This window comes from Melitaea cinxia, chromosome 27, assembly GCF_905220565.1.
Source record: "Melitaea cinxia chromosome 27, ilMelCinx1.1, whole genome shotgun sequence".
Taxonomy (NCBI): domain Eukaryota; kingdom Metazoa; phylum Arthropoda; class Insecta; order Lepidoptera; family Nymphalidae; genus Melitaea; species Melitaea cinxia.
In genome coordinates this window covers 2,266,004-2,410,182 of record NC_059420.1, presented here as the reverse complement: position 1 = coordinate 2,410,182, position 144,179 = coordinate 2,266,004, and the positions used below count along the sequence as shown (strand labels likewise).

Genomic DNA, 144,179 nt, shown 5'->3' with positions numbered 1-144,179 from the left:
TTTTTTTGTAACCGAGTCATCATTCTTAGAATTAACTGCTTAAATATAAAAACAATTAAAATGTTTAAGTTTCTTTTAACGATATTGTAACTAAAAAAAAAGGTGCCATGAAGTTTGTTTCGACACATACAACATCACTTAATACGAATTAGTTAATTATTCATACTAAGTATATTATAATTAATATTAATTAATTAAATAGAAGAGTGGAACCGGATGATAATACTAGTATAATTTCGTGAATTTTAAATTCAACAAATAAATATAATTGACGTAGTGTGTATTTGTACATGTGTGTATGTGTACAGACGCGTTCATAATGACGGATTATTATTATTATTGAGTAATTTATTATTTATTTATTATCTTATAGTTATTACTAAAATAAGTTAAATTTAGATTTTAGATGGTAAATATCGTTATGTATATAACTACATATATTAGATTTTTTTTAAATTTATACTAATGTCATATATCTGAAATCTTTGTTTGTTTGTTTCAAGCGCGCTAATCTCAGGAACTACTGTTTCCAATTGAAAAATTATTTTTGTTTTGGATAGCCCATTTACCAAAGAAGGCTACAGGTTACTTTCACATTATCATTACTAACAGGCTATTATCACACTAAAACTAACTACCTATGTGGGACACAACACTTAGTTGCAGGTGGAGTTTTTATATGTATAATTGCTGTCACATTTCTTGTTTATTTGTTTTTTTTTTCTGACTATTTGGTGGTTTCGGATTTTGAATTTTTTATGACTTTCGTCTTATGTTTTTAGTGGTATTTATTTTAATTTTGTTGTCTGCATTACTTTTATCTGTCGGTTCTTTTTTTATTGTGTTTATTTTTTTTAAGTAAAAAATGTCTGTGATTTGTGTGATGTCGTGAATAAACGTGTTTTTTCTTTCTTCCTAAAATTAATACATGTGTGCAGGGCGACGCTTATATTATAATATTAGATACATGTACGAAAAACATAAAAACTATATGTAGTGGCGATTTAATTTAAATACAATAACATATATTTTGTTAGATAATTTTAATTTTTTCGTCACCACTTATATCTATTAAATCTAAACATGTTGTCTTTAAAAATGCATTTAACATTATAGTTAATATGTATAATATTTTGTATAAATAAAATTATGATAAATATTTAACATTATTGCTTATTACATAACGTTATATCTTATTTGTTCCTATAAAATTATTTTAAAAATAAATGTAAATTAATATTGATATTAATAATACGTTATATAGTAAAATTTCCTTCAAGGAAAAAAAAACAGTAAAGTCTGATTCATATTTATATGCTACATAACTCAAAACAACATAGTAATTGTACTTATAATTATATCATTTTGATATTTGTTAATCAATATTAAAATTAAAATAATGAATTCAACTGAACAACTTTCATTGTGATCGATGCTTTACATTGTTGAGTCATAGGGCTGTCACTGGACGAGTTATTTATTTATTTATTTATTTATTTACGAGAAAACTTTATTTTATAAACGACTATATTTCTTTATTTTAATGGTGATTTGGTATAAAGATCGTAAGTGTTGGTTACGGTTTCGATGCCACATGTAGTGAACATTTGTAAATACAAATACCATGCAGATGTTAGCTATGTTATGGAGGTTTATTATTGTGGATTGTGTGTGTTTCTGTACACAAAAGAAATTCCTTCATGGGGGCCGTGACATGCGAGGTTTTTTTTTTGGGCTATTTGAAATAATTATTATGTGGATAATGTAAAAATTAGTAGTCTGTATGTAAAATTATGTAGTAAGACAGATATGAATGCATTATATGGTATGCAAATAAAAATATTAAACAAAAAAAAACAATTAACACGGTATAACGATACAATTTCTAATCATAAAATTAAATATATATTTTTTTTTTTAAATTAAAAATAAAACTAAGCTAAGTATTCCAGCCCTATCAAGCTAGAGAGGGCGAGCAGTACACAGACACGGCTCGACCGCCGGGCTGTATGGACGCGTGACGTCACACTTCCCGCGCTTTCACCCGAAAAAATTTTTTTTATCACGCCGCCATGTTGTCAATTTTTTATTAACACTTTTATAACAACAAATATCAACTTTCAACGTTTCATTGTGTTCAATATTTTTAAATAAATAGTCAATTTTAATATTAAAAGCGATTTTAATAGAAATAAGTTTTTAATTTTGTGTAAAAATAATTTTATTCTAGTGTTTGTGTTGACGATTGTTGATTGTTTAGTAATTGTTGAATTTTCTGTGAATATGTTGTAAGAGTGTTGTGTTCAGTTATTGGATTATCTTTATTATGGACACGCCGTCTTATAAGGTAATTTAAATATTTTATTATTAATTTTAAAATCGCATTGGCCATGATTGTTTTTTTTTTATGGATTCGTTAAAGGTTTTAATTTAAATTATAATTTGAAGATAAGTTGGTGACGTCATCTATTGTTCGTTTTGTGGGAAATGTTTTTTTTCTTTATTTTTTATTATTATAATTAGTGTTAGATAAAAAGGCACATGTTGAGGTAACTTCGACCCTGTCTCTGTGCGCCATCGGAGATAGTGTTGTACCTGTTAACCTTATGTGGTTACATCGATATTTTTTTTTTATATTATCTATTTCATATTGATATTTTTTTATTATTTATTAAAAAATCGATGAATATACAAATCTCTTATTACCATACTTAATTGTTTATGTATTTACAGATATTATTTTTTGTTAATGTTAGGCTGTTTTCAGACGTAAAGTATAAATAGTACAGTGTAAATAGTACCTAACATAGTACATTAAACTGAATCAGAGCGTCTATTTATAAATATCAACCTCACAGCTCGGAGCTGTTTTACGATCGCTTACTTCGATTTTATGTTTAATTGTTTTTGATTATATATATGTATTTGTATAAGATGTGTATTTGTCGAAAATAGACAACATTTTTTTTTTTATATATTATTTGATTCACTATTCGATATATAACTAATACAATGATAAGAAAAATGTTTTCTTCATATAAACGGAAGTGTTATTCTGTTCATATAAAGTACTGTAAACAGCATACATGATTTTAGAAGGATAATTTTAGATGAAGGATGATTTTATTACAATCGGTTCAGTAGTTTCAGTGATTAGATTTAGATGCCTGTAATACCAGAATTATCGCAAGCGCGTTACCGACCATACCCCTAATCCATCCAGGAGCTCTGGTCACCTTACCACAGGAACACAACACTGCTTGAAAGCAGTATTATTTAGCTGTGATCTTCTGCAAGGTCAAGGTACTTTCCCAGTCGGGCTGCTGCAGATTTTGAGCTGGATGTTTCCTGCTGTGCCCTACCTCAGTTAATTCAGTCATTAAGTTACTATTAATCTCAACATTTCTATATGTGTGTAAAAATAGATTGTATATAATAAAATATATACAGGACGTGGCAGATATCAGTACCATAATATTGCAAAGCTGAAGAGTTTGTTTTGTTTGTTTAAAGGCGCTTATCTCAGGAACTGCTGGTTCGAATTTAAAAATTCTTATTGTGTTGGATAGCCCGTTTAACGAGGAAGAGGTTTAAAATCAAAGTAACGCTTGTGAAGTATATTTTTGTAGTATATTAGTAGTATTATGTGTAAAGAATACCCATACAATTTGATGACGTATGCATTGTTTTTTACGAAAGATTATTATCTTAACGTTTATAGCTCCATCTATGCATCGATATAGTAAGAATATCTGTAAAACTAGGTGTTACCCGCGTCTTCAAACGTAGAAAATTTCATGTCACAGTTATTGGCACGGTTATCGAGCGCTGACCTTCAACATTTTCACTTCACTACAACTTCCCCACTTTACTTAAACATTTTAATGATAGATGTAGATATTTAAGGAATATTAAATACTTTTACAATTTATTAAGTAATATTTATGTTTGTATTATACAAATCTATTTTCTATTTGCGATCCTCACTCTACGGAGCGCTCAATGTTCGTGCGTTACCTGTATCTCAAATGTTTTGTTATCTACCGGAATAAGATTTTCAGCGTTTTTGTACTTTTATTAATTATTTAAAATAAATGGGCATTCCAACTGTAAAATATTTTTTCAATTGTAATCAGTAGTTCCTTAAATAAGCGCTTTCAACTCAACTAATCAAGTATTCGGTTTTAGAAGAATGATATATATTTTATTACGACGATTCAGCCTGTAACATCCCACGGCTGGGCATAAACCTCCATCTCCATGCAGGTGAAGAATTAGAGCTTAAACCACCACCCTGCTCCATTACGGATTGGCGGATATGTTTTTCTAGTACAAAGATAATTATTAATTATTATATGTATAGATATACAATTGTGACATTGTAGTGTCGCTAGAGTTGTATAAAGTTACGTACATAAATTTAGGTGCCGACCTTTGATTACATAGTAAATGTATATATGTATACAAGTGGCTTTATTGGTTTTTCCGCCTGTATCTTTTTTCTTACTAAATATTTCGAAATAAATAAATTTAATATGGAAAATCTCGTTGTAGTTAACTAATTTTTTATGTTTGTTTTGATTTTATTGTTTATAATCTACGGTATCTTAACATTAGTAAAAATTATTTTATTAGAGAACAATAAATAAATAATAAATAAATAAATATTTATAACATACACACACGGTCGTCTGTTCCTAAAGTAAGCAACCTAACACTTGTGTTATACCTATAAGGTAATATATAATAATAATAAATAATAATATAGTACTATAGTAATATATTATACTTATAACAGCCGACTGGTATAGCTACATTTTTTTTCGTTAAACATACATATAAGTTATACATATATAAATAAATATATATGTACATGACATAATATGCATATAAATGCAATTTGAATAAATTATACACATTTACATACCTATCATTTAAACATAAAAAGTTGTGCTAACCTTAATTGTTTTTTTTAAATAACAATAGTTTATTAAACACTATACATATTTACAATTCTTTCAAACTTAAGAACTAAATATTTACAGATAGTTTCGTACAAATCATCCTTAATTAAATCTTAACCTCTTCTGTACCCTCTTTTCCCCCCTACTAATATTATAAGTGCTAAAGTTTGTGAGGATGGATCTATGCTTGTTACTCTTTCACGCAAAACTAATGGACAGATTTTGATGAAACTTTGTACGTAGACAGCTCGAGATCTAGCACGCACAATCTTAACACATGGGCAACGACACCCGACATTCCCACGGTATCGAAATTACGCAGGTGAAACCGCGTGGCGCAGCTAGTATTGTATAACTCTGTACCGCTCTATATTAATAGCTCTCAGCGTTACTATCGTGACGTCACTGTTATACCTTCTCGCTCTGAATTTAAAAATAGTTATTTTAACATATACAAATATAATTAGTATTTATTATTATAGTTAAATTATGTATTATTTCCATGTACATATATTTATAAAAAAAGTACGTTAGCTATATCAGCTGGCCGTTACCTATAACACAAACATTAAGTTGCTTAACTTAAGAACAGACGACCGTGTGAGTATGTTATAAGATATTGTTATATGAACTAATTAAATACGTATTACCTTCTTAAGTTACTTATAATATTATATAAGTACATATATATGTATTTAAGTATTCATTTACATATTTATGATGACTATTTTTATCTATTATAAATACATTTTGTCTTTCCTTCGCCTATAATTCTTGTTTTAATTTATTTTATAAAAACGTACGTCTACCCTATTTGATTTGTCACTATATGTTTCTTTTACGTGTGCTGGGAGATATCATTCAGATGACAATGCAGGTGACATACACACACAATCGTCTGTTTCTACGGTAAGCAACTTAATGCCTGTGTAATTGGTAACAGCTGACTGTTACAGCACATAGAAATAATAGATATACAGATATTCGACTAGCCCCTTGGCGCAGTTTGTAGTGGACTCTGTTTTCTATTCCACGGGTTGCGGGTTCGATACCCGCCTGAGTCTGGGTGTAATATTTGTATTTATATATCAACATATGTATTACTTTTATGTATATTAAAAAATATATAGTTATAACAGTCAGTAAAAAAAAAAAACAATTATATGAATACAAAAAATTAGACTCAGATTCAAACGGGAAATGAACCCGAGGATCAGAAAGCAGGGTCACTACGAACTTCGCCAATATATTGGTTTGTAATTACTAAAGTTGTTTATCTTAGTAGACGACCTTGTGTGTATGTTAAAATCATTTTACCATTGATCTAATGAAGAATTTAACAGTATTAGCGTCTGTTCCACCGGTTGCCGTTAACGCTATTCAACAGATCACGATATCTTACGAATAAAAGTTTATGATATGCCTGTTCTACTCCCTGCTGTTAAAATCTACTTGTAACTTACGGGCAGGATAAATTTTATCGACAACCGGGAAAACTCTTAATGTTACTAAGCGGAAGTTTAAATTAAATGTATAAATGTACAACTTTAGGTACAGTAACTAAGTATTTATATAATAATATTTACCCAGATCACATCTTTGAAGATATCTACAAAAAATAAAAAAAAATATTTAAGATAAAATAGTCCTTATGTTGTATAACATAAAATTTATTTTAGTTTAACTTAAATCATACAAACAACGCATCGTGACTTTGTTAATTAGGTCAGATGTACGGAAAATGGAATTCGTTTTTCATTTAAATGTAAGTAAGTTTGTAAAGTAAGTTTTACAGTGTAAGCTAATGCCGGGTTCATGTATTTAATTATTGTATTTGATCTCAAACAAAAAAGAAACCAGACTTCAATTAACATCGACAATTATAATATCGATTAATCAAAAACTGCTTATCGAAATCCCGTAAAAAGTTATAACATGGCACATAAGGAATACAGTTAGAATCAGAATTGAAACCCTTCGCCTTTTTTGAAGTCGGTTAAAAACTTTAATTTTGGTCACGAGTCGAACACAAGTTAAATTTCATCAGTAAAACGTGTAGTTATCTTAATATAGGAACTGAGCTAAAATGGTTCCTGCAGAACGAAAATCACTGTCAAGTGTCCGGAAAGAAGGATATATCCTCCTGTGCCCTACCTCAATGAAATATTTTCTAGTTATTGTTATAAAATATGTTACTGGTATTGATATTAGCTAGTTAAATTTTTCTTTTATGCTATCCTTGTCCCGATAATAACGTATGCAAATAAAAAATATCCATCTTTTCGCAGTAATTTGAAAGTTATGCGCGTACCTACATTTCGAAGATTCTTTATATATATCGCACCCTTAATAAAACAAAGATGTAACTCAAAAATCGCAATTTGTGGGAATTGGCGATTGAAGTTTAGCACTTTTTCCGCATTGTGTTTGATTAAAAATTACCAATTATTTGTAATGCTTTTAATGACTTTTATTATTGATATCAGTAGTTTAAAGTACAGAGATTAATAGAATAATAGAAAAACAACTGTGTTAAAATCTATAATAGCTGTAAAATGGAGATGAAAAAAAAGTTCCGACTTAAATCTCTTTATGCCAAAAATTACTTAATATTTTAGGTAGTATTTCAAAAAAATTCTCTTAAGTATTAAAACATAACAAAAAGTTTTAAAAATAAATCACAATGTTTCGTTTTATGATTATTTAATTGTAATTATGATGTTGTATGTACTAATGCATCATTTTTTTATAAAACGAAAACTGAAATTTATCACCTTTTTTTTAAATTAAACAAATTTTTATTAATCATCCGATATTTATATCGCACCCTTAATAAAACAAAGATGTAACTCAAAAATCGCAATTTGTGGGAATTGGCGTTTGAAGTTTAGCACTTTTTCCGCATTGTGTTTGATTAAAAATTACCAATTATTTGTAATGCTTTTAATGACTTTTATTATTGATATCAGTAGTTTAAAGTACAGAGATTAATAGAATAATAGAAAAACAACTGTGTTAAAATCTATAATAGCTGTAAAATGGAGATGAAAAAAAAGTTCCGACTTAAATCTCTTTATGCCAAAAATTACTTAATATTTTAGGTAGTATTTCAAAAAAATTCTCTTTGGTATTAAAACATAACAAAAAGTTTTAAAAATAAATCACAATGTTTCGTTTTATGATTATTTAATTGTAATTATGATGCTGTATGTACTAATGCATCATTTTTTTATAAAACGAAAACTGAAATTTATCACCTTTTTTTTAAATTAAACAAATTTTTATTAATCTTTCGATATTTATATATCTCTTTATGGCTACAAATATTGTTTTTTAAACAAAACAAAAACTATACACTATTATAAGAATTAGGTACAATTAGTCTCTAGTACTGTGTGGCTACGGGTACTGTGTGGCTACGGTACCAAAGAATATAGCCACCCCCTCTCTTCCCGTGGGTGTCGTAAGAGGCGACTAAGGGATAACACAGTTCCACTACCACCTTAGAACTTAAAAAGCCGACCGGTGGCGGGATAACCACCCAACTGCTGACTTTGAAATACACAGGCCGAAGACGGGCAGCAGCGTCTTCGGTGCGACAAAGCCAGTACTGCGGTCACCAACCCGCCTGCCCAGCGTGGTGACTATGGGCAAAACACATGAGTTCACGCTATTTTTGGCGTAAACTTGTGGAGGCCTATGTCCAGCAGTAGACTGTATAGGCTGTAATGATGATGATGAGTCTCTAGTAAATATCTCCTAAAATCACAAATAATTACTAACCACAAATAATCTAATATATAAAATTCTCGTGTCGCGGTGTTTGTAGTTAAACTCCTCCGAAACGGATAGACAGATTCACACGAAATTTTGTGTGCATATCGGGTAGGTCTGAGAATCGAACAACATCTATTTTTCATACCCCTAAGTTATCATATATGGCAAAACAACGTTTGCGGGGTCAGCTAGTAAATAGTATAGAAAATCAGCAGTCTCTTCTTTCTTATATTGTCTATCATCTTGTTTTTGCTCATTGTTTGAATTATCATATGATACACATATATCACCCTGACCTTTTTTTGGTTGGTGAAACCCTAAGTTAAATACCGTCGCAATCAATATTTTCTGCACATTTGAATCGTCTCGCCATAAGACTCGACGAATTCCAGCCACTAGAGCAGGTTGGGTTTCGAAATGACTACAACACCGTAGACCACATCCATACTGTTCGACAGATTATTCAAAAGACAGAGACATATAATCAGCCGCTGTGTATGGAATTTGTGAACTGCGAGAAAGCCTTCAACTGTGTCGAGACCTGGGCTGTCCTGGACTTTCTGCAGAGATGTCATATCGACTGGCGATATATCCTGGTACTGAGATGTATGTACGACGCAACGACGATGACCGTTCATGTCCAGGACCAGAGAACAAGACCTATTTCTCTGCGGCGTGGGGTAAGACAGCAAGATGTAATATCACCGAAACTGTTTACCACTGCGCTGGAGGATATCTTTAAGACCTTGAACAAGGCATCAATGTCAACGGTGAATACATCTCACCTTCATTTCGCCGACGATATCGTCATCTTTGCGGACACGTTAGATGAGTTAGGCCAAATGCTAGCCGGTCTAAACGAGTCCTCCCGACGTGTCGTTCTCTGTATGAACTTGGACAAAACGAAAGTTATGTCTAACAACCAAGTCATACCGAGACAGGTATCGGTCGATGGTACCCTTCTCTAAGTTGTTCAGGATTATATTTACTTAGGCCATACTATCCAACTAGGCCGCAACAACTTTGAGAAGGAGGCCGATAGGAGAATTCGGTGGGGCTGGGCGGCATTTGGCAGGCTTCGTCGAGTCTTCACTTCGAAGATTCCGCAATGCTTGAAGACAAAAATCTTCGAGCAATACGTCCTGCCTGTGTTAACATTACCGAGCCGAGACATGGACACTGACGAAGGGACTGGTCCACAAACATAAAGTCCCTCAACGTGCAATGGAACTGGCCATGCTTGGGGTTTCCCTCAAAGATAGGATTAGAAACGAGACTACCGCGAGAGAACGAAAGTAACCGATGTAGCCCACAGAATTAGCAAGTTGAAGTGGCAGTGGGCTGGTCATCTGTGGCGCAGGACCGGTGGCTGTTGGAGCAGACGCGTCCTGGAGAAGAGATCGCGTCTTGGCAAACACAGTGTGTGACGTCCTCTGGCCCGTTGGACCGACGATCTACCTAAGATTGCCGGTGTAAGCTGGATGAGGATTGCGGAAAACCGGGATGTCTAGCGCGAACTTGGGGAGGCCTATGTCCAGCAGTGCATTGCAATAGGCTGAACTGACTGACAAATATTTGGTTTATTATTGCAGTCAGAGTCAGAAGAACTTTGATTTTCAAACATAAAATTTCTTCTGTTGACAGGCTTATTAAACAACGTATTAAAATCTACAGTGCATCGTCGTCACTCAGGTCGACGTCACTTAGATCTGTGTATTGTACTGGAGAAATATTGTAAATGGCCACACTATTGTAATTTCGTCGCTCTCTCAGCTGAATTTGCTCATATTTTGCTCAGTATTTTGTGGTGAATTGGTGTAAGACGTCTTTTCTTCACAATCCGTTGTAAAGTTTTGTGGGGCAGGGTTTTGGGTAGGCATTGAACTATTGGAGCTTGAAAAACTGGATGAAGATGAGCTAGAAGAGCTTGACGATGATGAGCTAGATGAATCGGAACTAGATTAAGATGATCTTGAAGACGAACTAGAGGACTGTAAATGGCTAGTATTATTTAGGTGTCATTTTTCTCGTCAACTCATAAGTGACAGTAAAATATTGCAGTTTGCTCTGCAGTTACATTTTTGGCCTCTGGAGATATATGTATTTTGTTGATTTTCCTCTTCAACCTGCATAACTTCTTTAGTCTAAAATAACAATAATTCATAACACTGTAGTATATTTTAAGGATGAATAATAATCATAATTATTTAACGTCAAAATAGCAGCATTGTTGAATGACAATGATCTATTCAGTCGTTTTGCCATAAAAGAGTAACAATCATCCATCCATACGTCATCCTCATAAACTTTCACATTAATTACAGTAATCAGATGAAAAAAAATTATAACTTATTACACTATTATTATATTACTTAAAAAGCCGACCGGTGGCGGGATAACCATCCAACTGCTGGCTTTGAAATACACAGGCCGAAGACGGGCAGCAGCGTCTTCGGAGTGACAAAGCCAGCCCTGCGGTCACCAACCCGCCTGCCCAGCGTGGTGACTATGGGCAAAACACATAAGTTCACGCTATTTTTGGCGAAAGCTTATGGAGGCCTATGTCCAGCAGTGGACTGTATAGGTTGTAATGAATGATACACTATTATGTTTATCTTATAACTTTTACGCTCGATACGCTGAAACTTAACAAAAATTGTGAGCTCTAAGACGACTCCGTTTTCAAAACCTATACAAATAAGCACAACAGTTACAAGTTATTCTTAACTTTTACACGAAAAGGGAATTAATGTTGAAAGTTTTTACTTATCTTTCGTCATTCTAAATAATAAAAAGAAGTAAACAAAAGTGACTTTTATAAATAGCCTTATTTATTACAATAAAGTGATACTTAACCAATTACTCCAACAACTAAGGCTTATATTTCAATATAAAACTGAAGTGTTAGGCGTTAACTTTGTAAAATTTGTCAATTTTTAAAACAAAACCGAAGTAAATCCAAATGTTACACATCATTATCAAATGCGTTTTCTGAGAGAATGAAGTATAACAAAAATCATCTTTTTATTTTAAATCCCTTTTAATCTAATATCGAATTATTTGATGTTACTCAAAACGGCAGCACTTTAATCTCCGTTCACTGCCGGTGCATCTCTGAATCACGCCACTTTATAAGAACTGACTTGTCAGTTCCAGTTCATAGAAAAGAGAGCAACAGTCGCGTATCTCTCTGTATCTTATAGTTAAAACGCCGGAGTCGAAGTCTACCTATTCTTTACGCGACGAAGACGGGTTTTCTTGTAAAATCTCCAAATCCACAAATTTTGAGTTACATCTTTGTTTTATTAAAGGTGCGATATATCTCTTTATGGCTACAAATATTGTTTTTTAAACAAAACAAAAACTATACACTATTATAAGAATTAGGTACAATTAGTCTCTAGTACTGTGTGGCTATGGGTACTGTGTGGCTACGGTACCAAAGAATATAGCCACCCCCTCTCTACCCGTGGGTGTCGTAAGAGGCGACTAAGGGATAACACAGTTCCACTACCACCTTGGAACTTAAAAAGCCGACCGGGGGCGGGATAACCACCCAACTGCTGGCTTTGAAATACACAGGCCGAAGACGGGCAGCAGCGTCTTCGGTGCGACAAAGCCAGTACTGCGGTCACCAACCTGCCTGCCCAGCGTGGTGACTATGGGCAAAACGTTCACGCTATTTTTGGCGTAAACTTGTGGAGGCCTATGTCCAGCAGTGGACTGTATAGGCTGTAATGATGATGATGAGTCTCTAGTAAATATATCCTAAAATCACAAATAATTACTAACCACAAATAATCTAATATATAAAATTCTCGTGTCGCGGTGTTTGTAGTTAAACTCCTCCGAAACGGCTAGACCGATTCACACGAAATTTTGTGTGCATATCGGGTAGGTCTGAGAATCGAACAACATCTATTTTTCATACCCCTAAGTTATCATATATGGCAAAACAACGTTTGCGGGGTCAGCTAGTAAATAGTATAAAAATCAGCAGTCTCTTCTTTCTTATATTGTCTATCATCTTGTTTTTGCTCATTGTTTGAATTATCATAATTATGATACACATATATCACACTGACCTTTTTTTGGTTGGTGAAACCCTAAGTTAAATACCGTCGGAATCAATATTTTCTGCACATTTGAATCGTCTCGCCATAAGACTCGACGAATTCCAACCACCAGAGCAGGTTGGGTTTCGAAATGACTACAACACCGTAGACCACATCCATACTGTTCGACAGATTATTCAAAAGACAGAGACATATAATCAGCCGCTGTGTATGGAATTTGTGGACTGCGAGAAAGCCTTCAACTGTGTCGAGACCTGGGCTGTCCTGGACTCTCTGCAGAGATGTCATATCGACTGGCGATATATCGTGGTACTGAGATGTATGTACGACGCAACGACGATGACCGTTCATGTCCAGGACCAGAGAACAAGACCTATTTCCCTGCGGCGTGTGGTAAGACAGTAAGATGTAATATCACCGAAACTGTTTACCACTGCGCTGGAGGATATCTTTAAGACCTTGAACAAGGCATCAATGTCAACGGTGAATACATCTCACCTTCATTTCGCCGACGATATCGTCATCTTTGCGGACACGTTAGATGAGTTAGGCCAAATGCTAGCTGGTCTAAACGAGTCCTCCCGACGTGTCGTTCTCTGTATGAACTTGGACAAAACGAAAGTTATGTCTAACAACCAAGTCATACCAAGACAGGTATCGGTCGATGGTACCCTTCTCTAAGTTGTTCAGGATTATATTTACTTAGGCCATACTATCCAACTAGGCCGCAACAACTTTGAGAAGGAGGCCGATAGGAGAATTCGGTGGGGCTGGGCGGCATTTGGCAGGCTTCGTCGAGTCTTCACTTCGAAGATTCCGCAATGCTTGAAGACAAAAATCTTCGAGCAATACGTCCTGCCTGTGTTAACATTACCGAGCCGAGACATGGACACTGACGAAGGGACTGGTCCACAAATATAAAGTCCCTCAACGTGCAATGGAACTGGCCATGCTTGGGGTTTCCCTCAAAGATAGGATTAGAAACGAGACTACCGCGAGAGAACGAAAGTAACCGATATAGCCCACAGAATTAGCAAGTTGAAGTGGCAGTGGGCTGGTCATCTGTGGCGCAGGACCGGTGGCTGTTGGAGCAGACGCGTCCTGGAGAAGAGATCGCGTCTTGGCAAACACAGTGTGTGACGTCCTCTGGCCCGTTGGACCGACGATCTACCTAAGATTGCCGGTGTAAGCTGGATGAGGATTGCGGAAAACCGGGATGTCTAGCGCGAACTTGGGGAGGCCTATGTCCAGCAGTGCATTGCAATAGGCTGAACTGACTGACAAATATTTGGTTTATTATTGCAGTCAGAGTCAGAAGAACTTTGATTTTCAAACATAAAATTTCTTCTGTTGACAGGCTTATTAAACAACGTATTAAAATCTATACTAATACAGTGCATCGTCGTCACTCAGGTCGACGTCACTTAGATCTGTGTATTATACTGGAGAAATATTGTAACTGGCCACACTATTGTAATTTCGTCGCTCTCTCAGCTGAATTTGATCATATTTTGCTCAGTATTTTGTGGTGAATTGGTGTAAGACGTCTTTTCTTCACAATCCGTTGTAATGTTTTGTGGGGCAGGGTTTTGGGTAGGCATTGAACTATTGGAGCTTGAAAAACTGGATAAAGATGAGCTAGAAGAGCTTGACGATGATGAGCTAGATGAATCGGAACTAGATTAAGATGATCTTGAAGACGAACTAGAGGACTGTAAATGGCTAGTATTATTTAGGTGTCATTTTTCTCGTCAACTCATAAGTGACAGTAAAATATTGAGTCGGTGTCATCATTTTGGTCAGCTCTGCAGTTACATTTTTGGCCTCTGGAGATATATGTATTTTGTTGATTTTCCTCTTCAACCTGCATAACTTCTTTAGTCTAAAATAACAATAATTGATAATACTGTTGTATATTTTAAGGGTGAATAATAATCATAATGATTTAACGTCAAAGTAGCGGGATTGTTGAATGACAATGATCTATTCAGTCGTTTTGCCATAAAAGAGTAACAATCATCCATCCATACGTCATCCTCATAAACTTTCACATTTATTACAGTAATCAGATGAAAAAAAATTATAACTTATTACACTATTATTATATTACTTAAAAAGCCGACCGGTGGCGGGATAACCATCCAACTGCTGGCTTTGAAATACACAGGCCGAAGACGGGCAGCAGCGTCTTCGGAGCGACAAAGCCAGCCCTGCGGTCACCAACCCGCCTGCCCAGCGTGGTGACTATGGGCAAAACACATAAGTTCACGCTATTTTTGGGGAAAGCTTATGGAGGCCTATGTCCAGCAGTGGACTGTATAGGTTGTAATGATACACTATTATGTTTATCTTATAACTTTTACGCTCGATACGCTGAAACTTAACAAAAATTGTGAGCTCTAAGACGACTCCGTTTTCAAAACCTATACAAATAAGCACAACAGTTACAAGTTATTCTTAACTTTTACACGAAAAGGGAATTAATGTTGAAAGTTTTTACTTATCTTTCGTCATTCTAAATAATAAAAAGAAGTAAACAAAAGTGACTTTTATAAATAGCCTTATTTATTACAATAAAGTGATACTTAACCAATTACTCCAACAACTAAGGCATATATTCCAATATAAAACTGAAGTGTTAGGCGTTAACTTTGTAAAATTTATCAATTTTTAAAACAAAACCGAAGTAAATCCAAATGTTACACATCATTATCAAATACGTTTTCTGAGAGAATGAAGTATAACAAAAATCATCTTTTTATTTTAAATCCCTTTTAATCTAATATCGAATTATTTGATGTTACTCAAAACGGCAGCACTTTAATCTCCGCTCACTGCCGGTGCATCTCTGAATCACGCCACTTTATAAGAACTGATTTGTCAGTTCTAGTTCATAGAAAAGAGAGCAACAGTCGCGTATCTCTCTGTATCTTATAGTTAAAACGCCGGAGTCGAAGTCTACCTATTCTTTACGCGACGAAGACGGGTTTTCTTGTAAAATCTCCAAATCCACAAATTTTGAGTTACATCTTTGTTTTATTAAAGGTGCGATATATATATTATATATATCGATTCGTTTAAACGCTTGAATCTTAGCAACTTAAAAAAAAAGTATTTATAGCATAATCATACCTACTTATTATTGAAGGTTAAAAGTTTTATAAACGGTATGCTAAAGGTTATGTAAGCGAAGTTAATCGTAGAATTGAATATGAACGAAAACGCGAGTGAAGTCTACCTTGTGTAACATAAATAAGTAAAAACTTGTCCTTCGAATAAACAATTTTATTGCAATATATTTTGTATATTTATTTATATTTTTATATTTATAGATTTTATATACATTTGAAGTATCATCTATACAAATAAATAAAATTGGAGTGTCTGTTTGTTATATTCAAATAATTGCTTTTTACTAAACGTATATGGATGTGTATACACGGTACATATACCAAAATAACATTTTTTACAATTTTTGTCTGTCTCGTCTGTCTGTCTGTCTGTTTGTTCCGACTAATCTCTGAAACGGCTGGACAGATTTTGATATAATAAGGAGTAAATTAGGCTACTTTTATTTTTGAAATTTATTTATTTTCTATCTCTCCGAACTGAACAATAACTTTGTTGTTAAATTCCACGTGGATGAAATCGTGGGCACAGCTAGTTAATAATATAACTATAATTGTATTTAATATGACAACAATTATATTTGTTTATCAAATATTTATTGGTATATAGTACAAAGTAAGAGTTAATAATTTAAGTAATTACAAACGAATGAAAACGTTAAAAATAAAAAGAACTATTTAATATAAGAAAAAATAATAATAATTGAAATATAATCTATCGATACTAATAATTATTCTATCGATACGCTTGCGTCCCTACGGAAGCCATTCTTTGGCATTATTGAGTTTCGTTTTTTTTTTTGTCGATTCCAGTGTGTTTACGCCTTCGATTATGAAATACATTAGAAATGTTATCGATTTAAACAATTTTTGAGTGCCTATTTGTAGTTAAAAGCCATCAAATGAAATTAATTGAATGATTGAAGTACATTATTGTTAAAATATTTTGTGAAAATCTATCTTGATATTAACATGGAACTTAATAAAAATATATGCTTATTAAATATTATATGTGAAAATATATTTATTTATTTTGTATTTGCGATTTATATGTAAGTTATTAGAACAAAATAAAAAAATGCGTTTATATCAGATAGTTGCTTCCTAAGACAAAGGCATTAAGGTACCGTAGGGACAGGCGACTGTGTGTGTTTGATAAACACATTTTATTAATTAGGTATTTATTTTAATACCAGAAAGATCAAATCAAGCAACAGTTTTATCAATAGCTTTCTTCAAATAGGTTTCAAAATTACTTCAAAATAATTTTAGAAATTATAATTTTAATGATCGATAGGAGTGATGCTATCACCGATTCGGAATGTAGACCCTGCAGAGAAGAATCGATAAGAAACTCCGCAGCTACTCTTTTGAAAATAATATATAAACTGTGTTTTAGTACAAAATTGGTAATATCTTGCATAAAATACAGCGTCACTAAGTCCACGTGTGTCATTTATGTTAGTTATTGTTACCATTTCCGTTTAACTCGCTGTTCTGTACAAAAGTACTGTTATGAAATCGTTAAGAATGTTTTAAAAATTACAACTAATTTATTTAAATTATTACAAATAAAACTTTCCTCTATTAACTAACTGCGTTTTAATTATTTTTACAAACATTACGTTATATTTGTACGGGTAAGCGTAGATAATTATGAAAATAATACTGGTGTTATTAGTTTAAAAGGCTCAAAATTGTGTTTTAATAACCTTAATGATATAATAATGTAGATAGTTGACCTGGCGAACTTCGCACTGACATATATATTTTTTTAATTTTGCAATTATCGTGGTTATTAACCAAAATAAAATATAGCCTATATTTTAAGTTGGAAAAAGTTACATATCTGTGCAAAATTTCATCAAAATCGGTCCAGTAGGTCCGAGATTAGTCCGGACAAAGATCATGACAAAAGAGATTTTGTGAAGAAGATTGTTGTGGCTTATCTACATTTTAACTATTTAGTTTCCTCTCATTAAAATATAACCTATATCACTCGGTGATAAAGATCTACTGGTGGAAGAATTTTTAAATTGGTCCAGTAGTTTTGATTTTGTACATTACAAACGTAACAAATTATGCAAATAATAAACGCTTCACACACAATATTATATAAAAAAAAAATAAAAAAAAAAACATACAAATCCTCCTTTTTATGATATTAGTGTAGATATCCCTTTCTTTGATAATATATCTTTCGAAATAAAAATAGTAACTAAAGATAGAAAATTCACCTCCCAATAGCTAATTCGGTTTTGAATCGACTACCACGGTATCGTATCGTGTATTATTTTACCACTGTAACATCATCGCTCACTGCATAGTAACAGTTATTTAAACAGCGCTCGTAATGTTGAAGTCGTAAAATTGTTATTTATTATCTAGGACAGTGGCTCTCAAAGATAAATAAATACCCCACACTCAAAAACCAGTCTCCCCCCAGATATATGAAATTATTTAACAGAATTTTTAAAACATTTATGTGACCTAACGACTTAACTCTATGAAACAGAAAAAAAATGTCACTTAATTTGAATATTTTTTTGATTGAATCGATTCAACTTGTAACAACCCACTGCTTCAGGCTTCTCTCTCCATGTAGGAGACGCTTCGGAGCTTAACCCACCACGCTGATCCACTGGTGGGTTGGCTGACTTAACAGATACAACACACAAACGACTATTGCCAACATATGTCAAAAATTAAAATCAACAAACAAACCCTTTATTGCATATAATGCGTTAACAAGCAAGTCAATTACTTAAAATTTATGAATTTTACTTTGCTTAAACCTACTTCTAAAAAAGAGGAGGTTTTCACTTGATCTATATTTTTTTTTTTATATATGTATTGTACAGATCTTTATATTTCACTTTTTATTCGAAATTTGGTGGTTATCGTGCGGTTCTATATAAATTTGACGAGATCCGACGATCAGTTTTCGAGCTATCTGTATAAACTGTATTTTAGTACAAAAAGTTGTTATACCTGTCGATGTAGATTGAAGTAGTATTTTGAAGTTATAGTTCTTTTGGCGCTTTAGGGAAAAATGATGAGCGTAGGGTTTTTACGATGCGCGCGCACATCGTCACGAAAAAACCGACACTCTGAAGTTGGCTAGTCAACGAAGATTGAGTTAGCGCGTGAATTACACTATCTCTATCATCAGCATACATTATTAACCGACTTCAAAAAGGAGGAGGTTTTTAATTCAATTGCATTTTTTATGTGTTAGTTACCACATAACTTTTTACTGGGTGGATCGATTTCGATGATTCTTTTTTTAAACGAAAGCTGGGGTTTGCGTTAAAACTTAATTGAATTTTTTTTTTGCGAAGGAACGAACAACACTATAGTGCATAATAATACACACAACACTATTTAAATTAAGAATTAAACAAACCTCTTTAAAACAAATTCTTTGTGATGACATGAACGACTCTTCAGCGCTTTTAAAACAATATTATCATGGTGAATGTACTGATAACACACCTAGAAAAAAATACCAAAATGATATGAGAAGTGTTAAGATTTGAATATAAGATAATTTGTGGCAAAATTTTAATTAACTTATTTATATATTTATTACTAGCTGTGCCTGCGACTTCGTCCGCGTTTTGGCTATTTACATGTTCAAGTTGATTTTTTAAATTTACATAACTTTTTTAATTATAAACCAATTGAAAAGAAACAAACACTAATTGTTAAGTGAAGCCAACCACAATATATAAATGAAAATACACATCTAAATCGGATAAGCCGTTTCTGAGATAAGTGTGCACAAACAAACAACAGACAGACATTCTAAAATTTATTGTTTTAGGTGCTATTTGCGTTGATAAAAAGGTCCCGATAGTATTTATTCTCATTATATATCTTCCACGTACAGACAGCCATCCGTTACATTTTTTTATATGTATTGATGACATTTTTTTTAATTGTATACTGCTTTCCAAAATTCTGCATTTTTTAATAAAAATAAATAAATGTAATGTTCAAAATTTAAGAAAAATTGACACAAGTACATATATATACATAAAATTCAATATTTAATAGTGTATGATCATTCTACTGTCATGTCCTAAAGTTGTGAGAACTGGAATCCTTCAATATAGCCTTCCAAACAAAGAAAATATTTTCCAATATAAATTTTTAATAGAACAAGATATTGGCAAGCTTCGGAATGAAATTTTGGATACATTTTTCTAACTCTCTTCTCTATATTTAGGAAACATTTTTTTTATATATATACATTAACATGGATATATATTAAATATTATCATACAAGCGCCATTGATCGTAAAACACGATAGTATATAAAAATACAATAACTGTACATGTAATTAATATAAAATGAAACTTAATTACGAGTAAATACAGAGAATCTGCGCTAGTTAGCAGTAAAACTCGAGTTTGTCGTTATTGTATTAGTTTCTGGCAGCGTTTCTCAAACTTGTAACTTTATTTTTATTATTATACATATAAAATACATTTAATTTTTATTTAAGAATCTGTATTTATATATAGTTGTTTTTAATCGATTTACCACTCTATTTTTTACGTGTGTCATCCTATAACATTTTTAACCGACTTCCAAAAAAGGAGGAGGTTCTCAATTCGACTGTATTTTTTTTTTTTTTTTTTTTTTTTTTTTTTTTTTTTTTTTATGTATGTTACATCAGAACTTTTGACCAGGTAGACCGATTTCGACAAATTTTGTTTTAATCGAAAGGTGGTGTGTGCCGATTGGTCCCATTTAAATTTATTTGAGATCTAACAACTACTTTTCGAATTATATCTAATAATGCGTTTTTACTTGACGCTTTTTTCGTCGACCTACGTTGTATTATACCACATAACTTTCTACTGGGTGTACCGATTTTGATAATTCTTTTTTTGTTGGAAAGGGGATATCCCTAGTTTGGTACCATGATAAGGAAACCAGGATCAGATGATGGGATCCCAGAGAAATCGAGAGAAACTCTTGAAAATCCGCAATAACTTTTTACTGGGTGTATCGATTTTGATAATTTTTACTTTAATCGAAAGCTGATGTTTATCATGTGGTCACATATAAATTTTATCGAGATCTGATAACTACTTTTTGATTAATCTTTGATAACGCGTATTTACTTGACATTATTTTCGTCACCTTACGTTGTATTATACCTCATAACTTTTTACTGGGTGCACCGATTTTGACGTTTTTTATATAAATTAAAAGCTACTATTCGTCACGTGGTCCCATTCAAATTTAATTGAGATTTGATTAGTAATTTGTGAGTTATATCTAATATTGCGTATTTAGTTGACGGTTTTTTCGTCACCCTACGTTGTATTATACGTTATATCTTTTTACTGGGTGCACTGATTTTGATCTTTTTTGTATAAATCAAAAGCTAATACTTGTCATGTCGTCCGTTTTAAATATGATTGAGATATAATGAGCAATTTTTGAGTAATCTTTGATGACACGTATTTACATGACGATGTTAAGACGACTGTGGTCATGTTCAATACTTTGCCACAACGCCATCTATCAAAATGTAATGAAATTACTTCGTTCACTATCGATCAAATTACAATATTCCACTAGAGTAGAGAGTAGCAGTTTATTCGTTATAAATATATTTGAGCTTTTAATTTTTGAGTTATCGCTAATACTGGGTATTTACTTGGCTATTTTACGTCGACTAACGTTATATTAACCTCATTACTATTTTACTGGGTGGACCGATATCGATGATTCTTTTTTTAATCGATAGGTGGTGCTTGTCATGTGGTCCCATTTAAATATAATTGAGATTTGACTCGAACTTTTTGAGCTATATCTGATATGGCGTATTTACTTGACTGTTTTTGGAGTTTTCTCCTTAAGAATCGATTTTCATTTAAGGCCCCGGAATGAAAAAATTGAACAGTAAAATCTACTGAACGAATGACCTTGTTAGAGATGGCGTTCAGACGTTTTCTAATAACGCAATTAGGTTCCGATAGATGGCGTTATTGCATTCATTTATTTACAATTTGATATAGTAATAATATATTTCTTAGACTAGTAAGCCTTTTTGTGCCTATTTAGACAGTTGATCTGAAGGGGTAAACTCCAGTCGTGCATCGGAGCTGTGTGAAAACATGAACATTACATATTTTTATTAATAAAAAAGACAAACCGTAATTCAATATAAATCCGCTTCAACTAAAAAACCCGCCGTAATAAGCGATGTCAGCGCTTCGCGCGAATCGACGACGGGCCTTTTATGAAATTTCTGCCTACAATCGCTAACAAAATGTTAGAAATAACAGTAGAACATTATATAATTCTACAATTTTATAATGTCGCGTTATATGGAATACGAACAAAGTATTACTATTTTTTCGTCGATCTACGTTGTATTACTCTTCGATGTAATTGAAGTCGGTTTTTTTTTCGTTTGCGAGCAAACACAATTATATTGGGTGGAGCCATTTCGATGGTTTTTTTTTTTTATCGAAAGCTGGTTCTTGTCATGTATTCGTATTTAAATTTAATCGAGATATGACGAGTTATCTATAATAACTACTATTTTACTGCATTTTTTTCGACTACCTACGTTGTATTACTTGTCGATGTAATTGAAGTCTTTTTTTTTTACTTTGCGCATGGATTACACGTTTAATATAGCCTATGTGCCTCAGTGATAAGATAGCATTGTACTGGCGGAAGAATTTTTTGAATCAGTTCAATAATTGTTTCAACATTAGTATAGACAAGAGTGCTAAACAATATCGACTTTATTACGACGATTCCTCCTGTAATATCCCACTGCTGGACATCTCTACTGGACTCTATCTCCATTTAGGAGTAGGGTCGTGAGTTCATCTACCGACTTTATTAATAATAATAATAATAATAATAATAATCTTTATTTCGGGACTAGCCCATATAGTGTTAGTAACAATGATGCTTATAGTCTAATGTTAGTACAATTACATTTAAATAATTAAATAATTACATTTTAATAAATTTTGAATTAACAATAACTATAATAATATTTCTTAATAATAACAACAATTTTAAAACAACTAAAATGTGCATTCCTTTTTTTAAATATTATATGAATGTGAATTATAATTTAATTATTAATTTATTTACCATTTCATTATCATTATTAACAATTTATAATTAAGGAGTTAAATACAATGAATTAAAACACACAAAACACAAAATAGACATGAAAAAATATATATATCAAGTTAATCAGTATCATTCAATCCTCCTTTCACTCTTCGTGGCTTTCATCCATATCGTCTGTACCTATCATGCTAATGTTATTAATTTATTTAGCGGCTCGGTCCGACGGCATAACATGCATGGTGATCCAATGTTTTATTATGGATCCGTCAAACCGGTCCGCAACTGTACGCAGGATGCTGTTTGTGCTCTCGCGTATCCGCCTCCACAGAGATGCCACACGCTTACGCATAATTGCATAAAAGCCATCTGTATGCTCCTCTGCGAACATCCCCGAGGCACTGCAGTGTCGCGGGAGCCCCAACAGCGCCCTAAACGCATTATTATACTGGACACGCAGGACGCTGTAGGCCTTCTTAGTATATTTAATCCACAGGCTGCAAGTGTAAAAAGATTGACAGTATGCTCTGAATAGAGTTATTTTAACTTCATTTGTGCACTTTGCAAACCTGCGGATAAGCATGTTACTTCTGACCGCCAGCGCCCTACGTTCCCGTTCCATGTCCATATCATCGCTCTGGTCAGCATTTACCCAATGCCCCAAGTACTTGAACTTTGTTACTATTTTAAGCGAAGTGCCACTTATTGTTACCGACGGTACTGTGGGATAACATTTATTACCTGCTTTAAATATAAGCATTTCGCTCTTTTCGGGATTATACCTAAGGCCATGAGCCACTGCATACCTCTCACAGATCCCTAATAATTTTCTAAGGGCTTTGATTGAAGGGCTCAGCAGCACCATGTCGTCAGCGTAACTTATATTGTTAACAAATGTACCATCAATAGAGCATCCGACTTTGGTGCTGCTCAGCTCCTCAATCAGACGGTTCACATACAAGCTAAAAAGCTTCGGCGAGGTCACTCCTCCCTGCCTCACCCCACATTCCAGCCTGTATGGCTCCGACAGCGAGCCCGCCCAACTAATAATGTTATTCTGGTTACCGTACCAGTACTTCAATAGACGTATAATTAAACGGAACCAAAATATAAATGGATAAAACAGTTACGAAACTATTAATCTGTTTCGTTCTAACGTTACACAAACCGACAAATTGTCAAACCATTGTTATAGATTTCGTAAAGTCGGACACCGTGAAGTGTCGATTATTTCACATTGAAACACAAGTTCAAGTTATATTTTAGTACGGCTCTTAACCGACATCGAAATAAAAGTGTTTTTTTATCCTTTATTTTGTGTTAGATGATATTTTAGAAAATTTGACACAATGCTGACTCGGTTTATCGTAGGTATACCTACAGATTAGGTTATAAAGAAAAATCGTCGATAATTGTTCAACTGTTAAAGCTATTTTAGTAAAATTTACAGGTTCAGTAGGTGTTGTAATAGTAAAAACTGAATATTAAGACAATAGATAATATTTTATTAGCGTATTTGGAGTTTATATAATTTTTTCAGTTAATTCAACTTACCTTTATGTAAGCTCAGGTGGTTCTTAATTAAAAAGTTAGAGAAAAAAGTGCGTCCGTACAAAGTACACACGTCAGAAGTGAAACTTCTTTGGCAAACTAATTTTTATTTTCGTTTATATTGATACAAATCTAAAGCTTTATATTTCCGTTCCAGCGCCATCGACAAAAACGTTGTCGTTTCATCAAACTGTTGCCGTTTCATCCGTAAAAATTTTACCCTCATGCGCCTAAAAAACTTTCGCTTCAAAAAGACATTCCTACGGATCTCTGTTATTATTATTATTATTATTTTCTTGACAGTTATGCTATCACAGAATTATCAGTCTCTTATCTCGTGATAAAAGTTGTGATAATTTATATCAAGCAAGGCGTGACGAAAATTTTTTCAAATTACTGCAATGAGTACATTACAAAGCGAGAGGAATTTAATTAAACCACACACACTACATACCATTTATAAAATATATATAGAACAAATGACAGCTGGAGATCAGCCTATTATGTTATGTTATCCTGGTACCTGACAACGATTGATTTTACTTTTTACATTCGAATAAAATAAAACTAAGAAAGTAAAGCCGCGAGCCGCAGCTAGTAGCTTTATACGAAGAACTAGTCTAACAAAAGCAGTAGTCTCACGCAGCACACACGAGATAGGCTTACAACTGACTATTTGACTGATGTTTTGTGTATATCTTATATTAGATAGGTATAATAAAGTCGTAACGCGATGTTATATCGCCTAAACCCTTCAAATATACATCCCAATAATAATATATGATTTAAAGCGATTGGGATGTTGAGGTTACTAAGTTCAAACAAAATTATCATAATTTTTACACGGTTACACTACCTACAATTTTTTAATCAACCAATTTAAATTATAATTTGAATAGTTTTTGTGAGTTTCCTTCATTTGATTTTATCTATCTTGTATTTTTTACTACTTAGGTGTAATTGTGTGCGTTTATACGTTAAAATAATATTAATACCCTTTCGTACATACCATTTCATTTTCAACCAACAAGTTATTTAAAACGCTCGAGAACTTAGTATAATTCACAGTACGGTATTATTTTTTATTATTATTATAATCTATACTAATATTATAAAGAAGATGTGAATTTTTGTTAGTTTGTAATAGATAAATTTAAAATTACTGGACTGGTTTGAGGAATCCTCCCCCCCCCCCCCAGGAGAATGCTACGCTATCACTGAATGACATAGGCCATATTTTAAATGGAGAAAACGGAACAGCTAAAATCGTGTTAATCACAAACGAAACCGGGCTGAAAGCTAGTATTTAATAATAGTAGTCATCACTACAGCCTATCATAGGCCTCCACAAGTTCGCGCCAAAAATGACGTGAACTCATGTGTGTTGCCCATAGTCACCACGCTGGGCAGGCGGGTTGATGACTGCAGGACTAGCTTTGTCGCACCGAAGACGCTGCTGTCCGTCTTCGGCCTGTTTATTTTAAAGCCAGCAGTTGGATGGTTATCCCGTCATCGGTCGGCTTTTTAAGTTCCAAAGTGGTAGTGGAACTGTGTTATCTCTTAGTCTTCTCTTACGACAGCCACGGAAAGAGAGGGGGTGACTATATTCTTTTCTGCCGTAGCCACACAGTATAATAATAATAGTAAAAATACAAAATATATCAACATGTTTTTGCTCAAAAAGGTTTTTGTAAAAAAAACAAGTGAACTTTGGGAAGCGCAGTCCCGCTATCCCTTATTACAGGTCTTATTTTAGTAGGGTTGTCTTAGGGTTGCCACTTGCAACTAAAAGAAAGTAATAAATAATTTAATAATTATTCTTTATAAAAGTTATTTGATGCGATTATTTTTTATATCAGTCTCTTATATTTTTAATAAGTCAAATTGGGATCAATAAACGATTATAGAGTATTTGTGACAACAGTTAAATTTTACTTAACTTATTTTTTAATAGCCTATCTGCCTGTAAAAGTCTTTATAAAAATTGATCAACATCATCATACATATCATCCTAAACAATTACGAGAATAAACAGCGACTGAAAAAGTGTTGATTTTTTCTAGAAAGAGCAAAAATTCAGTTTTATTTTTTATTTTTATAAATAAACATCTACACAATACACACACGGTCGTCTATTCCTAAAGTAAACAACTTAATGCTTGTGTTATAGGTAACAGCCAACTGGTATAGCTACATATTTCTTTTGTTTGATAAACATACTTATATGTAATACATATATAAATATATATATATATATATATATATATATATATATATATATATATATATACAAATATTTATATTACACTCACACTCGGGGTGGGAATCGAATCCACAAACCTTGGAGCAGAAAGCATGGTCACTGCAAACTGCGCCAACGGTCTAGTAAAAAATTTCAAAATAGTTGTTATTTTGAAATTGATGACAAATAGACACTTTTTATTTTCAATCTTTATTGATATCCGGTAAATGCAAAATCCGATTATAACAATATTTCAATAATTTCAAAAAATATCTAATTTAAAAACTGCTAACCCTTACAACTCCGTCCCTAAACACGAGACGGCAATATAAAACGTACGAGTGCGAGCGATACGGCGATATATTCTTATTCTCTTCCTATATAGATTTACAATTTGATGTAAAATAAACTTTATGGAAATATAAATAAGGGTTAGATTTACTTATAAGGTAATAAAGGCGAGTTTTAATATTTTAAATCATGATCGCGACGATGTTAGGGTTCGATGTTTAATTCGTTTGAGATTTGTGGGTTCTGTGTATTGTTTTTTTAATTTTATAAACAATAATTGGATTGATAAAAAAATAATTGTAAAAAAATAATGTACATATATTGACAATGGCGTCTGCAACTGTAAAATCTGAAGTTTCAAAATAACAATCGTAATAAGTAAGCACTGTATATAAGTATATATTGCCTATGTAAAGCCGTTGAGAGTGACCGCGATAGATTAAAAATTTATTGCATGTGCGGATGAACACAACCCACCTTTTGTAAGTCGGTTAATAATGTAAGGGTACTAGCTGACCCGGCGAACTTCGTATCGCCTAACACAAACTTTATCGTATGGTATTAAAGTTCAAATTGACTTTTAAGTATTATCACAAATCTTTTGTATGGGAGTATAGAAAAGTGTTGTTTTTAGACTTTTTCAGGAAATTTTAATTTTTTTTTTTAGAATTTTTCTCTCCGTAAGAACCATCCTCGTACTTCAAGGAATATTTTAAAAAAAGAATTAGCGAAATCGGTCCAACCGTTCTCGTGTTTTGCGCTTAGCAACACATTCAGCGACTCATTTTTATATTATAGATGCATTTTGCAATCTTGCGTGGAATTGTCAATGGCATCATCAACTCGATGGATACCTTAAGGTTTTCTAGAGTGGACGGGGGGGCTGGTGATGCAGGCGTGTATAGGCTATCCAAGACGATGTCTAGCAATATCCGGACAACCGGTGAACTTAAATCACTTGACCTTCGTAATCTCTGACATAATCCCTTCTATATAAGTCCTATATGATGTTTGATGACCTTCCACCGCTACATATGTAAATTAAATATTGACATTGAAATAAACAAACATACTTATTTAGGACTGTTTTACATATTTAACTTGCTGATCTGACGAACTTTGTGCCGCCATTTAAATGATGCAATAAATAAAATCTCGGTCTTTAATCGAATTAGAACATAGCCTATATTTTAAGTTGGACTAAGTTACGTATCTGTGCGAAATTTCATTAAAATCGGACTTGTAATTTGGAAAAAAAGCCCGAATAACCGTCGTGATAAGAGATCTATGTATACATAGAGACTTCAATTATGACAAAATTATATTCAAATACTAGCTGTGTACGCGATTTCGTTCGCGTGGAATTTAACAAAGAAGCTATTATCCAATTCGCAGAGTTATAAAATAAAATTCTGAAATAAAATTAGCATAACTTACTCCTTATTACATCAGCTATCTGCCAGTGAAAGTCCTGTCAAAATCGGCCCAGCCGTGTCAGAGATTAGCCGGAACAAACAGAGAGACAGACAGACCAAAATTGTAAAAAATGTTACTTTGTTATATGTACCGCGTATACATCCATATATAATTATTAAAAAGCGCTTATTTTAATATTACAAACAGACATTTCAATTTTATTTATTTGTATAGATTAATTTTACCTACCATATCCTCGGAATTGTCGTTTTAGTGTTTTTTAGTTTTACATAAAATTTGTTAACTTGTGTCAACTAGTTCTAACCGGTTCTGTATGTAGGGCGATTTTCGAAACGTTTAATTAATACTTAGGTATCTGCCCGGCTTTACTTTGTAACATTAACGATATTTATAGATATGGATGTTTGATTAGAATGGTCATAAAGAACCGTATGGATGAGTGTTAAGCGTACGGGGTGACTTGTAATCAATAGCGTTACATACAAGATGTTTTTGAAATAAAAATACTGTTTCAAGCTGGTTTCCTGAAATGAATCCCATTCAAAATCGGCCACAGCCCACTTAGAAACGACATGATCTGCAATATGGTCCAAATTACTTAAAAACATATTTAAATATGGATGGATAGATAATTATTGTGTTGTCATCTTTGTATACATACTAGTATTATTTATGTTTTCGCTATCTGAACTCAAAGTCTGATAATGTAACAATAAACTAATTTTTGGGGAAGACACTGTGGCCTGTAACACAGCTTTTTTAAGCTAGCACGGGTCGCGGGGCTTCTTGATAATGTAAACTACATAATTTGAGCAAATAAAAACTATTTATTATTATTATTATTATTAATTCATATTTGTACAAATATATCTATCTCTCCGTGTCTCGGAGAGCACGTTAAGCCGTCGGTCCCCGTTATTATCATGTACACCTGATAGCGATCGTTACTCATAGTATATATGTTCCCTATATCCGCCAACCCGGAGTGGAGCAGCGAGGTGTTTTAAGCTCCGATCCTTCTCATATATAGACAAAGAAGCAGTTCAGCAGTTGTATGTTACAGGCTGAATCGTATTTTGTATATAAAATACCAAATTACATAATATATGTGTGGTTGTAGACGAAATTATTATTTAGATATATCAAAGATGGATACGAGTCTTTTGTCCCGTTGCCATGACATCAAAAAAATATTGGGATGGTAAAGTAATAATTGTCATAAGTCCTGTCCAAACGAAAGCAAAAATAGCTTATTATTATTATCAGTGGAAACGTGATATTTATGTTTTTGTCACTATACTATATAAATTGTTTGTTGATAAGATTTCAAATTAACATGGTTATTTTTACTACTAATATTATTTAAAAGCGGGTTATTTGTTTTTATTTTGCGGAGCTCGATATTTCGTCATTATCTACGAATGTGTTGTTCACGAGAAAAATACATATGTGTGGTTGTAGACGTGTATATGTGTGTGTGTTGTTCACGAGACATTAACATAAAGGAAACTCAAAAAAATATTATTATGATTAATATATACCACTGCAATTCTTGTAAATACACAATCACACATACATCAATGTTTAAAAAAATAAGTATATCCTTCAGATTAATTTATAAATAAAAAACTAGATAGCCAAAGTTAGTACCGCCATTTTTTTTAATTTTGCAATAAAAATATTACGGGTATTAATCGAAATGAAATGTAGTCTATATTTTAAGTTGGACTACATATCTGTGCAAAATTTCATTAAAATCGATCCCGTAAATTCGGAGATTAGCCCGGACCAACATTGTGACACGAGTTATATATATATATATATATATATATATATATATATATATATATATATATATATATATATATATATATATATAACTATATATAAGTATTCACAGAAACATGTAGCTGAATATACAGACGCTAATAGCTGAAAACCATCAAGTCAACTTTTAAATAAAAATCCGCACCAACATCGGTTAATTAGTTTAGAAGGTAGGCACTTTACCACAGATAGGTACACAAAAAAAAATATAATAAAAAAATATTATACATAAAAAACTATTTTCATTGAATGTACTTGTGATACCTCGGAAGTATTGATTTATTGGAAAATTAGGATGGAAATGATTCTTGTGTGTGATCTATTTTAAGAATGTTTACTGTTTGCGTGAAAAGTGAGAAGAAATAAATATATATTTTTTGGCGTTTGACCTTTAAAGACTTAACGGAGTCTGTGTTGGTGGAGCTTTTGATAATAATCTTCTTAATAATATAATTGAGTACCTAATTTAAATTTATTCGACGTCGGAAAATTATTTCGTTCTGAATGCCGAAAACTAATTATACGTAAGCATTTTTAACAATTAAGACTATTATGTAGCAAAATAAAAAATGTGTCTGCAATTCGCACACGGCAGAAGCGGAACTTCTGAAATTCTGATTGTTTTCACCGACAATATAAAATACTGTGTAATGTATTCTATCTCATTATCTCTTATATATTAATTGTGTTTGTTACTTTATCGTGACGCGTTTTCGTTTCATATCACAACTAAAGGTGTTGCAATTTTTGACCGTTTTAGTGTTAATGGAATCTTTGAAATATTTGTTAACTTTATATTTAAAGATATAATAACCAAATGAGATACCGTAGCAAAATACAAATCGTAATGAACAAATCTAAAATATAAATTGTCGACACTTATCAAAAAAAAAAAAAAAAACAATTAAGTATATAAAACTAGCTGCCCGGACAGACTTCGTTCTGTCAAAAGTGAATAGATATTTATTACACAAAAAAATATGGCCTTACGAAGTTCGCCAAGTAAGCTACTTATAACATTTGCTTTATTCAAATACTAGATGTGCCCCGCGATTTAACACGCATTAATTTGTGGAAAAGTATAGTCCTACCGCGGTAAACAGGCTATCGAACACAATAATTGTGTTTGCTCGCAAAGGAAAAAAAAATCGACTTCAATTACATCGATGAGTAATACAACGTAGATCGACGAAAAAATAGTCAAGTAACTACGCGTTATCAAAGATTACTCAAAAAGTAGTTATCAGATCTCGATAAAATTTAAATGTGACCACATGATAAACATCCGCTTTCGATAAAATTAAAAATTATCAAAATCGGTACATCCAGTAAAAAGTTATTGCGGATTTTCGAGAGTTTCCCTCGATTTCTCTGGGATCCCATCATCAGATCCTTTCATCATCAGTTTCCTTATCATGGTACTAAACTAGGGATATCTCCTTTCTAACAAAAAAAGAAATATCAAAATCGGTACATCCAGTAGAAAGTTATGCGGTATAATACAACGTAGGTCGATGAAAAAAGCGTCAAGTAAAAACGCATTATTAGATATAACTCGAAAAGTAGTTATTAGATCTCAAATAAATTTAAATGGGACCAATTGACACACACCACCTTTCGATTAAAAAAAAATTGTCGAAATCGGTCCACATGGTCAAAAGTTCTGATGTAACATACAAAAAAATACTGTCGAATTGAGAACCTCCTCCTTTTTTGGAAGTCGGTTAAAAAGTATCTTTCAATTCTAACCACTAACTCCTGAAATTAGCGTGTTAAAATAAACAAACTTTAACATTTAAGTATATTTGATCCTACTTCACTTTTTTATCTACAAAGTCAATAACACTCACTTAATAATCGTAAAGTTAATATTCCCAATAACATAAGTATTGATAATTTGTTATTTACGTACAAAATGTAGCGTTACCCTAATAACGTCGTCGTCTCGCTCGCTCGCGTGCCGAGGCTATTTCAATTTTATACTTATTGATTCCGAGCTCGTCCTGTACGTAGCGACAGGAAAAAGTGTTATTATGTATTTTTTGTTAAAAAAAAAATAATTTATTACGTAAATATGGGAATTTTAACAATCAATCTCAACTCAATCTCAAGTTACTGATAAGCTTAATCTGAAGAAGACAATAATAAGACTATTATTATTGTTTTCTTATATTTAAATTGTATTGATATATTGTTTTTATTTAGGTTTATATAAATATACTTTCTGTGTATTTACATAATTATGTATGTATATGTTTATGTAGGTATATTGTATTATATAACTAGGTTTAGTATTATAAATTGATTTATTTATGTGTGATGAAACTTGCTAAATTTAATTTTTTTTTCTATAGTACTTCTATTAAAGGTTGCCTGGAAAAGATCGCTATAAGCGATAAGGCCGCCTTTGCATATATTATTTGTTTTTGTATCAAATTGTTCTAAAATGTATCTTCTTTTTTTTTCTGTGTGCAATAAAGCTTTATAAATAAAAAAATAAGCCCTTAAGGATTATTGCACGTAAAAAAAAAAACTACAACTTTCAAGTAAAAAGGTCAATTTTAAGCGACTTGTAGCGACAGAAAAATACGTGTTATTAGGCATTTTTTTATAATTTTTTTTTTTTAAATAATAACATAATTTACATAAATATACGAATTTTAGTCCTAAATGAATCGATTGTTAATATCATACAGCTGAAGAGTTTATTTACTTATACGCGCTACTTTCAGGAACAAACTAGTTCGAATTGAAAAATTCTTTTTGTGTTGCATTATCCATTTTCTGAGAAAAGCTATATAGGCTATATAACAACGTGGGTGAAACCGCTGGTTACACCAAATCACATTAAAATAACTTTATTCAAATAGGCTTCAAAAGCACTTTCGAATCGTCATTTTACAAATTAAAATTTTAAAAGTAAAGCTACCACCGAATCGGAATGTAGATTCTGCAGAGAAGAATCGGCAAGAAACTCCGCAGTTACTCTTTTGAAAAATAATATATAAACTGTTTTAGTACAAAATTAATAAGATCTTGCATAAATCACAGCGTCACTAAGTTCACAAGTTATCAGCTATGTAATTATGCGCCGAATAATACGCTTTATCTATTAATTCAGCTAGTAGAGAAAAAAAATATTATTGTATTTTTTTATCTCTAATTTAATTAATTAAAGTTTGTAATGAAACAACTTTTTCGGATTTAACCACGGTTTATTAAGTTTTTTAAATGACCTCCCGTGACTATGGTCGCTATTAAGTATCCGAAACGTCAGGCATCTAAAGAACTTAATCAACCGCGATAAAATACGAAAAACTTGTTTCAGTATATTGAGTGAAATTTGCGTAAACATTAGAAAACAATTAAAGTTTCTCTCTTTTTAAATTATTTGAAATAAACGTGACATAAATAATTATAAAATTTTGCAAACATTACAAAAACGATTCGAATGTTATTAGTTTCAACACGTACAGACACACATGTGGCCGTTTGTTTTGTAATACGTATTTTAAACAATAATTTTCTTTATGTACCTATGTACATATAAAACTAATATATTCATTACTGAAAGAAATATCAGTAACTTTTTAAATTAATCTGTTTACCAAATTAAGCTCTGATCCTTCTCCTACATGGGGAAAGAGGCCTATGCCCAGCAGTGGGGTATTACAGGCTGAAGCGAGCGATACTAGATTTCTTTCGCGGTTCTACTAAAACTAACAGTCATTATGTGTCGTAGAAGTGATATTGATAAATAAACAACAAAAAAAAGTTATTGCAATTTTTTTTTTATTTTGTTTCTAAAAAAACTGAAAGGTAAAATCAAATTATTAGCCTAAAAAAATATTCTGCTATGTCAATAGTGCCTTTAAAGAAGCATAAGTATTCAAATAAGTAAATATTTAAAAATTTACAGCAAAATAATTGGCATATTTTATATATAAAACAAAGAAGCGAACTGATATAAATATGTAAATAATAATATATAAATAATATATAAAAATTTAAAACTTTTTCTGCTATCCGTACCAAGTAAAATGGCTACATCCGGCGTCAGGATTGTTAGTGCGTTCGGTAAATTTTACTAAACTTAGTTGTTACTGTCGTAAATATTATATTATTTTACAGCCGTTTACAGTATTCTATCTCTAGTTTTGACTACTAGCGATTAATTTTCGACACAACGTGTATGGAGCCTACGTCAAAATTCTTGCAAAATTCTACCTCTAGTAAGCAGATTCAGAGATGGATAGATAATTGAAACTGGCCGGTTATATTTCGTATGTGAATTATACAAATGTTGTATAGCTGTTATTTTGTTGTTAATTTATACACCTTTTATATAATTTTAAAAAAAATCAGGTTTAAGAATTTTACATTTATAATTCACGATTCAGCCTGTATTATCCCACTGCTGAGCATTTGCCTCTTTCTCCATATAGGAGAAGGAATATTTATATTTATAAAAACACAAAAAGTATGCACTTGTCAGATACCGTTCAAATTTAAATGGGACTATACGACAAGCACCAGCTTTCGATTATTTAATAGTATTTGCTCGTAAACGAAAATAAACCGATTTCAATTATATAAATAATACAACATAAGTAGTCGAAAAAATATACAATTATATACACTTGATTAGGGATAACACAAAAAGTACTTGTCACATCTCCAACAAACATAAATAATACACACGACCAACAACAGCTTTCGATTAAAAAAAATAATCATCAATATTGGTACACCCCGAAAAAGTTATAAGGATACATCTAAAAAAACATAGTTTAATTGAGAACCTCCTCGTTTTTTTTAAGTTAATTAAATATAAAATAAGCAGTCGAATTGTGTACCTCCTTCTTTTTAAAGTCGGTTAAAAATGAATCAACTAAACGTCAAAACGAAGTACATAAAATTAGTAACATTTTTATATATTTTCATATCTAAAATTATCTAATTTCGCGAGTTATCAGATAGCAGACGGAAGATTGCATTCTTTAAATTTTCACACCGTCGCGTCGTCGCTTTCAAGCTTTACAGAATGAAAATACTGTTCAGTAATTCGTTTTATATTATTAGAAATATAAAGACAAGTAAGTTTAGAAACGGCAATCGTTTTTATTCCTTATAGAATCACTTTGTTGTCCTTCTGTCTGTCAAGACCTTTTTTCTCAAGAATGCGTGGAGGTATCAAGCTGAAATTCACATCAAATACTCAGGTCTAGTGCTCCTTAGAGCTGTGAAATCAAAAGATATAGCCGTTTATGCTGCAAATTTCCACACTAGTAAGGGAATTAAAACCTACAGGGTTACTACTCGTGAACTCAGAATCTTAAAATTTGGTACGTAACCACGTCTTATAGCAAAGACAATGGAAAAATTGCGAAAAGCAGAAACTTTTCGTTACGTCATCACTTCAGCCTATCGCAATCCACTTCTGGACAAAGGCCTCCAAAAGTTCGCGCCAAAAATGGCGTGAACTCATGTGTGTTGCCCATAGTCACCATACAGAGCAAGTGGGTTGGTGAGCGCAGGGCTGGCTTTGTCGCACCGAAGACGATGCATATTTCGTTACATTATGTATAAAAAATATGTATAATAATTTTGTTTGTACGGAACCCTCGGCGCGCGAGTCCGACTCGCACTTGAACGGTTTTTTTGTCTGTTTGACAAGCTGGGGTGGCATTATTTTAATTGATTTTTTTTTAATACTAGTCATTATATTTCTTATATAATTCATCGTTGTGCCATACATTACTATTTCACTTATTGTTAGTAAGTTTATGTTGTATTTAAGATACTGATGGGCTTTTTTAAACAAGTAGGTCGGTAAACAAGCGAACGGCTCACCTGATTGTAAGCAATTACCGTAGCTTATAGTTACGTATAACACCAAAAGCATCGCTGTGTTGCCGACCCTACCCCCAATCCCCCAGGAGCGCTGGTTACCTCACTCTCTTACTACTTCCCTAGTCAGGTTGCTGCAGATTTTGACAAGGATATTCCCTGCTATGTCCTACCTCAGTTGAAGTGGTTTTTAATCGTTAAACTGAAAAAAAGCATAAACTTTTGTGAACGTTATCCATCGGATAACTATCAGACATTTATCAGGAACTGATGTCACTTAGTAATTAATAATTATATCATAAAAGATCTTCAATCTATATTGTTAAATTTTCACCTTTTCTTATAATATATTATGATATACTCAAAAATGATTAATACAAAAACAACGTAAAACAGAAAAACGTGGTCATTCGTAAAAGATTGTAATTAGTATTATACACAGTAACACGTTTTTCGTTTGTCCAAAGGAAAAAAATTGTGTATCAGGCAGTTTGCCAAACGCAAAGCAATTTTGTATCAAACTTTTTTGTTTTAATGAAAACACTGGGCATCTTGCAAAGCGTCTGTTTGTGTATTTGTATCTTTATATGTTATAAAATAGTGCCGTCTCACTGTCTGTTCGCGATAAACACATTTACTACTAGAACCGGTTTTAATTCAGATTTCAGTGATAGATATAACGATGAAACAAATTTGGCGGTTTATTCAGTTTTTTATATGCCCGATGTTTCGGATACTTAACAGCAACCATTGTCACGGGAGGACACGGAGGAGTCCGCGGTAAAATACGAAAAAGTTGTTATAATAAGTGTAATTCGCGTAATGATTAGAAAACAAGATATAATGATTACAGATGAAGGATTAGTTGTATTTGTAGGTTTTCTTTAAAATGACAACCTTAAAAAAAAACTCGTGTGAAGTCGGGACAGATCACTAGTTTACATAAAATCTAGTTATTCGGCCAAACGTGCCAATCTCAGTTATTAAATATAGCGGTATTTTTTTTGGTTGTTTTTTGTTTTACTTAAAACAAGAGTATTAACCAAAGAGGTCAAAGTCCGAACGCACGTGTGATAACATGAGATACGCGAATTTCATTATCGGACGTGTTTATAATACTAGGAACTCTACGCGGTTCCGACTGCGTTAATTTTTTTATATTGTTTTTTATGGAGTTGAGCGGATAGAACTCTGAATTAAAACGAGAGTGGAAATCCAAAAAGACTCGCTTTGTAGTTCCTATACAAATTATATATATTGACTAGCCCGTTGGCGCAGTTTGTAGTGACCCTGCTTTCTGCTCCGAAGGTTTTGGGTTCGATTCCCACCCCGAGTCTGGGTGTAATATAAATATTTATTTATATATTTATATATGTATTATTTATAAGTATGTTTATCGAAAAAAAAATATGTAGCTATATACCAGTCGGCTGTTACCTATAACACAAGCATTAAGTTGCTTACTTTAGGAACAGACGACCGTGTGTGTATTGTGTAGATATTTATTTTATTTATTTATATACATATATGAGTCTTGTCCATGTAGGAGAAGCATTAGAACTTAATTCACCACGCTGTTTTAGTAGTAGATATAAATAGTAAATCGAAACGAGAGGGTCGCGAGTTGTAATCCAAAAGACTGTCGTGTCTGTGTTTGTCTTTATTAATGGCCGATCTAATACAAAAATATTTCTTTAATTCGTACCTGTAATTCCTGAGATCGGCCCGTACATACGAACGAACTCTTTAGCATTAGATACCCGATTAGAAATTTTTTCGTGTTCCTTAGAAGGGCCGGACCGGGCATGCCCGATTTGGGCCGGATAAGGTATGTAACGTAGAAGATTTGTCTGGACCTGATCAGGATGAGATGAGATTTCCCGATCGGGTCCAAATCAATCATCTGCGTTACACACCTTGCCTGGTCCGGGTCGAGTATGCCCGGTTCGGTCCTTTTAAAAAACACGAATGTAGACTTGAAATAATTGTTTAAAAAAAAAAAGAAAAGAATTTATACATAATGTTACTTAACACATAATTATATTTATTTCCGTTTATTTAAACTGTATTATTTATTTTTGTTTTTGCTTTTACTTTAAATATCAATATTTTTTATATTACTTATTAATTATTATTAATTATTTATTAAGTATCAATATTAATTAAATTTTATTATTTAAATACTTCCGACTACTTACGACTGCTCCACTGTGTAGAAATGAACTCGCTGCTAGACTGTTTATTTCATTTATTTCATTTGGACAAACAGTAGTTGCTACATTATAATTTTCACATAAAAACTATAGGTACTACAATTAAGATTAAATGCGCAACATTTTAAGTTGTCACAACATGCACTAAAAAATGTAACACTAGTATTATTAAAATATTATATCTTCAAATTGAAATACAGATGAGTATAATTAAAAATAGATTTAGTAAGTTAAAAAAAAAAAAAAAAACAAACATAAACAGCAAACACAAAAATCACTTATAATTAATTAATCCCTCAGCAATCCCAAGACAACTTTTTTGAAGGCAGGTAATTTATCATTAAAAACATCCACTTTCTCACATATACTATTATATATCTTCGATATACGGGATATGGCAGAGAATTTTTTTAGGTTAGTTCTGGCATACGGCTGATGCAATAAACCCGAGTTTATATGCCCGCGTCGAGGCAGATAACGTGGAACATGTAATTGAAACGAACTCAAGAGGGCAGGACAATTAAGTTTATTTCTTAGTATTTTGTAAAGAAATATTATGTCGTGCAGCTTTCTGCGTGTCGATAGGCCGTCCATTTTGAAATGATTTAGTCTATCGACATATGAATGAAGGCACTTATGTAATCCACCCGAAAAGGCAATGTGTTTTAGAAACCGTTTCTGAATACGTTCTATTCTTATTTCGTGTACATTATAATGTGGTGACCAAACTACAGAACAGTATTCCATCTGACTCCGTACATAAGTGTTATAGATAGCAATTTTTGTGGTTGGCTTGCAAAATAGTTTACTATTACGAATGATAAAGCCTAACATTTTAGAAGCTTTAGTAATTATATAATTCATGTGAGGTATAAACGACAATTTTGAATCAAAAATGACCCCTAAATCCCGGATCTCCGACCTTTGTTGCAATAAAGTTCCGTCAATATGGTATTGATTTTTTATTATATTATGGTTGCGCGTAAAAGAGATACTGTAACACTTACTAGTGTTTAATGACATTTTGTTAGCTATGCACCAATTTCCTATAGAATCGAGGTCCACTTGGAACATATCGTTATCATTAGTACATGTTATAGTCTTGCATAGTTTTAAATCATCTGCAAAGAGGTACGCACTGCTATATTTAATACAAGAAGTTAAATCATTGATAAATAAGTTAAACAGCCAGGGACCTAAATGTGAACCCTGTGGAACTCCAGATATGACTGAATATGTCTTAGATTGAAAGCCCTTAACCACAACATATTGCGTTCTACCTGATAAATAAGATTGGAACCATTTTAGTAGAGTACCGCATATACCATACAATTCTAACTTTGCCAGCAACAATTTGTGAGAAACTCTATCGAATGCTTTAGCAAAGTCCATGTAGACAGCATTTATTTGGATGCCTTTATCAACTGCGCTAACCAATTCATTATGATAGGCGACTAAATTTGTGGTAGTAGAACGTGATTGGACAAAGCCATGTTGTTCATTAACAAAAATCTGATTAGTATGACTTTTTAAGTAGGGATAAACTAAAGCTTCGAATGACTTGGCAAATACAGATAAAATTGAAATAGGTCTGTAATTAGATATACTATCTTTAAGGCCATTTTTAAAAACAGGAACTACCTTTGCTGATTTCCAAATGTTAGGGAATGTACCAGTCAACAAGGATTTCTCAATAATAAGAGACAAAGGTACGCTTAAAGACAATGCACATCTTGAAACAAAATATGGCGGAATTCCATCTAGTCCTGCCCCTTTGTGTACGTCAAGCCCCTTCAAATATTTTGCTACGCTATATTGCGTAATATGAACTTTTCCAAAGCTATTAAAATCACTAATGCCTTTGATATAGGGAATAGAATGGTCTAAAGAAGTAGCAAAAGTAGAAGCGAAAAAAGATGCAAATAGGTTACATATCTCTGTTCCATCAGACACACTTATATTGTTTAAGGTCATAGTTTGAGGTAGTTGGACTACGTTACTTCGTTTATCTTTCAGGTAAGTATAAAAATATTTAGGGTTTATATTAATGCTATCCTCAACTCTACTAACGTAATTATTATAGCAAAGTGTAGCCATCTTTTTACATCTGTTGTTTAAAATTCGTAAAGATATTTCATCTAAAGGATTTTTAAAAACCCTATATTTGTGGAGTAACTTGATCTTTTCCTTTATTATTTTAATTAATTTTTTATTGAACCAGGGTGGATGTTTGGTTATACTAGTCTTACCTTGAGGTACATATTTATCAATTATATCATTTAAAACAATATAAAATATCGATACCATATTATCTACGTTTTTACATTGTGAAAATTTAATGTTCCAATCAATTTTACTTAATTCTAATTCAATTTCAGCGTAATTAGCCTTATAAAAATTGTGCCGTAAACTATTGTTAATTCTTAATGACTTACTTTCAATGAATTCCAAAACAATGTTCAGGGGAATGTGATGTGGATCCATATTTACTAGCACATCCACAGACGGTCTGACGGTTACACCCACCATGTTGCTCAGAACCAAGTCCAAAATCCTATTATAGCTATTAGTGACGTTGTTATGCTGTTTGAGATTGCAGAGTGATACAAAATCTATCATCAATTGAGCTAATGAAGAACCATGACAGATTGCAGAATTATCATGATTCATATCAGTCAAATCAGGCCAAGAAATAAAGCCCAAATTAAAATCACCCACCAAGCACACATTTTCTACAATATCGGAAACGTGGGTAAAATTATCTATAAAATGTTCAAGGATATTTCTATTTAGAGGAGGAGGAAGATAGACAGCGCAAAAATGTATATATTTCTTTGGACTAATTTCTACCTTAACAAAAATATCTTCACAATCACTTTCTCCTTCTCTATACCGAGTTGAGTAGAATTTGTTGGATACTGCTATTAGTACACCCCCACCATCTTTATTCGCATGAAAACCAGTGCTTTCGCGGTCTCTCCTGTAGACTGTAAAGCGACTGTCGAATATTTCAGAATCGTAAATTTTGCTGTTCAGCCACGTCTCCGACAAGACAATGATATCATAATCAACACACGCAATACTAGAAATAAAGTCATGAGTCTTGGTACGTAGACCTCTAACATTTTGATAATATATATTTAAATTATTGAATTTAGAAACTATATCTGTTCTGATAACTGTATAATATATACTAAGTGCACTTAAAAACATCGATAGCGCGATTTGGGTTCAGTTCGCGTAATGTTTGTTCGCGCGATGTTTTATTTTTGATATTTTTTTTTTTTTTTTTTTTTAATTTTTATACTCGTATTATAAGAACAGATTGTAAATTTTATTAAACGTATAAGTATTTGACATAACACCAGATAGGAATTAATATTTATGAAGAAATTAATTTTTATTTAGAATATCCATTAATTACGTAAGCTATTTTTCGATCAGGTTAGACTGCATATAATAATAAATGCATAACAGAAAATAAAAGAACAAATAACTTTATACCTAAGTATTCTAAATATAATCCAATATACATAAAATAAAATTCATCCTAATGTATATAATTATTAATAACATAATTAAACATAATTTAAAAGAAAATTAATCCTATGAAATCTGCTAAATTCTGTCACTTTTTTGATTTCTTATCTGGACCAGACCTGGTCCTGATCCAGTATGCCTTACCATGCTTGATTACATTTTACATCAGGCTGTCCTTATTAAATTATATCTACAAAAATTCACTGTACGTTAAACTTTAAAAACGAAAAATACAAATATAAAAAAATTGAAATTTTGTTTTTTTGCTGACCCTCCCTAATTAAAATATCTGTATCCGTTGGTGACACGTGTACGGTTTATTAAAATGTAAATAACAAGAGTCAAGAGTGAGCTGCTCTCAAAATATACATATTAAAATAAAACAAATCAGGGGATAATTTTCATACCCATGACCTTTTTACCGAGGAAGGGCAACTGGAGAAGTACCTCGACCTTACAGAAGATCACAGCTTAATAATACTGCTTTTAAGTAGTGTTGTGTTCCTGTTGTGAGTAAGGTGACTAGAGCTCCAAGAGGAGGGGGTCGGCAACACGCTTGCGATGCTTCCGGTCGCAGGCGTTTAAGCTACGGTAATCGCGTACTATCAGGTGAGCCGTACGCTTGTTTGCCTAGTTGTATAAAAAAAGGCCCTGAACACATTAGAGCATTCTATTGTCTAATAGGTTATCTTTATATCTAAATTAATAAAGCGCTTGTTCCAGCTTGTCGGCGCACCATGCGGTCAACACGGCCAGTACACATTCTACAAGGCGATCCGGCTCACAGGACCAAAGGAAAAAATCGTTGCCATTGGAGATTTCTTCTTTGTGAGGGTATGGCAGGACTCCGAACTAGTGTCCATCGGTAAGGGTTTCATAATCTTCTTTTTTTGAATTACATCTTCTAAGTTCTGCTATCACTAAGGTTTTCTGCTGTTTCTAAATCAGTGTGTAAATCTTTTTACTTACGATTATCATTTTGTGATATTCCGGTGACATTGTAAAGTTTTGATGACCCATGGCGCAGCGGTCACAACACTGGCTGTTACACTGGCGATCGCAGGTTCGTTTCTCATTTATCATGGTCTGGGCATTTGTGCTTATGTCCTGTGTGTTTCCGGACCCCTGACACAGGAGATGATTCTACTGAAAGCCATTGAGTGTGAAACGTTTATTTTAAACTTTTACTTATTGCAAACGCAATGGTCAAGGACGTCTAAGGAGCTGCGACTTAGATGTCAGTGTCCATCGTAAGTCAAAGCAATTGTTATGATGCTGAAAGCTCAAAGACTTCTACAATAATTGTATTTGCTCGCAAACGAAAAAAACCGACTTCGATTACATCGACGAGTAATACAACGTAGGGAGACGAAAATATAGTGAAGTAAATACGCGTTATCAAAGATTACTCAAAAAGTTGTTATCAGATCTCGATGAAATTTAAATATGACCACACGATAAACATCAGCTTTCGACTAAATTAAAAATCACCAAAATCGGTATAGCCAGTAAAAAGTTATGCGGTATAATACAGCGTAGGTCGACGAAAAAATATTCAAGTAAAAACGCATTATTAGATATAACTCGAAAACTTATTGTTAGATCACAAATAAATTTAAGTGGGACCAAATGACACACACCACCTTTCGATTAAAAAAAAAATGTCGAAATCGGTGCACCCAATCAAAAGTTCTGAAGTAACATACATAAAAAAAATTCAGTCGAATTGAGAACCTCCTCCTTTTTTGGAAATCGGTTAAAAATATAGCGTCAATGTCCAAGTACTTGTCACACGGGGTCATAAAAAAAATTATGTTAAAGAGAAGATTTAGTACATAATAGGCTACGTTGTTCGAATGTTAATTTGGCGTACAAATCCCAGAATGTTTAGTAACCTTACTGCATTCTCCTCCACCAGATAATTCTAATTGTCAAACTAGTCTTGAAGGAAATATTGTTCATGTCCTATCCTCTATTCCTTGCTTACCTAGTCTTCCTCAAATATAATACTTATCCATAAACAAATATAAAACAACGAAGTACTAAATAGAAATGTGTAATGAGAATTTGTAGTAAATAGTTTATTGTTTCCAGGTGAACTGCAACTCCTGTGGACGGACCGGGTCTCCGACCAGACCCTGGTCTCCTTGAGGCTTTACTTCCTACCTGAGAACACGCCTGATGGGAGGAGTCAACATGGCGAGGTAAGACTCAGTTGCTTCTTTGGGGCAAAGACTTCGATAAGTCCGAAGTTTAATTTCTTTGACTTGGGTTTGGTCCAGTCCAGATTTCGGCAATTTTTTCGTTCGGATTGGTTTTTAAACTGGTTAAATGAATAACTGTTGAGTTTCTTATCGGTTCTTATTCGGTCCCAACAGAATCTATATTGTAAAGCTGTTCACACTTATATTATGTAAAATGACGATTGAGAAATACTTTTGGAAGCCTAACGGCCGGTTAAAGCAAAACCAGAGAAAATGGTAGGTAGATTATTGAAATCGGCCGTGAGTAAATAAAGAAGTTATTGAATTCATTGATTTGATTTGTATCAATTGATTGGTGGAATTACTGACTGACTTACTGACCGATGTACCATCTCCGAGAGTAAACCATTGAAATTAATTAGTAGGTTTTATTTATTGAATAGACACACAAAGTAATGTTCCTTGGGAATTCTACCGCTAAAGGGGATTGATTTACTTGGTTTTGGGCTCGAATAAAATCAGAACAAATCCTTAAAGAAATAAAACAATTATCAACATCATTACGCGTTATACGATGATCTTATATAGAAACTTGAAGTGATAACGTAATTTTTTGTTTATTTTTATTTTCAATACTTTTAAAATTGACTAGCCCGTTGGCGCAGTTTGTAGTGACCCTGTTTTATGTTCCGGGGGTTGTGGGTTCGATTCCCACCCTAAGTCTGGGTGTAATGTAGATATTTATATATGTATTATTTATAAGTATGTTTTTCAAAAAATATCATGTACCTATACCAGTTGGCTGTTACCTATAACACAAGCATTAAGTTGCTTACTTTAGGAACAGACGACTGTGTGTGTATTGTGAAGATATTTATTTAAAAAAAATGAACTGAGCCAAAATACGTTACATAATAGATGCTTATAAAAATTGTCATAATTATGTAATTTACTGTAGTCATTAAAAAATAATAATAATAATAAATACTCATTAATGTACACCATAAAAAAAGTTACAAAAAAGTGATACATTCAAAGAAAGGCGTACAAAGGCGGTCTTATCGCTAAAAGCGATTTCTTCCAGACAACCTTAGGGTATGGGACAGGGCGTAGAAAATGAGAAGCGGTAGCAAAGTGTACAGAGTTGATGAAGAATTGGCATGGAGTTTAAAACTACAGGATACAAAAATGAGTAAATATACTACATATATACTACACAATATACATACATATACACTACATATACATTACGTCATACGTGTTATTATAAATTATAAAATTATTTTAAATGAAACTTTTTATTAACTTAAAATAAGTATTAGAAATATGTCATTCGAAAGAATTCTAAGTTAACCATCTTTAACAAAAACACTATATGTTATAGCAGAAAATGCGCATTGTATAGCATAGCATCTTTAGTTCATTATAGCTGACCTTAGCAAACAGTTATAATACACTATACTTGTTTATTGACTATCATGTTTATTACGACGTAATATTATATAGCCTATTATTAACATAATTTCCTACTCAAATATTTTTTCAACTTGAAGTAACTATTACATTTTAAAACATTTGTGCAACTACCTTCGCCAATAAACAAACTTTTTCACTAAATAATTTCAAGTTAGTAGAAAGTTTACAATTTTTTAACAATCATTAAAAACCTATAAACGTATACAAATATCATTTAACATCAAGACAAATAATTTTCATAAGTACAAAATATCTTACAACCAAAAACGCAATTAACATCCAGTACACTATTATTCAAAGCTAAAATACATAACAGTAGAAAAACAGAAACATTTCCAAAAAAAAAATACATATTATGCAAACAAAGACACGGGCGCGAACATTATGAAAAAAAAAAACCACTAAAACCTCAAAAATCCATGAGTTTCTACGAATCGTTCCATCTCTCTCGCACGCATAACGTCGTCTCGCTCTAAGCCCTATTTGGTAACGCCAACTATTTCATGGATAAAATTACTGAGAGTTCGGTACAAGGTATAAGAAATGGCGATTTTATATTATTATTATACTTTAATTTTATTTATTTAACCTAGTATATAAAAAAAAATTCTTTCGCAATCTTTACATTTGACTTTTCAAGTTCTAAGCATTATGATAACATTATTTTTCTTAATGGAGATTTTTGTTTTATAGAAGCCATTTTTGTTTTTGTTTAATTTAATACTAGCCAGATGACCGATATAAAAATGTGCAAGCTCTTAATTACTAAAATTATGTCTTAATGAAAACTAAGAAAAAATTAAATAACGATTGTCCATTTTGGGTTCCTACGACAAGATCTGATGTAAGTATGTATTTATGTTTTGTACCACTTTTAAGATAGATAAAAGATTGAGATTTTTTTAAGAACACAAGGAATTCTATAGAGTTGAAAACTCCGCATAACAACAAAACAAAAATAAAGAAACTATATTAAAAATAAATAACTATCTTATACACACACACACACACGATCGTCTGTTCCTACGGTAAGAAAGTTAACGCTTGTGTTAGGTAGCAGCCGACTGATGTAGCAAATTTTTTTTATAAACATACATAGATATAATACATATATACATAAATACAAATATTAATATAAAATCATTACATGAAAACATATTTATTCTCAACTTATACCACACCCTAATACAATTGCAACGTCGCTATCCGAAATCGCATCTTATTATTGATGACGCAAAGTTGAATTTTAAACGTACGCCGTTACAAGTAATTGTGTACGTTATGGGACCGTACCGCGGACGACTCGTCTTAGTACTCTGTTTTAAAATAAATAATATTTTTGTAAAATCGTGATTGATTTATGTAATGGAAACTTTGATTTATGTAATGGAGATTGACAAGGCGTTAGGGGTCACAGGAGTCACAGTACTGTCTTTTGTGCTTGCGGTCGCGGGTTCGATTTCCGCACATGGCTAACATTTGTATTGGCCATAAAAGAATGATTATGAAGCGTTCATTTCAGTATTTATTTCACTATACATGCAAAAAAAAACAGTATCATAAGAACAGAAAAATACGCCTCATCACTGAAATGCACTCTCTTTATTTTGTATATTTATATTAATTCACAAAATATTAAGTTGAACTACTACTAATAATGATTTAATATCCATTAAATAGTACTGATTACTCATCTATCTTATTTTTAAGTTACATATAGCGTGACATACGCTAACATATAAGTAATGAAGTTTGAAATAATTATTTAAAATGGTAAAACTTTTCATACCTCACGTTATAATTGTTTTTATGTAATAACAGTTTGAATTATCGTCACAATAACTTATCTATTGCTTAATCATCTTCAGTCAAATCATCCTGTCAGCACAATTTAGGACCTGTTTTACAAATTGCTGATAAATGTATATGACGTACTACTACATCTTTTTTTTCGATAAAGATAGTTATAAATAATACATATATAAATATATAAATAAATATTTATATTACACCCAGACTCGGGGTGGGAATCGAACCCACAACTCTCGGAGTAGAAAGCAACCCTGCTTTCTGCACTACAAACTGCGCCAACGGCCTAGTCAAACTTTTGTCATGTTTAAATTTTATACGCCATCTGACATTTCGTTAAAAATATACATTTTTAAAATAGGCAAATCATTTATATACAGATAATAAAACAAATTATGTTCGTTATAGCCATGAAGAAAATCCAATTAGTAGATTCACTTGTATCCCACAAAATCACGAAAGTTGGCAACAGTTTAAACTCAACCGTGATCGATGTTATTATTTTTGTTACGTAACAAGTATTCGATGATGCTATCGATTACAGATAAACGTAGTACTTAATTAATTTAAGTAATGTTTATTGTTATTTGATAACCAACCAAATATATCCAATTTAGTTTCTTCTGATTTTTTTAACTATTCGTATTACTGACATAATTGATGAATATAATAATTCCTTTGTTGAACCTATTCAAGATACATATGAAAAATATTTCAAATTTGCTACTATATGTTTATATAACATAACTGATTAGTTTGTTTTCTTGAACATTCTGAACTCAGGAATGCCGATGTAGAACGAAAAAATAATATTATTGATTTCGATATCACATTTATTAAGGAAGGTTAAAATGTAAGAAGACGTAAAGTAACTGTCCGAATACAAGTAAATCCACGGGGGATGATTATTTTATAAAAAAATTGTTAATTAGATATAATTTAGTTTGATAATTAGTTGTAATCTGTCATAGCAAGTTCGCCCTTGGCTTTAACAAGTGCTACGTTTAAATCTGGTGGCTTGCCAAATGTATAAGCGACGTGAGATAAATGACAACACCCTATTAACATGGTGGATATTATTGAAAGCTAAGTAAATTTATTATACATATAGCGATTAATGAATTGACTTTGTGCGAAATGCGGTTTTGCCTGCGTAGATATAGTAACTATGCATTAGTATCCAGTGAGAATTTGGGGATTAACATTGTTCATGTGAGAGTCTGTGTGTTCTGATGGATCTGCAGTAACAAATATTTGTCCAATCATTCGTATTTATTTTTAGAGAAAATTTGAAGAGAATCATTGTTACAATTTAAACGAGAAATGATGCCAGAATTCTTGCCACCATTCCACATGAATGATTAGTAAATTATTCTTTTTAATGTTTGTACTCTATATTATTTACAAGCTCTATGTGTTATTTGTGATATTTGCGCTCTGGCTGTCTACGTACAGAACGTACCTACTGATAAATACTTACCCAAAGTTAGTTAGTCGTAGCAGTGCCTTTTATTATAAGAAAGTTTCTTTGTTTCAATTGAACAAACAGACAAGTATCATCTTTATTATATAAGTATACTTGGATGCAGTTATACATGAGTGTAAAATTAGATACACATACACGGTATGTCACGACAAACATAGTGATATATTGTGTATATGTATGTACCTTTTGGAAATAAAACACATTATCATTTAATACCTATCAGTTTACGAAATCAATTACGATTGTCATGTATCAAAGATACGATGACCTGTCATTTGGTCTTATCGCAGTTATTTATTAAATACGAGAATTTTACGTGGTATGCGAATCGAAGATTGAATCACCTTGACATATCGTTAATAATAGGTTTTTTAATTGTCAACAATATTACTGTTTAATAGTCTCAATAATGTTAGAAAAATACAGCAGATTGTAAATCTTCTTTGAAGTAGGTTATAAAATAATATGTTATCACTGTATTTATACACATGTTATTATTTATAAAGTTGTGAAATTTAATAAATGATTCCAATGATTCTGGGGACTACTTGTATTTTTTTTTATCCCACAATTTAACGACATTTTAACTTCGCATTTTCTGTCATCCTCTATAATCTTACAATTAAAATTAGCATTATATTATTTGTTTTCGAGCTAAATCAAGAAATTTGATACGAAAAAACGATTTAGAAGGAATTTATAGGTTTTAAAATATTCATCACTCATAGACTTTTAAAAGTTACTGTATATGATAACTAATTTATTAAAACTGAAATAGCTCAACTAAAACTGCGTGGGACGTCTTTCGATTGCATCAAGTTAGATGCATGATTGACCTCTGTGATTGTAATGAACAGATGACACTGATAAAGTTGTGTTATTTGTATTACACCAAAAATATATTACGATAAACAATTAAATATATATCATATAATTGTGTTTGATCACAAACGGAAAAAAATCTATTTCAATTACATCTACAAAATTTAAATGAGACCACATGACAGGCACCAGCTTTCGATTAAAAAAAAAATTATCAAAATTAGTGCACACTGAAAAGTTATGAAATAACACATAAATTAAATCGTCCAAGTTAACAAAAATGCTCTCAATATAAAAAGCTACCGAGCAAAATTGACCAAATGACAACTAATTAGTTGTCGGTTGGTCAAACAAAAAAATAATCATGTAAATCGGATCAGAAATCTCGGTGACATCGGTGTACATACATAAAAAAATACCAACCGAATTGAGAATTTCCTCTTTTTTTAAATCGGTTAAAAATAGTAATAAAAAAGTTGTTTACGATTCTAACCGATTCATGACTTAAAGTATCTTTTTAATTGGTAATTAAAAAAAAAAATAAAAAAATAAATTCTACGGAGCGTCTTGCCATTTCTTCCCCGTAAAATTTACGTTTCGAGTCCGGTGATCGCTTCACATTAGCTGTAATTAAGTATATAATAATAGTAATAAATTGTTTTAAATGTGATTTAAAATTGATTTTAAGCGTGATTTATGTATTTTTTGATTTTTGATTGTTCGATCCCGAAAAAGTTCGTCATAATTATAAATGATTGCTTTGATGTTTCTCAAAATTATCATAAACTTTTTATCTTGCTATACAAATAAAAACTCAACGTAATAAATTCAATGAGCTTGTAACGTTTTTCAACTATCACGAAAGTTTAAATGTATAAAAATAAAAAGTATCAAAACTGTTCGAGTGTACAATACACCGTGATGCGCTCGGACGAGAGCGATGCATGGAGTCGGGATGAGGAGTAGCTTTTTTGTTATTTTTTTTTTTTGTAGTTAATTAATTAACTACAAAAAATAAATGTTTTTTTTAATGTCCAATTTATTTTTTAATTCTTGTTTTTTGTCTTCAAGGTATATGTGGTAGGTTTTACTTTCTTCTTTATTAAATTAATATTTATTTATTTGTGTGTATTTAGGAGTACTTTTGCTATTTTTAGTTATATTGCTTTAATATCGCCTATATGATGCGGGATGTAATAGAGCCTATAATGTAAATTGTCTTTCATATAGATTACGCATTCAGCATGTAACATACCACTGTTGGGTGTAGCCCTTTTTCTCCGTGTAGGAGAAGGATTGGAGCTTAATCAACCACGCTGCTTCACTGCGGGTTCCTCATGAGTAACGATCGCTATCAGGTGTATATGATAACAACCGGGAGCGATGGCTTAACGTGCTCTCCGATGCACCGTGGGGAAACCCACAAGGACAGACATCCAAACCGAAAAGACATATTTGTACAAATATCCAACAATATATATATTCCATATAGCTTAGCAGATATTTATTAATATTTAGTTTTCGATGTTAAAGGTAAACACTATCATTTTACATTAATAAGTAAAGAAAGTCTGATATTTCGAGGTACATAGATCATTATATAATAAGACAGACAAAGAAAATTTTTGTTTATACGGTTATAGACAGTTACTAATAATAATATTTTTGACCACATTTGACTCTCCATGTGAATTATACAGCGTGATATAATATAGCCTATTATGTAACAAACAGACGAACAAATTCGTTTTCGAGTAACAGTAGTGAGTGTGTATTATAATAATTAAATATTCATATGTAATAAATAATAAAGATAATACGCATATATTTTAATGGTAAGCCGAGATAAGGAAGTGGTCGAGTCGAAAACGTTAATGAGATTTTTTTTTCAAAGTAATTATCATTTTTTAATACTTAACTAATTTATATTTATGGTGCCTTTTTTCGGTAACTGTAATATAAGGTTAACCGACTGTGAATTGAGGGTAGTTATGTTTGACGTTCGTATGATCCATCATATCTTAGGAACTTTAACTCGGAAAAATTAAATTTTTACATACTATGTTATTATTTACATTAAATTTTTGAAGTTATATTTCTTTTGGCGCGTTATGGAAACGATACGATGCGCGCGCACACCGTCACAAAAAACCGACACCCTGAAGTTAGCTAAGTTAGCTAACCAATGATGTATAACTTCTTACGTGCGTACATAAATACACACACTTTTTTTAATTATTTATTATTACCATACAAACATGTAACAAAAATACATATTGTTATATATATGACATTCACACAAATACCAATTAGGTTTACACAGGGACTACGCCGTTCAACAATCATTCACAAAATAATAATACAAGTCTCAATCTAAACAAAACAACATAATTATGAGGGTAGAATAAAAGAAATCCGATAAGCCGGGCAACTCAGCTAATCATATAAATATATACATATATGTATATATTGTTGGTTCAATACATATATTTATTTAAATAGGTATATATGTATTATTTATATGTATGTTTATCGAGGATAAAATATATATGTACCTACATATACCAGTCGGCTGTCACCTATAACACAAGCATTAAGTTGCTTACCGTAGGAACAGACGACCGTGTGTGTGTATGTTGTAGATATTTATTTATATATCGATTTTCCAATTATTCGCAGACGTTCGGAAGTTATGCGTAGTTTTATTGATATAGATTTTAATTTATTTTCGAAGTAATAGGTAAATATAATATATAAAAATTTATATATTATTATATGTGATCTCAAACATAATAAACGAGTTAAGCCGAGCTGTCCTTATTGACGAGTTGTGTGTACATCTTATCGCGGGTTCGCGCTGAGTAAATAACTGATAACGAGCGAGCGGTACACTCGCGACGACAATTTATATACATTATTATTAATACATTAATTTGACAAAATGTTTATTGTTCAGCTCGCAGTTATAAAATAAATAGATTTCTAAAATACAAGTAGCCTAAGTTACTCCTTATTATATCAGCTATCTACCAGTGAAAGTCCTGTCAAAATCGGCCCAGCCGTGTCAGAGATTAGCCGGAACAAACAGAGAGACAGACAGACAATAATTGTAAAAAATGTTATTTTGGTATATGTACCGTGTATACATCCATATGCATTTAGTTAAAAAGCAGTTATTTTAATATTACAAACAGACAGTCCAATTTTATTTATTTGTATAGATATGTTAATTAATGTGGGTACATATGAATTCTTCTTACATATTATTTTTTTATTATAACATACGCGGTAGTCTGTTCATAAAGTAAGCAACTTAGCGCTTGTGTTACAGGTAAAAGCCGACTGTATGAATACATATATAAATGAATATGTATATTATATATTGTATCAAACTTTAATAAATCAATACTATTCGCTGTACACCAGTCAGTTGCTATTTATTGTTTAAGGGTTGTTTCATAGGGTGAAACGTTAGAAGTCCTTTCAGGACCCTATTAAAATATATAAAAATTGGGTGACATCATCCCTTCCTAGCCACTAGTGTTATTTATACCACGCTAAAGTCCCTTCACCTAATTAATTTTATCTATATAAATAAAAATTTGTCTCTAAATGTGTTTGATAGTATATTGGCGAATTTTTATTTGTAAGTTTTCTAATACTTATCTATTATAAGGTTTATTTTTTTATTTTTTATTTATTTATTTATTTATTCCATCATACATCTAACATTACAGGATATTATCCTAATGCGTTAGTGTCGTTATCGTATTAAATACATGTCATATGAAGATACAAATATAAAAATTGACATCACATTCAATTCCATTATTTCATTTAACAAAATAAAACTAAGTTATTATTAAAAATTCACAATACATAGTCAAATTACATAATCTATATTAATAAAAACTATAATAATTTCGTCAATTTAATAATTTTCATTAAAAATAAAATAAATTAAAACCAATAAAAAAATTTAAACCTAGTCAGTAAAAATAAAATCCAATTAAATACATGATAAAAATGCAATTAATACAATAAAATAAAATATCAAAATATACAAATTTGAAACATAGTCAATAAAACATAATTAAAATTACATAACTCATAGAAAATTAAATTCGTCGAACTATAAAAGGAAAGTATAATATAAATGTCAAAACAAATAAAACCGATTTCAATTTAATTTGTATGAGACGACTCCAGTTACGATCCTCGTGAACTCGTTCAGTGTGCAACTGAATAAGTCAATTCTGTCGGCCACTATGTTAAGCGTGCGTATAGCTCGTGTTAGCGGGGCGTCACGCAACAAGTTGGTGCGCGCCCGGGGTAGTGCTAGGAGGCTGGGGCGTCGTCTCCGCCGCACCGCGTTGTCCACCGCGCACAGCCTGAGTTCTTTGAGAATAGCTGGATTGTCCGTTTCACCGCGTAGAACCTTCCACATGTACGTAGCAAGGGAGACTTCGCGCCTGGTTTCCAACGTGCTGTACCCCACCATGCCTAAAACGAACAAGGTAGGGTACAGCAACGGATAACCAGGGTATACCCCATATAACTTCCGGTACAGAACTCGAGCAAATTTGTTCTGTATCCGCTCTACCATTGCTTTATATTTGATCTCACTCGGGGCCCACACAACCGAGCTACACTCCAAATGACTCTTCACCAAGGCATCATACAAGGCCCGGAGAGCTTTAAAGTTGTCAAAGCCGACCGATTGCCGTAATATGAAGCCAAGGTTCCGGTACGCTTTTTTGCATACCCCGACTATATGTTCCCGAAAGTTGAGATCAGCGGTGAACCGGACACCCAGATCTTTAACCTCGGAGACGCGCTATATGTTAACCAGCTGTGAGTTGATGTTTTGTCGCGGTCATTAATCGAATGAAAATAAACTATATTTTAAGTTGGACAAAGTTACATACGAATTTCATTAAAACCGGTCAAGTAGTTTCGGAGGTTAGTTCGGACAATCATCGTGACACGAGATTTTTATATATTATATACGAAGAAGAGGCGTCTTCGGTGCGACCGATCCGCCTGCCCAGCGTGGTGACTATGGGCAAAACACATGAGTTCACGTCATTGTTGGCGCGAACTTGTGGATGGCCTATGTCTAGCAGTGGACTGCGATAGGCTGAAGTGGTGATGATGAAGAAGAAGATAAAGTGAAGAATATATTGCTAGAATTTTTAAATTTCAAAAAAAAAATTTTTTTTCGAATTTTATTTGGATCGGATTTATATTTATTTTAATCCGAAAAAGTTTTTTCATTTTAATGAGTGAAATTCACGTATAAACATTAGAATATAACGATTATTTCAAATTCATGTTATCATGTACACCTGATAGCGATCGTTACTCATAGTAAGGAATATATCCGCCAACCCGCATTGGAGCAGCGTGGTGGATTAAGCTCTGATCCTTCTACATGGGGAAAGATGTCTATGCCCAGCAGTGGGATATTATAGGCTGAAGCGAAGCGTATTTCAAATTCACACATTGAATAGTTCGTAAAAGGAAAACATCTGTCTGCTCAGATAGTACCTGCTTAGTACAATTGTCAAAAAGCATTGTTTCTTTCAATTTGATCCCTTCTTAATTCTAAAGAGGCTACACGCTGTGTGTAATTTTCATGCTTACAATTTGCTTTGTTATTTTTTTTTGTCGGGCAATATCTTAACAAGAGAAATGAGTCCTCAATATTTAGCTTGTTTCTAAGCTCGTATCAAAAAAGGTTCATGTAGTAATGTTAGTATTTATTTTTATATATTTATTGATTTCACTCACATAAAAATTCAGTCATTGTCTTCTATCTGTCATCTTCTATATAAATAAAAATGAATGTTGCTAAGCGCATAACTCGAGAACGGCTCAACCAATTCGGCTAATTTATTTATTTTGTATTTTCCTTAAGGCCCACGGAAGGTTTTAATAAAAAAAAGACTATTAGCTTTTGACTGAACGAAGTCTGTCCGGGCAGCTAGTATATAAATAAAAATGAATGTTGCTAAGCGCATAACTCGAGAATGGCTCGACAAATTAAGCTACTTTTTTTTAGAAAAATATTTAATTTTTACCATTAAACTGAAAATGACAGAACAAAGTCTGTCCGGGCAGCTAGTACATTAATATGTTTCATGTACGTTCTACTGGGAAGAACCGATAAGATTGTCAGCAGTCATTCTTTTTCAAATTATCAATATAATAATGCAATACAATTACATTATAATAAAGAAATTAAATTGACATTCATTATTTCCGAAACAAATCGTTGAGAGATTTCAGCATTTTTTATTAGATATGATTACTTTTACCATTTTAAACAGAAATGTAACATCAACCGATACTAACGTAGATTTTTAAAAATCAAGTTAAAACTTAAAACATAACTCAGACGGAATAACAACTACAAATGTCGTAGGGTCAAACATTTTTATCTAGATTAAACTAGTTGAAATTTTTTAATATAATGCCTTCAAGACCGTTGCGTGTTTATGTTTAATTTCAAATGTAAAACTTTTGTCGTCGACTGTCCGTCGAAGTAGTAATAATGATATTTTGTATGTCAAACGATGTGAATACCTTTTTTAATGTCCGTTGAGATAAGCTCCGTCGGTCAGAGTTTCTCAAACTTACGTTGTTATAATATTGAAATATAAAAACTTTGTACCCCTTTTTACGAAAATTGCGCGGGACGTAGGATTATGAAATTTCGCACACTTACAGTTTGTATAGAGAAGGAGTGCAGAATGCTAATTTTTTTTTTTTTAATTATGCTCGAAAAATACATTAAATCAATAAAAAAAAAACATTACACACACTACTTTGTATTTGACACACACACGCGTTTACACTCTTTTGTTTAATTTTCAATCTTATAATTTAAATTAATTATGGTCGAAATTCGAATAACGAGCGACCACTAGTAACTATTACTATATTATAATACTCGATGTTTCCTGCCATTTCGGTCTCAGAAATTTTGATACGAGTATAGATCACAGATCCCTTGTTGAATTCCATAAGACGTATGAACAATACTAATAACGGCTGTTTCTATCCGTCTCTGGTTTCGCCTACTAGCGATAGATTTACGATACAATGTGTATGAAGCTTACGTCAAAATTCTACCTCTAGTAAGCGAATTCTGAGATTGATAGGATGTTGAAACTGGCCGTAAATGAATATACAGGTTCATCTGTAATGTTTAGATAAGCATTATGCAATATTAATAACGGTAAGGTACACCACAAACTACAACAAACACATGAGTTCACGCTGTTTTTGGCGCGAACTTGTTGAGGCCTGTGTCCAGCAGTGGACTGCGATAGGAAAAAACACATAAATCTCTATAATGTATGTGTGTGTGTGAACGTTTATATTACGTATGTCATAGATATAAAAAAAAATCCAGAATAAAAAGTAGCCATTTGCTATTTCAGACCGTAAGCTATTTCTGATCTAAATTTTATCTAGATCCGCTCAGACGTATTGTCGTAATTGAGCAAAAAACACATACAAATACATACATACAAAAAATATATACAAACTTGGGGTGTAAGCTGGTGAATGCGTGACGATAGTGTTACGAAAAATGATCGGGAGATATAAAAGTTAATGAAGATAGAAAGAGAAAGAGTTACGTTTCGTAAGTTTTACTTAAGTTGTATGGTCTAAAGCACATTCCTTTTTTTTAATAATCATAGTGAGATTTTGAAGCGTGACCTTGAACCTAGATTTAATATATTTAATATAAATTGTACTTAATAAATCTTTACTCAAATTTATTTTATGTTAAGTAGTCGATTTGACTGAAAGATGTCTAAGGTCAGAAATGTTAAGTTTTTATTGAAGCGCCGCGCCGCTCAGCGGTGAAAGTGTCAGACCTAATTGTAATGGAAATTAAATACTGTTCGTTGTTCGCACATCAAACTCAGCTGCCACTTATTTTGCTTATGCAAAGATTAGAGCAAAAAAAAAACGGAATCAAGTTTTTTAGTGTGAGATTTTAATTTTTATTGTATATTCAATAAACAATAAAAAGTTCTGAATGAAACTTTCACTGTTTCTGTGCGTTATGCCTGTGTAATAAAAATTGATATATAATATTTATTTATTTAATAAATAAATATTAAAAAATTATAAAAAATAAAAAAAAAATGTTCTTAATTATAATAATGAAACAACATTTTCGTATTTTGTCGCGGTTGATTAAGTTTTTTAGATGTCTGACGTTTCGGATACTTTACAGCAACCATGGTCAGGAGAGGTCTTTTTTAACCGACTTCAAAAAAAGGAGGAGGTTACTCAATTCGACCGTATATATATATTTTTTTTTTATGTATGTTCGGAGATAACTTCTTCGTTTATGAACCGATTTTGATAATTCTTTTTTTGTTGGAAAGGAGATATTCATAGTTTGGTACCATGACAAGGAAACCAGGATCTGATGATGGGATCCCAGAGAAACCGAGGGAAACTTTCAAAAATCGTAAGGGTGACTAGTAAATTTAATCATGTTTTCATTAAGTACTATAAAGCACTACTATTTAATAAAGGTCTGGAGTCGATCTGATGATGGAGAAGAAAGATAGTCGAGGGAACTCTTTAACAATTCATAGCAATTACCTGCTTCTTGAACTTAATTCGTTTCTATTGATAAAAACTTTGCACCTATATGAGTTACAAGTGCCATTAAAGTCTGATGATGGAGACGAAAGATAGTCGAGAGAACTTTTCAACGATTTATAGCAAATACCTGCTGTGTGATCATCTGTGTCGCAGGACCAGGTTTGATGATGGAGCCCATAAACACTCGAGGGAATTTCTCAACAATTTACAGCAGTTACCTTCTGCTGTTTGACGACCGCTTTGATATAAGGGTGCATGTACCGTGTCGGCGGCGCCTAAACACCGACGGTCGCGGGTTCTATTCCCGCTCGGAGTGGATATTTATGTTTATAAAAATATTTATTTTCGGTCTAGTTGTTAATCCTTGTGGTTCTCCCAACCTAGCCTCGGAGAACACGCTAGGCTGTCAGTCCCGTTTGTTATTACGTACACCTGATAGCGAACTTTACTCATAGTAGTCATAGTATGTCGACGCGTTAGCGGTTCAATCCCCACGCACGACAGACATTTGTATTGGCCATATAGATGTTTGTCGTGATCTGGGTGTTTGTGCTTGTGTATTGTGTATGTTTCCGAACCCCCGACATAAGAGAAAAAGCATCCTTGTTAGGTCTACCCATCACTAAAAATTGTAAAATAAAATAATTTTTAACAAAAAAAAAACCGACTTCAAAACGGAAACTACGTGAAAAATAAATTTACTTAGTACAAAGTAATTCGTATTATGATTTAGTTAATCAGAAATGATTAAATAAATATTTTATAATTTTGAAGTTGGTGCCAAGTAAATACTACAACAACCTGGCTACAACAACAAATACAAACAACACACACACAACAAACAAGTACAAAAAATATTATTAGATATGTCAAAACAATAACAGAATAATAACAGTATTCAACCTAATAGTCAATGAAACAAATTACATACAACTTACGAGTAGATACTAGAGTAGTTAATGTTTTACTTGGCACCGACTTCAAAATTTAAAAATATTTATTTAATCATTTCTGATTAACTAAATTATAATACGAATTACTTTGTACTAAGTAAATTTATTTTTCACTTTTTAGTTTCCGTTTTGAAGTCGGTTTTTTTTTGTTAAAAATTATTTTATGTCACTAGGTCGACAAACAAGCGTACGGCTCACCTGATGGTAAGCGATTACCGTACCTTATTAGATGCCTGCAACACCAGAAGCATCGCAAGCGCGTTGCCGACCCAATCCCCAATCCCCCCTTGAGCTCTGGACCTTATTTTATTTTATTTATTTTATTTAACAATTTTTTATACGTACAAGATTATACACAATATTTTGTCATGGAGACTCATGTATAATGGGTGTGCTTATCCCTGTGAGAGATTTCTTCCAGCACACCCAAAAAGGAACGATTACAGACAGAAATTAAAGTAGGTAGACAGACGTACAAAAGAAAATATTAAATAATTGATATATATATACACATATACGCGCGCACACACACACACACACGCACACACACACACACACACACACACACACACACACACACACACACACACACACACACACACACACACACACACACATATATGACCTTACTCACCAACAGGAACACAATACTGCTTGAAAACAGTATTATTTTGCTGTGATCTTCTGTGAGGACGAGGTACTACCCCAGTCGGGCTGCTCCATATTTGGGAAATCTCTAATAATATATAATGAAGGTCTCTAATGTTTATGCGAATTTCACTCATTATAATGAAAAAACTTTTTCGAATTTTATCGCAATTTATTAAGTTCTCCATGACCATGGTTACTATAAGGTATTCGAAACTTCGGGTATTAAAAAAACCTTATAAACGGCGACAAAATCCGAAAAAGTTGTTTCATTATCTTATAACACACACACGGTCGTGTTGCTAAGGTAAACAACGTAATGCCTATATTATAGGCAACGGACGACTGTAGTTGCTACATTTTTTTTTTTCGATAAATATGCATAATATAAATAATATATATCTATACAAATAAATAAAATTGGAGTGTCTGTTTGTTATATTAAAATAAACGTTTTTACTAAATACACATGGATGTACACGGTACATATACCAAAATAACATTTTTTTTTTACAATTTTTGTCTGTCCGTCTGTCGGCTGAACCGATTTTGACGGGATTTTTGCTGGCAGATAGTTGATGTTATTATAATAAGGAGAAACTTAGGCTACTTTTATTTTAAGAATTTATTTATTTTATAACTGCGAGCTGAACAATAACTTTTTTATTACATTCCACGCGAATCAAGTCGCGGGCATAGTTAGTACCTTATGTATAAATATATAAAACTTATATCCCTATATTAAACAAGGATTCACGCTCTGAGTGCTTCGCGTCACAGATTATACAAAATTATTTATTATTCTAGAATGAAAAAAAGTTTTAAATTTTGATTATAGTTGTGTTAATGAGATGACTTTATAATTATTGTTTGGTTTTTGTGTTTTACCGTCATGTAATATAGCCTACGAAGTATCATTAGTTTCTGACGTAGGCGCATTTGAACAAACAAAATGTTAGCTTTTTGATTATAAATAATTATATAATTATATCAAATAAACGAATATGTAGCTATGCTGTTCTTAATATTTATCTGTTTAGTTTTAATACACTACGTAATATAACATGCTACGGAAATGGCGGACTTAAAGCATTACAGCCTTATCTACCAGTCAACTTTAAGACTTATAAAATGAAAAAAATATACAGTGTAATTTTTAATAGGTTTTATTTTTGACTAATTTAGCTGAAACCAGATGTTAGCCGCTATTATATCTAAGTAGTAGGCGTAATGTACTTATAATTATTGATCAGTTAAGTTTAATGTTCGTGAAATGAGTTTTTCGTATATCACTCACTACATAGTATAAAACAAAATCGCTTCCCGCTGTCTGTATGCTTAGATCTTTAAAACTACGCAACGGATTTTGATGCGGTTTTCTTTTGTAAATAGTGTCATTCCAGAGGAAGGTTTATAGGTATAATAAATGCGTAATATAGTAGAGAAACACTGATAGTTGTAGAGGTTTCTAATGTGACGTCGTAAATAAACACATTTTTTGCGCTTACATTGCAGATATATACCTATTTTATATTTAGTATCAGCATTGCACCCGTGCGAAGCCGTGGCGAGTCGCTAGTATTCTAATAAAGGTAAAGCCGGGTGTCCTGCAACACGTCTAAAATATTGTATCATAAAAAGGAACGAAAAACGCGATAGCTTTACGAGGTTAATGACACAATTACCGAGGCAGATACGTGTTTTGGTGAAATTTGCTGTTTTTAGTTACCGACTTCCAAAAAGAAGAGGTTCTCAATTTTATTGTATTTTTTCATGTATGCTACCTCAGAACTTTTGACTGGGTGGACCGGTTTAGATGATTTTTCTTTAAATCGAAAGGTGATGCGTGTCATGTGAAAATTTTTTTAATTAACATTTCACGGCGCCGTGTCGCAGCACGGTGCCGTGGACGATGCGCCGCGCGCAACTTGACAGTTGAGATTTCGCAGTTTGTGTGCTCGGGCGTGCTTGTCTGGATATGGATCGCAAAAAAATTATTCTACTGTTGTTACTAAAATGACGAATGAAAAAGAAACAGAACCAGAGGAAATTTTGGGTAAATCTTTATATTTATACAATGAAACAAGACGAAGGTTATTTCAAAAGAAAATATGTAGCGCTAAAAATATGTAGGCATGAGAATTTTTTGGAATATTTTAGAATGACGATATCAAGTTTTGAAGAACTACTTACCAAGATAGCACCTCGCTTACAAAAACAATATGTGTTTAGAAAACCTGTTGATCCTACGGAGATGCTTGCTTTAACTATCAGGTGAAAAATAAAACGAGCTTATCATAAATCAAAATATGTTTATTTATTACTAGCTGTGAACGCGACTTTGTCCCCGTGGAATTTAACAAAAAAGTTATTGTTCAGTTCGCAGATTTCTAAAATAAATAAATTTCTAAAATAAAAGTAGCCTAAGTTAATCCTTACTATACCAGTTATCTGCCAGTGAATCTGCTGTCAAAATCGGTCCAGCCGTTTTAGAGATTAGCCGGAACAAACAGACAGACAGACTGACAAAAATTGTAAAAAATGTTATTTTGGTATCTGTACCGTGTATAAATAAATCTATTTGCATTAAGTAAAAAGCGGTTATTTTAATATTACAAACAGACACTTAAATTTTATTTATTTGTATAGATAAAATATAGCACGATAAAACTAAAATTAATATTGCTTCTTCTATGATATAAGTAAACATATTTCTATTTTTAATCAACATACGTTGGGTACATTCTCATTAAATTTTATATCGGAAATTCATTACTTTGTAAATGTCAATATTACAGGCAAGTTTTACCTGTGAGCAGGTCTTAAATCAAACAAAAGTGAGCTGGTTCTATAATCAAAATTTTATCAATATTTTTTTTCAATTATAAAAAACTTTAATTACAAATATTGTAGTAGTAGGTATGAGCGGAATTTAAGTGTAGTTCATAATGTCTATAAAGAATATTTTATTATTACATTATTTTCCGAATTTACTTTAAGATTACTAATATAACACAGTGTTATTAATAGATGTATGCTAAAATAAATGCTTACAAAATGTAAATATAAATAAAAATCTATTTTCATATTATGAACCATTCAAGCGGCAATTAAATAAAAAAAAATCAAGTTCCATATTTGGAAATGAAAGCATTCTATATTCAAAATATGCTGCTTTTCGTTACATAAATATTAACTATGTAACTTTGGCGCAACGGTCACAGCACTGATTTGTGACTGTTGTGCTGACGGTTGCGTTTTCGATCCCCGCACATGATAAACATTTTTATTGGTAATACAGATGTTTGCCGTGGTCTAGGTGTTTGTGCAGTCCTTGTGGGCTTCCCCACCGTGCCTCGGAGAGCACGTTAGGCCGTCGGTCCCGGTTAACACGTACACCTGTTAGTGATCGTTACTCAAAGCAGGGAATATATCTGCAGCAGCGTGATGGATCAAGTTCTTACCCTTCTCCTACATAGGGAAAGAAGCCTATGCCCAGGAGTGTGATATTACAGGCTGAAGCGTAATGACGCCCTAATTAATTACACACAAAAGTAAGTTACGTTCGAAATTTAAAAAAAAATCCAGAAACAGATCAATTCTATTTTCTAAATATGCGTTCTTCAAGTTCAATCAAAAATAATTCAAGTTATGAATTTAAAATCAAAAACGTTCCATTTTCAAAATATGTTCCCGCCATTCGACTCCACGCTGTCCGAATCCGACAATTATTTGACAGCGACACAGAACAGGGCTGCCAACTTTAACGGATTACGTTTTAAAACATGGAACACATTTATCGTTCGGAATTTGAATTTATTAAATTTTAGTAACGGGTTTTTCACTTTTAAACTATTCGATTAGTTTTGGATATCTCTTATCTACGTGATCAGTCTTATGTTTGATTTCTGCGTATGATAAATGTAAAATACTTATTATCTTTGTTTTCTTTGTATATATGCTTACTGTTTCATATTAAGCCATAATAAATCATACTAATGCTCATGGAAACGTAGAAGTTACCATAATATTTATCAGGACTACGTAAAGACAACGGGACTGTGCAGTGATTACAGTACCAGCTTACAGTGTTAGCGGTCGCGGGTTCGAAATTGTAATTAAATTATTTACTTGTATTTAAATATGTTTTATTTCTAACATATTTATCATTTAAGTGAATTGTGTAAATTTTCAAGATTATCTTTGACCTGAAGTCGTTTTGAAATCGAATACAATAAACGCAGGTCAACTCACGGGTCTCTGCTTCACGTTTCATTCATATAAGATCTCATTATTCTTAATTTTACTAACGTGTCGTCGTGTAACATGTCGTGCGACATTTATCGTACGGTATAAATGTCTCTTCATCTATACAATTATGCATATATTTGTTTGTGATACGGAATTTAATTTTATGTTATTAGCCACGATTGTTTCCATATAGTTGCAGTAGGTATTTACTGAACTAGCTGTGCTCGCGACTTCGAACGCGTGGAAGTTAACTAAAATGTTATTGACTGACCGTGTCGGCGCTCTAGCCAATTAAGCTATGGAACGATGTACCCGCTAGAGCGAAATTTTTGATATGATGATTTTTATTTTCGGTTTAAGCGAACCGTGGCGCCGTCTATAGTGAGTTCTTTACAGAGACCCGTAACTATTCAAAGTTTCATATTACAATGAAAATCTTTGACAGGAGACGACACCGTGCTATTTTTAATATGTACGATTTTTTTTTTGTGTTACCCTCACATTAGGAATTCTAAACAATTTTTAATATCATATCAAAAATTGACCGCTCCAGCGGGATTCGAACCCGCGTCTCCGACTGACCGTGTCGGCGCTCTAGCCAATTAAGCTATGGAACGATGTACCCGCTGGAGCGGTCAATTTTTGATATGATATTAAAAATTGTTTAGAATTCCTAATGTGAGGGTAACACAAAAAAAAAAAAATCGTACATATTAAAATGTTATTGTGCAGTTCGCACAGTTATAAAATAAATAAATTTCTAAAATTAAAGTAGCCTAAGTTACTCCTACATCAGATATCTGCCACTTAAAGTCCCGTCAAAATCGGTCCAGCCGTTTCAGAGATTAGCCGGAACAAACAGACAGACAGACATACAAAATTTTTATAAAATGTCATTTTGGTATTTGTACCGTGTATACATTTAGTAAAAAGCGATTATTTTAATATGACAAACATACTCTCCAATTTTATTTCTTTGTATAGATAACGCCCTACTCTTAACGGCCCCCCACTAGGATAAACTCCTGTGTCGGGGTGTCCGGCAACACACAACACGCAAACAGAAACGCCCAGACCACGGCAAACATCTGTATGACCAATACAGGTGTTTGCCGCGGTAGTACACAGCGCCGTGACCGTTGCATTAATAATAAATAAATAAATGTAACATACACACACACACAGTCTTCAGATCCTACGGTAAGCTAATTAATGCTTGTGTCGTAGGTAACAGCCGAGTGATATAGCTTTATATATACCTTTTGATAAATATATATAAAAATAATACATATATTACAACCAGACTCAGGCGGGAATCGAACCTACAACCCGCGAAACAGAATCAAAATTAAAATAAAAAGCAAAAATAACTTTATTGAAATAGGCTTCAAAAGCACTCTCGAATCGTCATTTTTCAAATTATTTTTTTATATATAAATACATAAATATAATTATATATTTAAAAAAGTATTTATATTTAAATTAAATTTTAAAAGTAAAGCTACCGCCGATTCGAAATGTGGACTTTACAAAGAAGAATAGGCTATATATAATATAATATATATAATATAAGTAAGAGCGGAGTTACTCTTTTGAAAATAATATATAAACTGTGTTTTAGTACAAAATTAGTAATATCTTGCACAAAGTACAGCGTCAGCAAGCAGGGCCACTACAAACTGCGCCAACGGGCTGATCATATGTATGTGTATACGATGGAACCAATAAAGTACATGTGCTTAAACTCACAAACAATAACTAACTTACCTATTTTATAACAAAATATTATTATTAAGACTATAATTCTATGGTTGTAAAAATCCAATACATATAATAAAAATGTAAATGTAATATCTTTGTGCAAGCTAATCTCAGAAACGGCTTATTCGATTTTGATACGGTTCACTAATATGTTGTAGCAAACTTCACTTAACATTTAGTGTTCGTTTCATGTCAATCGGTTCGTAAATTAAAAAGTTATGCCAATTTAAAGAATCACGTTGAACATGTAAATACCCAAACGACGGTGCTTATAATCCAAAATAAACCAAAAGGTATATCCAAAAAATGCCTTTCAAAGTCACTATTCCACGCAGACGAAGTCGTGGGCGCAGCTAGTCTTACATTATCATTCTATATTAATAGTATAAAGCTGAAAAGTTTGGTATGCATCTTTCACGCAAGAACTATCGGATCGATTTTAATGAAACTCGGTACGTAGATAGGTCTATCATCTAGAATAACACGTAGGTTACTTTTTCATCCCAACATTTTCACGGGATCGGAAATTACGCGGTTGAAATCGCGTGGCGCAGCTGGTTATTAATAAAAATTTAATAGGAATAAAATATTATTAATAATCGTTTCAAAGTTAACGATATAAACATACCAAAAAAAAATCATTGAATAAAAATTAGATTTTAATTAAATTTATTTCCACTTGATTGAAATGGAAAATAGTGCCTTATTTTAAAGTCGGTTAAGTACACGTAAGTTTTTTTACTCTCGGCACGAGTAAGCGCGTCCTTGGCCGCTTTACAACGCTATTGATAATAATTTTCTATATATTAAATACTTATTATAATAAACAGATGAATCTGTAGTCTGTTTGTTCGTGCGATGGCGTAACATCTTTTTTAACTGACTTTGAAAAAAAGAGGAGTTGCTCAATTTGATTTCTCGGAATTTTTAACTTTGTTGACTGATTTCGATGATTTTTTTTAAATCGAAAGGTGGTGCGTGTCGTTTTTTTCCATTTGAATTTATTTGAGATCTGACAATTACTTTCGAGTTATATCTAATAATGCGTATTTACTTGACTATTTTTTCGTCGACTTACAATGTATACCGCATAACTTCTCACTGGGCTTACTAATTCTGATGTCTCTTGTATAAGCTAAGGCTTGTCATGTTCTTCCATTTATATTTGATAAAGATTTGATAACTATTTTTCGAGTAATCTTTCTTAGTGTGTTTTTACTTGGCTACTTTTTCGCCTACTTGCGTTGTAATACTTGTCGATGTAATTGAAGTCGGTGTTTTTTCGTTTGCGAGCAAACTCAGCAGTAGAAAAATATAAGATAAAAATAAAAATTCAATCATATTAATAACGTCCTTCTTTTCTTGAAGTCGGTTAAAAAGCGGTTCAAGCTAGTACAACTTCGATTCATAACAAAAACTAGCGGAATTGGTTATTTAAATTCTGTCCGTGTGTTTTAAAATTAATCACCGTAATTACTAAAACAGGTATTTGTAAGAGTTTCACGATTATACTAATTTATTTTTATCGAATATTTGAACTAATTTTGATTTTTTTATTTATTTACTTATAGTGGTATTTAGATACTCACTCGTGTAACTTTAAATACAATGGGAATGTCAGGATAAAAAGTAGACTATGTTTTATTCTAGATCTCCAGCTATCAACGTACAGAGTTTCATTGCAATCTGTTCAGTAGTTTTTACGTGAGAGTAATAGATATTGTGATTCCTTTTTAAATACATGTTGTACCTTTCCTCATAAATGCTGCGGCCCGCTGGACCGACGATCTAAGATTGTCGGTGTAGGCTGGATGAGGATTGCGGAAAATTAGAATGTCGGGCGCGAACTTGGGGAGGTCTATGTCCAGCAGTGGACTGTGATAGGCTGAAGACGCTGAAGTGTCCGTAACAAATACTGTGAAAAAAAAAACGTTACTACTGATAGTACTAGTATTTAAGACAATTATTGATATAATTATTTTTCTTTAATTTAATTTTAAACTACATAAACAAAAGGCGTTTGTATATCTAAAACTAGGTTCTGATGGTAAGCGATTACCGTTGCCTATAGACCCCTGCAACAGCAGAAGCATAGCAAGCGCGTTGCCGACCCTACCTCCAATCCCCACTTAGAGCTCTGGTCACCTTATTCACCACAAGCACTCGACACTGCTTGAAAGCAGTATTATTTAGCTGTGATCTTCTGTAAGGTCGAGGTACTACCCCAATTCGGCTGCTCCAGATCTTGAACAGGATACGTCCTCCTGTGCCCTACCTCAGATTTTTCTAAAACATAACTCAAATAACCTCAAGTATAATACTCCGGTACAAGTAATCGTGTCTGAATGCTGTTTCAGTGATTATTGACAACGAAATGATATGACAAATTAGTGATTACATACCTACTATAAAAGTAGATAGTGTTCACGATTGGAATTGAATTTAAATTCAGTTTTTTTTTTACGTTTGCAAGCAAAAACAATTATTAAGTATACATAATATTAAAATTCAAATATAATTCAATTTAGTCTTCTGTTTTATGCGTAATTAATGATGCCTAATGAATATTTAATCATAGCTAAACTGAAGAAATATTTTACGTCCAATTACGTATGTAGATTTAGGCGTTATTCGTTTATGGTTGCTGCTTCGCTGTCGCGAGTCATGGGGTGTTGTTCATAGCATATTATCTTCATTGATAAATTATATGTTTTTAACCGACTTCCAAAAAAGGAGGAGGTTCTCAATTCGACTGTATTTTTTTTTTTTTTTTGATGATGGGATCCTAGAGAAATTGATGGAAATTCTTGAAAATCCGCAATAACTTTTTACTGGGTGTACCGGTTTTGATAATTTTTAATTCAATCGAAAGCTGATGTTTATCATGTGGTCACATATAAATTTTATCGAAATCGGATAACTAATTTTTGAGTAATCTTTGATAACGCGTAGTTACTTGACTATTTTTTCGTCGATCTACGCTGTATTACTCTTCGATGTAATTGAAGTCGGTTTTTTTTCGTTTGCGAGCAAACACAATTATCTTAAAGAAATTTTGAGAATTGGTAAAATCTGAAGTGACGTTAAATTAACATTTAAATTAACATTTTGGCGCGAACTTCGGGATGTCATTGTCCAGCAGTGGACTGCGGTAGGCTAAAGTTAAGTAACAAAACATATTCAGACATACAAAATATACATGTGTTTTTATTTAAATTACATTTAGGTATTGAGGTTTCCATGTTAAGTAAATATTTATCTTAATATAAATAAATTACGCGTCTCTAAATTAAAATCATAATATGTACTTTTACTCGTATAATAATATTTTTCATCGTATCTATTACAAATAAATAAAATTGGAGTGTCTGTTTGTAATATTAAAATAATTGCCTTTTACTAAAGGCGGGTGTAAACACGGTAAATATACCAAAATAACATTTTTTACAATTTTTGTCTTTCTGTCTGTGTCTGTTTTTTTTTTTTTTTAATGTCAAATAGGCAGGCATTTGACCACAATCTCACCTGATGTTAAGTGACGATGCTGTCGAAGGTGGAGCATGCCTGCCTAATAACAGCCTATTCACTCTGGCCTTGAAGGCACCCAGATTGTATCGTTCGGGAAACACAGATGCGGGCAACGAGTTCCATTCCTTAGCTGTGCGCATCAGGAAAGTAGTGCCAAAGCGTTTTGTGCGCGTAGGTGGCATATCAATGACATAAGGATGGAACGATCGACCGCGCCTAGTGTTCCGATGGCGGATCGGCTAATCTCTGAAACGGCTGGACCGATTTTGACCGGACTTTCACTGGTACATAACTGATGTGATAAGGAGTAACTTAGGCTACTTTTGTTTTAGAAATTTATTTATTTTGTAACTCTACGAACTGAACAATATTTTTATTTTAATTCCACGCGGGCGAAGTCGCGGGCACAGCTAGTAATTAAATAAAAATATTTATTAGTTTGCGATTTCCAGTCCGTAATGGTTCAAATATTGTTTTCTAATGTTTACGCGAATTTCACTCATCATAATGAAACAACTTTGTCGGATTTTATCGCGATTTATTAATTTTTTAGATGCTCGACGTTTTATCCGAAACTTTACAGCAATCATGGCCACGGGAGGTCACGGAGGGGTTAATGAACCTGAGTAAATTAACTGAGGTAGGGCACAGCAGGAAATTTCCGGCTCAAATATGGAGCAGCCCGACTGGGGTAGTATCTCGACCTTGCAGAAGATCACAGCAAAATAATACTGTTTTCAAGCAGTGTTGTGTTCTGTGGTCAGTAGGGTGACCAGAGCTTCTGGGAGAAATGGGGATAGGGTCGACAACGCGCTTGCGATGTTTTGGTGTTGCAGACGTCTATAAGCTACGGTAATCGCTTACCATTAGGTGAGCCGTACGCTTATTTGCCGACCGAGTTGTATAAAATAAATAAATCTAATGATGTTAGAGTAACGTCAGGAAAATATGAATGATTATTTTCAGGCTACATTGACTGTTACGATTCGGTTACGATTCAGCCTGTAACATCCCACTGCTGGGAATAGGCCTCTTTCTCCATGTAGGAGAAGCGTTGAAGCTTAATACACGCTGCTCCACTGCGGGTTGGTTGATCGGATTCATTGTTAATAGGCTATAAAAGATAATATCAATATCATTAGAAATGATATCGTTATTGTGATAGGAATCGATATTCAAGAGATGTAGGGAGGGTAAACTGGTAGAATAAACATCTAGGTTTACTATATCGGTTGCTGATAATTTATCTGACACATAAGTTGCTGATAGTATTTATCAGATGGAGGTTAAAGATGGTCTACTTTGTCTCAACTAATAAACTGCAAACTTAGGATTCGCAGGTTGCGAATAAAAATATTTGACAGATAAGCCGGACTTTGTCGAAATAATATGTCGCTAGCTGACCCCGCAAACGTTGTTTTGCAATATATGTTATTAACCTCCTTAACCCCCCCCCCCCGCCTTATAACTTAGGAGTATGGAAAATAGATGTTGACTGATTCTCAGACCTACCCGACATGCACACAAAATATCATAAAAATCGGTCCAGCCGTTTCGGAGGAGTATGGTAACTAACATTGTGACATGAGAATTTTATATATTAGATAGACTTATCTAATTGATACCGTAATATGTCAGATAGATTTATCAGAAACCAGTTAAACAGCCCCTAAGCAAGAACAAAGAAATCACGAACAGTTATAATATCATTAAATCCAAACAAAACTTGAGTTTTTTCCCATTCTAATACTAGGCACTATCAGTGAAATAAACTAAAAAATTAATTGATTGTTACGTCATAACACATCTAACTAAAATGTACTCTATCTCTTATACATTAAAGCTTAAAATACATTAATATATCTAACTAAAGTGAATATATACCGTATAATGTAATACATAGAGTCGTTAATGCTGTAGCAAAATTATTCGATTGGATTCACGTATCAACTTCGCAAGCTAAAAAGTATTAAGTGCATATTATTTTAAAGGATTTTAAGCCTTATTTCAAAGTGATATAGTTGGTTTTGTAAGTGTTCTGCTTGTTGTCGTGTCCTCTGTGTGTTTGTGACCATAAAATTAGATTTGTCTGTGTGTGTATATTAAAGGTTGCTCGCTTGAGACATGTTGTATTGTAGCTCGGATTTAATTAGTGTTTTTATTTTTGTTATAATATTACTATTTGTAGTAATATTAATTTAAGTGGAAATGATTAAGAAGAGTTTGTATTGTAATTGACTAGCTATAAACTTGTTTAAATATTAACTTTTCGTCGATAGTAAGCTTGGAATGTAAGTATACTAAGCCTGTAACTTGTCACTATAACTCGTCGTGTTTGATACTTTAACTTTTATACATGTAAACACGTCCTAAATCTTAGACAAGTGGCTTGTTGAATATATGTGGACGTTATGTGTAATATAGGACACATTGATACCCTTACCCTAGGGGCGAAATAATGGGAAGAACTAAAAGCGAGTAAAAAAGTGTTACTTTTCAATATTATCGTTTTTAACGGAATAGTTATGGTGATAGAGAGAATCACTTAGGGTCTATACCAATATTAATTTAATATATATTTGTTTTTTTACCTTACTAAATGTGACTTATAAGACTTGTTGAATTACTATTAGACTCTTTCGGGAAATTAAACGTTTAAATAAAATACTAATTTTCATTTGAAATCCATGCAGCATCTAATTATGTAGTCAATCATATACAAATACTTATTATGCTTTATCATAACATAAATTTTGAATACATATAATTTATATATGTATAAAATTCGTCTGTAATATACTGTATATTGATGAGTAATCATGTAAATAATAATAAAAATCGGAGTTGCAACGCTGCGCCCGTGAACCGTATAAATATCAATGTACAATCGAGGTAATTTCTCTAAACTGTATTACTTTAGCATTCGGTTTCGTCTCTTACAATATTTATTTATTAATATATATGTATTTGTTTTATATAATTAAGCATTTTTATGTATTTGTTACTAAATATATATAAAGTATTATGTATTTTAAACCTGGGCGGAACTTTTCACCAGGTGTACCGATTTTACCGATTCTTATTTTAATCGAAAGCCGATCCTATGTGTTCCATTTTTAACCGACTTCAAAAAAAGGAGGAGGTTACTCAATTCGGCCGTATATATGTTTTTTTTTTTAAGTATGTTTATGAACCGATTATGATAATTCTTTTTTTGTTGGAAAGGAGATATTCCTAGTTTGGTACCATGATAAGGAAACCAGGATTTGATGATGGAATTAATGAGAAATCGAAGGAAACTTTCGAAAATCCGCATAACATTTTACTGGGTGTACCGATTTTGATGATTTTTAATTTAATCGAAAGCCGATGTTTATCATGTGGTCACATTTAAATTTAAATTTAATCGAGATCTGATTACAACTTTCGGAGTAATCTTTGATAATGCGAATTTACTTGACTATTTTTTCGTCTACCTACGTGGTATTACTTGTCGATATAATTGAAGTCGGTTTTTCTTCGTTTGCCTGCAAACACAACTATTAAATTTGAGATCTGATGCGTATTTGGGTACTTGACTATTTTTTCCATCTACCTACGTTGTATTACTTGTGTAATTAAAATCTATTTTATTTTTAGTTTGCGAGCAAACACAATTACCATTGTGACTGTTAGCAACAATTTAAATAAATAAATAAGAAATTAGATTGTGATTATTTGTGAATGTACAAACAAAAAAAAATCAATATCAAAATAGCTTTATTCAAATAGGCTTTAAAATTAATTACGTTCGAACCGTCATTTTATAAATTAAATTTTTAATTATTTTTAAAAGTGAAGGCTACCGCTCGTCGGAGTCTAGATTATGTATTAGATAAATGTAACTAAAACTTAACATAAAGTTACCGTCAAAGTAAAGATTTTAATGTATTTTTTATTTAATATAAAATATTTATATACTAAAATTTTATTTAAATACCTATAAGGTACAATTATTTTATTATTCATAAGATACATTTTTGAATTTTTTAATAATTAAATAGTAATAAAAAATACTAATTTAATACCGTGGTTTCACACGCTTTAAGGAACTCCATCCATTGTTCCGGGCGTTTGTACTTGTGTATTGTATTTCTGGACCCCCTGACACAGGAGAATATCCTACTGAGGGCCGTTAAGTTTGAGGCGTTTATTTATTTATTAGTATTTATTGTTAATAAATATTAATAATAATTTATACAACCTAAACTCACTATAACATAATCATCATTTGTTAAAAACCGGTTAAAACTCCGTACAATGGCGTTTGAAAGCCTTCGTAATGACCTACTTGGGTATATTTAGAATATTGACGAAATAAGCCTTTCAATACAAAGTGTTTACGAGATTTTACTTTTAATAATGTACAAAATATATTATGTACATATGGGTATATAAATATTTATAACACACACACACACACACACGCACTCACACACACATTCACACACACGCACGCACGCACGCACGGGTCTGTTCCTAAGTAAATTAATGTCTGGGCTTTAGCTAACAGGCGACTGGTTTTAGTTATTTAGTTAAAAATTTCTGGATCTATAATAATACTAGTCTTGCCCGCGGTTTTACCTGCGTTAATTTAAAAGTAAAAGATACTAAAATATTATATAGCCTATATATAGCCATCTTCAACAAATAGATAATAACAATTTTTCAGTTCGAACCAGTAGTTCCTGAAATTAGCGCGCATAAACAAACAAACTTTTCAGCTTTTTAATATTAGTATGGATAATAAAACTTAATTGTTTGTGTAATGTCGAAAATACTGGTTCGAATAAAAAAGATATTTTACTGTAGGATAACTTATTTACAGATAAACATTATAGACTATATAACATCATGCTATGACCAATAGGTTCGAGGCGTCAATGTAAAAAATTGCAAAATAAAAGTCTGCCAGTTTTATTTGTTTTTATGCGAGCGAAGCCGCAGGTAAACGCTGGTCATACATAAATTTAGTTTTAATATGGTTTCGAGTAAAACCGCGAGAGCGCAGTTAGTAATTAATAAGTTAAAAAGAATACATTTAATAATAAGAATAACCGTACGTCACAAAGTCACACGGCTCCACTGCGGCGTCTGCCGAATGGTATGTAGCTGTTATCATTATTAAAAATGTTAGCTTTACTCCACAGTTTTGCTTGCCTGTTGAGTTTTCTTCCGTTAAAATATAGCCTATATAACTCGTTTATACCGTAGCGGTCTATTGGTGGAAGAATTTTTAAATAGGTCCAGTAGTTTTATTTTTATTTTATTTAATGGTTTACCAAACGATATACATCAAATCGATGGCTCCTAAGTATACTGAGTCAACTAACAACTTTTGACTATTTCATTTTTTTAAGATATTAATAACATTTACTTCATTTCCTATCTACCCATGTAACAAAAAAATAAAGTTATTAGAAGTAGAGTTGACTCAGTATACTTAGGAGCCATCGAAATATAGTATTAAGAGTACAGTGTATATAAATTGTCATGTTAGGATGTAGATCCAATTACAGGCAAACACAGCTTCCTCTTTTTAAGTTAAAATAATGAAGGCGAGAGAATTATAATTGGTGAATTATAAAAGTTAAGTTAAGAGAATCATTTTTTAGGTTACGTTACGCCCTGCACTGTATCTTAGATTTACGAAACGTAACTGGTTATGAGAGAAAGAAAATGTGTGCTTGCAGGGAGGTCCCTGTCTTGCTCCGTTCGCTTTGCCCGATTACACTTTTCATAACGCTCTCATCATGCATTCACTAAATTTACTATGTTTCAGTAGGTTTTAAAAACATTTTTGGACCGCCGAAAAAAATATTAATTAATAGTTAAACCGTAAAAGTTGATTGGAGAAATTCTTAATTTGGTTATTAGTTTTTTTTTTGTATTAGTTTAATTGTATTTAAAAAATCTTATTAGTAAACGACTATTATGTTTTGTATAATATACATAGATTTAAATATTATTTATTTCTCATTAAAAATACACGCTTACTTACACAAGTAATTAACAACTATAGTGTGGGTGAAATACAAAATGTCCAACAGTTGACCGATGCATGGAAAGTGTATTGTATATTATGTTACTTTGTACTAATACTTACAATAGTAATCTTTAAACTTTTAACACTAAATTGGACTATAGAGTTAAAACAACAATATAAAATTATTATTAATAATAATAAAGTAATGCATCTTACAATTGTAGATGGCTACATACAACAGCGCCGCCTCCCCCCGCGGGAGGGGGCGCGGAATTAACGTGCGAGCGAGATAGACAATTGTCCGATTATGTCCGCTATGGAGTCGTTGTGTTTGTAATATTGTTTTTAGTTAGTATAGCATATTTTACTTTTGATAATATTTAATTTTTTTTTTTTATTAAATTACAAATAAAAATATTTTATATAGTTATTTTCGAAAGAATCAAGAAATGATGTTTTTAATTTACGTTGATTAAGTGTCATATCACGGTTTATCTTGTATTATTTCGGTTACTAATAAATATATACGTTTATCCGTCTAATAGTGAAAGTATTTATATGAACAGCTGTTGTTCCGGAAATCACAAATAACGTCAAATAACTATTTTCCTTATAATATCACATTTATTCAATTAAATAATTAAACTAATAATTTTGTCACTACACACAAACACACAATATATGCTTGTATAAAATATATCGTTGAGATTCATATCTCGTATACATTTAAATATTTTTAAATAAAAGTGTTGAAGTTTTTACATTTTATTGAATTGAAAACTGCTTTATTTACAACCTGTTTTACTACGTACTTTTTTTCTAATACATTATATCGCGTTTCTCCAGTAAAAGTTATATATTAATAATTGTTCAATTACATCGACAAGTAATACAACGTAAGTAGACAAAAAAATTAACAAAAGCACTAGTGAATTTAGCTGGGATGTCATTATCAGATCCTGGTTTCCTTATCATATCACCCTTCGAATATCTCCTTTCTAACAAAAAAAAAAATCATTAAAATCGCTTCATAAGCGACGAAGTTATCCGCGAACACACGTGAAAAAAATATACGGTCCAATTGAGAAATCTCCCCTTTTTTGAAGTCGGTTAAAACTAATTAAAGTTATAATTACGATATTCTGTATAATATTCTAATATGTAATTTTTTATGGGTTTTCGTTAAAAATACGTATTAATGTTATAAAAAGTTAATAATAAGAAACGTATCGCTCATTCGACTCGATCGTTTCCTGTTCTGCAGTGAAAAAATATCGGGCGCATACTTGCCGAGGTGACAGGGTTGTCTGGCGAGGTGTTTTAATTGTATTTTTATTTTATATTTTTTTTTTGTAATAAAAAAATATATTTTTACAATGATCTTTTTTTTTGTTTAATTAATGTTATATGGTTTAATAAAAGTTTTATTTATTTATTTATTTATTCCATCATACATCTATTAAGTTATGTATTTAGAAATATTTATATAAATTATACTAACGTTCCAAGGGATAGTCAGGCAAACCGCAGTACTAAGACAAAAATACTAATAAATGGAATTTTCTTTTTTATTTAGATTATAGAAATAATAATTAAATATGAAACTAGCAGACAATTGTCACAGGAAAATTATTTGAATTTTAAATTTTTCGAAAAAAAAAAATGTAATAAATTTGCACAACAAAGAAGTATACCAAATTTCCGGGCGACACTGGTGTAAATCCTAGTGGGGGCTGTTGAGACTGAAGCGCTTATTATTTTATTTATTTATGAATTATATAATAAATAATAATAAAACAATCAATGATAACGCAAGCGCCAGCCCTGTGCCCCCGGGTTTGCCTCGTTTGCTTGCTTTACTTAGCACGCTCCACTCGCAGAAGGTGAACACTGAGAAACGCTACTTGGTTTCATTATTATTATTTTTAAATGTACTTTGAAAGATATTTTGAAGATATTACTTTATAATGTAGTTCTAAGAATTAACTTTGAACAAACGTTCTCACTTTTCACGATCTGTTTTTCGTATGTTTAAATTTCTCTCAAACAGACACGAAAACAATTAACAAAAAACTACCAAAAATAAAAAACACTTGCTTACAAATTTATTGAAACGGAATGATTCGTGTTTTTTAAAACTATACAATAATTATTATAAACGATTTACCTAATAACTAAAAATTACATACCTGTATTTAATGATATTGTAAATGATATGTACGATATAATCACACTTGGTAAACATACAACTTATTTACGTTTTAATTTTATATTTCTTTGTTTTTATCAAATTACTAAAATATAAACAATTATTTTCAGCAATTATATAAAATATGATTATAATATATTTGTTAAAATAATAATTTTCACATGCAACCTTATACACGCAGAGCGCTGTAACATTTCGTAAGCGACGCGCGACGTCGGATTCCGTCCTGTACCGCGACCGGCGATCTTGGTAATATATTTTAAAACTAACCGAGATACCCGTCTTCACCTTTATTGATATGTCTTCAAGTTTACATAATTATGTCTTTCTAAGAACGAAAGTTAAGAAGGAGATATAAGTTTGATGAAGCAAAAGAAGTTTTACTTCAGTCGTTTGATCAAAAGCACACTCGTTTTTTTAATAAGTTTTCTAATACTTTATATAAGGTTATTGTGAAAAGATAATATAAGAAAATTACTCGAAAAATTGTAAAATTACAAAAAACGTAACGAGTTTATTTAAATTTAACGCATTTGATATTTCGCAAGATCTTCTCTCGCAAAAAACTATAAATTATTATTACATAATATAAAACAAAGTCGCTTCCTGCTGTCTGTATGCTTAGATCTTTGAAACTACGCATCGGATTTTAATGAGGTTTTCTTTAGTAAATAGAGTGATTCCAGAGGAAGGTTTATATGTATAATTTATGCATAATATAGTAGAGGAACACTGATAGTTTTAGCAACCGTGCGAAGCCGGACGGGTCGCTAGTATATTTATAAAGTACATGTTTTAGTATAAAATAAATTTTCTTTTGTTTGTATTAAAAAATAACGTTCAAAATTAAATATAAAAAAGGTGTTGTAATAACTGATTTTTTTTTTGTCGACTTTCAAGGTTATATTGATATATTTTTTTAAACATTCTTTTTTAAAATATGGCACGAATACCATATTTTTAGAGGTCACTCGATGTAATAATAATGTTGTTATTTATTGTTGTTGTATTTTAATTATTTGTCAAAGATTTGCTATAAATACATCAAATATCAAGCTAATTAGTTGCAAATAAATTTTGTACTGATGAACATTCGATATATTATTTGTAAATTAAAATATTCAAAAATCACACGATCCAAAAACTTATACTGGTATTATAATGCTGAAAAGTTTGTTTGTTTGTTTAAACGTGCTAATATCGGGCGTTACAGGTTCGAATTGAAAAATTCTATTTGTGTCGGATAACTCGGATAGTACATTTACCGGGAAGGCTATTTTTTCCTACAAATTAGCGCGTGTGAAACCGCAGGGCGCAGCTAGTATCATATATAATAATACATCACGTCATCACTCTTAGAGGAACATAAATCAATCATACAAGTATAGATATAAACATCGGTCTATACCTACAAAAGTTGTTGTTGAAAACAAGGAAATTAATTCAAATGAAAATAACAAAGTTGTAGCAATGAAAAAAGAATACCTCGAAGGCGATATTTTTTTTTTATAATATAGTTGAAACAAAACTAATCTCAACAACTAACAGAAAAATAATATATTTTAATATAGCCTATTCATTTAACAGTTCCATAGATTATTAAAACATTTATTCACGAATTTCATTATAAAAAGAATAATGTAATAATTTCTATGTATCGAGAAAATAGATGTATTAATTATGACCTATTTATTTAGGACTCTTATTTCTTAGAAGACATTAGATCTCAAATCTTAGGGGAGTAAAATTAAAATCACAATGATCTATGTATCGAAAGTAGTTCAATCCGCGGGAGTTAATTAGCTATTCATAGAACAGTCATTTGTTCCTTTGTATAAATAAAATTATCTCAAATACAACAAGCAAAGCTTTACTCCATCACAATGTTAAATAGTTTACTTCTTAAAAGATAACATGGCCTAGGTATATAATATCGTCTACGACAATAATGACTCTAATTGTTAAACCTCGGTAGATCTATACTTACATAACACACAATATTGCATCTATGTCAAATTGAATTTTTTATATTTGATTTTATCTATCAGTTAAATTTAATCACTTAAATGACAAATAACAAACAGATATGAAGAGAGATAGCTATCCTAACCCCTGCTTACCAAATATTCGTAAATCTAAAATCAACTGGGAACCGCCTTAATCCAGTTCATTCCGCTTGTAGTTGGTTAAAACCGCTTTATTTTAAAAGCGGAAGCGATTTATTAATAAAAATGTGTATAAATAAATTTTTTAAGCGTGAAAACTGTTGAGGATATCGTGTAGTGTATCTTTTGAAGAAAATGAATGAAACCCGTACCCAGTTTCAGGTCCAAGTCATAAAAAAATATATATGAAAGAAACTAATGATTTAATTGAATGTACTTTTAAGTGCTAAACTCTACATACATATACATACAAAATATTAGTATAGATTATCGTATAATTAGTCTTAATAAACATTAAAAAAAGTTAATAAATGACGGCAGAGAGTAAATTGATACTGAAAAGGATTTGCGTGAAATTGATTCTTATTTCTTGTAAAGTGAATCGAACTTAATAACAATTTAACAGTATTCCCATGTACATACATTTGTGTAAAAAATAAGTAAAAAAGTAAATGTAAATTTATGTAAATAAGTTACGAAAACTGTATGTTTAGTAATTCTGTAATTCATGCAGGACACATTTTATAATGACAGAAGGATGTACTGAATGATTCTAAAATAACGAATGAATTTATAATGTTTAAATAATGTATTGACGCTGTTTAAAAGTTTTTTTTTTTGTTTCTTGATGATTATCAGCAGTCTACATTTCGATATATTTATTTGTTATGAATATAATTATATTCTTTGTAAAATTACGATTCAAAGGTAAACAGCTTGGATTCTATGGGACTTCCCACGATATATAAAAATAATCATTTAGAATATAGCACCGTGGTCACGGGTGATTCGTGTAAGTCCTAAGTGGGTCGCGGTAAGTTCTGTAAAATCAAAAGTGTTACCAGTGATCGTGAAAGTTTAAAAAATTAATTCAAGTGATGAAAAGCTCATTAAGAAAAGATTTTTTTTTTATATTTTTAAACATAAACATCTAAAATTTAGTTCATTATAAGCTTATAATTTGCACCACAACCCACCCGTGCTATTATTAGTTAGTACCAATCGATAAACCAACTAAATGCGACACTATGTGTTTCATACGTTTGTTTGTACGTACATACATAAAAACATACAGCGTTTATAAATAGATAACTTTTTGTATGAGTTCTAACATTTATGTGATATTTTTTACCTAACTTTACTTGCATATCGACTTATATGTTCATTTATATTACAAGCATCGCTTAGATTTAGTCAGTCTTTTATGTGATTGAGTTTAATTCGGTTTTATATGTGTTCAAATTTATTTATTTAATATTTTCTTCCGTATTTTAATTTTTTGGAGGGATTAATGCGCCCCTTTAAAGGATTAATCGCAATTTAATATCTGAGTTAGTACAGATGAGTCTTCGAGTGCTCAAGTTTATATTATGTAAAAGATAATACGATCACTAATAACACACATTAATATATATATATGCCACCACTATGCGCATTAAAAGATTGGTGGGTCACAGGATTGCCCACAACTCTCTCCTTGGGCGAATAACAGAACAATAATGAACAATGTACTATCCGTTGTATTAATATTGACGCAGTGCCAGTTTTTAATGCCACTGACATTGTTCGAAATTTAAAGATAATTATTGAGATAAAAATAGAATCGCATTAAAAATGTGTTTATCCGTTTCAACTGAAGAAAAATATCTTAAATCAATAAAATATTTTCATGTGTTTAAATATTATTTATGTGTAACTTTGTAAATGAATAAAAAATAACTCGTGTTGGAATTGTTGTAATTTCGTGTATACGCGTCTCGCCTGTGACTCGTACCGTGTTGTTATATGGCCTACAAAATGTTAAATAAAAAAAGGATGACTTATAAATGAATTTAAATCGAACAGATCTTGTGATTAACACTTTTAGTGCTAGTTTTCAGTTATCTGACAGGTTTTTGAAAAGTTTTGATTGATTTTTTTTCACTGTCAGTCTAATTTATCTATTAGATATTTCTATCCGCAACCCGTGAAACTAAAAGTTGTGATTAATTCAGACCTTCTCTGATAGTGACTTTTGCACTAAATATACTTTATAATATTATATTTTATAGCATACTAATATCAATTAGCCACAACAATGTCTCTTAATATAGTATATCAGTACCTTAAGTTCTAGATTAGACCGGTATCAATTCGCCCTCAAAACTAATATCTCTATAATATTAGTGTAAACAAAGACAAACGAAACAACTAGTTTAAATATAAACGTAAAAAAGGTCAAAAAATACCATTTCCTAATCTTCAAATTCTGTATAAGTCAGTATTAATAAGTTAGACAAATAAGAAGTTAACTTTGAACCCTATTTTGTTTCAACTATAGTTGTATATTGCTTGTTATATCAAAGTATTCGCACTTATACCCTTTTGTTTATTAAACGTTCAAAACTTCATGAACAGTTGTTTACGGCGCTCGTTGAGTTTTGATACTTTTGTTACCTATTGTTTATTTTTTTTTTGAACAGTTTTTTTTTTTCAATCAATTCCATAGATTTATTTATAGTTTTTATCACATGTTGTATTTATGTCAATGTGGTTAAAACCAATTTTTTTTTTAAATTATACTTCTATTGGCTTCACAAAAAACCGACACCCTGAAGCTAGTCAACGAAGAAGAAGTTAGCAACGTGAAGCTAGCTAGCCAATGAAGTATAACTTCTTACGTGGGTACTTAAGTATACACACACTTTTTTTTTGTGTACCACCAGTGATCGTCGTATGGTCCCAATTAAATTTGAGCGAGTTCTAAAACGGGTGCTTTTTGAGTTATCCCTACTAATTCGTATTAAATAATTAACATTGTCGTTGTCAGATGAAGTTTTTTTTTGTATGAGAACAAACATAATTACACATCTTTATAATACTTAGTGGTATAAATTATCCTATAAATAATGAATGTAAGCAAAGTCGTCGATCGCTTATAGTAAATTCATTTGTATTCATAAAGTACTTCTTACCGTGCACATAATGTGTTGTTTTTACGAGTTTCGTCCTGACATACAAATGGACATGAGCTGTTAAGGTTTAAATTTAATATGGAGGTTTTAGGTATATGTTATTGTGAAATGTTTATAATAATATGTGGTCAGGTTAATTGCGTGTTATATAATTTTTTTTATAGAATAGTGAGATTTAATAAAAAGACTATCCTCAATTACATGGAAAAATAGTATTTTCATATTACTTTTAAAGAGCTCTATTAATTATTAATAGGCAAAAAGAGGTTTTTGGGTTGGTTTTCTTGCGTACCGATTACATTATTATTACGATGCATTCGTGCTCGACATCTTTGTGTCTGTATGTAGGTATAGGAAACTCATTATATACAAATTTGCTTGCTATCTACTTATAACATAATTGCAAAGTTTTGTATGTGTATGTGAATGTTTACTACTTTTTCATGTAAAGCACTGAATCGATTACGATGTATACTTCTATGGGTATCTGGAGATTTAGAAGAGTATGAAGGTAATATGCTATTTTTATCGACTTTCCATAGAGGCGGGGTTAGGCAGCTTAAATTACAAGGTTTATTATATATAATATTTTTATACCTGTTTATTATCAGTTAGAATTTCATGCAATATTTACAAGTTGGTTGGAAGTTACACGCGTGCATACATTTTGACGATTAATTTTTATTTATTTAGATTTTTTTTTATATGTACAGCGATGAAGTTATTCAAATATTTGTTGATATGACTCGAAACGAGTACACAGAACCGGTACACGAATAATATGTGAAGGCAAAAACATATAAAGCAAAGCATGTCGGGAATATTATTAAAATTTATTTTTAATGGTTACTTTTTGTAACAATTTAAAATGTATTAATTATTATAATATTATTGTACTAAATGCTGTATGATTTAAACTATTGTAAATAAACAGACGAAAAACATATTTCAGTAAAATATAATTAAATTTGATTTTATTATAATTTACTTAGATTTTGTTTGTAACTATTTTCATATATATTCGTATTTACTAAATACCTATTTATATATGTATAGCACATCTGTATCAAATATCAATTTGTACTAAATTATCAATTATATTTTACTAGCTGTTACCCGTGACTTCGCTCACATTTATTTAATTTAAAATAAAAATTATCCTTTGTTAAGTATATGCGTACAAAGTTCATGATGATGGGTTTAGTATTTTTCGCGTGAAAGCGTAATAAACAAACATATATTCACATTTATAATATTAGTAGGGATTTATTTACAAAGAAAAACTTGATAAAAATACTCAAACGATTTAAACAAAACCTTACTACGAGAAAGCTACATCGTTTTAGATTTTCATAGGCTATAATAGATCTTCCTACTTCATATATATTATCATCCTCATATATATGTATATCATATATACGTATATCATATCATCATCACAGCCCACCAGTAAATAATCTGAGCAGACGCAATAGCGGAAGTGTTTAGTTCATTGAAAATGTTTAAAGAAGACTTAATTTTTTAAAACATATTTGTTTTTCATGTTATTTTTTTTCTATCATTTACACTATCAGAGAAAAAAAATTACACCGAGAAAGAAAATATAGAGATGTACAAAAGGCGGTCTTATCGCTAAAAGAGCGATCTCTTCCAGACAACCTCTAGCATGATAATTGTGTTTGCAGGTAAACGAAGAAAAACCGACTTCAATTATATCGACAAGTAATACAACGTAGGTAGACGAAAAATTAGACAAGTAAATGCGCATTATCAAAGATTACTCCAAAAGTTCTAATCAGATCTCGATGAAATTTAAATGTGACCACATGATAAACATCGGCATTTGATTAAATTAACAATCATCAAAATCGGTACACACAGTAAAAAGCTATGCGGATTTTCGAGAGTTTCCCTCGATTTCTCTGGAATCCCAATATCAGATCCTGGTTTCCTTCTCATGGTACCAAACTAGGGATATCTCCTTTCCAACAAAAAAAGAATTATCAAAATCGGTTCTTAAACGACGGAGTTATCCCCGAACATACATTAAAATATATATATACACGGTCCAATTGAGTAACCTCCTCCATTTTTTGAAGTCGGGTAAAAAGAACATCACAAAAGAATTAGACGGCTATATATATAGATATTTCCGCTTACAAATTTAAATTATATAAATAGATATAACCTGGTTTAACTTGAATATAATTGTATATTAATGTAAAATTTTAAACTAAATTCTACAATTAAACCACGTAGGCTTTATTACGTATCGTGATACTTAAAACTTGAATAATTTTTATATGAGAATGTACTAAATAGATAAGAGTCATCCTTCTAAAAAATAAAACTTGAACACTCCAATATAATCTGTCCGGTAGTTGTTCCGTTTGAAACGAAATAGCTCTAGAATTTAATTACGAAACCAGTTAGTTATCAGTACAAATAAATTGCATACCGCAAGTAGTCTTCATTTTCATTGTTTTTCATCTTATAGGTATATATAAAATTCTCGTGTCCTACCTAGTATTAGTTACCATACTCCGCCGATACGGCTGGACCGATTTTTATGAAATTTCGTGTGCATATCTGGTAGGTCTGAGAATCGGCCAACATTTATATTTCATACCCCTAAGTTATAAGAGGGGGGGGGATTAAGGGGGTTAATAACATATACAGCAAAACAACGTTTGCGGGGTTAGCTAGTTTATTTTATAATTTTATTGTAACTCAAAAAATTACTGCCGTAAAAATAGTTTTTTAATGAAATGTAAAAAGTATCAAAATCGTTTCGTCACTGTTTTGACCCGCTCTCATCTTTCACTGCTTTCGCCAGGGACGAACTCAGCTAATAAGCATTTTTTGTAAAATTTTTTACTTTTATTTAAATTCAAACAAAAATTACTTTTCTATTTTTATTTTATTTCATCACATCACATCAGGCTATCGCTGTCCACTACTGGATATAGGCCTCCACAATTTCGAGCCGAAAATGGCGTGAACTCATGTGTTTTGCATGCATACTAACCACGCTAGGCAGGCGGGTTGGTGACCGCGGCTGGCTTTGTCGCACCGAAGACGCTGTTGCCCGTCTTCGGCCTGTGTATTTCAAAGCCAGTAGTTGGATGGTTATCCCGCCATCGGTCGGCTTTTTAAATTCCAAAGTGGTAGTGGAACTGTGTTATCACTTAGTCGCCTCTTACGACACTCACGGGAAGAGAGGGGGTGCCTATATTCGTTAATGCCGTAACCACACAGCACATTTTATTTATGTTTTGGAAATAAACAGATATACGTACGTAGTAATAGTACAAAATCCAGTAAAGTTTCAACCAATTACGTATAATAATGTATATAATTTAGTACAATTCCTTAAAGTCTATGTCTAGTTAATATTGTTATTGCACAGCGAAATACAGGCAGCAAAATACAAAGGCGATTTTATTTCTAGAAATGCGATTTTTTTGACATAGCATTAGCAGCGGTTTGTGTTCAAATATTAAGTCAACAATGAGAATGTTTATAACAAAAACATAAAAGCTATTTAAATTTTATTTCAAATTAAGAACAAAAAAGACACTTAAATTGAATTAGTTCTCATTCATAAAATGTCGCCAGAGTGTACTAGTCAATCGTTACTGACCATATCGATGGGAAGCAAGTTTTTTAAACGCCTGCAGTGCCTTTTGTGTCGTTTGTGATATGTGACAGGTGGTGGCGATTCAAAAATACAGTACCATGTCTAAATATCTAAATTATTACAGTAAATAAGATAAAGTTATTGCTACTAAACTATTAAGTCGTCTTCGTAGTTAATATAACAAACAAATATATTTTTAACTAATTTTTACACCCCGAATGGGGAAGTACCTCGACCTTACAGAAGATCACAGGTAAATAATAATGCTTTCAAGTAGTGTTATATTCCTGTGAGAGTAAGGTTCCTTATTACTCAGAAATCCTTAGTGGGATTAGGGAAAGGGTCGGCAACGCGCTTGCGATGCTTCTGGTGTTGCAGGCGTCTATAAGCTACGGCAATCGCTTACCATCAGGTGAGCCGTACGCTTGTTTGCCGACCTAGTGATATAAAAAAAAGCTATGCACGCGTTAATTTGAGAAAAAAATACCCTATAGTCTCCGTCGGTAAATGGGATATCTAACACTTTTGTGTAATTTTTCAATTTGAAATAGTATTTCCTGAGATTAGCACGTTTTAACAATCAAACATACAAACAACATTTTCAGTTTTATAATTTTATAGTATTAGATAATAATGTGCAAACCTTATGTAAATAGTATTCTAATGTGGATGTCCGTGTACAATAGCAAGCATGACACACACAACGATGTCGACCTTGTTTTTAACCTTTGTTTTTCAGTCTTTTTTTTCAGACTTCATTGAAAACCAGAATTTGTTGTACTATCTATATAATATGTAATGACGCCGCGTTGGCGCAGCGATCACAGCCACGATTGTACCTATTGCGTTGGCGGTTGTGGGTTCGATCCCCGCACATGACAAATATTTCTTTTGGCCATACAGGTGTTTCCCGTGGTCTGGGTGTTTGTGCAGTCCTTGTGGGTCCCCACACCGTGCCTCGGAGAGCACGTTAAATATAATTAAATAACTTACGAACCTTTTCACGACACCGTAATCGTCGATAAAACATATCGCAACAGCCTACCTTCTACACTACCTACTACACTTTCCGCACACACATGGTTTTTTTTATTTTAGGGACCACTTTTCAAGAAATTTTCAAATATTATTTTATAGATCTCATATACAATTATATGACATAAATTTTGTTTATTAAAAAAAAATCTATTTGTTGAACACTCCAACGTGAACAAGTAAACTGGAGTGTTGGAACTGTATAATAAAATGCAGTTCGTTTAATTATTCCTCAGCTTTGAAACTTAATTGATTTCCCGGTGGTATTGCGAGTACGTTACATTGTTACGGAGCTATGTTTGGATACAAGGTTAAACACATTGGTTTCTTTGACTTTTTAAAGAAAATATCACTTAGAATGACTGCAATAGTGACTATTTTTAATTTGTTTTGTATTACACATTTTTATTATTATTATTATTTTTTCTTTGTTTCATTCGATAAATCGTTTTTTATTATTATTTATTATAATAACCTTATGCTAAACATAACGAAAACTAAAATAAGTATTAATTCAATCTGATGCAGCCGTTCGGAAGTTATGCGAGAAAATAAATTTATTATTATACAAAAATGTTTAAGGTAAATGTTTTTAGGTCTTAGGTCTGGGTTGTTTGGAAGAAATGGCTAATTAGCCATACGTCCGCCCTTTGTACTTCACTATCTGTAACTATCTTTATGCTTTGTTTGTAATATATTTGTGGTGTACAATAAAGTATAAAATAAAATAATTTTTAATTAATAAGTAATTAAATTATACGACTTATATACTTAATGATGTATGTATTTAAAACGAATGAGTTGTCATGTGTCGTGCGCACCTTGACTTCTATGTATATTACTGAAAGATAATAAACGGTATAATCGTTTCAAATTTTAGACTAGTCAATGCTGTTCGATGAATATATTATTGATAGTTTCCTTAATCTACAAAGATGGGTTCAATTTCGTTAATTTATATAAATATAATATAATCATCGAAATCTCTTTCGAAAACTGCTATTACCATTACATTGTTTCAGATCGATGTTGACTATGTCTTCAAATCATGTATTCGAAACATTCTGTAAACATTTTAGATTTATATTAAATTATCGTTTAGGCTTATAGTATATCCTTTTTATATATACACACATAATATAGGGACGATATATATAATGAAATAATGACACAGTTTTTTTATTATTTAAAGCAGATTAGAAATTCAATAAAATAAATTAATTATTGTTATTAAAAAGAAATCATATTTAAATAAGAACCCATCTTGTAGTTTAAATTAAAGGTTTTCAAATAAATATATTTTAATTAATATACTTAAAAGTTTGTTGACTTAAGAATGAGTAATTCTTCGTGTTATAAATTATTTTATTTATTACAATCATACTTATTTCATATTGCCACTATATTTAAACACACACGTTTGGTTGTATGTTTGTTAATCAATCATGACAGAACGACTAAACGCTTTGCGATGAAATTTATCTGAGTGGTATGTTGTTACTTTGTGCAAATCTATGTTTTTGATTATCTTAATATTTATAAATTACTCGTCACCGTTGTTTGTCTGTGATGGACTCCTAAACTACTTAACCGATTTTAATCAAATTTGCACACCGCGTGCAGTTTGATCAAACTTGAAAGATAGGATATTTTATTTTGGCATATGTAATAATTATGTTTAAAACAGCGGTACGAAGTTCGCCAGGTCAGTTAGTAAAATATATATTTCTATTTGATTACATAAAAAATTCCTCGAAAAGGATGTCGCACTCAACAGCTGGTTATTATGAATAAATTATTTAATTTGTTTTATTATTCATAGGTTACAAAAAACTTTGTTCGTTGTATACTTATTTGGAAAAAGTAATTACTGTCTTCTGTCGTCTGCAAATAAAGTTGTCATAGTTGTTTTCAAATTGATCACATAATTGTTTTCTTACATAGTTTTCTTTTTTGGAATTTTTAAGTATACCTTTTAAGGTATCAAAGTGTTCTACTCTAGACATACTATAAATTACTTTGTTTTGCATACAATTAAAATATTAAACTAAATAAAAAATATAATTAATAAATTATCACAGAAAAAATATTAACATAATAACTTGTAAGTACATACTTCTTATTCAAATTTAATCATTAAAACAATATTAACGTAATCTTAGTACGACCCTGTCTCTCCCGCTCCCCCGCCCCTCGCTGCCATTTTGCGTTATAGAGAATTTATGTCGCTTAGGCGGCGTACACACGTTCTGAATAACGTTTACTATTTTTGATTACTGTACAAATAAATTTAAATAAACACCTCATACACATTCAGTAAACTGAGATGATACACAAACAAAAACCCAGACGATAAAAAATATGTTTATTATTTACACATTTGTCATAAGTGGGAATTGAATTGACTACCAGCGCAGTAACCAAAGCTGTGGCCACTGCATTGGACAGTTATTTATAGTACAGAGTTTTTAAATAAATTATAATTATTACTAGTGACAGAATAATTCTTCTGTTTTGATTTCTATGACTTTATTTCTATGGCCAATGAAATATTTTTGCGTGTAAAACCATGTTGAATATCTTTTATTATGATTATATTAATGAATATTTATTATTCATCGAGTTTCATTCGTTTGGGATCGTAGTGCTTCAAAAATGTATGAAAATTACTAAGGTTACACTTTGTTTTATCTGTTATTGTCCAATATTATAAACACAACACGACGCGTCAGCACAACGGTCTTTTCTCCCACAGACCCTCGTCACATGAGTATCTATATGAGGCATTTATTTATTTAATTATATTTAACTAATGACCCGCCCCGGTTTCGCACGGTTGCAAAAACTACCTAGTAGTATCAGTGTTCCTCTACTATATTATGCATGTATTATACATATAAACCTTTCTCTGAAATAACTCTATTTACTAAAGAAAACCGCGTCAAAATCCGTTGCGTAGGTTTAAAGATCTAAGCATACAGCGGCTAATGATTAGATTGTGGTTGTGTATTAGTATGGTTACTATTTGGCTTGTAAACTATAAAAAAAATCATGTTTTTAATATTCTTCAAATTTTATAAAGATCTTTAAACGTTTTATCAATCAAAGCTAGTAATCAATCGGTCATGTCATTTCGCTTAGACAAAAACAAACAGACACTCGAATAGTATTCTTATTATTTTGTTTATTGTATTTTAATAAACAAGTTACTGTTGGAATAACAATTAGCGAGTCATGTTTTAAATATTTGTTTGTATGTGTCTTACATATATGTATGTTGGCATGTATAAATCAACGGGATAATGTTTATATTTTAATTTTAAAATACCCGAATATAATTTAGAGTCTGTCTGTAATATTATAAGGAGAGTAACGTGTTTGTTTGTTCCGAACCCATTATTATTTTGTCAGTTGATAGTCTAAATAAAAGTAAACTACAATTTGCGGTTTTACCTGCATTATTTGCTATTATGTTTGTTACTCTTTCTGTTGTTGCTTATGTTGAAACTCAGTAGGTAAGTAGATATCTGGATATCCAGGAATTTAACAAATAAAATTTTGTTATTTAGAATAGAACAAAGACTATTTGTATCCCGATATTCGTACAAGATGGACATTACGGGGATGAAACCGCGAGGCACGACTACTTCTCACAAAATCATCATATACAAATAGCTATCGCAAAAACAATATATATGTCGCAGGGTATGAATACGGAACGTCAAGTGTTTGACTTGGGTGTATTCAGATAATGTCAGTTGTCAATTATTAGCTGTTAGAGTAGTGGGGTGATCGACGCGCCACCTAGCACATCGTTCCAGTCACCTACCCTCAGTTATTATATTACTCGAATTGTTCTGACGTGTATAAAACGAACGGTGTCACCTCGGCTAAGGTAGTCTTGGCTCTGGCTTGGCACGATACATTTGTTGTATCCTGCTAGTAGCTTAACCTAGACTCATTCAATAATTAATTTGTGCATACGAATTAATTGTTACATATTATGGCGGATAACTCGAGCAGTGAAGGTGAGCGTTGATGCGCATTTCAAAGGAGAACTCCTTAAACCTACACCTGGGTCGCAAGTCCTAGGCACTGCTCTGAGTTACTCCCTCTGCCACACGATGGACTCGGTACCCGCACGGTGAACCGTGAATCCATCGAATGCTAAGAAGTTAGTCTTCGCCCCCTTAACTAATAACTACCCGCCTTCCGTACTGCGTTACCTTTCTGTTAACTGATTCCTGTGTTATAATAATTTGGTGATATCATTAATTGTGTTTACTTGTGTCAACATTACCCACTTATGCCCACAGTAGACTGAGTGAGTACTCTGAGATCATGAGAAAGAGAAATATACCTTCAAGCCGAAAAGCATACCTTCCTTCTTTTTAATCTCTGACATCAGAAGCGGGATCAGATCCAACCCCACTTTCAAAATTTAATTAATTTAGTTAGTTACGTTGAACGAACAAATGTCTCTCTTCGCTTCCGGTATGGAAGCTATTATACAGAAAATATGTGAAGTTATAGGCCTACCCCCTGACAATACATCTGTTTTTAGCAAGTGTGCGAGTTAGTTGCAATATTTTGTGGTGATTGGTGGGTACATCGATATTTTAGTTCTTTTCGGTCGTTCTGTTGTATTCTTATCGGTGTGTAAGTGGTTTTTGTTCAGTGTTCGATTACGTTATTCGATTTACCGGTTATTTGTTGAATTTAGTTTTGTTTTAATACGTGATACGTAGGTAATTGTGTAGCAATTGATTTTGCGATTCTGTTTTTGTTTCGATTCAGTTACAATGTCAGATTGTGAGCGTGATCGTAGTATCGAGCCCCCGCGGTAGTCGCAACCCCATTCGTGAGTGTCGCCGCAATAGCCGTGGTTGTCACAACGGTCATGAGCGTCGTGATGAGTTTCAGCGTCGCGGCAATCCCGGCGGCGCTGTAGCAGAGCGACGCGTGGATGTCTGTACAGTGGCAGGCGTTTGTGGAAAATTACAACAATCTTGTGAGTCGTACTATTTTTATTTTGATTCCAGTGCCGAATGTTATCTTGTTAGACAAACTGTTGGCCGTAACTTCATAGGGCGATTATTCATTTACAGGCTGTAGGTTATGCTAATGAAGATTGTACTGAACAAGTCCTTTGTGACGTGTTGATTAGTGGTAGTCGTTTGTCGATTCTACTTCATGTGATTGCCCGATGATTGTTTCAAATATGAAGTACTCATTGGTCGAGAAATTTCAAAACAAGGTGTACAATTAGCATTACTGAGTCGTTTTTTTAATATCGCAAAATAAAATCTGTTGCTACCTGTACTTACGAATCGGAATTCTTGTACAGTCTTAACGATATCGACATAGGTATTCTGAATAATGAATCTCTGCTGTCCTTGCTTAAGGAATTTGTTCACGCTTTTATTGATTGTTTACCCCACACGCGTGTCACATCTAGTGAACTAATAATTAGATTTCATGATGCGAATCATACTGTTTACCGTACTGTTTAACGTCTTACAGGCTCAGTCCAGATGAAGGTAGATAGTGCGTTCTAAGATTAGAGAGCTAATAGAAGCTAACATCATTTGCCCCAGTCGGTTTCTGTTTGTGAGTCCTATACTACTTGTGAAGAAATGAACTCTAACGCGGTGCCAGATAGGTTCTCTTTGCTTTTTATAGCAGAGTAAGTGGCTAGGAACATAGAAACGAGTGCGAGTTACGACAAATTTAGATTTAATAAAATTAAGGATAAAATTTTAAAGTTTGACATTGGTGACTTGGTCTTAATTCAAAACGAAGAGGTAAATCAGACAAAATTAGAACGTACCTACAAATTTACTCACGATAGGTTAGGAAAAATACCAGTAGGTCATGTACCAGGCGAAATTGATGTAATTTAAGATCTTGTTGATAATGAAGCTTAAGAAACTTGAGTGAATGACTTTATCGACCGTAATGTGTTTGACCGTACCAGTAGTTATTTCGTAGTCGTAGTCCGTGGGTGTGCGATGTGCTTTTAACTCTGGCGGAGGTCGTGGTCTATGGAGACCGTTGTGAGAGAGTAATGTGTTTGCTCTTCGGCTAGAGAGCCGTGGTGTTAGAGGTATTCACTCGGAGATTTCTGAAAGCTTGGTTGTAACTTGTTGTGGAAGTAGAGTACGTCTATAGTTTTGGTTGTGATAACGTCGATGGTACATGACTGTGGTATTTATGTGTAGTGATTAGTTATGACTGAGATTATTGTAAAGTTTTTCAAATATCTTAAGTTTAGAGCGTAGTTTCTATACTTTCCCCTTTTACGTAGAGTTTGACTGAGTAGCATGAGCTGCTGTCGCTCGATTTAGGTGACAGTGGCGACTCTTGATTACGGTTATCGTCACTCGATGGAGGTGGCAAGGTTATCGTCACTCGCTGAGTGGCATGAGCTGCTGTCGCTCGATTTAGGTGACAGTGGCGACTCTTGATTACGGTTATCGTCACTCGATGGAGGTGGCAAGGTTATCGTCACTCGCTGAGTGGCATGAGCTACTGTCGCTCGATTTAGGTGACAGTAGCGACTCTTTCAATTACGGTTATCGTCACTCTCTGAGTGGCATGAGTTACTGTCGCTCGATTTAGGTGACAGTAACGACTCTTTTAATTACGGTTATCGTCACTCTGAGTGGCATGAGCTACTGTCGCTCGATTTAGGTGACAGTAGCGACTCTTTCAATTACGGTTATCGTCACTCTCTGAGTGGCATGAGTTACTGTCGCTCGATTTAGGTGACAGTAGCGACTCTTTTAATTAAGGTTATCGTCACTCTCTGAGTGGCATGAGCTGCTGTCGCTCGATTTAGGTGACAGTGGCGACTTTCTTCTTAGTCGTTCACTCTTGACAGAGTGGTCATGGTTGTCGACGATTCATTGGCTAAAGTAGCCCCCGCTATACGTCTCCACTTGATGCGGTTTTCGGCGTCTCGAGAACTCTGGACTATGGAGGTCTGTGTCGCAGCTTTGATAAGGTCTGTCCAGCGCGTAGGTGATCGACCGCGTGACCCCTTGCCTTCTACCCGCCCTTGGACAACGAGTCGCTCTATGGATTGTTCGTTTCGAACAATGTGTCCGAAATATTTCAGGATTCGAGTTTGCACAGTCGACGACAATCTCTGCTTGATTTTTAATTCCTGTAGGATCGAAATATTGGTCCTAAACGCTGTCTAAGGGATCCGCAGCAGTCGCTGCCAGCACCACATCTCGAGTGCGTCGATTTTGCGTCGGTCTTTGAGTCTAACCGTCCACGTTTCTGCGCCATAAAGAAATATCGGGAAGGTTAAGCTTCTCATTAGGCGGACTTTCGTGGCTCTGGTGATATTACGGTTGCACCAGACTCTTTTTAACTTGCCAACGGCAGATCTTGTAATAGCACATCTCCTTCGAATCTCGTCTTCGCATCCTCCGGTGTTTGCAATAGTGAAACCAAGGTACACATAAGATTGGACAACCTCACAGTTGCCAATCATAGAGATGTCAGGATGCTTTAGTTCGGCTCGATCCACTATCATCATTTTGGTCTTATCTCTGTTGATCGTAAGTCCAAAGGAGAGGCTTGTTGTCTGTAGAAGTGTCAGCAGGTGTTCCATGTCCTCTTTTGTTTGAGTGAGAAGAGTAGTATCATCGGCATACCTCAAGTTAGATATTTTTCTACCTCCCACTGAAATCAGTCTGTAGCGACTTTATGTAGAACTAATAATGGAGTCCTGTTCATACCAATCGGGATTGGTTAATTTTGATTTAATGATAGTTTCGCGTATGGTTGTATGGTGTGTTATCAAAAGTGGTTGTACTATCACTTTATCCTTGATTAAGTGTGAATCAGGATAGGCCGAGATGAGACTTTGATACCGCAGTACCTTTTTCCTTTTTACAGCATCACACGAGGACGTGTGACTTGTCAAGATGGCCGTGTCGCAGGGTATGAATACGGAACGTCAAGTGTTTGACTTGGGTGTATTCAGATAATGTCAGTTGTCAATTATTAGCTGTTAGAGTAGTGGGGTGATCGACGCGCCACCTAGCACATCGTTCCAGTCACCTACCCTCAGTTATTATATTACTCGAATTGTTCTGACGTGTATAAAACGAACGGTGTCACCTCGGCTAAGGTAGTCTTGGCTCTGGCTTGGCACGATACATTTGTTGTATCCTGCTAGTAGCTTAACCTAGACTCATTCAATAATTAATTTGTGCATACGAATTAATTGTTACATATTATGGCGGATAACTCGAGCAGTGAAGGTGAGCGTTGATGCGCATTTCAAAGGAGAACTCCTTAAACCTACACCTGGGTCGCAAGTCCTAGGCACTGCTCTGAGTTACTCCCTCTGCCACACGATGGACTCGGTACCCGCACGGTGAACCGTGAATCCATCGAATGCTAAGAAGTTAGTCTTCGCCCCCTTAACTAATAACTACCCGCCTTCCGTACTGCGTTACCTTTCTGTTAACTGATTCCTGTGTTATAATAATTTGGTGATATCATTAATTGTGTTTACTTGTGTCAACATTACCCACTTATGCCCACAGTAGACTGAGTGAGTACTCTGAGATCATGAGAAAGAGAAATATACCTTCAAGCCGAAAAGCATACCTTCCTTCTTTTTAATCTCTGACATATATATATTATTAGCTGTTCCCCGCGGGTCCATACGCGTTAATTTGAGGAAAAAAAGAGTATAGTCTTCCTCGATAACTTGGCTTTACAACTCAAAAATAATTTTTCAATTCGTACTAGTAGCTACTGAGATTAGCGCGTTTAAACAAACAAACAAACAAACTGTTCAGCTCATAATTATATATCACTTATAAGTAATATAAGTATTGATATTTATAAGATTTTCGACTACCAACTTTTCTGCGTAAAAAAACATTCCTAACTCATTTTTTAAATTTGATTTTATTTAAACAGACGAGGTACTATTAGGAGTCGAATGTAATTAAGATATATATTATTAAGAACCAGTTTCCACACGATCGTCAACTCGTAACAATATATTACGATCTTAATATTAAAATAATTAAATCTAGGTCGACGTAATTAATTTTTCATATGTGTACCGTGGGAATATGTTTTTTTTTTTATATATATTTTCACTTCTTAATTGTTTACTACTTTCATTTATATATATATATATATATATATATATATATATGTTAATTTTTTTAAATACTAGCAGTGCACCGTGGTTTTACACGCGTTAATCCAAAGAAATAATTGCCTAAAGCTTTCCTCGGAGCCTTTCTCGGTAGATATCCAACACAATAATAAATTTTCAATACGAAACAGTAGTTTCTGAAAATAATTCGCTTGAAACAAACAAAAAATAATTTCAGCTATATAATCTATATTAACAGACAAGGAGACAAGCCACAACACGGATGGACCACATAACAATCGGTACCTTCGATTAAAAAAATAATCTTCGAAATCGATCCACCCAGTAAAAAGTTATGAGGTAACAATACACATAAAAAAACAGTCTAATTGAGAACTCTCTTTTTTGAAGTCGGTTTAAAAAGCGAGTGAAACCGCGCCGTCAGTCTTGTCGCATTAAATATACTCGTCCGTGGTCGCCCTGCTCCGGGTTGTTGCACCGAATAGATCGCTCGCTATCAATTCCGTCTCTGTGTTTCATGTGTTTGTGTGTGTGTACGTATGTGCCTACAGGCTGTTCATTATTATGTTTACTAATATAACATTTAATTTTAATTTTATATTTATTATATTAATAATTAGTATTATTCGTTATTAGTAATATGGTGGAGAGAGTAAAGTAAGAATGATTTTATGGTATATTTTATTTAATGTCTGTACAGATAAATAAATTAATGTCATGTAATTAATGGTATATTTGTATGTCCTAGATCTCATATTAATTTTAATGTAATTCGCAATATTTTACTTCGTAAGAACAACGCCCTCATGTAAAGACCTCTTTTATTTTTTTATCATTTTTTATAACCTCCTGTGATTTTTCGTAAGCCATGCTTTTTGTTCCGGGATTTTGGGTTCGACTCCCACCTAGTTCTGGATGCATCATTTATATTTATCTATATACGTATTATATATGTATATATATGTATATATATATATATATATATATATATATATATGTATATATATATGTATATATATATATATATATCTTAAAAATATGTAGCTTTATTAATCGGCTGTTACTTATACCACAAAAATTAAGTTGCTTACCATAGGAACAAACGGCCGTGTGAATGTTAAAAAAATATATTAGCTATTTTTGATCTGTATAATTATAAATAAATAACGAAATAGATAAAAAATACTTGTTAAATTATTAATAATAAAATGTAATAACTAAATATATAATAACTTAAAACACGCTGTATGCAGTCACCTTGTTTGAGGCAAACACACTTGCACAGACAATGTACGTACTTCTGTTAATATCTTATATATACACGAAAAAATATACACAAGCGAATGTATTAATATGTAAAAAACATATTTAAAATGTTAATGTGTTCGTTTCCGAATTGTTTCGTAAAAATAAACTTTGGACTGTTTATTTTTTTATGTGTCTGTGCGTTCGGTTTTAAATTGAGAAGCTTAGGTTTTCATTTATTAACCGACTTCCAAAAAAGGAGGAGGTTATCAATTCGATTGTATTTTTTTATGTATATGGGGTATCGATTTTGATGATATTTTTAAACTGAAAATTGATTCGTTTTATGTCCCATTAGATTTAATTGAATCTAGCAATTACTTTTCGAGTTATATCTAATAATGCTTATTTACTTGACTATTTTGTCGTCGACCTACGTTGTGTTATAGTTCGTAACTTTTTACTGGGCTTACCGATTTTAACGATTATGCTTGTCTTGTAATCCTATTTGAATTTGATCGAGATCTGATGACCACTTTTTGAGTAATCTTTGATAAAGCGTATTTATTTGAACATTTTTTCGTCTACTTACGTTGTGTTACTAGTCGATGTAATTGAAGTCGGTATTTTTGACTACCGTCTGTGCGCGGATTTTTCATACATATTGTATAAATAATGACTTATATAATTTCGTAGTTTATGAGGCACAGCTAACATAGTTAAATTATAATATAATAATATTTATTTTTCAACGGTTATAAACAGTTGATTTATATAAAAAAAGTAGTCTATGTCTTATTCTGGATCTGCAGCTATCATGCGGTGAGTATCACTAAAATAAGTTCAGTAGATTTTGCGCAAAAGAGTAGTAAAAAAAAAACAACCGAGCATTATAACAAATATGCTAAACGTCATGAAGTATATTTATTATCATATCGCAATAAACTCAACGACTGTTAATAGGATTACAATCCCGTGTCGTTTAAAACACGCAATACAAACAAACGCACCAGAGCACGACAAACATCTGTGTGACTCATACATACATTGTCTTGTATGGAATTCGAACCTTCTATCGGAACTGTCAGTTTCTTTGAAATCTATACAAATAAATAAAATTGGAGTGTTGGTTTGTAATATTAAAACAACCGGCTAATGCATATAAATGTATACACGGTACATATACCAAAATAACATTTTTTTTTATTTTTGTCTGTCTCTCTGTCCGTTTGTTTGTTCCGGCTAATCTCTGAAAGGGCTTAACCGATTTAGGGACTTTCACTGGCAGCTGATATAGTAAGGAGTAACTTAGGCTACTTTTATTTTAGAAGTTTATTTGTTTTATAACTCTGCGAACTGAACAATAAATTTTTTGTTCAATTCCACGCGGACGAAGTCGCGGTCACAGCTAGTATCTAATTAAATTATACATCTATATACATAAAAATATCGTGTCACGTTGTTTGTACGGGGTAATTATCGAAACTATACTTGACCGATTTTCACGAAATTTTGAACAGATATGTAACTATGTCCAACTTAAAATATAGGCTATATTTTTTCCGATGTATAATCTATACTGATATTATAAAGCTAAAAAGTTTATTTGTTTGGTACGTACTAATCTCAGTAGCTACTGTAGTATACCCATTTACGGAGGAACTATAGGCTATTTTTTCCTCATATAGAGGCGGGTGAAATCGCAGGGCACAGCTGGTAATTATTATATTCACGAAAAGAAGGTACGAAGTTTGGCAGGTCACCTAGTGTATAAATAACGAACGACTGCATCGAATTAGATGATACTTTTCTTATGTGTTCGTTATTGTCACGACAAGGTTAAATAAAAATCTAAAAAAACTATTAACTGAGGTAGGGCACAGCAGGAATTTCCTGCTCAAAATATGGAGCAGCCCCACTGGGGTAGTACCTCGACCTTACAGAAGATCACAGCAAAATAATACTGTTTTCAAGCAGTATTGTGTTCCTGTTGGTGAGTAAGGTGACCAGAGCTCCTGGGCGGATTGGGGAATTGGGTCGGCAACGCGCTTGCGATGCTTCTGGTGTCGCAGGCGTCTATAAGCTACGGTAATCGCTTACCATCAGGTGAGCCGTACGCTTGTTTGCCGACCTAGTGACATAAAAAAAAAAAAAACGATTCACGAAAAAAAAAATGGCGCTATAAATTTCGTCGGGTCAGCTTGAGTTTTTATACTTATAATTTTGTCACTACTTAACTGAAAAAATATTATTTTCCAGGACGAGGTCCTCGCAATCAATGACAAGGTGGTCCTCCGTGCCGAGGACCTGCTAAGCTGGGTCTGCAACGGATCCGGGTGGAGGTGGGGCCTGAAAGCGGTGTGGAGGGGCGCCTGTGCGCCCCCCAGCGCACCTTGCCCAACCTCACCCCTGCATCACACGAAGCTTGACTTCAGCGATGTTGAGAAAGAAAAAAGCTCGATAAGTAAGTTTAATTTTTCTATCGAGCTGGAAATTTCCTGCTCAAAATCTGCAGCAGCTTGACTTTGAAAGTAACTCGATCTTAGAGAAGATCACACCCAAATAATACTGCTTTTAAGTAGGTGTTGTAAGGTGACCAGAGCTCCTGCGGGGATTAGGGATAGGGTCGGCAACGTGCTTGCCATGCTTTTTGTGTTGCGGGCATAGATCACAGTTACCGTTTACCATCAGGTGAGCCGTACGCTTTAACTTCCTCAGTATTTTTTTTTTTATTTAATCATTCGCGTTAAGAAAGTAATGAGTCATTGCTGTCATTTATTTAATCATGGCCCATGAAACTACGATTAATCAAATCGTAGTTTCATTAAATCGTAGTAAATTAGAACGCTGTGTTGGAATTGACCAGTTGAAAAAAGCCATTCAGACAGGCGATAATTTATGTCCATTCCTAAACTTCAAACTATCTTTATAGGTAATAAATGTCATCATAATCGAATTAGCATTTTTTTCTAATCTAATCTATCTAAGATACACAATATCACGCAATTCACAAACAGACAAACGTAGCATATTGAAATGTATTTTTTATATATATATATATTTTAGTGCTAAGTAACCTTACTTCAAGGTTAATTTTTTTCCTTATACAATATTGGTTTATTTTTAATTTTTATTGTCCATATATATATATATATGTATTTCATTTAAAATAAAGTCTAATTAAACTATAAACGGGAAGGTTTTTATATTTTATGTAAGTTTGTTTGACAATATCGTCACAACGACTTGACGGATTACGACGAAAGTTTAGAACAGAGTTAGGTTATAAAATATAGCAACAGTTGCCTTTTATTATATTTACGCGAACATAACTGCAGATAAAAGTTATACTAAGTATAGTATAAAAATATTATGTGGTGTCATGGGACACCAGCCGGCCTAGCATGCATACAACGAGATATCTCTTGACGAGAGAGAGAGATAATGTCTACATCGAGTATTTTCTCGATTACCCTAACATGCGCACTACGAGAGACAAAATTCTCTTCCGAAGACTTCGCCTTGTCGAGTAGAGAAACATTATCAACCATAATCACAACTGAATATCATTCTTATTTCTTATGTCGTAAAGTTGAATTTACAAGGTTATTGACCAATCGTTCCAAACCGGGATGAGCCAACGTTTGTATAATTTCAAACGAGTGACTCATGTTTTTAACCGACTTCAAAAAAAGGAGGAGGTTACTCAATTCGACCGTATATATTATTTTTTTTTTTTATGTATGTTCGGAGATAACTTCTTCGTTTATGAACCGATTTTGATAATTCTTTTTGTGTTGAAAAGGAGATATCCATAGTTTGGTACCATGATAAGGAAACCAGGATCTGATGATGGGATCTCAGAGAAATCGAGGGGAACTTTCAAAAATCGTAAGGGTGACTAGTAAATTTAATCATGTTTTCATTAAGTACTATAAAGCACTACTATTTAATAAAGGTCTGGAGTCGATCTGATGATGGAGAAGAAAGATAGTCGAGGGAACTCTTCAACAATTTATAGCAATTACCTACTTTTTAAACTTAATTCGTTTCTATTGATGAGAACTTTGCACCTGTATGAGTTATAAGTGCCATTACAGTCTGATGATGGAGACAAAAGTTAGTCGAGGGAACTCTTTAACGATTTATAGCAATTACCTGCTGTTTGAACTTAATTCGTTTCTATTGATGAGAACTTTGCAATATATATGAGTTATAAGTGTCATTTCAGTCTGATGATGGAGACGAAAGATAGTCGAGGGTACTCTTCAACGACTTATAGCAATTACCTGCTGTTTGAACTTAATTCGTTTCTATTGATTAGAAATTTGCACCTATATGCATATAATTTGCACCTATATGCATACAAGTGCCATTAAAGTCTGATGATGGAGACGAAAGATAGTCGAGGGAACTTTTCAACGATTTATAGCAATTACCCGCTGTGTGATCATCTGTGTCGCAGGACCAGGTTTGATGATGGAGCCCATAAACACTCGAGGGAATTTCTCAACAATTTACAGCAGTTACCTTTTGCTGTTTGACGACCGCTTTGATATAATGGTGCATGTGCCGTGTCGGCAGCGCCTAAACACCGACGGTCGCGGGTTCTATTCCCGCTCGGAGTGGATATTTATGTTTATACAAATATTTATTTTCGGTCTAGTTGTTAATCCTTGTGGTTCTCCCAACCCAGCCTCAGAGAACAGTCCCGGTTGTTATTATGTACACCTGATAGCGAACTTTACTCATAGTATGTCGACGCGTTAGCGCAGAGGTCACAGTACTGGATGTTGCCCTGGCGTTAGGGGGTTCAATCTCCGCGCACGAGAGACATTTGTATTGGCCATATAGATGTTTGTCATGATCTGGGTGTTTGTGCTTGTGTATTGTGTATGTTTCCGAGCCCCCGAACATAAGAGAAAAAGCATCCTTGTTAGGTCTACCCATCACTAAAAATTGTAAAATAAAATAATTTTTAACAAAAAAAAAACCGACTTCAAAAAGGAAACTAAAAAGTGAAAAATAAATTTACGTAGTAGAAAGTAATTCGTATTTTTGTTTAGTTAATCAGAAATGATTAAATAAATATTTTATAATTTTGAAGTTGGTTAAAGTTAAGTTAAGTTGTTAAAGTTAGGTTAAGTTGATAAAAAGTGTCTATCTAATTTAAAAAATCTAATATGGAAAATAAAACGGCGTAAGTAAATGAATTTAATTATATATGTAAAACAATATGCTCGTGTTGTGCTTTATATCTTGTCGCACATTAGATAATTGTAATTCTATCACGCATTGTTTTTTTTTTTTTTTAATTTTTAAAATTTTTTGAATTTTTGAATTTTTTTTTTTGATTATTGATTTTACTTTTATTCTATTTAATTTTATTTTTACTTATTGATTTTATTAATATAATTTTGTTTTGTTTTTTATTCTGAATGTTGTCTTGTCTTGTTGTACTAACCCAATATGGACTTATACTTTGGTCTGAAATAAAGTATTATTATTATTATTATTATTTAGAATAAGAAGCAACAGGGCGCAAATACGTTTTTTGTGTCATTATATGGCACACTTCACTCGACTTTTCGCATTTCCCGCTCTTCGTATACCGAAATTATATAATTATAATAGGGAAACGCCATGGTATACAAAAAATAGGCACCCGGTTTTATTTATTTTTTATTTATCGTCTTTCTCGTCGATAATATTGAAGACGAGAAGTTTCTCTTCCTAAAACGACAAAATTCGACAAAATTACGATGTCATGTTAGCTTCCGTAGAGATAAATATCACAGATCACTAAAATTTAATGATTATCTCTTCTATTGACGTAACGAGAAGAGTATCGCGTGCACGCATGTTAGCTACTGTAGACATAGAGAGATAATACGAGAAAAGGGGTAGACAAAATTTTGTCGTGGCGCGCATGCTAGGCCTGCAGGTAGGAACTAAGTTCCTTCGGATAGTACGAGTATAATAGAAGCAACACAATTTGAATTGAATTTTATATATATTTTCTAGTTCTTCATTTTTTTAATTTTGTTGATTGGTTTTTAATTAAGTACATAAAAGTATTTAACAAATTTAGTATTTTAGAAAATAACAAATACCGTAAAATAAAATAAATCAAACAAAATAATAATAATAATATTATAAATAATGTACGTGCTTCTTCCTTCCAGCGGTAGAGGTAGAAGATCCAGGTGTGGTAGTGTTTTCCTACCCGCGGTACTGCCGCTATCGGGCGCTGTTAGCCAGGCTGGATGGCATCCAGGCCGACTGGTTGAGGGATTCCCTGGTCGCCGCCCTGGGGGGTTACGCTGCACCGACTAAGAACACTAGGATTTTATATTGTAAGGTAGGCCGATAATATTTCAACCTATAATCGGCAACATTTCGGAATTTGTCAAGAAACGTGCATTTTTTCTTATCCTTTCTTATTTTATTTATTATACGGCAAAAACTTGCTGTTTTAAATTTGTCCAAAGTTTTATGGTACCGATCCGTATTTCATCCGGCGACTTTCGATCTTACGATAAGTACTGTTCATATTACCAATGTTCATATTACTCACACTAATTCCAGTTTCCTCTCATCGTATTTTTATTTTATTATTTATTGTACGGCACAAACATATTACAAGAACTTAAAGATAATAACAGATTGTGTAGCACAAAGGGCGGATTTATGGCTAATTAGCCATTTCTTCCAAACAACCCCTCAACTTTGTTATCTGAAATAAAAACCTTACCATAATAGAGTTTTTATTAGTCCACAACTAACTCCAGGACACCTTCGAGTATCCTGAGCTGGAGGGCCACGAGTTCGTCTGCAACCACCTGGCTCCGAAGCTGAAGGGCCGGCCGCGCGGACGCAGACGAAGAGCGGCGCGGTCGCGCGACCGATCGCCTGACCAGTCGCCCGACCAGTCGCCCGACTCGCAATCTAGCGACAGCGACAGAAACTCGCCCGAGACTAAGGTAATAAATACCATTGGTTTAGCTCGAAGTGGCAGTGGGCTGGTTGCCTGTGTCGTGGGACCGATGGCTGATGGAGCAGACGTGTCCTGGAGTGGCGACCGCGTTTGGCAAACGCAGTGTGGAACGTCCTCCGACCCGCTGGACAAACGATCTACTTAAGACTACCAGTGTAGGCTGGGTGAGGATTGCGGAAAACCAGGATGTCTGACGCGAACATAGGGAGGTATATGCCCAGCAGTGAACTGCAATAGGCTGAACAGACTGACAGTTTGATTCATACCACAGCTGTGCCTAGGAAACGTCTTACTGCTGGACATAGAACAAGGGTCGACGCTTAATCCTCCGTGGGTCGGCGCTATTAGTTCGTCCCTAAGATCTAATATGATGAAAAGATGTACTTCTAGGACTGCGTTTTCTAAAAAAACTTCTAAGACTTAATGTCATCCATAAATATTTGTTTCATTAAAAATTGTTTGCTTCTAAGATTTATTAATTCCTAAAACATAACTCTGAAGCTAAATGTATCCGTTAGAAATTTCCTAGATCCAAACATACACAAAATCATTTAGTACTAAGATTTAATTGACCTTAAATTATTTATTTTAGACGGGGTAAAAACTAAGTTCACAGGAAACTGACACTGAACTTGTCTAAATTAATATCTTTCAGGCTCCCAGAAGAATATCACTCCGCAATGGAGCAGAGAAGCAGAGCGAGGGAGAAGAGGAGATCGAGAAGAAACCAGAAGAGATAGCCAAAGACGAAGCGTTCTTGCAACAGCTGAAGGAATTCCTTAAAAGTCAGAACGACAACCTTAAAATATCACACACTGTTAAAAATGGTGAGTGACGGAAATAATTTTAGTATTTAGAATTAAAAAAATACTGTAGATCCAGTTTAGATGGATTAATTAATTCAGCCAATAACATCTCATTCTTTTCTCTCCCTATGGCGTATTATCTCTCTATGTCCAACTGCTGGCTTTGAAATACACAGGCCGAAGACGAGCAGCAGCGTCTTCGGTGCGACAAAGCCAGCCCTGCGGTCACCAACCCGCCTGCCCAGCGTGGTGACTATGGGCAAAACACATGGCTTCACTTTATTTTTGGCGTAGAGGCCTATGTCCAGCAGTGGACTGCTTAGGCTCTAGTGATGATGATGATAGTGATGATCTCTCTATGTGGTTTAAGTCTTACATAACTAATAGGACTCAAAAGGTTGTTTTCAATGGTTTTGAGTCACAGTTTATTTTTTATTTTTTTATAACATGTGATGTTCCTCAGGGCTCGATAATGAATCCCCTACTGTTCTTATTATTTGTTAAAGATATCAAAGACTGTTTTGAATTCTGAAATATCTTACTGTATGCAGACGACTTAAAGATTTACTATACTATAAACGTTGTATGTAACGTAAGTTGCCGTGTGGTTACGGCAGTAAGAATATAACCACCTCCTCTCTTCCCGTGGGTGTTGTAAGAGGCGCTTCAGCCTGTAATATCCCACTACTGGGCCTACAGGCCTCTTTCCCATGTAGGAGAAGGATCAGAGCTTATTCCACCACGCTACTCCAATGCGGGTTGGCGGATATATTCCCTACTATGAGTAACGATCGCTATCAGGTGTATATGATAACAACCGGGATCGACGGCTTAACGTGCTCTCCGAGGCACGGTGGGGAGACCCACAAGGACTGCACAAACGCCCAGACCACGGCAAACACCTGTATGGCCAATACAAATGTTTGTCATGTGTGGGGATCGAACCCGCAACCGCCAGCGCAACAGGTACAATCCATGGCTGTGACCGTTATGCCAACGCGGCGTCGAAGTAAGAGGCGACTAAGGGATAAAACAGTTTCACTACCACCTTGGAACTTAAAAAGCCGACCGATGGCGGGATAATCAACCTACCCTGGCTTTGAAATACACAGGCCGAAGAGGGGCAACAGCGTCTTCGGTGAAACAAAGCCAGCCCTGCGGTCACTAACTCGCCTGCCCAGCGTGGTGACTATGGACGAAACATGAGTTCACTTAATTTTTGGCGCAAACTTGTGGAGGCCTATGTCCAGCCGTGGAATGCGATAGGCTAAAGTGATGATGATGATGATGATGATGATGATGTGTGGCAAAACAGGAAAAAAGCCAACTTAAAAATTTAGAGCAGCCCGACTGGGTCTACAGGCTACGCTAATCGCTCAACGATACGCGATCAGGTGGTCCGTACGCTTGTTTGCTCCTCTAGTAACAATATGTCCCCTTGGCCCGCAGTGTCCCTGCGCTCGCTGTACGCGTGGGTGGTGGCGCGCGGCGGGCTGGCGGCCACCCGCGACGCGATGTGGCGGCGGCGCTACGGGCACCGCGCCGCGCGCCTGCGCAGGCTGTACCAGAGGTGAGCACTGGCGCACGCACACACGCACACACGCACACACACTGTGGCGGCGGCGCTACGGGCACCGCGCCGCGCGCCTGCGCAGGCTGTACCAGAGGTGAGCACTGGCGCACGCACACACGCACACACACTGTGGCGGCGGCGCTACGGGCACCGCGCCGCGCGCCTGCGCAGGCTGTACCAGAGGTGAGCACTGGCGCACGCACACACGCACACACGCACACACACTGTGGCGGCGGCGCTACGGGCACCGCGCCGCGCGCCTGCGCAGGCTGTACCAGAGGTGAGCACTGGCGCACGCACACACGCACACACACTGTGGCGGCGGCGCTACGGGCACCGCGCCGCGCGCCTGCGCAGGCTGTACCAGAGGTGAGCACTGGCGCACGCACACACGCACACACGCACACACACTGTGGCGGCGGCGCTACGGGCACCGCGCCGCGCGCCTGCGCAGGCTGTACCAGAGGTGAGCACTGGCGCACGCACACACGCACACACACTGTGGCGGCGGCGCTACGGGCACCGCGCCGCGCGCCTGCGCAGGCTGTACCAGAGGTGAGCACTGGCGCACGCACACACGCACACACGCACACACACTGTGGCGGCGGCGCTACGGGCACCGCGCCGCGCGCCTGCGCAGGCTGTACCAGAGGTGAGCACTGGCGCACGCACACACGCACACACGCACACACACTGTGGCGGCGGCGCTACGGGCACCGCGCCGCGCGCCTGCGCAGGCTGTACCAGAGGTGAGCACTGGCGCACGCACACACGCACACACGCACACACACTGTGGCGGCGGCGCTACGGGCACCGCGCCGCGCGCCTGCGCAGGCTGTACCAGAGGTGAGCACTGGCGCACGCACACACGCACACACACTGTGGCGGCGGCGCTACGGGCACCGCGCCGCGCGCCTGCGCAGGCTGTACCAGAGGTGAGCACTGGCGCACGCACACACGCACACACGCACACACACTGTGGCGGCGGCGCTACGGGCACCGCGCCGCGCGCCTGCGCAGGCTGTACCAGAGGTGAGCACTGGCGCACGCACACACGCACACACACTGTGGCGGCGGCGCTACGGGCACCGCGCCGCGCGCCTGCGCAGGCTGTACCAGAGGTGAGCACTGGCGCACGCACACACGCACACACGCACACACACTGTGGCGGCGGCGCTACGGGCACCGCGCCGCGCGCCTGCGCAGGCTGTACCAGAGGTGAGCACTGGCGCACGCACACACGCACACACACTGTGGCGGCGGCGCTACGGGCACCGCGCCGCGCGCCTGCGCAGGCTGTACCAGAGGTGAGCACTGGCGCACGCACACACGCACACACGCACACACACTGTGGCGGCGGCGCTACGGGCACCGCGCCGCGCGCCTGCGCAGGCTGTACCAGAGGTGAGCACTGGCGCACGCACACACGCACACACGCACACACGCACACACACTGTGGCGGCGGCGCTACGGGCACCGCGCCGCGCGCCTGCGCAGGCTGTACCAGAGGTGAGCACTGGCGCACGCACACACGCACACACGCACACACACTGTGGCGGCGGCGCTACGGGCACCGCGCCGCGCGCCTGCGCAGGCTGTACCAGAGGTGAGCACTGGCGCACGCACACACGCACACACGCACACACACTGTGGCGGCGGCGCTACGGGCACCGCGCCGCGCGCCTGCGCAGGCTGTACCAGAGGTGAGCACTGGCGCACGCACACACGCACACACGCACACACACTGTGGCGGCGGCGCTACGGGCACCGCGCCGCGCGCCTGCGCAGGCTGTACCAGAGGTGAGCACTGGCGCACGCACACACGCACACACACTGTGGCGGCGGCGCTACGGGCACCGCGCCGCGCGCCTGCGCAGGCTGTACCAGAGGTGAGCACTGGCGCACGCACACACGCACACACGCACACACACTGTGGCGGCGGCGCTACGGGCACCGCGCCGCGCGCCTGCGCAGGCTGTACCAGAGGTGAGCACTGGCGCACGCACACACGCACACACGCACACACACTGTGGCGGCGGCGCTACGGGCACCGCGCCGCGCGCCTGCGCAGGCTGTACCAGAGGTGAGCACTGGCGCACGCACACACGCACACACACTGTGGCGGCGGCGCTACGGGCACCGCGCCGCGCGCCTGCGCAGGCTGTACCAGAGGTGAGCACTGGCGCACGCACACACGCACACACGCACACACACTGTGGCGGCGGCGCTACGGGCACCGCGCCGCGCGCCTGCGCAGGCTGTACCAGAGGTGAGCACTGGCGCACGCACACACGCACACACGCACACACACTGTGGCGGCGGCGCTACGGGCACCGCGCCGCGCGCCTGCGCAGGCTGTACCAGAGGTGAGCACTGGCGCACGCACACACGCACACACGCACACACACTGTGGCGGCGGCGCTACGGGCACCGCGCCGCGCGCCTGCGCAGGCTGTACCAGAGGTGAGCACTGGCGCACGCACACACGCACACACGCACACACACTGTGGCGGCGGCGCTACGGGCACCGCGCCGCGCGCCTGCGCAGGCTGTACCAGAGGTGAGCACTGGCGCACGCACACACGCACACACGCACACACACTGTGGCGGCGGCGCTACGGGCACCGCGCCGCGCGCCTGCGCAGGCTGTACCAGAGGTGAGCACTGGCGCACGCACACACGCACACACGCACACACACTGTGGCGGCGGCGCTACGGGCACCGCGCCGCGCGCCTGCGCAGGCTGTACCAGAGGTGAGCACTGGCGCACGCACACACGCACACACGCACACACACTGTGGCGGCGGCGCTACGGGCACCGCGCCGCGCGCCTGCGCAGGCTGTACCAGAGGTGAGCACTGGCGCACGCACACACGCACACACGCACACACACTGTGGCGGCGGCGCTACGGGCACCGCGCCGCGCGCCTGCGCAGGCTGTACCAGAGGTGAGCACTGGCGCACGCACACACGCACACACGCACACACACTGTGGCGGCGGCGCTACGGGCACCGCGCCGCGCGCCTGCGCAGGCTGTACCAGAGGTGAGCACTGGCGCACGCACACACGCACACACGCACACACACTGTGGCGGCGGCGCTACGGGCACCGCGCCGCGCGCCTGCGCAGGCTGTACCAGAGGTGAGCACTGGCGCACGCACACACGCACACACGCACACACACTGTGGCGGCGGCGCTACGGGCACCGCGCCGCGCGCCTGCGCAGGCTGTACCAGAGGTGAGCACTGGCGCACGCACGCACGCACACACGCACACACACTGTGGCGGCGGCGCTACGGGCACCGCGCCGCGCGCCTGCGCAGGCTGTACCAGAGGTGAGCACTGGCGCACGCACACACGCACACACGCACACACACTGTGGCGGCGGCGCTACGGGCACCGCGCCGCGCGCCTGCGCAGGCTGTACCAGAGGTGAGCACTGGCGCACGCACACACGCACACACACTGTGGCGGCGGCGCTACGGGCACCGCGCCGCGCGCCTGCGCAGGCTGTACCAGAGGTGAGCACTGGCGCACGCACACACGCACACACGCACACACACTGTGGCGGCGGCGCTACGGGCACCGCGCCGCGCGCCTGCGCAGGCTGTACCAGAGGTGAGCACTGGCGCACGCACACACGCACACACACTGTGGCGGCGGCGCTACGGGCACCGCGCCGCGCGCCTGCGCAGGCTGTACCAGAGGTGAGCACTGGCGCACGCACACACGCACACACGCACACACACTGTGGCGGCGGCGCTACGGGCACCGCGCCGCGCGCCTGCGCAGGCTGTACCAGAGGTGAGCACTGGCGCACGCACACACGCACACACACTGTGGCGGCGGCGCTACGGGCACCGCGCCGCGCGCCTGCGCAGGCTGTACCAGAGGTGAGCACTGGCGCACGCACACACGCACACACGCACACACACTGTGGCGGCGGCGCTACGGGCACCGCGCCGCGCGCCTGCGCAGGCTGTACCAGAGGTGAGCACTGGCGCACGCACACACGCACACACGCACACACACTGTGGCGGCGGCGCTACGGGCACCGCGCCGCGCGCCTGCGCAGGCTGTACCAGAGGTGAGCACTGGCGCACGCACACACGCACACACGCACACACACTGTGGCGGCGGCGCTACGGGCACCGCGCCGCGCGCCTGCGCAGGCTGTACCAGAGGTGAGCACTGGCGCACGCACACACGCACACACGCACACACACTGTGGCGGCGGCGCTACGGGCACCGCGCCGCGCGCCTGCGCAGGCTGTACCAGAGGTGAGCACTGGCGCACGCACACACGCACACACGCACACACACTGTGGCGGCGGCGCTACGGGCACCGCGCCGCGCGCCTGCGCAGGCTGTACCAGAGGTGAGCACTGGCGCACGCACACACGCACACACGCACACACACTGTGGCGGCGGCGCTACGGGCACCGCGCCGCGCGCCTGCGCAGGCTGTACCAGAGGTGAGCACTGGCGCACGCACACACGCACACACGCACACACACTGTGGCGGCGGCGCTACGGGCACCGCGCCGCGCGCCTGCGCAGGCTGTACCAGAGGTGAGCACTGGCGCACGCACACACGCACACACGCACACACACTGTGGCGGCGGCGCTACGGGCACCGCGCCGCGCGCCTGCGCAGGCTGTACCAGAGGTGAGCACTGGCGCACGCACACAACGCACACACACTGTGGCGGCGGCGCTACGGGCACCGCGCCGCGCGCCTGCGCAGGCTGTACCAGAGGTGAGCACTGGCGCACGCACACACGCACACACGCACACACACTGTGGCGGCGGCGCTACGGGCACCGCGCCGCGCGCCTGCGCAGGCTGTACCAGAGGTGAGCACTGGCGCACGCACACACGCACACACGCACACACACTGTGGCGGCGGCGCTACGGGCACCGCGCCGCGCGCCTGCGCAGGCTGTACCAGAGGTGAGCACTGGCGCACGCACACACGCACACACGCACACACACTGTGGCGGCGGCGCTACGGGCACCGCGCCGCGCGCCTGCGCAGGCTGTACCAGAGGTGAGCACTGGCGCACGCACACACGCACACACGCACACACACTGTGGCGGCGGCGCTACGGGCACCGCGCCGCGCGCCTGCGCAGGCTGTACCAGAGGTGAGCACTGGCGCACGCACACACGCATACACGCACACACACTGTGGCGGCGGCGCTACGGGCACCGCGCCGCGCGCCTGCGCAGGCTGTACCAGAGGTGAGCACTGGCGCACGCACACACGCACACACACTGTGGCGGCGGCGCTACGGGCACCGCGCCGCGCGCCTGCGCAGGCTGTACCAGAGGTGAGCACTGGCGCACGCACACACGCACACACACTGTGGCGGCGGCGCTACGGGCACCGCGCCGCGCGCCTGCGCAGGCTGTACCAGAGGTGAGCACTGGCGCACGCACACACGCACACACGCACACACACTGTGGCGGCGGCGCTACGGGCACCGCGCCGCGCGCCTGCGCAGGCTGTACCAGAGGTGAGCACTGGCGCACGCACACACGCACACACACTGTGGCGGCGGCGCTACGGGCACCGCGCCGCGCGCCTGCGCAGGCTGTACCAGAGGTGAGCACTGGCGCACGCACACACGCACACACGCACACACACTGTGGCGGCGGCGCTACGGGCACCGCGCCGCGCGCCTGCGCAGGCTGTACCAGAGGTGAGCACTGGCGCACGCACACACGCACACACGCACACACACTGTGGCGGCGGCGCTACGGGCACCGCGCCGCGCGCCTGCGCAGGCTGTACCAGAGGTGAGCACTGGCGCACGCACACACGCACACACACTGTGGCGGCGGCGCTACGGGCACCGCGCCGCGCGCCTGCGCAGGCTGTACCAGAGGTGAGCACTGGCGCACGCACACACGCACACACGCACACACACTGTGGCGGCGGCGCTACGGGCACCGCGCCGCGCGCCTGCGCAGGCTGTACCAGAGGTGAGCACTGGCGCACGCACACACGCACACACGCACACACACTGTGGCGGCGGCGCTACGGGCACCGCGCCGCGCGCCTGCGCAGGCTGTACCAGAGGTGAGCACTGGCGCACGCACACACGCACACACACTGTGGCGGCGGCGCTACGGGCACCGCGCCGCGCGCCTGCGCAGGCTGTACCAGAGGTGAGCACTGGCGCACGCACACACGCACACACGCACACACACTGTGGCGGCGGCGCTACGGGCACCGCGCCGCGCGCCTGCGCAGGCTGTACCAGAGGTGAGCACTGGCGCACGCACACACGCACACACGCACACACACTGTGGCGGCGGCGCTACGGGCACCGCGCCGCGCGCCTGCGCAGGCTGTACCAGAGGTGAGCACTGGCGCACGCACACACGCACACACGCACACACACTGTGGCGGCGGCGCTACGGGCACCGCGCCGCGCGCCTGCGCAGGCTGTACCAGAGGTGAGCACTGGCGCACGCACACACGCACACACGCACACACACTGTGGCGGCGGCGCTACGGGCACCGCGCCGCGCGCCTGCGCAGGCTGTACCAGAGGTGAGCACTGGCGCACGCACACACGCACACACGCACACACACTGTGGCGGCGGCGCTACGGGCACCGCGCCGCGCGCCTGCGCAGGCTGTACCAGAGGTGAGCACTGGCGCACGCACACACGCACACACGCACACACACTGTGGCGGCGGCGCTACGGGCACCGCGCCGCGCGCCTGCGCAGGCTGTACCAGAGGTGAGCACTGGCGCACGCACACACGCACACACGCACACACACTGTGGCGGCGGCGCTACGGGCACCGCGCCGCGCGCCTGCGCAGGCTGTACCAGAGGTGAGCACTGGCGCACGCACACACGCACACACGCACACACACTGTGGCGGCGGCGCTACGGGCACCGCGCCGCGCGCCTGCGCAGGCTGTACCAGAGGTGAGCACTGGCGCACGCACACACGCACACACGCACACACACTGTGGCGGCGGCGCTACGGGCACCGCGCCGCGCGCCTGCGCAGGCTGTACCAGAGGTGAGCACTGGCGCACGCACACACGCACACACACTGTGGCGGCGGCGCTACGGGCACCGCGCCGCGCGCCTGCGCAGGCTGGACCAGAGGTGAGCACGGGCGCACGCACACACGCACACACGCACACACACTGTGGCGGCGGCGCTACGGGCACCGCGCCGCGCGCCTGCGCAGGCTGTACCAGAGGTGAGCACTGGCGCACGCACACACGCACACACGCACACACACTGTGGCGGCGGCGCTACGGGCACCGCGCCGCGCGCCTGCGCAGGCTGTACCAGAGGTGAGCACTGGCGCACGCACACACGCACACACGCACACACACTGTGGCGGCGGCGCTACGGGCACCGCGCCGCGCGCCTGCGCAGGCTGTACCAGAGGTGAGCACTGGCGCACGCACATACGCACACACACTGTGGCGGCGGCGCTACGGGCACCGCGCCGCGCGCCTGCGCAGGCTGTACCAGAGGTGAGCACTGGCGCACGCACACACGCACACACGCACACACACTGTGGCGGCGGCGCTACGGGCACCGCGCCGCGCGCCTGCGCAGGCTGTACCAGAGGTGAGCACTGGCGCACGCACACACGCACACACGCACACACACTGTGGCGGCGGCGCTACGGGCACCGCGCCGCGCGCCTGCGCAGGCTGTACCAGAGGTGAGCACTGGCGCACGCACACACGCACACACGCACACACACTGTGGCGGCGGCGCTACGGGCACCGCGCCGCGCGCCTGCGCAGGCTGTACCAGAGGTGAGCACTGGCGCACGCACACACGCACACACGCACACACACTGTGGCGGCGGCGCTACGGGCACCGCGCCGCGCGCCTGCGCAGGCTGTACCAGAGGTGAGCACTGGCGCACGCACACACGCACACACGCACACACACTGTGGCGGCGGCGCTACGGGCACCGCGCCGCGCGCCTGCGCAGGCTGTACCAGAGGTGAGCACTGGCGCACGCACACACGCACACACACTGTGGCGGCGGCGCTACGGGCACCGCGCCGCGCGCCCGCGCAGGCTGTACCAGAGGTGAGCACTGGCGCACGCACACACGCACACACGCACACACACTGTGGCGGCGGCGCTACGGGCACCGCGCCGCGCGCCTGCGCAGGCTGTACCAGAGGTGAGCACTGGCGCACGCACACACGCACACACGCACACACACTGTGGCGGCGGCGCTACGGGCACCGCGCCGCGCGCCTGCGCAGGCTGTACCAGAGGTGAGCACTGGCGCACGCACACACGCACACACACTGTGGCGGCGGCGCTACGGGCACCGCGCCGCGCGCCTGCGCAGGCTGTACCAGAGGTGAGCACTGGCGCACGCACACACGCACACACACTGTGGCGGCGGCGCTACGGGCACCGCGCCGCGCGCCTGCGCAGGCTGTACCAGAGGTGAGCACTGGCGCACGCACACACGCACACACACTGTGGCGGCGGCGCTACGGGCACCGCGCCGCGCGCCTGCGCAGGCTGTACCAGAGGTGAGCACTGGCGCACGCACACACGCACACACGCACACACACTGTGGCGGCGGCGCTACGGGCACCGCGCCGCGCGCCTGCGCAGGCTGTACCAGAGGTGAGCACTGGCGCACGCACACACGCACACACGCACACACACTGTGGCGGCGGCGCTACGGGCACCGCGCCGCGCGCCTGCGCAGGCTGTACCAGAGGTGAGCACTGGCGCACGCACACACGCACACACACTGTGGCGGCGGCGCTACGGGCACCGCGCCGCGCGCCTGCGCAGGCTGTACCAGAGGTGAGCACTGGCGCACGCACACACGCACACACGCACACACACTGTGGCGGCGGCGCTACGGGCACCGCGCCGCGCGCCTGCGCAGGCTGTACCAGAGGTGAGCACTGGCGCACGCACACACGCACACACGCACACACACTGTGGCGGCGGCGCTACGGGCACCGCGCCGCGCGCCTGCGCAGGCTGTACCAGAGGTGAGCACTGGCGCACGCACACACGCACACACACTGTGGCGGCGGCGCTACGGGCACCGCGCCGCGCGCCTGCGCAGGCTGTACCAGAGGTGAGCACTGGCGCACGCACACACGCACACACGCACACATACTGTGGCGGCGGCGCTACGGGCACCGCGCCGCGCGCCTGCGCAGGCTGTACCAGAGGTGAGCACTGGCGCACGCACACACGCACACACACTGTGGCGGCGGCGCTACGGGCACCGCGCCGCGCGCCTGCGCAGGCTGTACCAGAGGTGAGCACTGGCGCACGCACACACGCACACACGCACACACACTGTGGCGGCGGCGCTACGGGCACCGCGCCGCGCGCCTGCGCAGGCTGTACCAGAGGTGAGCACTGGCGCACGCACACACGCACACACGCACACACACTGTGGCGGCGGCGCTACGGGCACCGCGCCGCGCGCCTGCGCAGGCTGTACCAGAGGTGAGCACTGGCGCACGCACACACGCACACACGCACACACACTGTGGCGGCGGCGCTACGGGCACCGCGCCGCGCGCCTGCGCAGGCTGTACCAGAGGTGAGCACTGGCGCACGCACACACGCACACACGCACACACACTGTGGCGGCGGCGCTACGGGCACCGCGCCGCGCGCCTGCGCAGGCTGTACCAGAGGTGAGCACTGGCGCACGCACACACGCACACACGCACACACACTGTGGCGGCGGCGCTACGGGCACCGCGCCGCGCGCCTGCGCAGGCTGTACCAGAGGTGAGCACTGGCGCACGCACACACGCACACACGCACACACACTGTGGCGGCGGCGCTACGGGCACCGCGCCGCGCGCCTGCGCAGGCTGTACCAGAGGTGAGCACTGGCGCACGCACACACGCACACACACTGTGGCGGCGGCGCTACGGGCACCGCGCCGCGCGCCTGCGCAGGCTGTACCAGAGGTGAGCACTGGCGCACGCACACACGCACACACGCACACACACTGTGGCGGCGGCGCTACGGGCACCGCGCCGCGCGCCTGCGCAGGCTGTACCAGAGGTGAGCACTGGCGCACGCACACACGCACACACGCACACACACTGTGGCGGCGGCGCTACGGGCACCGCGCCGCGCGCCTGCGCAGGCTGTACCAGAGGTGAGCACTGGCGCACGCACACACGCACACACGCACACACACTGTGGCGGCGGCGCTACGGGCACCGCGCCGCGCGCCTGCGCAGGCTGTACCAGAGGTGAGCACTGGCGCACGCACACACGCACACACACTGTGGCGGCGGCGCTACGGGCACCGCGCCGCGCGCCTGCGCAGGCTGTACCAGAGGTGAGCACTGGCGCACGCACACACGCACACACGCACACACACTGTGGCGGCGGCGCTACGGGCACCGCGCCGCGCGCCTGCGCAGGCTGTACCAGAGGTGAGCACTGGCGCACGCACACACGCACACACGCACACACACTGTGGCGGCGGCGCTACGGGCACCGCGCCGCGCGCCTGCGCAGGCTGTACCAGAGGTGAGCACTGGCGCACGCACACACGCACACACGCACACACACTGTGGCGGCGGCGCTACGGGCACCGCGCCGCGCGCCTGCGCAGGCTGTACCAGAGGTGAGCACTGGCGCACGCACACACGCACACACGCACACACACTGTGGCGGCGGCGCTACGGGCACCGCGCCGCGCGCCTGCGCAGGCTGTACCAGAGGTGAGCACTGGCGCACGCACACACGCACACACGCACACACACTGTGGCGGCGGCGCTACGGGCACCGCGCCGCGCGCCTGCGCAGGCTGTACCAGAGGTGAGCACTGGCGCACGCACACACGCACACACGCACACACACTGTGGCGGCGGCGCTACGGGCACCGCGCCGCGCGCCTGCGCAGGCTGTACCAGAGGTGAGCACTGGCGCACGCACACACGCACACACACTGTGGCGGCGGCGCTACGGGCACCGCGCCGCGCGCCTGCGCAGGCTGTACCAGAGGTGAGCACTGGCGCACGCACACACGCACACACACTGTGGCGGCGGCGCTACGGGCACCGCGCCGCGCGCCTGCGCAGGCTGTACCAGAGGTGAGCACTGGCGCACGCACACACGCACACACGCACACACACTGTGGCGGCGGCGCTACGGGCACCGCGCCGCGCGCCTGCGCAGGCTGTACCAGAGGTGAGCACTGGCGCACGCACACACGCACACACGCACACACACTGTGGCGGCGGCGCTCCGGGCACCGCGCCGCGCGCCTGCGCAGGCTGTACCAGAGGTGAGCACTGGCGCACGCACACACGCACACACACTGTGGCGGCGGCGCTACGGGCACCGCGCCGCGCGCCTGCGCAGGCTGTACCAGAGGTGAGCACTGGCGCACGCACACACGCACACACACTTACACGAATGCACATGCGCGTACAACACGCTCACAGGCAAAAACACTTTTTTTATACTTCAAATGATAAAACCACCTTTGCACCATATTAAGTTAATATATGTAGCTTATAGAAGAACTTTGGTATTTTAGATGTTTCTTAAAAAATAATGTTATGAATCTTCCAGATACCTCCTCCAGTACGAACACTACCAAAGATGGAACGGTCTAATATCGAGGTCGAACGGCAAAATCGAGGAGCCGACCCATATAGACACCATAGACGTCACGGACTCCCCCATAAGGGAAGTGGAAGAGAAACCAGTACTACCCGAGAAGAGACTCCGTACCCCCTCCCCAAAGAAACTAAAACCGGAAAAACTTATCCTGGTCAACGAAACGGGAGAACCGACTAAGGAGGAAATGGACATAACGTCGAAACCCGCCGAGGAGTTGAACAGGGAGTTCCTCGACTCCCTCCCCAATCCACCCAAGGAGGAGGAAAAAGGGAAGATATTCGTTAAACCTGTCGAGAAGTTAATAGAGCCGAGTCTGAAAGTTTCGCATGATTCAGTCGTCGAACCCAAACCTAACGATTTGAGCAAAGCGACCGAATTAGTGAACATACAGGAGACTTCCGTGTACATCAACAATTCGACGCAGAAATTGAATTTGGGTGAGTTGACTTTTCATTATCATTATTTCAAATTCGGCTCTAGTAAGATTTATTGGTACATCACAGAATTTCATGTCAGATGTACGGTTATCGCCACCGATCTTGAACGCTGATCTTCAACTCGTTTTCCACATACTATACATATAGGTATTGAACGATTAGAGTTCATTCAAGTATTACGTAAGCAGATTTTTAGACGCCGCGGTGGTGCAGAGGTCACAGCCATGGATTGTACCTGTTGCGCTGGCGGTTGCGGGTTCGATCCCCGCACATGACAAACATTTTATTGGCCATACAGGTGTTTGCCGTGGTCTGGGTGTTTGTGCAGTCCTAGTGGGTCTCCCCACCGTGCCTCGGAGAGCACGTTAAGCCGATCGTTACTCATAGTAGGGAATATATCCGCCAACCCGCATTGGAGCAGCGTGGTGGATTATACTCTGATCCTTCTCCTACATGGGGAAAGAGGCCTATGCCCAGTAGTGGGATATTACAGGCTGAAGCGAGATTTTTAGTAAAGTCAGCACAACCCTACCCCCATTCATATGCTTACATAAACGTAGGTATATTTTTAATCTATTCAGAAACCCCCCCACCCTATATCAAAAATATCGATATCAAAAATAATCAAAACAAAGACTGTGTTTCGGTGTTTACGTAATACTTGATTGATCCTTATACACTGTCACATTTGATTTTTGTACCAAATAAAACCTTTTTTTTCTGTTTTGTAATGTTTTTGCGAAATTCAATCATTAGAATAAAACAACTTTTTCGAATTTTATCGCGGTTTATTGAGTCCTCCGTGACAATGGTCGCTGTAAAGTATCCGAAAATCCGAAAGTGTTTCATCATAAAAAAAAAATTGTGCCCAACATTTGTCTATACCTAATAGCTTCAACAACGTTCCAGGCACCGAACCCCGCTACCTCCAGCAAGCACCGCAAGCGCTTCCCACCGACAGCCTGAGCAGCCTGTCTTCACTGGGAGACAAGTACACGAACGGACACACAACGCTCCCGAACAACACTGATACGGTGAGAAACATATTCAACTAGGTCGGCAAGAAAGCACTGCTGTTACTGGAAAACATACAATACAATACAATACAAATACTCTTTATTGTACACTATCAGAGAAAAATAATTTTACACCGAAAAAGAAAATATAGACATGTACAAAAGGCGGTCTTATCGCTAAAAGAGCGATCTCCTCCAGACAACCTTAAGCATGAAAAGGATACGACAAAAGAATTAGACGGCATGGAGGTGTACATACATAATATATACATATAATACGTAAATATACATACATATACACATTACACACTCATACACACACATATACATATATATACACATATATATATATACATATATATATCAAATATATGTAAACATAATATATAAAAAAAATGTAAATGGGTTTTGGAAATTATTATAGATTGTGATAAAAAAATGGAAATTATTGCGTTTTCATACAATATTGTTAAATTATGCCTCAATACATAACTGAACTAGTCATGGGGACAGCAATAATTTGTATGGGAACGATCTTGTCAACTAAGTTACCGTTAAAATAATTTAAAATAATCGAATCATGATAATGAAATGCTGTGTATTCTAAAAACTGTTTATGATATGGAATTTGGTAAATGATTAGTTTTGTGAGTCATACATATAAGTGTGGGGATAGTGTTTATACAAAGAATACTTATTGACCCATATAGTAATGTAGTAGTAATTGTATCATAACCATAGTTTTCTAATCTTTACTTGAATTTCACTTTCTAGAATGAAACAACTTTTTCGTATTAAAATCGCGGTTTATAAAGTTTTTTATACGTTCGGTGTTTCGGATACTTCACAGCAACCATTGTCACGGGAGGGCACAGAGGAGTCCGCGATAAAATCCGAAAAAGTTGTTTCATTATAAATATATTATTTCTAATATATAAAATTCTCCGAAACGGCTCGACCGATTTTAATAAAATTTTGTGGGCATATCGGGTAGGTCAGAGAATCGGCCAACATCTATTTTTCATACCCCTAAATTATAAGGGGGGGGGGGATTAAGCGGGTTAATAACATAAATGGCAAAGAAACGTTTGCAGGGTCAGCTAGTATATTAATAAAATGTTAATCATGTAAAATTACAAACACACACATACAACAAAAGGTATACACATACAACAAAAGGTAGAATATGTTTTGAATTATATTAATGTTATAATCTGTGTGTTTACAGAGATCTAGACCGGTGGGTCGCAGTTCCCTCCGTGCAGTCCGAGTCAAGCCCACCCGCCCCCCCACCGCCACACGTGAGTAACACACTGAAATACATATAAAATAAAAATGAGTGTGCTTTAGACCACACGACTGAAGTAAAACTGAAGTTTTTTTAGCAATAGGCCTGCACTACTGAGGTAGGGCACAGCAGGAATTTCCTGCTCAAAATCTGGAGCAGTCCGACTGGGGTAGTACCTCGACCTTACAGAAGACCACAGCTAAATAATACTATTTTCAAGCAGTGTTGTGTTCCTGTTGGTGAGTAAGGTGACCAGAGCTCCTGGGGGGATTGGGGATTGGGTCGGCAACGCGCTTGCGATGCTTCTGGTGTTGTAGGTGTCTATAAGCTACGGTACTCGCTTACCATCAGGTGAGCCGTACGCTTGTTTGCCGACCTAGTGACATGAAAAAAACTGTGTCTAAGATATACAAAATGTAACGAGCCATGAGAGAAAGAGGAAAGAAAATGTGTAATCGCACCTCCCACTCTTGCTCCTTTCGCCTCGCTCAATCACATTTTTCGTAACACTCTCGTCACGCATTCACCAGCTTACTCCTCACGTAAAAAGGGGTATAAAATTTTCAATTCACGTATTAATTTATAGATATAAATAATGTTCAAATGATTTTACCCTAGTTCCAATATAAATATATAGTATTACACCTCCACCCACCCCCCACAGCGCCCATCCCCCCCCTGCGCGCGGACAGCTCCCCCCCGGGCGCCCCCCCCATCAACAACTTCGGCATCCACCACCCGCCGGCCAGCCACAGCGATGACGAGATCGTCGAGGTGAGTCCTAATTAATCTCTATCAAAAAATGTCTTTACTCATTATAATGAAACAACTTTTTCGTATTTATCGCGGCTTATTAAGTTTATTAGATGATCAACCATGGTTATGGAGGGCTTAAGGGGAAAGGATACCGGCTTTCCATACAAACGCAGTCGACTGTTTCCTCCCTGGATAATGACACTACATCAAATCGATGGCTCCTAAGTATACTGAGTCAACTCTACTTTTAATAACTTTATTTTTTTCTTACATAGGTAGATAGGAAATCAAGTAAATGTTATTAATATCTTAAAAAATTAAATTATCAAAAGTTGTTAGTTGACTCAGTATACTTAGGAGCCATCGAAATGTTTGTAACATGAAACCTTTGACTGCCGTGACCATGGCTTGCCTCTTGGCTTTTTTCATATTCTTATTATCATAGGGAGTAAGAGTCTTCAAAAACTAGAAATATTTCCTAATTTTTTTATAAATTTTAAAACAATCCTTAGAAAAAAGTACGCATATTTACAAAAAAAACCGTAACCGTAACCGTAAAGGTTTTTATAGTTACATAAAAAAAATTGTCATGGTTTGGGGAGGAAATAGTCGACTACGAAATGCTGTTTTGGTCTATAATTATTTAAAAATGTCAAATGTTTTCAATTTAATCGTAACTATCAATAATAATTCTGTAACATCCCACTGCTGGGCATAGGCCTCTTCCTCCATGTAGGAGAAGGGTCGGAGCTTAATCCACCACGCTGCTCCAATGCGGGTTGGCAGATATATTCCCTACTATGAGTAACGATCGCTATCAGGTGTACATAATAACAACCGGGACCGACGGCTTAACGTGCTCTCCGAGGCACGGTGGGGAAACCCACAAGGAAAGACATCTAAACCGGAAAAAAATATTTGTATAAATACAAATATCCATTCCGAGCGGGAATCGAACCCGCAAACCTTAGGTGTTTTAGGCAACTACACGCACCACTACCCTACACGGCTAAATTTCGAATATATTAAATTATGGACATGACAAACATTTGTATTGGCCATACAGATGTATGCCGTGGTCTGGGTGTTTGTGCAGTCTTTGTGGATCTCTCCCGCTCTTTTGATTTGGTTTACCTTTCGATAACGTGTGTCTTGAACCAGGAAACAGTGGGGGTTGTACAAACACTCCTTAACAGATTCCGAAAGATGTCTGTCTGTATCCTCGTCGGCTATCACGCCAAGACCACTGAATTTCAATAAAAGTTGGTATGATTGCAGTTCATACTACGAGTTAGGACTATGAATTCTTAGTACCCCGAAAGTTCTGTAATATTCGCTTAGATCAGATGATAATCAAATGTGTTATAGCAACCAAAGTTGAGGATAAAGCGAGTAAGTAAATATATTTGTAATCACACAAAATAACATAATATTACTTTAATTTCCAGGTACCCTATAAACCTAAGAGCCCTGAAATCATCGACCTAGACGAATACCCAGAAAGTCCTCAAGGTATCAAGAAAAAGAAACTGGAAATCCTCAAAGAAAGGGGCTTAGAGGTCACTGCAGTGCCCCCAGGTCCAGTGTGGGCCACTCCTCTTCCAACCCCCATAACCCCCCTCATCAACCCTAACCCCATAATCCTAAATCCAGCACTGCAGCACCAATTTATGACTCAAGCTCAAATATTCCAAATATGCAATGTATTACCACCGATGTACCCGAAGGATATCCAAGCGCCAAAAGTCATTCAAGCTTCCAGCGCCTTTGGAACAGCTGGGCCAGAAAAAACGGTGTATGGGAATCCTAAGGACCCCTTCATGCCGCCCCCTCACGTCCTGCAAGGGACTCCCATAAAGCCACAGAGGAGCATCCAGACGGCGACCGCGACCCCTCAGGATATCTTAGACTTAACCTGCAAAACCCCTACGACCCCCACCCAGAAGCCGGCCGTCGAGATAGTCAGGATACCGCCCGCCCCCTCCCCCTCGAAAACCCCAAACGCCCCCCAGAATTTAAGCAAGAACTATACACTTCTAGATGGGAAAGCGGTCGTTGGCTCAAACTTAGAAATAACCTTAGTTAACGCGAAACCCCAGACGCCCCCAAAACGACCCCCTCAAAAGCGTTCATCGAACGGAAAATTCGTGTCCGCGAAGACACCTACACCTCCCAAAGACTACCCCAAGCCCTACCCCTCCCCCAAAAAAAATCCTATCGTGGTCCCCAGCTACCAGATCCCGGATGAAGTGTCCACCAGCTCCTTGAAAGAGCCGGTGCCCCCCGGCGCCTTCAAGGGCCAAAACCTCCAGATGGGGGAGACCCAGAAGCCCCCGCTGGCCCCCTTCATGGACCCACTGTACATGAACGCCCTCTACAGTAGCCTGGGCCCCCTGGAACAGCATCAGCTCGCCTTATATCGTGACATGATGACCCAGTTCCGAGGGTACAGCGGCCTTCTCAACATCGGGACCCCCACAACGAAGAATTAGTTAATCTAGTAATCTAGTCGGAATGCGTTGCTATATTCGCAAAACGGATCGTTTAGCATACGAACCGTTAAACTTACACACCGATGACGAAGAATTATTCGGTTCCTATATTCGAAAACGATTTGTTTTGCTTCCGAATCGTTATATTTAAAACGTCTTGGTCAAATTTTAACGACTCGTAAGTAAAACAAACCGGTTTCTGAATATAGCAACCCGGCATTATTCAATCTAGTCGGACGAAACCCGTTGCTGTGTTACAAAAACGGACCGCTTTGCCTACGAATCGCTAACATTCTAAATTTAACGGTTAGTGACCAAAACGAATAGTTTGAAGTACCAGATGCCATAATACGAAAATCTATCGTTTTGCTTATGGGTCTTTTATTAATCACTTGATGTTTGTAGCAACTTTGTAACTTCCTAAATCCCCTCCTTGGTGATATGTGGTGTGTTTTAAGACAACCTTTTACCCAAAAATCACGTGTACCTTTTTATGCAAAGCATATTAAAACAATCAGAGTATTATCTCTAAATACAGGCGTAATTAAGTATAGTTAAGGACCGTAACACATTCTAGACAAATATAAAGGTTGGAGGATATTTTTTCCTTGATTGGTCTAGACATCGCGTTTAACGGAAAATAAACACACCTCATATGCCACTACAATCCCCTCTCCCAACCTTTTGTTATTTCATTTACCCTTCCCCCTCCGCTTGTGTTATTTTATTAAACCTCTACTTTATTCCTACGAAGGAGGACTTAAACTTCTAAACGTCTACTAACAAAAACGACTCGTTCGAATATAGCAACCGATAGGTCAGCTTTTTACTGGACACGACTGGATTTGTAATTTTACCGAGTATTGTTGTTTTAAGTTGAACGCGTCGTGTTCACGGGATAAAGTAATTAATTTTAATATTAATTGTGATATGGTATGTGTAAGCGTCGATCTCTAGTTGTTTTAATGGGATATTGGGATCAATCCATCGCGCTCTGAAGCGTTGTTTTTGTTTACTTTTAATTTGTAAATATATTGTAAATATAACGGTGTCACTTCCTCCGCACTACCGATGTTCGCGTGATCTTTTAGTTGGCAACATTTAAAAAAAAAAGTATTCTTAAAGATTTCGTTTAAGTTATAATGCATTTCTTTTTTTTTTAGGTTATATTTTTTTCTGGTTCTCTATGAAATTCGATTTTTTTTTTCGTTTAAGTCACGTAGATATTGTCGGTTAGTTGAATTGTAGTTAAATTTTAAGATAAATGTTGTTCTTAGGGTAATGTTTTTTAAATACGCCGTCACTAGTTTGGACAGACGTTGGGCCAACATTGGGTGGCGTCTCTATCGCTGTACAAAATAAACAATTTGAAAATTTTGTGGTATTTTTAATTAACAACCCAATTTCAACATCATAGTCAATCTCTTTATATAAATAAATTTAATTTTTTATAATTCATATTTATGTGATGACCACAAGAATTGACATGTTTTCCTAGCATATAAACAGCAATTAAGCAATCATTAAACAGCTTAATTTCTAATTTTCTATATCAATTATTATGCAAGAAAAAAATGTGAGACGAGTAAAAACATTACTGTGGCCTTTAAATTGGAACCATCCTAATACCCAGTGATCACCCTGACTTAAAGCTAATAATATAATTTTTAGATTTCTAGTAAAAGTAACAAAATTAAATACTGATTTAGAAGAATAGAAATTAAAATAAGGCCAATATTTCGGATCCCTAAAATACCGTGTGTAAAAAGTTGCAGTAAATAGTGTTTCTAATTTTCTGCATAGCATAGTTACTTCTGTTCCACCCTTATAAGATTCTGGGTACGTCCATCCCTAATATGCTCTACATTAGTATCGGGAATTTTAGAACTACTCTGAAAACTGTTTTGCCTTCTTAATTATCAAAGTAAGGGCCAGTTTCACCAGCTACGGGAGGTAGAACAGGCCAGTAGGACCTGTTTCTCCTCAATTAATTAACTGCAACTTAAAGATTAATATATGCGAATAGAATTCGATGGTAAAAATGGTTATTGAATGAAACTTTTTACTGTGATAGTGTATCGTTATCCACAAGTGGTGAAACAGGCTCTAATATGTATATTTTGACAAGTTGAACCAAATTTTTATTCAGCCATTCAAGTTCCGATACATTTTTTTAAACTTATAACACTTAATGTTAATAGTTTTTTTCATAAATATTTTTTCCTTAGTGACTTAATAGATAATGAGGTTAAGACTTGCATGTGAAAAATAAAATACCTTTTCAATCCAAATCAGATTTATTTCGAATTTTACATCCTTGGAATTAAAGCCTTGTTACATACGAATAAAAAACCAATATTATGCAAAATTTTAACTTTTTTTCATAATTTAGTAACTTTAATATTCATATGTAACAAGATTTACTCTTAATCACTATTACAGAAAATTATCAACGGATTTTAGTAAAATTAAAAGCAAAATAGAACTTATTTTTTAAATAATATTACTAGGTAACAGAAACATCGTTTTCGAATTTAATTTTAGGAAAGTTTATTACATAAAAAATGTCTAATCGTAGAAATTTATAAAAATATGACTAAATTTGAGTCTTTTAACAAAGTATTTATGTATTACTTAATATTAATTTCTAAATTACATTCATTACATTCATATGCAGGAACGAAACATTTTGAAAGTTATCAAAATAAATAATCAATCATTTTTATAAAATTTTACACAAGATTATATAAACTTTTTTTCATAATTTATGGTAAATAATAAAATTCATTTTTTTATTTTTTAGATGTTACTTTGAATGACAAAAAAAAAATATCCAAGGATATTTAATTACGTATATTTTTTAAGATCTAATATTCACAAAAGTACAACTTAATATTTTTATACCAGAATTACAATTTAGTATTACAGTAGAAAATAAATACAAATTCGTGGTATTTACACGTGAGAATGAATCTTTGGTAGATTCTTGTTTTTATTAAACAATTAGAAAAAAAAAGTGTTATGTCAAATTTATACATTTCATAGTATTTAATAATGTGTAATTTAGAATGATTTCAAATTATGTAGAAATGTACGAATTTCGTTTTTCTTCAAAATTTTCATCATTAAGCGAGTTGTATATTTTAAAACATTGCCTTCAGGAATAAGTGTTATTAACTCGGCGTTGCTCGCTATGGGTAAAATTCACCCAGCCCTATAAATTTTTGTTTATATTTTTTGATTAGCCAATCACAGCGCGCCGCGCTTTTTGGTACCTTCAAGTTGTGTCTTTGACTTTGTACTCTCAACTCGACAGTCAGTTAGCGCGACACGCTTGCGAATGGTGGACGTGCAAAGTGAGTATGGGTATTTTTCACCCGTAGCGATTATTTATGTTATATACTTTTTTGAAAATTAATATACGTTGTTTTTGTAATTAGACCGTATCATGGCACGCCATGTAGTTGCTGATGAAGATATTCAACAGTATTTGGAACAAAGCGATAGCAGATATTCCGGAATTGAAGATTTTGAAGAGTTCAGCGAACACGATACTGACTCAGATCAAGAAGGCGAACTTTTTCACGAAAACTTACCGGAAAGTGCTACTGAGCCGCCAATTTCAGTTACCAGACCAGGCCTTACTATACCAGAATATCTAGAAGACGTCCCTGTAAGTACCTTGCAACGTGGTTATTATTTAGGCAAGGATAGCACAACCCAATGGAAAGTAAAGGAACCATCTCCGCGTGTTAGAACTCGTTCTCATAACATCGTGCTAGAGGCACCAGGGCCAAAAGGAGATGCTAAGCAATGTATGAATATTGTTGATGCATGGAATCTATTTTTACCCAATGACGACTTACATACCGAAAATGAACCCATGTCCATGACATCAAGAAAAAGGTGTGCCACGTCAAGATGCCAAGTTTGTCCACCCAAAAAGGATTGAAAAACCAACTCATGCTGCCAAATCTGCAAGAAAATGTTATGTAGAGAGCATCCTTTGCCTGTATGTTCTGAATGCGTACTAAAAATTGAATAATTATATTATAAAAAAACTCATGTTCCTAAAGACATAAGACTGATTGTTGTTTTTTAGTAATTTTATTTCGTTATTTTTATATTGATTTAGAGAGGTAAGATATCATAAATGTGTATAATTTCTTTTCCTAAATTAAAACTAAGACTGTTTTTGTAAAAATTAAAGCCATATGATTGATAAAAAAATGAAAAGTAATATTTTTTTTTTGTTTGCAGTAGTAGTTTACAAAAAACAGTTGCTGTTTGCTATATAATTGTAGCGTTTATCTATTTGTTTAATAAATACTGTTAACGATGATTACTTACTTTTATTTAACATTTTACTAAACTTCCTTTACGTATAAACAAAATAATAATAATAATAATACATAAGAATAAATGGGTACACGATATAAAATTTGGGTATTTTTCACCCGTAGCGAGCAAAAGTGTTGCTTACAGGGATGCGACGAACGCCGAGTTAAGACAATGTTTTATTAGACAAATCAGTTAACATTAGTTATTCAAACATTGAAAATTAAACATCATAAAACTGCTTTTATTACAAGTTGGTAAACATCTTTCCAAAAGAAATAGCAATTTTATGATTACAGTTCTGAAAAAATCAATTCATATCATGACACAAATTAACCTGTTTTTGGTTTTTGCAGTTATAATTTACTGACATACGTTCGATTTTCATCAAAATTACAGTACACAGCTTAGTTTTAATGTGTATTTAGCTTCGGAATGTGTAAATTTCAATGAGATTCATTCGAGGGGTGCGGTGGAGTGACAAACCAGATGAAGTCGGTTCGGATCTGACTTCTATTGCTGTCGGACCCCCGCGCGGCGCGTGTGCGCTTACACTAAATATTTCATATATATGCAACATTTGTATAATTGTATATGGTCTATGGAGATCCACGGTACAGAGAGCGGTTTTATCAACATTGATTTGCCTCTAAGTATGTTAAGATGGAGAATTTGTGTATACAAAAATATAAGAATATGAATTTAGTTTTAATCTTTTTTTTTTGTTCTGATCCTTCTGATACACGGAGAAAGAGGCCTATGCCCAGCAGTGGGACAGCCTGAATCAATCAACAATTTAAACCTTTATATGCACAAAGTTGAATCATATTTATCTAAAAAATTAATATTTTAAAATAATACTGAATAACATTGAAATTAATAAATTTTTTAATATAAAAAATATATTTTACAAGTTCAACTCATCTTAATTACCTATATCGACAAAAACATTGTTAAAACCACACTCTGATCCGTAAATCTTTAACTATTGTACATTGTGGAGGAGAGGGGGATCATCTGGGGGGATTGTGTGTAAAGTGTATAAATATATCTATGGTGAGTCGCGTCGCGCGGGCAACGTTCAACACGGCCACGACAAATCAGTCTTATGGGACGGTTATGTGAAGTTATACCATAATTCTGTGGGGGTTTTCTATTCAACGGTTTCTGCTTGTGATAGGTTGGCTATTTGGTAGAAATCTGAGATAAATATTGTATACATATATATTATAGAGATACTTTTCTGTTTTGAAAATGAAAATTATTTGAAAATTATGTAATTTTGTTATCTTTTCAGTTTTATGTACAATTTTATTGTGTTAAAAAGTAAATTAAGCATGTATTTTTGATATCTTCTTTTACCAAGCAAAGACTAACTTCTTTTGATATTCTGAACATCTAACAAAGAAATTAGCTTCTGTGATGTGTGAATCTAAATGTTTTGTATCACCGATCATCATTATTATAATAAATGTAAAATGGTAATAGAATATACTAGTCATAGCCAGTCATAGATAGCCATTTCCCCATTATAGAAACTTCACACACCATAATATCACTTCCGAACCGACTCCATAGGGCTTCTTGGTGCGCAGAGCGCTATAGCCGGAGCCCGCGCGGGCCTTAGCTGCGCGCGGGCACTGAGGTAACGGGCTTACGACTAACTTACAACTACATTTGCCACAAAACCTTGTCATTGAATAAGTATATTCGGCTAATTTGCACTGGAACTGTTTAAGTGTATTAAAAATTATGTATTTATGCTTTCAGCATACCAAAAAGTTATTAAATGTTGTTATAGATGGATAATTTGCACTGGACATGTCTTCATATGTCTCAATTCTCAAATATAGTGTCTCAAGCTGACAAGCACCAAGTCTTTTATGTATATTTATCAAACAATACTTTGCATCAAATTTTTAATTTTACTAGTCCCATAATGTTACTGGTCAATTTTATTAGCAAATTGTTTTTTGAACATAGCAAATACTATTTTGGCTATATTAGTCAATATCAACAAGACTGGACTTGTACTGGCTATATCCCTATTTACACTATAAATTTAGTTATATTAAGTTTTATTGACCGCTAAATTTGTTGTGAAATATATTTATGCATAAGGTTGCAATTTTTTAGTTCATGTTTAACATTAACCTTTTGGGTTTTCCGAGTTGTTCCAGTCCGTCAATGTATTTAAAAAGGTGTAATTTAATTTCATAGTTTTGTGGCAATATTTTTCTTGAGTTTTGGTTGCGATAGTTTTATTTTTAATTGTTTTTGTTTATAAAAGTTAGCGGTGCATTTCGTTCATTACGTAGAATTGGTATGCAGAACATATTTGTAATCTTTTCTCTTTATATTATGTAAGATGTAAGTCTTGTGTTCCGACACAAAAATTAGTAACAATATTTCCAATTATAACTTTCAATAATTATAGTTTTTCAAAGGTATTTTGTTGACTCATTTTTACTGTATTGCACTTTTTATGCAATTAGATAAACTTCGTTTTATTAATACATAATTCTTCTTATTCTTGTATAATGGCTTCCGTGAGGATTTGCCAATGTCAGAGTGAGTCTATGATTTTATGTTTAGGGTAAATGCTCTGCTAAGAATGTTGGTGTCATGAGAGTACAAGTGTTAAATATTTATACGGTATTAAAATATATATAATTGACTAATATTAGAGCTATTGTCAAATTTATGGTAAAACTGTAATTGTTGATATGAAATATGGTCTTGTAATGCATTTGAAGTAAAAAATGTCTAGAATTTTACTTCAAGGTTTATAAAACATACCATCTCAGTAAACACTGTTGTATATAATATGTATAAAATTACTGTCTGTTCGTATATCACAGCCAAAACTCAAAAACCAGTTTCAATACAAAATGGAAAACATTGTAACACTTATATCTAATAGAATCGTTCTTAAAGCTTGTTCATACAACTGATTCAACTTTCTGTTGTTCATATTTAAACGTTTTTAACCCTTCTTGTAACATCTTACAAGGTCAAGGTCAACCTTTAGTGCAATCCTTGCTTTAATTTGAGCACTTTCATGAATATTTGATATGTATAAATAAGTTAATCAGTTGATACAAGCAAGCTTTAAAAGAATTAATATCACATCAAGCGACCCTGGGGCCAAACAAACAAGTATATTAGGTTGTGGGTTACAGTTAAGCGACAAAGTCCAACGGTCGGTTGAAACCACCCTTCCTGTTCATGTATTGTCTATATTTCCGTTTCAGTACTAAGTGAACATCTCCTTCAACATTACCTTCGACTTTCTTACCTTTTGTGGTATCGAAGCCGCAGAAACCCATAACCTTCAACATTTCTTGCTCCTCGGGCGTTTTTCCCTCCAAATCTGCGGGCGTGACTATGGGCCGTTCGCCGAAGTTCTTTTTCGGTTTGGGCACGAATGACGTGGTCGGTGTCGGCGATATTGATCGCGATCTTCTTCTTCGTGGGGAGGGTGAGCGTCGGCGTTCGGGGGAGCGCCTCCGACGGTCTAGAGAGCGGGATCGTGACCGGGTCCTAGGCCTTCGCCTCTCGCGGTCCCGGTCGCGGTCCCTGTCCCTTTCCCTGCGGTCACGTCGGTCTTCACGCCGCCGCGGACTCGGCGACCGACCCATTAAAGCTGTCGATAAAATAATAAATATATAACATACAAATACTGTAATTAGTACATAAAAAAATGATATTACGGCATATTTACCTCAAAGTCAAGTCAACAGCGTGTAAAATTTATAAAAAAAACAAAAAAGATAACAGTAACACACAACCTAAACGTTCGCCATTTTGAAAATGAATGATTAATTAAGTTTTTTAAACGACATGAAACATCGTTATACGTTCCGTTTTCTGTTTAATTTCTCTTATTAGAGTTCATAAAGAAATATGAAATTTATTACATAAAAAAAAAAACGAAATTTTATATGACTAATTTTTAGACTAATTATATAATACAAATAGCATAAGATTTCGGTGACTTCATTGTAAATGTAATGCATTTTCCCTATAACTAGCAACTTTTTACTTCATTTTATATACCATTTTTTAAAATTATCACTGATGTAGAATTTTTTTTTACTATGCGATGGCGAAACTTTAACAGCTTAAAACGGAACGGTGAAGAACGATGCTGCCATAATTCTAAGTTTTCCCTTTTTGGAACGAAGTTCCTTACGGCAGGCTAGACATTCGGCTGAGCGACCGAACTGAAAAAAATGTGATACTAAAACCGTAAGAAAAATATATAACAGAAGTGACGCAATATCAGTCACACGAGTCACACGACTGTATAATATGACGTTTGTAAAACTAAAATATTACTAGTAAACTTTTTTAAAATTATTTATGTAATTTTATATTGTCGAAATAAATAAATAAAGATACATGTTTTTTTTATTTAACTTAATAGTTTGAATTATTATTATTATTATTATTTTGTTTGATTTATTTTATTTTACGGTATTTGTTATTTTCTAAAATACTAAATTTCCTAAATACTTGTATGTACTTAATTAAAACCAATCAACATACAAAAAAAAATCAAGAACTAGAAAATACATATAAAATTCAACATTTTTTTTTCAAATTGTGTTGCTTCTATACTATCCGAAGGAACGTCGTTCCTAACTGGTGTCAAAAATTGAAAAATGAATAAGAATACAATAATACACGACGGTGGGACAAGAAAATGATATGGGGAAATGGGATTAATAACAGAGCAGGATAATTGGCTACACAGTGGGAGAGAACAGTAAGAGAAGATATATGTGTATGCCCTATTACTATCTACTCACTCACTCACTTCAGCCTAATACAGTCCACTACTGGACATAGGCCTCCGCAAGTTCGCGCCAAAAATGGCGCGAATTCACGTGTTTTACCCATAGCCACCGTGCTGGGCAGGCGCGTTGGTGACCACGGGGCTGGCTTTGCCACACCGAAAACGCTGCTGCCCGTCTGCGGCTTGTGTATTTCAAAGCCAGCAGTTGGATGGTTATCCTGCCATCGGTCGGCTTTTTAAGACCCTAGGTGGTAGTGGAACTGTGTTATTCCTTTGTCGCCTCTTACGACACCCATGGGAAGAGAGGAGGTTTCTATATTCTTTACTGCCGTAACCACACCTATGTTATAAAGATTGTTAATTATTCTTGAAATATTTCTTAATAAAAACTTTTCTTTGTAAATCAAAAAAAAATGTTAGGGAATATGATATTTCATGTTAATACCTTATTCCCTTACATTTGCGCAAATAACACCGTCTTAATCTAATAAATTATCAGTCAACACAACTCAAGTCATAAAATAAAAGTTAAAATAAAGTAAATTGTCATAATAAGTAAAAAAAATTATTTCTTAAATGCTAGCTTGGGTATTTATTAAGTAATACCACAAAAATTTAACTGATTTTATAAAATAGACAGTTTTTTCATCTCCTGTAAAGTTGGTAAAAATGACTTATGCGTTGTTGTTAGCTAAGGGATGATACGCACATCTAATTTTTTTGGATTTACGCTGTCAGAAACCAATGATTCCACCAACTTTTTTTAAATAGTCAGTCCACGAGATTTGGGGTAGAAATACTAACTAACGTTTTATAATAACAATTTATGATAGATATTTAAAATTAAAAATGGAGTTTCTTTAAATTTACTGACAACATTAGCTCATTAGCGCCATCTGGTTTCAGCGACGGCACGTCACATTGCACCGACAGCCGACACCAGCGACGCTGTAGCCGCGGCTACATGAACGAAACTCCAACATCGATTAACGGAAGCGGTGCGAGCAGACGGTCCCATTTGACGAACGAAAAATAAGAAATATCGCTTTATCGCGTAATGTTTGTGGTGCTAGTGGATTAAAACGCGAAGGGAACGTTAGTGCGGGTTCTCCATCGTAATATTATGCCTTACGTGTGCTTAGTGTGATTAGATTGCTACGCTAAAGTGAAGTGATTTGTGCGGTGACAAAAGTCGACTTATCGTCCCTTGGAGCCAACAGCCGGTGAGTATCATTTACTACTAATTGAGATTACACGCGACTAAGATAACTTCCTATAGAATTCGATCTGGTATAACTTTAGCGGTCTATTGTGCGACCAACTAGGGTGTGGTTTCTTAGGCCGTAGGTCGTAATTGGGTCGTTTTTTTTAGCTCGACCGCAGCGTAATGACTAACTCGCCGTATTTCGGGACAATTGACACTAGCCGGGGCAAAATTATGTGCTTATAAATTTCTATTTCGACATTTTATCGTTAATTTGGTGAACGGATTTTTTTCAAATTTTCCGTACTATATGACCTGATATGCTTTATATTACATTATAAATCGCTATCTGACATATATTTCGTGCCGTATCGGGCGTGCCATTATTGAATTGCCTGTTATCTACCTCAATAGAGATGATGTCACCGCTAGGGCGCGGATGACCAAATAACCCGACCCGCGAAGGTAGAGTATTACAATGTATCGCGAGCATTCATAATCGGCTCGACTGAAATCGGCCGGTTATTCAATAGCTTGGTCGCTCGTAATGGACAAACGATCTCGGTACAAATTTAATGATAAAAACTGATTTAATCGAGGCTAACTATAAAATTGTCTAACAATGGCTCAATCGTTTATTTTCTGCACATATCTGTTGATGGGCTTTTGTGTGTTCCATTTATTTTTACCATTTGACATAGATTGGAAAGCCTTAGTACCTTTTTTTTTTGTTTTATGACAGAGTATCATTACAAAACAATCCCTTATTTCCAATCGTTGACAATTTTTTTTGTGTATTGTAGGAAAACAAAATAAACTTTTTAAAAACAAAATTATTTAATTATTCCCTTTTTCAATACCTTTTTTTTATATCAGATAAGGCAGTATGGTCAATGGCCTTTGCTCATAAAACCAGTTAACATAGAGAATAAAAAAAGGCAACTAATTTGAATAAACATTATGTAATGCTTGTTTTAATAACAGTTAATTGTTTCTATGATAACTTTTATTATTTAATTTACATGTACATGATGCTATCAATAAAACTTGGCTCTGTAAAAATTTTATAATGACGTGTGATCAAGGGTGGATCCAGGGGTAGGGGTCATGGGGGTCATGACCTGGACTGGATCCAGGACATAGGTGGACAACTAATTAAAATTGATAAGCATAATCCAATATATAAAATTCGCGGTGTTTGTAGTTAAACTCCTCCGAAACGGCTTGACCTATTTAATTATGAAATATGAAATTTTGTGTGCATATCGGGTAGGTCTGAGAATCGAACAACATCTATTTTTCATACCGCTAAGTTATTGGGGGGAGGGAGTTAAGAGGGTTAATAAAATATTATGAAATTTTGTGTGCATATTGGGTAGGTTTGAGAATCGGCCAACATTTATTTTTTCATTCCCCTAAGTTATAAGGGGGGGGATTGAGAAGGTTAATAAAATATATGGCAAAACAACATTTGCGGGGTCGGCTAGTAATTTTATATTTTTTTTGTCACAATATAGATATTTTAAAGTACAGTACCATGACTATGTGACCCCCTGGCGCCAAAGCTGGATCCGATTTTGTGTGTAATGCATATTACACTCTTAAACCTTCTTTCCTGATAGTGATCGTTACCTATAGTAGGGAATATATCCAGAAATAAATAGAGCAGTGTAGTGGGTTAAGCTCCGATCCTTCTTCTACACAGAGAAAGAGCCCTATGCCCAACAGTGGAATGTTACAGGCTGAATCGTGAATCCTTCCTACTTACTAATATTATAAATATGGCAGTTTTTGAGGATGTATGGATATGGATATATGGATATTCTTTTAAGTAAAAACTGACCAACTGATTGTAATAAAACTTGGTAAATAGATAGCTGCAAATCAAGAATAGGACATAGGCTACTTTTTATCCCGACATTTCCATGGGATTGGAAATTACGCGGGTGCAACTGTGTGGCACAGCTAGTTACATATATTAAGCAGACATTGAGGTATATGGGTGGGGCGTACTCATTAACCTAATTTTGTTATTCTATAATGTCTGACATCATTAATTAGTATATTAAAATTTTTTTTACTGGTTATATAGTATTTTACTTGCTAACAGATTTACATACTTGCAACTGACTTACTGATTCACTGAGTTATTGACAGGCTGAATTACTGGTTTACTTACTGACTGATTTACTTATTAACTGACTGAATTGTAGCAAAAATCTAGTAATACTCTTCTTATTGAGTTAAAATTTTGCATATTTATGCTATATATCCATCATGGGATAACCATCCAACTGCTGGCTTTGAAATACACAGGCCGAAGACAGGCTGTATTGATGATGATGATGATATTTATGCATTTCTAAATGTAGACCCTCTAAGAACAGATTTTGTTTAAAAATCTATACAATTAAATAGAATTGGGAGTGTCTGTTTGTAATATTAAAGTGAACGCTTTTTACTAAATGTATAAATGGATGTATACACGGTACATATACCATAATAACATTTTTTAAAATTGTTGTCTGTCTGTCTGTCTATTTGTTCTAGGTAAACTCTGAAATGGCAAAACCGATTTTGACAGGACATTCACTGGCAGATAGATACCTGATGTAGCAAGGAGTACCTTAGGCTACTTTTATTGTAAAAATTTATTTATTTCATAGCTCTGCAAGCTGAACTATAACTTTTCGTTAATTCCACGCAGACGAAGTCTGTCTCACACGGTGAATCTGTGCCCGCAAATGCATGGATTGTGTAGATTTTTACACATAATCATACTAATAAAATAAATAAAAATGCCTTTTATTTCTGGTTTTCTGTATAAAAATTAATTACAAATTTCGGTAGAAAAAAAATATCCGGGTGGTAAAAACTGAAACAATTATCATCATACTTATATTAGAATGTAATAAAATTACTGGACTAATTATTATTTCATTCAATATATAGATAGTCTAAAGTCTTGAATAGGGTGTAGGGTATACAATAATATATAATATAGGGTTTTATAGGGTATATGGTGCAAATTGTGTAGATAGGGAAAGTTTGTTTTTATAATTATTAACTTTTTATGGGTTACTTACTTACTCCTCTGGCTCAGTGACCCGTAGTGGACATTAGCCTCCGACACCATAGGCCACCAGCGATCCCCGTCCAGAGCTATCTCATGCCAGTCTCCTGTCACCAGCTCGCGCAGCCCTCGTATATATAAATTTATATTTATATACTTTTCATAAGTTACTTTTTATAATTTCCAATGTTTTTTTAAGATGTTTCATTTTCAATTTTCCTTCTTTTTGTCTACATATTTATTTTATTTTAAAAATACACAATAAGAACTGATCTAACGAGACATTGCTTTTATATTTATTATCTTCTCAAGTGTGTTCTCACATACGATTTTATAAATTTATATGTTTTCTTTTTATTACCAGCAATTATAAAAATATATATATGCCAAAACTTTGAGAAATAAAACGAATATTTAAATGGATTCTTAAGAAAATTACACATAAGTATAATAGATACAAAAATATTCCATCAGTATTAAAAATCATAAACCGAAGTTATTGGAATATAAAATATTTTGACTACAAATGACTGAATTTAATTTAGTTTCTGAGCTATAAATGTAAATGTTTTGTCATATTCGGTATAAGCTTTAAAACGACTATTTCAACGATGAACGACGAAAACGAATGCTAACCTAGTTAGACCTAACGTAGGTAATATAGCCTTATAAAGATATACCTAAGTAAGAGATTTATTACACTACATCATAGTGTTACCACTGAAGCTAAAACTATAAAGGAATGAAACTAAGAATTATTTCAATGTTTTGTACTGTGTGTGACTTTAGTTGACAAATAATAAAATGAGAACGTTATTGTTGGATATAGTACAATAAAAACATTTGTTCATCTGTTCCCATCCACTCTAATCTATATTTTTGTATATCACTCTCTTGTCTTGTCCTCCATGGTGACTAAACGTTATGTGGAAGAAATCGCTATTTAGCGATAAGATCGCCTTTGTAAATCTTCTATTGTATCTTTCTTTATATGTGTCTGTATTTTGGTGTACATTAACAATAAATAAATAAATAAAATAAATAGATGTCTGTTAATTAATTGCTCTGCTGTGTATTTGCTTTTGTTTAGTCCGCATGTACAGAATAAAGTATAGAGAAGTTAGAATATAAACACCTTTTATTAACCCAAACCCAATAGTTATCAATAGAGGCGAAGTCAATTAAAAATGTATTATTAGTAATAACTCATAACTTACTATTTTTAATCTCGCTCAAATTTAAATGATCACATGACAAACGCCAGCCTTCGAATATGAAATGAATCATCAATATCTTTATTCTGTTTGTCGAAAAACAACAAATAAAAAATACAGTCAAATTCAATATCTCCTCGTTTATTTTTCCATTGACTAAATTAAAAGAACTAGTGGTCGTCGAGTGGTCGAAATTCGGCCATTAAAAAAAAAATTAAATTTAAAAAAAAAGTAATGAAAATAAAGAACCTTTTTAAAAAATTTTCAATTGGACTACAGACTGACAATCAACAAAAGAGTATAATATACGCGCGTGGGTAAAACACATGGTAGTGTGTGTAATGTTTTTTTTTAATGGATTTAATATATTTTTATGTATAATTAAAAAAAAATTGCATTCTGCACTCCCTCTCTATATAAACTGACCCTGCAAACGTTGTTTTGCCATATATGTTATTAACCCCCTTAATTCTCCCCCCTCCCCATTATAACTTAGCTGTATGAAAAATAGATGTTGGCTGATTCTCAGACCTACCCGATATGCATACAAAATTTCATAAAAATCAGTCCAGCCATTTCGAAGGAGTATTGTAACTAACATTGTGTCACTAGAATTTTATATATAAGATTTTTTACTGAATTTTTTGTTCAATCACAATAAAATAATATAGCCTATTGATATGGTGTATGTGTATAGTATAGCTTTCTGTTTGTAATAGAATTTTCGTGATCGGATCCGTATTTCCGAAGATTACCCCCTACAAACAAACAAAGCTAGAAACTTTACCTCTTTATAATATCAGATCAGATTTAATTTTTTTTTTTTAGATTTTGTAAAAAGGGGTACAAAGTTTCTGCTTCACTTACTAATATATAGATAATAAATAAAGTGTAATAAATAAATGCACTGTTTTAATTATCATTTCAATTTTATTAGTGTTACATTTAATGTAATTTATGTTTCAATACAATATATGAGTTATGATAGCATTAATGTGAAGACTAATTAGTCGACAGATATAATTAATTGTTTTTTAATACTGACTACAAAGTTGAATTCAATGTTACTGTTATAATATGATAGTAGTATTCAGGAAAGTATTTTCTGAATTTCTGTTAAATAAATTATATTATAATGTTAATGGCTACTTGAATGACCAATTTTTTATTAACATGACTTATTTCGTTTATTTGATAGTGTATAAATTAAAATGTTCTATTTGTGTTGAACTAATATTTGCACATCGAAAAAATCTGTATAATATGTTGGCTAAACTTGTAAATGTGACATTCTGTATACCATATCCTAGAAAAATAAATAAATCTAATATATAAAATTCTCGTGTCATGGTGTTAAACATTGAACTCCTCCGAAACGACTCGACCGATTTTAATAAAATTTTGTGGGCATATCGGGTAGGTCTGAGAATCGGCCGACATCTATTTTTCATACCCCTAAGTTATTAGGGTGGGCATTAAGCGGATTTATAATATATATGGCAAAGCAACGTTTGCGGAGTCAGCTAGTCTTATATATAAAACTCTCGTGTCACAATGTTAGTTACCATACTCCTCCGAAACGGTTGGACCGATTTAAGACTGAGAATCGGCAACATCTATTTTTCATACCCTTAAGTCATAGGGTATGAAAAAATTTGTATCAAACCGCACACGGTGTGCAAATTTGATTAAAATCGATTAAGGGGTTAATAGTCCATCACGGACAAACAACGTGACGCGTAATTTATATATATTAAGATATATAGATTAAATTCGGTTCGAAAGAAATTCATTTGGTTCCAATATTCTGCAGGACTGAATTTTTTTTTACTATCCAGAAATTCGATTTGAGAGATTTCATGGAAAATTGGAACCGTTAAAGTTGTATTGTAAGTGTTGATTAACTAAATATTTCAGACTAGCGATGACCGAGCTCGGCACTCGAACGTTGTTATCAGTAGGATAAATAAATAACATATTATCAGATATCATTGGGCGTATTTGATAAAGTTTGTGTTTTTCGACCTTATCTTATGTATCTATTTTTAAATATATATCTATTATACTAATTTATTTTACGGCACTAAAGAATATAGCCACCCCCTCTTCCCGTGGGTGTCGTAAGAGGCGACTAAGGCATAACACAGTTCCACTACTACCGCAGGTGGCGAATGCTAGCGCGACCCCATCTCGCCCCACCCAGGCGGACGACTGCTCACACGTGGTGGTTATTTAGTCAGTAGGAGTCTGACATAACCCTCTGGCGCCTTTGCGCTGGAGGGTATCCATGAAGGATTTTCCCCACGTAAAAAAAAAAGTTCCCCTACTACCGTGGAACTTAAAAAGCCGACCAATGGCGGGATAACTATCCAACAGCTGGCTTTGAAATACACAGACCGTTCCTAGCTTACGAGATTTTTTGCAGCTGTCATCATAAGCTTTCACTAAAACGTATCTCTTCTTTAAAGTGCTGCAAGTTATCGCAGTTTGCTGAGACACTTTGTATGACAACGAAGTCTCCTTGTCAGAATACTGACTACATTTTGTATTGTAACCAAGAAGCTACTATGGCTGTGGTACGTGGCATCTGCCATCTACTTCATCATTTTCAATACATATTATAAAAATGTAAATATAACATGTTTGTGCACGCTAATCTCAGAAACGGCTTATTCGATTTAGATAAGATTTTCACCAATATACTGTGGTAAGCTTGTTTCATGTCAATCGGTTCATAAATAATAAAGTTATGCCAATTTAAAGAGTCACGTTGAACATGTAAATATAAAACGATGGTGCTTATAATCAAAAATAAACCAAAATGAATATATGCAAAAAATCCTTTCACTAACGACTAGTGTACCTCGGGCTAAGCGTCTTGGTGGTTGATGGAAGTGGTCAAGTACTTACAAACCCGCAAAAGTAACGCCCGCAATCCCTATCGTTCCCATTACCCGATGGTTCTCATTACCCGGTGTTCCCCTACTAAGCCAAAAAAGCAACCAGCAAACACCCTGCGACCTTGGTGCTTGTCTGCGAATTTGTATCACGATGCATACTGACGGACTGTATTTAGAGATAGTATAAACGACCCCTAACTACTAATGAACTGTGGACAACAGGCTTAAGGCATTAATTACGTGAGTTCAGAGTGGGGGGAGGAGGGGTCCAATGAAATCTCACCAAATCTCCTTTTAAAACGAGGAGGGATAAATGAAATTCTCGCCTCAACTTCAAAAAATATAAACTATTATCTATAATAAATATTAAAAAAAAATAAAAAAATTGCTTTGAATTTTATTTAATATATTATAAATAAATTAACTATAGGATACGTGCACGTTTTATTATTTTTCCGAATAATAAAAATAAATTTATTTTAAAAATATTTTTTGCGTCAATCTCACGTAAGGGGAGGGTGGGTCCAGGCAAATCTTACTAAATCTCACCTAAGGGGGTAGGCGTCTAAACTGATGGAAAAATAGCTCATGTAATTAGTGTATGCTACCTTAATAGATTATATTTCTTTTGATTTTACTTATCGGATTTTGAAAGAACTGTATAAATTCATTTTTACGCGTTTAAAGAGATTCAACTGGTTACTCCGTGCGTCAATAAAAAAATAATATCGGTACTTATTTGCGTAACGTCAATTCTATGGCGGTCGGTCCAAGGTTCGAATCCCAGATGACGTAACGAATGAATTGAATGTAATTCTTTATTTATTATGATCTTTATTTTGTTAAATAGGTGATTGGCTGTATTGTGATATTATTATATTTTAAACTCGAAATCGATTCGTAGTTTTCAGGTAACTACGCCAAACTAAGCCAAGTTTAATTTTGTATGTGGTAACACATAGCCTGTATTTTATTATAATATATTTTTTTTTTCTATAATTAACTCACTCACGGTCGTCTGTTCCAAAGGATAACTTAATGCCTGAGGTTTAGGTAATAACAGCCGAATATTATATATATATATATGTATGTATATATATATATATATATATATATATATATATATATATATATATATATATATATATATATATATATATATATTTTAATAAATGCATTTGCTACATATATATATCAATTTTCCACATACTATATCAATTTTTCAAATTACACTCGGGGTAGCAGTCGAAATGAGTTACGAACATGTACTTAAAACTTTCGCATAATTACATAGTATAAAACAATTCTTAAGCACATAGAGTGATTTCAGAGGAAGGTTTATTTGTATATAATACATGCATAATATAGTAGAGACATAGTTTTTGCACCCGTGCGAAACCGAGGCGGGTCGCTAGTTTCATAATACTACTGACTGACCCCTGAGCTGACCCCGCAAACGTTGTTTTGCCATATATTTTATTAACATCCTCCATCCAGATGTTGGTCGATTCTCAGACCTACCCGATATGCACGCAAAATTTCATGAGAATCGGTCAAGCGGTTTTGGAGAAGTTTAACTACAAACACCGCGACACGAGAATTTTATATATTAGATT

The 144,179-nt window shown here is 36.3% G+C and overlaps 2 protein-coding genes and 1 long non-coding RNA gene across 3 annotated transcripts; 2 read left to right on the top strand and 1 right to left on the bottom strand.

Annotated features, from left to right (window-relative positions):
* The first annotated feature begins 41,113 nt into the window (after window positions 1-41,113).
* LOC123667265 lies at window positions 41,114-125,284 on the top strand. Its single transcript, XM_045601223.1, has 14 exons — window positions 41,114-41,221; window positions 42,698-42,878; window positions 44,108-44,217; window positions 100,278-100,482; window positions 104,204-104,379; window positions 104,810-105,001; window positions 105,671-105,842; window positions 107,271-107,391; window positions 118,994-119,381; window positions 119,439-119,481; window positions 120,391-120,493; window positions 121,728-121,798; window positions 122,423-122,559; window positions 123,990-125,284. The coding sequence occupies exons 1-14, from the start codon at window positions 41,114-41,116 to the stop codon at window positions 125,031-125,033; spliced, it is 3,051 nt and encodes a 1,016-aa protein (XP_045457179.1). The 3' UTR covers window positions 125,034-125,284.
* A 7,269-nt stretch (window positions 125,285-132,553) lies between these two features.
* Window positions 132,554-133,184, bottom strand: LOC123667327 (U4/U6.U5 small nuclear ribonucleoprotein 27 kDa protein). The gene is made up of 2 exons (XM_045601276.1): window positions 133,096-133,184; window positions 132,554-133,017 (listed from the first exon to the last, which is right to left on the bottom strand). Exon 2 carries the CDS (start codon window positions 133,010-133,012, stop codon window positions 132,554-132,556), a length of 459 nt encoding a protein of 152 aa, XP_045457232.1. The 5' UTR covers window positions 133,013-133,017; window positions 133,096-133,184.
* Window positions 133,185-139,322: 6,138 nt separating this feature from the next.
* Window positions 139,323-139,884, top strand: LOC123667094. The gene is made up of 2 exons (XR_006745386.1): window positions 139,323-139,370; window positions 139,495-139,884. It is a non-coding gene; the product is annotated as an uncharacterized LOC123667094 (long non-coding RNA).
* The last annotated feature ends 4,295 nt before the right edge of the window (window positions 139,885-144,179 follow it).

What these genes read in the sequence shown, in the direction of transcription:
- LOC123667265 (XM_045601223.1), top strand. Translation starts at nt 41,114, where the DNA reads ATGACAGATTGCAGAATTATCATGATTCATATCAGTCAAATCAGGCCA. An exon ending in CTGCGCAGGCTGTACCAGAG is followed by an intron (nt 107,392 to 118,993) that starts GTGAGCACTGGC and finishes TGAATCTTCCAG; the next exon opens with ATACCTCCTCCAGTACGAAC. An exon ending in CCGCCCCCCCACCGCCACAC is followed by an intron (nt 121,799 to 122,422) that starts GTGAGTAACACA and finishes ATAAATATATAG; the next exon opens with TATTACACCTCCACCCACCC.
- LOC123667327 (XM_045601276.1), bottom strand. Translation starts at nt 133,012, where the DNA reads ATGGGTCGGTCGCCGAGTCCGCGGCGGCGTGAAGACCGACGTGACCGC.